The sequence below is a fragment of the Gossypium hirsutum genome, chromosome A05 (assembly GCF_007990345.1).
Source record: "Gossypium hirsutum isolate 1008001.06 chromosome A05, Gossypium_hirsutum_v2.1, whole genome shotgun sequence".
Classification (NCBI taxonomy): domain Eukaryota; kingdom Viridiplantae; phylum Streptophyta; class Magnoliopsida; order Malvales; family Malvaceae; genus Gossypium; species Gossypium hirsutum.
The window spans coordinates 107,161,563-107,305,741 of record NC_053428.1 but is presented as its reverse complement, the minus strand read 5'-3'; the positions used below and the strand labels follow the sequence as shown (position 1 = coordinate 107,305,741).

General features: G+C 31.8%; 10 protein-coding genes, 1 long non-coding RNA gene and 1 pseudogene across 21 annotated transcripts; 6 read left to right on the top strand and 6 right to left on the bottom strand.

Moving 5' to 3' along the window:
• The first annotated feature begins 8,454 nt into the window (after window positions 1-8,454).
• LOC107959482 (protein SIEVE ELEMENT OCCLUSION B) lies at window positions 8,455-12,589 on the top strand. Its single transcript, XM_016895552.2, has 7 exons — window positions 8,455-8,734; window positions 8,923-9,024; window positions 9,124-9,536; window positions 10,263-10,345; window positions 10,957-11,045; window positions 11,137-11,619; window positions 11,703-12,589. Exons 1-7 carry the CDS (start codon window positions 8,561-8,563, stop codon window positions 12,303-12,305), a joined length of 1,947 nt encoding a protein of 648 aa, XP_016751041.1. The 5' UTR covers window positions 8,455-8,560; the 3' UTR covers window positions 12,306-12,589.
• Window positions 12,590-16,137: 3,548 nt separating this feature from the next.
• On the top strand, window positions 16,138-16,873 carry LOC107959480 (uncharacterized). Its single transcript, XM_016895551.2, has 2 exons — window positions 16,138-16,395; window positions 16,471-16,873. The coding sequence occupies exons 1-2, from the start codon at window positions 16,303-16,305 to the stop codon at window positions 16,720-16,722; spliced, it is 345 nt and encodes a 114-aa protein (XP_016751040.1). The 5' UTR covers window positions 16,138-16,302; the 3' UTR covers window positions 16,723-16,873.
• Window positions 16,874-22,455: 5,582 nt separating this feature from the next.
• Window positions 22,456-27,859, bottom strand: LOC107959479 (uncharacterized). 4 transcript variants are annotated; one of them, XM_016895548.2, is made up of 14 exons: window positions 27,568-27,859; window positions 26,845-26,967; window positions 26,505-26,558; window positions 26,293-26,388; window positions 26,099-26,179; window positions 25,889-26,007; window positions 25,694-25,795; window positions 25,105-25,221; window positions 24,883-24,951; window positions 24,618-24,684; window positions 24,275-24,328; window positions 24,081-24,197; window positions 23,335-23,373; window positions 22,456-22,936 (listed from the first exon to the last, which is right to left on the bottom strand). In XM_016895548.2, exons 1-14 carry the CDS (start codon window positions 27,583-27,585, stop codon window positions 22,841-22,843), a joined length of 1,152 nt encoding a protein of 383 aa, XP_016751037.1. In that variant the 5' UTR covers window positions 27,586-27,859; the 3' UTR covers window positions 22,456-22,840. The 4 variants fall into 4 exon arrangements, with proteins under 4 accessions (XP_016751037.1, XP_016751038.1, XP_040970372.1 ...); XM_016895549.2 differs by having other exon boundaries at window positions 26,505-26,555; window positions 27,568-27,723; XM_041114438.1 differs by lacking the exon at window positions 27,568-27,859 and adding an exon at window positions 27,360-27,380.
• A 3,912-nt stretch (window positions 27,860-31,771) lies between these two features.
• On the bottom strand, window positions 31,772-33,599 carry LOC107959419 (putative auxin efflux carrier component 8). The gene is made up of 5 exons (NM_001327692.1): window positions 32,926-33,599; window positions 32,750-32,835; window positions 32,196-32,353; window positions 31,921-31,997; window positions 31,772-31,844 (listed from the first exon to the last, which is right to left on the bottom strand). Exons 1-5 carry the CDS (start codon window positions 33,597-33,599, stop codon window positions 31,772-31,774), a joined length of 1,068 nt encoding a protein of 355 aa, NP_001314621.1.
• Window positions 33,600-57,246: 23,647 nt separating this feature from the next.
• LOC121229664 (receptor-like protein CLAVATA2) lies at window positions 57,247-59,924 on the top strand. Its single transcript, XM_041114437.1, has one exon. The coding sequence runs from the start codon at window positions 57,576-57,578 to the stop codon at window positions 59,772-59,774; it is 2,199 nt and encodes a 732-aa protein (XP_040970371.1). The 5' UTR covers window positions 57,247-57,575; the 3' UTR covers window positions 59,775-59,924.
• Window positions 59,925-64,855: 4,931 nt separating this feature from the next.
• Window positions 64,856-72,111, bottom strand: LOC107959421 (protein TRIGALACTOSYLDIACYLGLYCEROL 3, chloroplastic). 2 transcript variants are annotated; one of them, XR_005927582.1, is made up of 11 exons: window positions 71,534-72,110; window positions 70,793-70,921; window positions 69,421-69,516; window positions 69,242-69,321; window positions 69,087-69,146; window positions 68,869-68,944; window positions 68,513-68,620; window positions 66,520-66,695; window positions 66,359-66,443; window positions 65,206-65,412; window positions 64,856-65,081 (listed from the first exon to the last, which is right to left on the bottom strand). XR_005927582.1 is itself a non-coding variant. In XM_041114436.1 (10 exons), the coding sequence occupies exons 1-10, from the start codon at window positions 71,735-71,737 to the stop codon at window positions 65,374-65,376; spliced, it is 1,053 nt and encodes a 350-aa protein (XP_040970370.1). In that variant the 5' UTR covers window positions 71,738-72,111; the 3' UTR covers window positions 64,975-65,373. The 2 variants fall into 2 exon arrangements, 1 of the variants encoding a protein (XP_040970370.1); XM_041114436.1 differs by having other exon boundaries at window positions 64,975-65,412; window positions 71,534-72,111.
• Window positions 72,112-80,089: 7,978 nt separating this feature from the next.
• LOC107960879 (probable serine/threonine-protein kinase PBL25) lies at window positions 80,090-83,301 on the bottom strand. Its single transcript, XM_041114435.1, has 5 exons — window positions 82,867-83,301; window positions 81,966-82,129; window positions 81,633-81,822; window positions 81,164-81,555; window positions 80,090-81,064 (listed from the first exon to the last, which is right to left on the bottom strand). Exons 1-5 carry the CDS (start codon window positions 82,976-82,978, stop codon window positions 80,366-80,368), a joined length of 1,557 nt encoding a protein of 518 aa, XP_040970369.1. The 5' UTR covers window positions 82,979-83,301; the 3' UTR covers window positions 80,090-80,365.
• Window positions 83,302-86,423: 3,122 nt separating this feature from the next.
• Window positions 86,424-88,216, top strand: LOC121229662 (uncharacterized). Its single transcript, XR_005927581.1, has 2 exons — window positions 86,424-86,540; window positions 87,442-88,216. It is a non-coding gene; the product is annotated as an uncharacterized lncRNA (long non-coding RNA).
• Window positions 88,217-97,713: 9,497 nt separating this feature from the next.
• Window positions 97,714-110,112, top strand: LOC121229661 (putative F-box protein PP2-B12; annotated as a pseudogene).
• On the bottom strand, window positions 100,189-104,477 carry LOC107952703 (uncharacterized). 6 transcript variants are annotated; one of them, XR_005927580.1, is made up of 6 exons: window positions 104,031-104,474; window positions 103,720-103,844; window positions 103,253-103,334; window positions 102,577-102,632; window positions 102,048-102,240; window positions 100,190-101,293 (listed from the first exon to the last, which is right to left on the bottom strand). XR_005927580.1 is itself a non-coding variant. In XM_041114434.1 (5 exons), exons 2-5 carry the CDS (start codon window positions 103,771-103,773, stop codon window positions 101,258-101,260), a joined length of 345 nt encoding a protein of 114 aa, XP_040970368.1. In that variant the 5' UTR covers window positions 103,774-103,844; window positions 104,031-104,470; the 3' UTR covers window positions 100,189-101,257. The 6 variants fall into 6 exon arrangements, 3 of the variants coding, with proteins under 3 accessions (XP_040970368.1, XP_040970367.1, XP_016743347.1); XR_005927579.1 differs by having other exon boundaries at window positions 100,191-101,293; window positions 102,577-102,638; window positions 103,253-103,328; window positions 104,031-104,473; XR_005927578.1 differs by having other exon boundaries at window positions 100,192-101,293; window positions 102,577-102,638; window positions 104,031-104,471.
• LOC107956438 (F-box protein At2g02240) lies at window positions 110,085-112,410 on the top strand. Its single transcript, XM_041114432.1, has 3 exons — window positions 110,085-110,255; window positions 111,461-111,579; window positions 111,815-112,410. Exons 1-3 carry the CDS (start codon window positions 110,085-110,087, stop codon window positions 112,239-112,241), a joined length of 717 nt encoding a protein of 238 aa, XP_040970366.1. The 3' UTR covers window positions 112,242-112,410.
• A 2,381-nt stretch (window positions 112,411-114,791) lies between these two features.
• LOC121229660 (uncharacterized) lies at window positions 114,792-118,042 on the bottom strand. Of its 2 annotated transcripts, XM_041114430.1 has the most exons (6): window positions 117,847-118,042; window positions 117,369-117,515; window positions 117,194-117,301; window positions 116,510-116,576; window positions 115,064-115,117; window positions 114,792-114,948 (listed from the first exon to the last, which is right to left on the bottom strand). In XM_041114430.1, exons 2-5 carry the CDS (start codon window positions 117,483-117,485, stop codon window positions 115,092-115,094), a joined length of 318 nt encoding a protein of 105 aa, XP_040970364.1. In that variant the 5' UTR covers window positions 117,486-117,515; window positions 117,847-118,042; the 3' UTR covers window positions 114,792-114,948; window positions 115,064-115,091. The 2 variants fall into 2 exon arrangements, with proteins under 2 accessions (XP_040970364.1, XP_040970365.1); XM_041114431.1 differs by lacking the exon at window positions 117,847-118,042 and having other exon boundaries at window positions 117,369-117,809.
• Window positions 118,043-144,179: the final 26,137 nt, after the last annotated feature.

Sequence of the window (144,179 nt, the reverse complement as noted above, 5' to 3'; positions counted from 1 at the left end):
AACAACAACCCAAATCGCATCTTTCTTACTTGACGACAATGGCAACCCAGATACAAAATCCATCGTGACTCGATCCCATTTCCATTCGGGTATCATGATCGGTTGAAGTAACCCTGAAGGCACTTGATGTTCCGCTTTCACTTGTTGACATATCAAACACTTCGAAACAAAATCAGAAATGTCTCGTTTCATACCGGGCTACCAAAATTGACGTTTCAGATCGTTGTACATTTTTGTACTCCCCGGGTGAATTGACATTCGGCTACTATGAGCCTCATTCAAAATTACCGAAATAAGTTCTAAATTTATTAGAACACACAATCGACTTTTGAACCTTAAACAATTTTCGTCATCAATTTGAAATTCTGATTCCAAATTTGAAACACATTCAGCTCGATTAGCAACCAATTTATCATCGACTTTCTGAGCTTCACGTATTTGATGAATCAATAATGGTTTGGCCTTTAATTCTTCTACTAACACATTATTAGATGAAACAGACAGGTGTACATTCATCGCTCGTAAAGCAAATAGTGATTTATGACTTAAAGCATCAGCAACCACGTTAGCCTTTCCCGGGTGATAGTCGATGACAAGCTCATAATCTTTCAACAACTCAAGCCAACGTCTTTGTCGCAGATTCAAATCTCTTTGAGTCATCAAATATTTGAGGCTTTTGTGATCCGAATATACATGGCACCTCTCTCCAAACAAGTAGTGTCGCCATATTTTCAAAGCGAATACGATGGCAGCTAACTCAAGATCATAGGTCGGATAGTTTTTCTCATGCGGCTTCAATTACCTCGATGCGTAAGCTACAACTCGACCTTCTTGCATCAACACACAACCCAGCCTAAGTAAAGATGCATCACTGTAAATGACAAACTCTTTACCGGATTCGGGCTGCACTAGTACTGGAGCTTCAGTCAAATACGTTTTCAACTGATCGAAGCTCTTCTGACATTTTTCTGACCATTCAAACTTAACATCTTTCTGCAGTAGCATCGTCATTGGTGTGGCTATCATCAAAAAACCCTTTACAAACCGTCTGTAGTAACCGGCAAGTCTTAAAAAGCTCTGAACTTCAGTAATATTTCTTAGAGGCTTCCAGTTAAGTACGGTCAAAATTTTGCTCGGATCAACTCGAATACCCGATGCGGATACCACATGACCCAAAAACCTAACTTCTCTCAACCAAAACTCACATTTACTGAATTTAGCATATAACTGCTTATCCCGTAAAATCTGCAACACTAATCTCAGGTGCTCGGCGTGTACAGTTTCATCATGTGAATAAATTAAGATGTCATCTATAAACACAATTACAAACTGATCCAAACACTATCTGAAAATTCGGTTCATCAAATCCATAAATATTGCAGGGGCATTAGTGAGCCCAAACAGCATCACTAAGAACTCGTAGTGACTGTATCTCGTTCTGAAAGCAGTTTTAGGTATATCTGAGTCTCGAACTCGCAACTGATAATAACCCGATCTCAAATCTATTTTTGAAAACACCGAGGCTCCCTTCAGTTGATCAAACAAATCATCAATACGCGGTAACGAATATTTATTCTTTATTGTCACTTTATTCAACTGACGATAGAAGATGCACAACCTCATGGTTCCGTCCTTCTTTTTCACAAACAACACTGGTGCACCCCAAGGTAAGAAACTCGGTCTAACGAAACCTCTATCCGTAAACTCTTACAACTGAGCTTTCAATTCCTTTAATTCGGTTGGTGCCATACGATATGGAGCTATCAAAATTGGTGTAGTCCCAGGTACAAGTTTAATGCCAAACTCTACTTCCCGATCAGGTGGTAACCCCGGTAATTCTTCGGGAAAAACATCCAGATATTCACAAACCACTAGCACTGATTCAAGCTTCTTTTCTGATTCTTTACTATCAAGTACATATGCAAGATACACTTCACACCCCTTTCTCACATATTTTTGAGCTAACATCGAGGATATTATTATTGCTGGCAATCCGTTCCAATCAGTAGACTCAACTCGGATTATCTCATTATTTGCACATCTCAAATCAATGGTTTTACTTTTGCAATTCACAACTGCATCATGTACGGTCAACCAATCCATACCGAGGATAACATCAAATTCATTAAATGGTAAAAGCATCAAATCGGCCGGAAAGCAGTAATCTCGGACTACTAGGGGGCATTTCTTACACACCTTATCAACAAGCACATAACGACCCAAGGGATTCGACACTCGAATAACAAACTCAGTAGACTCAACAGATAAAGTCTTACTGGATGCTAAAGTCTCACATACATATGAATGAGTAGAACCAGGGTCAATCAACGCAATCACATCAGTATCAAAAAGAGTAAAAGTACCGGTAATAACATCTGGTGATGAAGCATCCTCGCGTGCGCGTATAGCATAAGCTCTAGCAAGAGCACGAGCCTCGGATCTGGTTGTAACATCTCTAGACCCTCTCTGACCGCCGTTAGCATTCCCCGTATTCCTAGGTGGTCTACTTCGTGCTGTAGTATTACTCGGTTTCCCACTCTGATTCACATTTTGTTTGGATAATCTCGGGCAATTTTTGATAAAGTGGTCGGCTGACCCGCATTTATAACAGGAGCGATCATGAAATCTACAACTCCCCGAATGCCATTTACCACAATACTTGCACTCGGTTCTGTCCCGACGTTCGTTTTCAACACTGGCAACTGAAATGGCTCGTGTACTCACAGGGGGTCGATCGTGGTCTCGTCTGGAAAAACCCGAAATATTCTTTGATCGGCCTGAATCATCTCGAAATTTCTTCGATGATTGCTGAAAAGACTTTCCTGAAGATCTTTTACGAAATTCTCCAGCTTCGACATCAGCTTTCTTTTTTTTCTTTACCAAGTTCTTCGGTTTTGCAAGCTCGTTCGACAAGTACTACGAACTCTCGTATTTCAAGAATGCCAACAAACATCTTTATATCTTCATTCAGCCCATCTTCAAAATGTTTACACATAATAGCCTCAGACGATACACATTCCCGAGCATATCTACTGAGTCTGACAAACTTCCGTTCATAATCAGTAATTGACATGAAACCCTGTTTAAGCTCAAGAAATTCTTTTCATTTTTGATCAATGAACCTCTGACTGATATATTTTTTTCGAAATTCAATCTGGAAGAATTCCCACGTCACCCGTTCTTTGGGCACAACAGAAACCAATGTATTCCACCAATAATAAGCAAAATCACGTAGCAGAGATATGGCACATTTCAGGCATTCATCAGGTGTGCAAGATAGTTCATCGAATACTCAGATAGTATTGTCCAACCAAAATTCAGCTTGCTCAGCATCATCGCTATCTGTAGCCTTAAATTCAGTAGCCCTGTACTTTCAGATTCTGTCTACCGGAGACTTATTTAGCCTCGTCTGATCAGTTACCGGAGGTATCGTAGGTGCAGGAGGTGTATTATTCGGGAGTGGGGGTTGTAGAGCAGCCGTATTAGTTCGAATGTATTGGTTGAACCAATCATTCATCACACTATAAAAAGCCTATCTAGCCTCATCGTTCTGATTGCTTGCAATAGGTTGAGAGTTCATCGGCACTGTCCCATGCGCGGGAACAGGCGCTACACTCTCAATATCATCGGCTACCACTCGATTGGGATCGGGATCCATTACTATACGAAAACACATTTTTAACTGTCAGAATTCATCATACTACCGTATTAATACTATATGGATGTATAGCTAGACTCAAACACTCAACTTTAGTCCTAGAATCGACTAAATCGTAGCTCTGATACCAATAAAATGTAACACCCTTAACTTGAATTCGAACGCCGGATTAAGGCTAAGAGGTATTACCGAACTAAACATTTAATTATCTCATTCACAGTGTCAATAAACATAAACAGAGATTGAGCTGAAATACATACTAATATTTAAGTTATACGCCATTTTCGTATAGCCAAAATATTTATAATTTCAAAACATAGTTATCATCAGCCTAACCTATACATGTCATATCGAGTCCAAAATATAACTATACCAAAAAGATCGATAGTGTGATGAACTGCTGACGATCCCCGAGTCGGTGGCCAAAATCAACAATCTATAAAACAGAGAAATAAAGAACAGAGTAAGCTTTCAAAGCTTAGTAAGTTTTAAGCATCACAAATAATTAAAGACTTATCGAAAATCAAAACATTCATTCACACTTAAGTATCATTCTTTAGTACTAATAATTCACAAAAATCATTGACTGAATGTACATGAGTACATAAAGAAATTTTAACATATAATTCATATACAAATATACCATGACCGATTAAATCATTCTCATATTCACAAATATAACCATCAATCATATTTATATATATATTCTTCTTTGATGCTAATGATTCACTTCGAAATCAATTCACCGATGAGTAAGTAATACGTACCTGAACATTTTAAATGTATAGTACTTACTCGACGATGGTTTACTGCGAACATTCAATATCGTAATCTTACTTAACTTACTGGCATTAAGCCTGTTAGGTCTTAGGACTTGAAACCAATTACCAGCACAAGCCTGCGGGAATTTAAACCCGGTATAATACCAGCTCGAAGCCTGCGGGACTTTAGCCCGGACATATTTCCAGCACGTAGCCTGTGGGCCTTAAGTCCGGATATAATTCCAGCACATAGCCTGCGGACCCTAAGTCCGGATATAATTCCAGCACATAGCTTGCGGACCCTAAGTCCGGATATACATCACTGAATGTCATGCATACTTATTCGCAAGAAAATTCAATTCACATAACATCTCACAATCATAGTTCATTTATTCCATTCGAATAATAGCATAACATGGGCACCATTCATATAACTTTTGGCTCAATAACATACATAAGAATATATGTCCATTTACTTTCCAAGCTTAACTTCTAATGTCTATTCGGCTTTAAGCCTTAAACATAAATTATTTGTCACTCAACTATATTCAAATAGAATCAATAGATCGCAGTACGTTTATCATACACATATCAAGACATTATCAATTACGTACTAAATGTGACTATTCAAAACTTACCTCGGATATACTTGAACGGTTGCAGAAAGGCTACTCAATTACTTTCTCTTTTCCCCTATCCAACTTCGACCCTCTTTGCTCTTGAGCTTGATTTAAGCCTATGGTAACCAAATGAAGTTTTCTCCCCTTTCCTCTCTTACATTTCGGCCCAAAAGAACAAAGGTGAAGCTTTGTTTTCATCACCCATTTTCTTTTTATTAATTCATTACTAAATTAAAATTATAAAACCATTATAATTAAATAATACATATATTCCATATAACATATCATCATTGCCGGCCACTACCTAAATAAAATGAATATTGGACATGCAAGTCCATCCTCTTTGTCACATACATTAATAATAGGCCACTTAAGATTAACCTATCACATTTCAGAATTTTCTCACATAAGTCCTATTTAATAATTTCACATACAATTGACCAAATTAAAACATGAAGCTTTCACACGTGCATGTACACATACAGTAAGCATAGATTATAACGGTTAATTATTTTTATGACTCGGTTTTGTGGTCCCGAAACCACTTTTCGACTAGGGCCAAATTAGGGCTGTCACAGACAGCAAACCTAACAGAAATGGGAAATCATTTGTTAGTAGGGTGAGCGTTTGATCGAATCGAGCCAAATCGAGTGAAAAAGTTTTGAGTTAGTCAAGTTGATGAGTCTTATTTTATCATCCTAACTTTACTTGAAAATTTTCTAATTGAGCCAGGTGAAATGAAATTCTAGTCGAGTCGAATAAATTTGTTTAAGTTTAAAAAAATTAAACCGACCATATTGTAATCTTATTAACAATATAACTAAATTTTGAGTTTTAAAAAACTTAAATATCACACACACACAGACATATATATATATAGATACTCATTTCATAATTTACTTGTTAAGTCCTCAAACTTTTTATATATTTTAAAAAAATTAATTTTTTTAACTTGTGGAGTTTGTATATATTTTTATAAAATTTTAAAGTTTAGAAGATTATTTGAATTTTTAAAGTTTTTGAGAATGACCAACATACACATTTTGAAAATTTCCAATGATCTAAGGGTATTTATATCAACTTGTTATTTGATTTATTCAAATTATTCGAATTATTCAAGTTGAAAAATTCAACTCAACTCAAACTCGAAAACCCAAATTACTTATCGGGTTGGTTCAAAAAAAATCAAATAACTCAATTCAATGAATTCGAAATTTAAAAAAAGAAGAAGATTTTTTGAATTGAATTAAGTTTTTCCCATCCCTACCTATCAATCTATAAGACTCTTAGGGTATTCAAATTATACATAACCATCTAATGTTTTAATTGAAAAGTTAACGATATTAATTATTTGGGCTAATTAATAGCATTATAAATTATACTATAAACTAAAGTATAGAGATTAAATCTCAAATTTAAATATATTATAAGGACCAAAACTAAAATTTAACCATATTCCTAAATGTAAAAAAAAAAGCATTGTGAGGTGCCACATGTCAACTAAAGAAAAATGTCATAGAAAAATGTCATTCCTTTTATATATAAGTAAATAGATATTGATATTTGAGTTCTGAGTCGAAATTTGAAAGAGATATTAAATTGTAACTGAAAACAAAAAGGAAATAGTAAATGTTGATCTCTTAATATATATTAAAAAATAATATTAGCATAATACACTGTTATAAATAATATATTTTCGCTCAATTACAATTAAAATCAATTTAGTATAAATCATAATTGAATTGAAAATTAGAATAAATTCGAACAAAACTCATATTTAGTGAGATCGAAATTTAGAATAAACCGGGATAAAACCTACATATAATATTAACACATGATGGGGGTTGAATCTGGATACTCAAAATTTCAATGTCAACATCGTCAAAGTCTCGTAAGCAAAATATGTATTTTTAAGATACATTAAAAGGAAACTAGAATTTCTCTTGCAATGAGTTAAAATAATAATTTATACATAAATTTTAACTAAGTTCACTTTTTTTTGTTCAGTTTGCATACTTAAACTTGACAATTAAGTCCATTTTGGCCTCTAAACTTGGATTCCATCTGAATTTGATGACATGGAACTATCTCAAAGTGCCACACAAACGTTTATATTTTCCAAATGTAAAGATCAAAATAAACATAATTATCAAATTCAAATACTAAAATAAACAAATATATATATATATTAAACCTAAGTACCAAATTTAAAAACCATGAGACCTCCTATTTGCAATTTTGTTGAATAAGATGGGGACTAGGTAGAATATAAAGGGTCCTGGTTTTGAGGTGTGAAGCAAGAATATGATGCAAAAGTTTTAAAAGTAAATAATTAACATAAAAGCAAAAGAAAGGAAAAAAAGAGCAATATCTCAAGTTCCAAGTTTTAATTTCATCAATGATACAAATTCTTGATCCGACTCAAAGAATAATCAACTTTATCTTTGCTATGTCAGATAGATATATATATATATGCTTTTCGTATGAGTTTAATTTACTTGACCAAAAATATTCCTTCAAATAAACCAACATCTTTAGTCATCAAATATAATATGGGTAGATGCCATTTGTTTGTACAAATTTAATACTTTTATTTCTCAACTTTACTTCCTACTTTTCGAATTTTAAAATTTTAGTTCTGATCAAAATAATAATTGTTAAATTTGTTTAATTAAATTCAATCAGGTCCTATCTTAGGGTTGTTTGAGAAGGTAATCGCCCATGGCCCAAGGCCGGAAGGGGCCCAAAAAATATTTTTTTAGTTTTTAATATGGGAAAATAATTTTAGACTAAAACAAATTAATTAAATGCCTAGAGCTTTTAATTTTTTACCATAAATGCTTTATCTATTAGGGCTCCAAACCTTTTCTAGCTTTTATTGTATTATATTTTTTTAATTTTTTTTAAAAAAAAGAGTCCAATTTATTATTTCACCTAAGGCCCCAAAAATATAAAAAAACGAACTTCATTTAATTACTAGTCATGTACTATGAGTATGTTTATAGATTTAATCTATCTTCTCCGATTAGGTCATTCTACGTTCCTAGACTTTTGAAATTCCAGTCTTGATGCAAATGAAAATCACTAATCCATTAACTGGATTTTTAGTGAGTAATATGTGAAAATAATAAACTAACATGGTATTATATATATATGATAATATGTTTGCTGCATTATATTTTAAAAATAGAGTAACTTAATAAATTTAACTGTTATCGTTTAGTGAGAATAGAAATTTTCGAAAATTACAAGTATTAATAAGTATAATTGAATTTAAAATCTAAAAAACCTAAAAACTAAGTATTAAATGTAGGAAAAGTATAGTTGTTGGAGCATGTTTTAACTATACAATTTTCTAAAGAATATGAAAGCTAACTTTTTCTTTAAATGATGATGATGATGTCACATATCTGACATGATTGGTCAAATATGCAATGATGTTGTCCATATATGGTATATAATAGTCCGAATGCATCTGCCACTTGAATCTTGACCTACCACCTTCACCTTCCGAGCTACCAATGGCTGCTGAAGCTAAAACATCTCATCCTTCTCGTTACTACTCCTTCGACAAGTTATCACAACAGACTCAGATGACTAATAAAACTAATTCCCTTCAAACTCTTGAACCTGATGTTCGCCGACATCTACTCGACCTCGTCGAAAGCATTTTCAAATTTGTTGTTGATTCCAAGGTTACTTGCTTTATAAAATTTCATTTGCGTTATTTTACTTTGCTCTACTCCAAAAATAAGTTTGTTCAGCAAGTAATTAGCTCGGTTGGTTCAGCACTCAGCCTGATCCAACATCTAGTCAAGCTCATTAAGTCAAAATGGGTTATCTTTGTTGGTAACTCCACTTAAATGCTTTTTATTTGCTGCAGGATACTGATCAATCTGCAGAGTTCGACAACATGATCAGCAGCCTGGAGAGAATTCAAGGCATGCGTCAAGTATTGAATGATATACGAGATATCTCCTGTGAGGTTGTTGTCTCAAAATTATTATTACACCAACCACTGCATGCATGTTTTGATTAATTTATGAATTTACTAATCAAACGCATTGTACTTGCACCATTGTAGATGTCATGCAATCTTTTAGCAGCAGGAAGCGGGAATCTGGAGAAAACCAGAACAGCAGTGCTGGAAAGGCTTCGCAGTTATTCATGGAGCGCCAAAGTGGTGATAGCTATCGCAGCTTTTGCTTCCAGTATCGGGGAGTTGTCGATGCTGGTGAAGCATCGTGATGACGACCTGATGGCTAAGCTTTTAGTTAAAATCCTGAAAGGCCACTCGCCCAAACTCGATTTGAACGCTCTTGCGGGAGCAGGGCTTACCGACGGTATGTTGGAAGTGGTACGCACCAATTTGAAATTCTCCGACAGCCTAAAAGTACAGGAATCCATGAAGGAGGCGATGCTGGAGTTTTACCTCAACGCTACAAAAAACATCTTCGACATTGTTTTACAAATTTCAGCCGTTTTAAGCAAAAGGGAGTAAGCCCCTTCCATCCTCAACTCCAAACTTAATTAATTATTGGTGCTTCTCAAATTTTATTTTTTTTTGGTGATAATAAAAAACAAAAACTAATTACAAAATAGTATTATTAAGAGAAAAAACATTTGTAATTTTATCCAAATCCACTAAAGTGTGCGTCATCATTCGAGGATCATCGAACACTTGTAAATTATCAGATTCAGACAAGGCTTGTTTAGCAAGACAGTCTGCAATTTGATTTTGATCTCTCGGAATGTACCGCAAGCACCACCGTTTCTCTTGAGATAAAATGCTTTGGATGCGCCTAATTAACGCTGAATTTGCCTCTCAATTTTGATATTAGTAAATTAGTACCTTTAAAAAAATCGGAGTAATTTAATACCTGTTAATTTCGAAAGTGAGAAACTAATGATAATTAATCGCCGTGTTAATATTTTTTGTTAATTTTACATGAATTTAATTCATATAATAACAATTTTAACTCTTATAAGTTATAAATGTTGAGGCTAAATTTGTTAAATTTTTAGAATAAAGATCAGATTTAAAAAATATGTAAACTTTAAATGGTAAAATTATTATATTAATCAAAATTAAGTATAATTAATGAAATACGTTGACACCGTGATTAATTAAAATTGGCAGAGATTAAAGTTCTAGAAATTTAAAAACTCCTCCTACCTTAATTATTTATATGTTTATTTATTTCTACTTTTCATCTATTTTAGGGATGTTCATGTTGAATTAAAATCGTTTTCAGCACAATTAAGGGATATAAGTATTCAACTTCAAGACAACATGAAGTATATTGGTAAGTTTTTTTTCCTCACCGAAGTTACAACTTACGATTATATTAATAATTACAATAAAAATTAATTATTATAAATATACAATTGAATAAATCATTTTCATATATTTTTGTACGATTTATATTTTAACAAATCAATTACTAAATTTATCGATATAATTATAATTATCATAATTGTAAAATTTTAAACCGAAATCATATTATATACTAAAACTTCAATAATGCACAGACCATAATGATGCATCATATTTGTTATTTGCAATTTTATTATTTCAATCAAAGCTTTGTTTTGATTATTTTATATTTTATTGTTTATTGGATGCTATTTTTAAACCAACACCTATGTTTTAAATGCGTGGTTTCTACGTGCTACGTGAACACGTATGTCATCGAATTACTAATTATTATAATGTTATGCTTGATTGAATTGAGGTCACACATTAATCATTTCGGGAGTGTTTATATATTTTTATATTTTGATAAATTTAAAAAATACATATATTTCAGACATGTTTACCATTTCAACGTCAATTTTTAATAAATTTATATAAGAAATTTTCTCGTGGTGTCTGGTAATGGAGTAAATGTAATTTATATTTTACGTGTGATCACAGGCGCAGAGAAAATTTCTCCACTTGAGTATGAGGAAGTGTCCGAAATCAGTACTTCGGAACTGATAGCAAAAATCAAGAAATGTATTGAGGTTGGTTCAAATTACACACCACTGCAGATTATTGTGGGATTCATTGTTTCAAAATCTGGGGTTTTGAGGTTTGATTTGTTTGGGGGTACAGGTACAGGATTCTGAAAAACTGAGAAACAAGCATGTGTTATTTCTGATATCGGATCTCAACATCTCCATAGAAGAAATTAAGGTTCTCGAGAGATTGTACGAAGAGAATGAGGGCAAGTATGAAATCGTGTGGCTCCCAATCGTGGGATCGTTGGCATACGATGACAAAGCAGAGGCAAGGTTTTTGGAGCTGAGACAAATGATGAAATGGATTGCGGTTTTTCCACCCAGGATTAAAGAAGTCATTCAGTACATCAAGAGGGATTGGCACTTTATAAAGGAAGCGATTGCTGTGTCGGTGACTGAAGGAGGGGAAATAACATGCCTAAATGCTCTCCCTATGTTGTGGACATGGGGTAAGCGGGCCTTCCCTTTCACTGATGAGGAGTGGAAGAAATTGGACGAGCGAAAGACTTGGACGCTCGACTCGCTGTTTGATCAACTTATCCTTCCCGGTGACAGTGGCATAGACATAGAATCATGGGTATTTTTTTTTTCATCTCTAAATTTCTGTATTTATTTTTGGTTCAGTTTTTGGGGTGCTTAATGGCTACTCTGATTCATTAGACAAAGAGCGAGGCGACACTTGTATGCTTGTTTGGTGGTGGGGATATATCATGGAACCAGGAGTTCATCCAGAAAGTGAATAATGCTGCACAAAGTGCCGGTGTTTTCTTAAAACTTGTGTACTTGGGAGTGGGGAAGAACAAAGGCAAAGGCCTAACGAGGAACCAGCTGGGTCGAGACATTCTGGTTATTCAATCTGAATCACAGTGGCAGTTTTGGAGTCGACTGGAGAGCATATTGTACGCCAAAATCCGATTTGGCAAGAAGGATGAGGTAATGCAGGAGGCGTTGAAAGTGGTTGGGTACGGCGGGAATGGGGAAGAATGGGCCATGTTCTCCATGGGACAAGGTGCCATGGTCACAACCAGCGGAAAAACAGCTCTAACTATCATGGAACACTACCAGCAGATGGAGAGAAGCGGCATGATCGGGGTTCATTTCCTTGAAGGAATAAAAAAGTACAAGAAATTAATAACCAGAGATGTGCATAGCTGCATCAACCTTCACCTGCCGGCTATGGGTCAGATTCCGGGGATAATGATCTGCCCTGAGTGTTCCAAAGTGATGGACGTGTTTTACACTTATCGCTGCTGTCCTGAGTAATGCACAAATAATACACACACACACACACTATATATATATATAATGCATGTTTGAGCATTGAAAAAAAGAAGAGGAAATAGATATAAGTGTATTGCCCCTAAGGCTCTACCATGTTACTATGTTATTACTAAGCATATGCCATGGAATAATAATAATATCTGAGGCTCAGCCACTTATTCACCAACTCTGGCTGGTGAAGAAAGAGTCCAGGACTTGTTTAAGTTGTGTTGTAATTATCTCTCTATCAGCTGAAAACAACAAGAAATATCTTGTTTTTCTTCTTACAACTTGAAATACTAAAATACTAAAATGTGCCAACTTGTACATACGTCCACCCAAACAGTAATTAAGCAACTCACGCAAGGAAATGCCCAACAAGCTTAGGAGTGCACTGCATTATTGTTGCATGTCCCATATTCGTTTTTACGTAAGTAGATTTTCTTTTATATACTAGGATGAGGTAGTACGGTTCGAGTTTACACGAGTACTTAACAAAAAATTTAATCACCATTCAATTCAAATCAAGACAAATTAAACACATCAATTAGTGTATTCATATGTAAATATGAATTATATTTAGACCCTAGTTAAAGTAAAATTAAAATCTCATCTTATGTGTTATTCATTATCGTTTCAATTCTATTATATTTAGAATGCTATATATTTAAAAATAAAAATATATAAAAAAAATTTTCCCAAAAATTCAAAAATAAAAAAGTGTTATTTACTTAGAGTTATCCATAGGCCAAGCCTAGTTGGGTTATTGCCAAGGTCAAAAAAAAAATTTTCAAAATTCAAACCCGTTTTTGGTTCACCCCACTCAATCCTATTTCATTTTTAAAAATAATAAAATATTTAAAATATATTTTTATATTATTTTTTATAATAAAATTTAATTTTAAACATGTTTTTTAATATTTAAATTAAATTAAGGTCGGCTCACCATAAGACATAAAAAGAAATTTATCCAAACTCATTCCAAGTCGAGCCTATTCAAAGTTTGTATCATTATTTAAAAATTATTTTATAGTAATATTTTACATGTTTTATAATTAAATTTATATAAAATAGTTTTGATATATAATTAATCTAATTGAAAATTTAAAAAAAATATTCAAATTTGATTTAATATGGACCAAATGAATAGCTGAAAGTTCGGAAAGATCTTATTACCATTCATGGAGAAATTTAAAAGACATGCCTATGGGTCGGGCAACTTGCACATCCAGGCTCAAGCTCAATTTATATAATAAAAATATTTTTAAATTAAATTAAATTATAAAATACTAATATAAAACATATTTTTAATATTTTATTACTTTTTGAATAGGCGGGACCAAAAATAATTTGGACTTGAAATCTTTTTCGGACCCAAGCCACGGCCCAACCATTAATAGGTCTAAGTAAATGACATTATTTTTATTTTTTAAAATTTTTAAAGAGTTTTAATTTTTCACAAATTTTTAAATATTTTCTAATATTTTTATTGAAAATACAAATAACTTTTAACTTTTGAAACATTTTTTTAATTGTTTATATACAAAAGAGAGTAAGGACCAAATTGACACAAAATTATAAATAATGAGGGTTAAAAAAGTTATTTACCTTTTATTATAACAATCAACTTAACCATTCTGACAACAAAATTGATGATGGAGGGATAAAGATTTTCAAATAAAAAAAATAAAAAAAAAACATAGGGACTTAATGTCTCAAAACTAAAGTATATAGACTATATTTTAAAATTTAAAAAAGTATAGGAACCTTTCGCATATTTAAATAAAAAAAATATACATATATTAAAGACAAAATGGTTTGTAGAAATGGAAAAAGTTGTATGACATATATTAAGGATAGGATAGTCATTTGGTACAATGCGACGGAAAATTTTAATCCACAAGTGAAATTAAAATTTTGTCATATATTTTTAAATTTATTTAAAAATAAAAATAAATAAATAAAAGAGAAGGGATTGATTTACGTAATGTAAGACTCATTAGTTTTACCTCATATTTTGGTAATTAGATCAAATTAAATTTATGGCTGAGATTAAAATATAATTTTTTTCATTTTCCTAATTTTATAAATAAAAATCTATAAATAATTTTTACATAATGTAAATGGATCTCTTTCCTAAGTAAAAAATGTGATAAAATCTCAACTGACTTATAAAATAAAAACTTTCAATCACCTGTATACCAAATGATAATAGCAAATTGGCTGATATTGTTTTCTGAAAATCGATAATTTCCAAGTTTTAGGCTTTGTTTAATAATTTATTCAAAAAATTAAGTCAACTAAAATTTAAAATTTTAAAAAAAATACTCAACTCGTATTATTATTAATTGAATTAATCAAAATTTTAAAGCTGTTAACCGAATTGAATTTTTTAAAAACTTGTTAATTAATTAAAATAAATTTAGTTAATTTAGGCCAATCGAAATTAACCAAAATTTTTACATATTATTTCTTTTATTTTTACTTTTTACTTTTTTTTAATTTTATTTTTAAATTTTCAAGTAATTTTAGTTTTCATGATGCTTTTTTATGCCATTATAAGAATATATATATCTATTAACTTTATATTTTGGGCTATTTAACCTATTGGATTTATCTAATATATTGGGTCTACAATATATTATTATTAATTTTGATTAATAAGTTAATTCGATTCGAAATTCAATTTTAAATTGAATTAATCATTAACTAAAATTTCAAAAAATCTTTAATTAAATTATATTTGGTTACCAACCAATTACTTGAACTAATTTGATTTGTTCGGTTAAATCGAAAGGTGCATACCCCTACAATCAAGTATATATTAATTTAATTAAATAAAAATAATTCTTTGAAATTTAAAGACATAATAATAAATTTAGCGCTTAATGTTTACATCTTTTATCAATTTGGTTTTTATTCTTTTTTTTAGTTAAATTTGACCATCAATTTTTTAAAAAAAATTGAATTTACCCACCACTCTTTCAAAAAGAGTCGAATTGTTACTTTTTTAACGACATTACTGATTATTAAATTTTTAAACATAGTAGCTTGCATAACAATCTATGTGTTATATAAAATAAATAATGTCATGTCAACATGAAATACACATGGACTGCTATACAGGTTGTCATGTAAAAATCATTAAAAAAATAATGCTTCAATTAACATTTTCATTTTAAAAAGTGATTTAACTTTTTTTTGAAAGTTTAATTTAAAAAAATAAATTGACAAAAAATATGTGTTGAAGACTAAATTTATCATTACCCCAAATTTAAATAAGATAAAAGTACTATTTAAGAATTCAAATTAATTAAAATAAAATAATTATTAAATTTTAATTTCAATTCAAAGACATTTCTTTAATATCTAAGCCTAAACAAAAAATAAATTTATCATATTTTCACCAACAATTGTTGAGTGCAATGGTAAAATATATTACACCTTACAAAAATAACACATATTTAAACCTTAAAATGATATTACTAAAAAAAGATAATCATAAATACAAATATAAATCGTAAAATCGATATAAATAATATCAAAAAAAAATTCATACGACTCTTCCTTGGTCACACTCACACCTAACAAATCCATTTATTTCAACTGTTAAGTAGGTAACGAGATATAACGTATCACGTGTAGCTCATACTAATATAACATTTTTTCACGTGAACGGATATTTAAAAAATAATAATAATTATTTGAAAAATAAATAAAAAAGTGATATAGACATGGACACTTATTCTAAAATCTAACAAGCAGTTCCACAGGAAACTAAAATTTTCCACTTCTACAGCTAAATCCATTTAAGATGCACTCCATTTAGCACCACCCAAAGCTGTTCAAATCTTTTTCATTTATGATTTACACCAAAAAGAAAAACTACTTCAACCAAATAAATACTACTACTTTTCATCCCCCCAAAAAAGAAAACCTACTCATCTTTACTTACATAAGAAAAAGAAAGAAAGAAAGAAATAAAACCAGTTGAACAAACATGAAGTCTGCTTATGGGGTCCCTCTCTTTCTCCTTTTTCTGTTCTTTTCATCTTGTTTCTTCAATTACAATGAGGCTGCAACTATGGGTCAAGTAAGTCAAAATCCTTGCTTCTCTTTGATTTTCACGTCAAAGATTTGAGTGTTTTCATTGTTTATGGATTTGAAGGTAAATGGGTCATCTGAAATGGTTCCAATTATGGAAGAAAAGATGGTGAAGATGCTGATGTTGTTTAATGAAAGCAAAAGGAATTTAAGGAGATTTCAGATATGTGCGGTTTGTACTTGTTGTGGTGGAGCTAGAGGTGTTTGTTTGCCATCTCCTTGCTGTTATGCCATCAATTGCAACATTCCAAACAGACCTTTTGGTTTCTGCTCTTTCACTCCCAAGACCTGTAATTGCTTTGGTTGCCATCTCTAAATTCTTTCTGTTAGCTATCTCCGGTGGGATTTGTTCATTTTTTTCCAAGATATATGCTAAGCACTGTTTTATTATTTCTTTTTTTCAAAGATTTGTGATAAAATATATTGCATGTTTTAATAATGAGAATATTATTTATGGTATAAATTAATATTAGTGGTTAGTAGGGTGGAAATGTTTGTTTCTATTCATCACAATGATTAATTATTTTATTATTCTTTTCTTTACTTTCTCATTATGTATTAATGGGTGAAATAGTGAACAATGCAACTTGGAACAATCCAAGACATTCATCTTGTTTCGATTTCAATTAATTTGAAAAATTTTCACACAATTCAGTTCGATTCACCCCGATCCTATATATATAATGTATATACATTTCAAATGCTTTAGCTTCATGTTCAACAATATCTTAACTAGGGACATAGCCTTTTTTTTTTTAGAGGAGAATTTGTCAAAACAAGTCTCAACAATGGATGAGCTAGGGAGGAAAAGGTGATGGTCCAAAAGGGAATTGATTCACCAAAACAGCAATGAGTCGGAGAAGGATAAGAGGAGAAAGAAGTAGGTTGTGAATGTTATGGAGGTTGGTTGCAGGGATGAGTAATTGAGGATTGCTTTAGGGGAAGAATATCCTTTTCTTATTGATCATTTGGAGGGTATTCATAGGGGAAGTCCTCGTCTTGTAGTGGTGACGTGACAAGCTAGTTATCATCATGGAGTATGTGAGGGATGTATGCAGTGAGACCCATTTTGTTATGCTTTATGAAAGAGTACAATATTGTTATACTCAAATGGACCCTAATGATTTTTGAGGAAAATATTCACACTAAAAAACTGTAGCCAAATCATGGTGAGCAGGTAGCCTAATGAAAGGAGATGTTATCCTCTATTAGTGGGTGGTACATTCAAGAGATTGAGTAGTTAAGGACGATCTGATGGACGGAAGGTAGAGAACCATCTTCAAGTATTCACATGACGCTTTTTAAAAGTATCACATGTCCAGTCCAAGTTGGGGTATAATAGAATTAAAATGTAATTTCACCAATATATTACCTTATATCTTTATAGTTTTTAGAAAGACTAAATCAAAATTTAATAATTTTTAAAAGACTAAACTATAATTTTACCATATACTTTTTAAAATTTTATAAATGTTGAAGGGGTTTAAAGAAAAATTTTCAATTTTAAGGACTATACTTCTAATAAGAGTAAATCATTGTTTATTTAGACACAAATAAAGTACCTATGATTCAAACACAGTAAATGGGTTTTGGGGTAAACATAACATAAAATTGATCTTAACATTATTTAGGTATAATTACCATTCCACCCTCGAATTATAAAAGAAATTTATTTTAGCTCTTAAATTTATTTCCATTTTTTTAACTCTATATATAATGAAAAAGTTAACTTTTCCATTAATTCGCTTGGTTTTTCAACACTAATATTGTAATCTACCGTTAGTAATTAATTAATATTTTTAAAAAATAAAAAAATAAATGTATAAAAATTATATATTTTTTTTAAAAAAAATATTAAATACATGTTCTTCTCTTTTAGAATTTAATATTTTTTTCTTAATTAAACTAAAGTAAAAAATATATTTTATTGTATTTTATTTTCATGTGCAGATCACATTTGTAGGGAAGGTAGGATGAATCCTTTCTTCATTCGTCTCTCTCTCGATAAAAATCCAGAAAAATAAAATGAAAAGCCAATATAATTCACATATAAATGGTTTAGGTGCATAGTTCCATTCAAATCAAAGCAGAAACAAAGAAAGAGAAAACCCTAGATTTTGGGGATCTAGGTCATTTGCGTATTTCATTCTCATTTGAGTATTTGGGGATCTACGTCTGCTCCTCAACAGCGCAGACTGCTCTTCAACGGCTCGTGAACCAAACCATTCTCGTTGCTGTTCTCTGAGTTTGTTTTGTCAGATTTTAAAGTGCTCTATATTTGGGACCTCTTTCCATGAAAGAAAGAGAGAAACAAGGTTGAGAGAATGGAGAAGTGGTTGAAAAGAGATTTAAATGTTGGGCTTGATGTCGAGAATCGTTTATCTGTCAATATTTTATGGCTGTTTTTAAAATTTTTCTCAAAAAAACATGAAAATATGAGTTTTGCATATCTATTTTTCTAATACAGTCTCTAATCCACATATTTCTGTATTAATAATAATATCGTGTATATAATGTGAATCGAGTTAAATCTGGTATATTTCAATCTAAGATTCAAGTTAAATTTATGAATTTTCAGCACCAAAAGTTTAAAAAAGTCATAAAGGCCTACTTGTTGGCAGTACAAAAATGTGTGTTCATTGGCAGAAACAGTGAAAAGGTATTTTAGATGAGAAAAGTGATACCAAAAGTAAAAGCTTTAAAGAGGTGCTTTTTTGGGTTGACAAAAACTATTTTCAATGTATAATTTGTATTTACTTTTATGGCCATTAAAATATTCACATATTTACATATTCATTTTCAATCAAAAGGGCCTATTTCAGAGTTATAAGTTGGTAGTTCTGCTGACTCAAAGTGCTGATGATAACATGAGATGACTTAAAACATATCCACAATCAACAATTGTAGTCCTTGTGCTGCAAGTGTTTTCCGAAATACATTTTCAACACTTGGCTATGTGTCTCTGGTGTGTAGCCAAATTCCGGCAGCTGATGCTTTGAGTCGGGTGGCCCAGTTGTATGAATAGTGGGAGCATATGAAATTATTTAAAAAGATGAGGTTTTGTAGGTGGAAATGCCCTAAATAGCAGAGGATTTAAATAATGGTGAGCTTGGTGGATAAGAGAGTTGTGATACTATTAATGCATATAGATATTTAGGTACAGCCAGCGCAAGTATTATAGGGTAGTTGGTTGTTGGGTGGAGGCAATTAAGCCCTTAGCTACAATTGTGAGTTGTAAGGTGGTGTTTTTAATATTTGTAGACTCATTAATGTCTGTTTGTAAAGCATGAAATCCCCATAAGAAACTGTAGGTTGACTCTCTTCTTTTACCAAGGAAAAAGGAACTCTTGTTGAGGGATAAGAGGATTTAGAGACACATTGTGTATTTGTTGCCTTTATAGGAGTGATCTGCTAATTTCATTCACCATCCAACAACATGATGGTAACAGCTTGGTGCACAAGTTGTAATGTTGAAATTCTTGTTATACCTTCACACAATCTGTCTTACTCTATGGAGATGGAGATTTTTTACAAAGATTTAATCAGTTTTTATTGAGGATAATTCATCAATACAATGTATTTTATTAATCATTATCTAATGAATAATGAAAGTAACTAAGTTTTCTTGTCAATTAAAAAATATAAAACTTCTAAACAACCTAAATTCTCGAAAATATCTTAAAAATAGGAATAAATAAATAACAAAACTAGAAAATTTAATAAACACAATATTGGTCTTATATATAATCAAAATTAAGTCTTATAATTCTCGTAATAATATCGTTCAAAAAATTCTGTTCACGCAGTCTTCACTAAAATGACCATTAACTTGAGTTTTCTAACTCAAGATCAAGTCATTCAAATTGCGTTTCTAAGTTAAGAGATAGCTCTTTCATCAATTCAAAGACATCTTGACTTAGAAATGCCTGGATTCTACCAAAAAATGCATCTCAAGTCAACCGAATTTGTAAACTTGAAAATTGATAGTTTCAGTGAATTGAATATAATAAATTTCATCACATTCGTGCATGTACCAATCCAAGTGATATTTGCTGAACAAAATGAAAATAATATACAAAATTTTTTGGTGGTTGATGAGAATATATTTAAACATTTTCAAAGATAATTTCCCAAGTAAATTTTGATGACTATTGTAAATAAATTGTGCATTGCTAGATAACTCAAAGAGATCAAGATTCATCCTTGCAAAACCAAAAATTGTCCCACTATGTGATAAGCTTTAGATGTTCTATAAATAAAGGGCATTAAAGTGAGAACTATAGGAGTTTTGAGAGAGTTTAGAATGCACAATTGAGTTCAATTAGTGAGTAACAATTTACCTTAGCAAGAAAGTTGAGTGGGGGAGAGTTTATACTAAATGTATTTGGATAAGGCTACAATTATCAATAGTTCGGATAGATTTGACTTAAATCAGTGCTTGTACCCTAATATTTGCTATAGTGGAATTCTTCTCCAAGCATGGCCCCACAGATGTAGGTTAGGTCCAAGCTGCATAACAACTTGTGTTCAATCTTTTATTCTTTTTGTGTTTTATTTATAGGTGTATTGCTTGTTGTACAAAACGGTGTAACCATATGGCTTGGTTCACCTCACTACCATGACTTCAAATTTTCAATTGGCATTAGAGTCACACGCCTAAAGGATTTGGTGATATCATGTTAGCTTTGATGTCTCAAGTTTTTGATATAACAATATTTAAGATAAATTTTTATTAATTAAGTCATTTAGTGATTAAATATTTTCAAAGCATTTCAAAGACTTGCAAAGCACTCAAACATATGTTTTGAATGTGGTTTAATTTGTCCAAATGTTTTTAAGTAAATACCAAACTATTCTAAGGTTTTTAAGGCACTTTGGTAGTAAAGTCTCGAGACATATGGCTCTAAGTCTTGAGACAAGCAAGTCGGTAGCCAAACTTTGTTCCAAAGGTGCAAAGTCTTGAGACATAGATTGCATGGGCATGTCTTACATTTTTATTTTATTTTGTTTTAGATTTTAATTTAGTGCGGTGACATTTTTCTATTTCTTATCAGAATTTATCGTCAGAGATGACTCAAAAATTTGCACTTGAATTGATATTTACATGCTTGTTTTTATATATTTCATTTATCCAATTACTTAATACATTATTTGTATGAAATTTTGAATGAATTATGTACTATATTATTCTTAATGGTTGATTAATTATTTAATTGTTTGATGAACTATTACCTATATTTGATTGATTCATTTTTATTCGATTTTAATCAAATTGTTCATAATACTATAATTGGCGACTCTAGTAAAATATTTAGGCAAACAAGACAGAAAGGAAAGTTTGTCGTGTAATAATTTAGTAGGATCGTGCTGAACAGTGAGACCGAAAATAATTATATGTCTAAGTGAGATCGAGAAAAGAGATTAGATGATAACTTTTAATTCGAATTAAGAGTATAGGCAATTCAATGGAAATTATGTGTTCACTTAATAACAATTAGTAATTAACTTTCATTTTATGGTGTTGCATCGTTTTAGCAAGTAGAAAGTTGGTTTTATGCTTGTACAGCCTTAGCCTTGATCTAACACAATATCATCATGATAGTCAACTTCCAACCAGTACAACTTCTCATATTGATGTCCAAATGAATAGGGCTCGTCATAATTGTAGCAAAACCCTTGGCCCTTCAACTAGCCATCTTCTCATGACTCTACTTTTCAATAAAAAGAAAGATTTTTCCCTACTTGAGTTTGAATCGACCAATGTCATTCCACCACTTCCAGAGAATGGAAAAGGAAGTTGTTGTAGATATACCTCTAACATTAGAGCCCACATTGTTGCCAAGGCCCTTTCCATAGGTTTGACCTGTTAATCTTCCTGAAAGCTTTGTCCAAGCTCATATCTTTCACAAGGTAGGTGGGTTGATGCATCTCTACAACTAAATGAATGGAGCTGACCAATCCAGTCGTGAATAAAATCTACTTGTTGGTCTCTACAGACAAAAAATGCATTTCATGTAATTATGGAGAGTGGATGGAAGATGACTATAAGTTATGAAAAGACATTTTTATAAATACACCAACATATCTTAAACTGATACTTGGTAACCGTTATAACATGAAATCAGTAAACAAAACAAAGGCACCTTATTTCTGAACTGTTTCTATATACATAATCTCTTTATTGCGACTAAAAAATGGAGCGACTTCAATTCTGGACCTGTATCGAATATAAACAAATGAACTGAACTTGGCAACCATAGGAGGAAAAAAGCTATCCAATCAAATCAGGTTCTCATGGCCAGTGGAGAGAACCGATTATAGTACCAGCTCAGTCTCTTCTGTTTTGCAACACCTTTAAATGCACAATGATGTATATATTTTACATGGCTTTAGCTGTTGCCGATGAACCACACGGCGATGCACTCATTTATTTGCTATTGATATGGATCGGCCCAGCATTTATCGTTCTTGACAGCTTTTTCCCATCGTTTTCTGAAGATATCCAACTCGATATATGACTGTCTCCTTACCTAAATAGATCAAATTCATACTCCAATAAGGAAAACATGGTGTTCTACAAACTTATATGACTACAAGGGAGTCGATGCCTAACCAAAGGAAAAAAGAAAAGGTGTTCCATCTGTTTTTGTCATCTTGTAATAATGAAACATTCAAAATTAGCAGTTTCGTTTCATTTGGTTGAAACTAAAACAGAAGCACCTAAATTTATCACACGTACGTATTTTGCATCATGGTGATACTAGATGGTTTTTTATTTTAGAACAGCATGATGAATATAATATGCATCTAACAAGAATAAGAATTCATAATGCAGGAGTCTCAAAAACATGGATAAAGATCGAATAAAAGGTAAGTTCAACTAGTTAAGGGAGCGGGACAACAGAACGCAATATACCCAGATACTTACTTCTACTCTAGGATCTTTTCCACGTCGATGAGAATATGTCTGCGATAAAGAAACAATCAATATGGTTAGCAAAGACAAAATACCTAAGTACCATAATATATTTGGAATAGAATAACAATGAACATAAATTTAATATAGTTTCATTTTCATATTTATGGATGGGCACATCAGCTAGTGCAAGCTAACCTGCACTGCTGAATTAGTTCACATTATAACTAATACAAAACTGGGCCAGTTTCTTATATTGATCCAGCCAGAAAAATACTGGGTTCAGGATGAAAAGTTCCTTTATGGTCCAAAAGTTGCCAAGGTCCTTTCTTCCCTTTTAAGTACCCATATAATACAGATCTCAGGCACCTGAAGACGTAAATGGGTGCTATAATTCCTATTAATGAGGAAAATAAAGGAAAAGTTCATTGGTCCAATATCGAACAGAAATCCTTAACTTCATTCATAATTGAGTCTAAGCAAGAAAGATTTCTCCATTCAGCTACACTTTCTACAATGATTGATATTATGTCCTAAACAAATGTGTTCCATATTATGTTTGTTAATTCTAACGAGCACAAGGGAGGGAGGGAGGGATTATATTGACACAACAGTAGCATTAAAGTACTAGAATGAACCAGGACTTGAGATGCAACAATCTCCAAATTGCTTAGAACCATATCCAAGGATCATATTGCTTAAATACAGAAAATAATGCACCATTAATATCTCATTGATAAATCTGTTAAATATCTAACCTTGTTTCCACCTTCAACAGTAGAGTGATTCTTTTCAACTGTGCCCCCTAGTGTAGGGCGATTGTAGTGGACTATGTACTCAGCATCAACAACCCCAATATTTTTAGTTCGATCACCCTATTAAAGAAAACAAGTTATGCAACATTCATTTTGGCTTAACAAATAGAAGGGAAACCCGTTTAAAAGTAGCTTGCCTGTGCACAATAGCCAAGTTGCATATCTAAGCCCCATGCATGAATCAAGTCATTCTGGAAAACCAAATAAATAAAGGAGAGGTAAATAACAAACCAAGGATGTGACTTTAAAAAATAACGGATGTAGGAGACAATTTTAAAAACATTTAAATAACAGCATTAAGGGACATTCACCATCTTGCAAAACCAGAGATGTTTAGTCAATTTTGCTCCATAATAAAGATGTATCATCTTGTATTCTGCGCTAAACAGTATGCTAGCGAATGTATATATAGCAATTGACCTCCCTACCCCTCCCAGAAAAAGGAAAAAAAATAAGGAAAAAAGAGTAAGGAAGGCAAACCTGAATCATGTACCATACACAACGCCAGGCAGCTCTTGAGAAAACAGGGGCCATCATTTCTATCCATCTGTAACATTCTCTTCTTAATTCATAAGTAGAACCAGCATTTGAGAAATACTTCCAAACTGAATAATTTTGTCAAATTGCACTGTAATTGCTGAAGAAAAGCATAAATTCTTTTGGAAGTATCAATAGAAAAGATACCCTTGACAACAACAGAAATAGAGAGAAAAATATTTAGTAATTTCACAACATAAAACTTTACCCTGTGCATGGAGGTGCCTTACTATGGCCATCACAACTTGTCCTGTTAGCACCATGTTTAAAAGTTCTCCTGCAAATAGAAACCATACACACTGATGCAATGTAAGAAACTAATTTAAATACACTGCATTTTAAACAATGCCTGTGTGGTTTGGAAAATACAATGAATTCATAACGGAAGTAGCATTCAGAATAGATACAAGAAATAAATGAATAGAAGAACCTGTGCACTATTGATTTCCTTCCACGTGCAGTAATTTGATGGTGTACCTCTGATTTAGCAGTATCAAGAGCAGGCTGTGATATTTCTAACCCTTCGCGCTCAACAATTGACACATATCTGACAATACCAAATTAACTTCTATTTCAGTTTCAAGTACTTAGTAAATAGATCATCAGTAGAAATTATATAAAAGATGTGGCCCAAACACTTTCTCAGTTCTTTTTAATAAAGATGATAGCAAAAGTTAGCAGACATAGGAAACAATTTCTTAAGCTTTAAAGTAACTATCACAATTTCATCAACATATCACCAGCTTAACCAATGCTCTCTGTCAGCTCTGCAGTCATTCTCGACTCTTATGAGCAAACTAAGAGTAGCCTATAGCTATAAGTACTACAAGCTAGAACAAGAATTCTTGAATAAAAGCCATCATAAACTTCCTCATCCTGCAACTTTCATTTGTTATCATGCAGCAGATGCTTATTAGAAATATTTTTATACTTGGATAGTAATGGTATTTCTTTTCATAAAGCAACGGGAATGAGCAAACTTCTGTCAAATTTATGTTATAGTTCAAATTTCAATTTACTTTTTCGGGTGAAAATCTTCAACTCCAAGGTCCTCATCCCAAAGGAAAATGTAGCTATAATCCCAAACAATATCAGGGTGTAAGAAACGCTTTGCAAACCACCTAGTCACCAAGAAACAAAATCCAGAATGAGATTTAGAATAATGCTACTTCCAATATAAGCTGCTATTGGTTTGGAAGCCTAAGATGTCTTACCATTTAGTTTGATTGCGTGCAGAAACATGTATGACTTGATCACTCCATGCAAAATCCTTCCATTCATCAACAATACCATCATAGTGGAAAAGCATTACAACAAAACCACTAGATAGAAACTGTACAATTATAAACAAAGAGCAATCAAATTCAAATATATATATATAGAAGCAAAAATTATATGTACTGATCAAAGGAATTGTATTTTACCTTTTTGACCATTTTATGGACAATATCTTTTTGCTTTATTCCAACAGCAACTGCAAATAAGCTAGTGGAGACCTTCTCCTTCTTTACAAACAATGTGTGCACATCATCAGAACAGAGTTCAATATTAAAAGTCTGATAGCGGAGACATGATAACTTTGATTGAAATTTCCGTCAGTCATTTCATAAACTTTTACCTTTGGGAAGCCCCATAAAGGTCTCATTTGCAAGTTAGATGTATTTGTGATGATGCCTTCAGGCAATGGTTCACTTCCAAGGGGCTTGCATTGGCTCTAAGGATATATACAAACATAAGAAACTACAGTCAGAATGTTGATTGCTAGAACAGAAAAATTTTCAGAAATAAGGAATGCGATTAAGTAAAACCTTCAAAGACTCATAAACAGACCTTGCACTTGTTTGAGCTTTGCAAAAAGTCAGTCACTCCCCACATAGACATCTTCTGCATGAATGAAACAATTATTATTCTCCAACAAATCTATTGCTTTCTATTTTATCTGTGACACCAACTTCCAAATAAATTGATAGTAACTTAAACTGTACACTGATAACACAAGTAAAAAGAATGGGATCCATAGACTATTAATCTGCGGAATGATAATGAATTAAACTAGGTTTTTTTTTGTGAAAAACACACAAAAAGATGCTCATTCACAAATATAGAAAGTGAAATACGTGGATTTACAGTCATATGATATGATTACAGAAACAAAAAATGGCACATATACCTCTTTATTTGCTGGTGCGACATATGAACTCCCAAGGAAGTAAATTATACAAAGCAGAGCAGTAGCTGGAATAAGGCTACATAGACATGAGCTACAACTTTTCCGTTCAGTAACCAGAGGTATCTGTCAAGAAAAAGGACATAAAGGCACAATAATTTAACTATCTAAAGAAATGGAGGCAAAAGCCAACAAGCAGATTAGAGGGCACAAATCTCGCAATAAAAAAACATTATAAAGTATAGACCCGCAAAATATAAACACCGACACAGCTTTATATGGCAATTTGGGTCAGGTGATTAGTGCTTGATGCCTCTTCCCCGCCCCAACAAGCTTCATTGAAGTGTGAGGGTGAAGCAGTTAATTAATAAGTTTCATAGCATAACATCAGGCAACAAATGCATCACTGAATATATGTTTTTTGTGCATTTAATCTTTTACCGCCAATCACTACAAACGCTAATATCGAAAGAAATTCAAATTTTTTTTTTTAAAGATGAAAATTTTACTCTACTCACAAAATCCAGTAACAGTAGGAGTTCTCATAGAACTATAAATCAAAACATGGCTTTATAGAAAGCAGAAACAAGCTAAAATTTCTAGTAAAGGGAGAAAACAAAAAGATTTAGAACTGGAAAGCTGGAAAGTAACTTTTGCAGTGCATAACATGATTATGATTATGATTATGATTATGATTAGATTAAAAAAAAAACCAAAAGAACTTACACAATCTCTTGACTTCATATCAATGAAACATAAAAGAACTTCCACTCTTTGGCTTTAAGCTAAAAAAAAAAAAATAGGCTGCTGCATTTATTTTTGTTTTCCCATAAACTTGAGTGTTTTTTCACAGACAAATAAATAATGATTGGAGAGAGAGATTAAAAAATAATAATAAAGAGTTTGAATTTCTTTATTAAAATTTTTTTAAAATAAATTTTTTATTTTTCTGATTTAAAATTTTCAGTTAAAAATAAATATATCAAATCCATCAATTTTAATAAAAACCACTGATTAAATTACAAATATTAATTAACCTATAAAAAGAAAAAATAAATATTAATAAAAAAGCACGAAGCCGAAGAACACGGTGAAGTGGAAGACATGGCAGAGATTCGTTTCGTATCCCACGCGCCCAGGATTTTCAGTTTAGATTTTTATTTTGTCCTTATTCACTATTTAGCCCCAGAACTATACTTATTTTCACATTGATACTTTTTGGTATCAACCAATCAAAATATGCCATGTGTCCTTCGTTGACCGTTGATGTAGTTGTTGACCGATGATGATTGTTTATTAACGTTGATCGAAGAAAAAAAATTTAAAAATATAAATTTTATTAAAATTATAAAAATCTATTTAAAAATATATATAATTGTAAAATAATGTTTTACAATTTTTTCAATTATTATTATTATTTTGATAATTTAAATTTTTTATAATTTTAATAAAAATTATATTTTTAATATTTTTTGTTCAGTCAAGGAGGACCAAAAAGTATACCAGAACTATAATTCAGATATTAAATTAGGAAAAAAAATGTTTTAAGTATCAATGTGGAAAAATAAAGCCTTTTATTTTTTATTTTTTGTGACTACCACATTTGGCTTGAGAGTGAAAACGACATAATTAGGTTTGGGGTTTTCCATTTAGACTGACCTAAAACACGGTTTTCCTATTTCATAGACTTGTCTTTTTTCCCATTTTACACATTAATTTGATTCCTTTATTTTCTTAAATAGTTATTTTAATATGATATCTAGAAATTTTATCACACGTGTATATGTGTAAAAATTACCATTTAGAATGTGAAGATGTGTTTAAAAATAGGATAAATTACATAAATAGTCACTCAACTGTTAAAATTTTTTATTTTAAGCAGTCAAAATAAAATGTTTACAATTTAAGCATTTATTTTACATAATTCATTCATTTTGGTTACTCCTGTTAAAATAACAGGTAACAAGTTAATATGGTAGTTTAAAAAATCAGTATAATAATAAATTTAGCCCTCAACTTTTACATATTATATCAATTCATAATTTTTAAAAAATAACTCTCAAAATTTACAAATATTCTCAAGTTTATATTAATTCTAAAAAATAAAAAAAAAATTCAATTTTATATTAATATTAAATAAATATAATAAATTAAGCTTCCTCCAAATTTCTTCCAATCAAGTTATTTTAATGAGATTTTAATGATTTTTTTATCTAACTAAATTTAATTTTTTATACCCAATTTTTAAACTACTAAATAGGTTCCTACAGCACTATTTGCATAATTAAACTATATTGAAACAAAAGGAGGGAGTTGCTTACATTAATGTTAACATTAAATGATTAATTTTTTATACGATTAATAATTTAACTGTTGAATTTATCAAGATATCTGTACTTATCATGCATGTAAATATTTAAATCGATTCGATATCTCTATCATCGATCTAAAATATTGTCTATATAAATATATATTCAACAATTAAAAGTTTTTTTTTTACATTGAAGTATAGAGTGCGCAAAGTCTGGAAAGAAAAAACACTTAAAACATTTTACATAAAAAGCAAAGTATTTTCCATCGATTTAGTATATTTTACACAATTAAACACCGAAAAATGAGAAAAATATTTTCCGTACAGAAACAAACATAAATTAGATTTTTTTAAAGTACAAAAATTAATCTACAAATATTGAAATTTGAACTCATATCATTAAAACCAATATAACCGCAATTTCACCATCACAATTAATATAAATTATATCCCTTTTTTTATTAACAAAGAAATTTATTTTAAAAAATCCACCAAATAATTTTATTTTTATTTTTTATTACTTTCACTCACATTGTGGGTGTACAAATTTCTTATTAATAATGACGTTGATTGAATTGGTGTCGCAAGTTAATTTGATACTAATTCAAGATTGATGAAAGATTTTTTTTAAAAAAAAAATTAAGTTACCACTCTATACATAATTCAATTGTTCAATAAACCTTTTATAACTATATTTTTAATGTTAAATTTCCGTTTCACCAACATGATAACACTTCGGCATTTTGATAACATGTTAAATAATACTACTTAACATGATGACAATTCAATGTGTTGTGAAAATTTGACAATACGAGCTAGAAAACAATTGGAGTGCATTTAATTTTCTTAATCACATATATATATTGACATATTTAAATATATTTTTGAACATTAAATTGTCTCAAGAAAAGTATGCCAAGAATCTTGTCAAAAGGTTTGGTTTAAAATCTGCAAGGGCTACCAGGATACCTATGTCAACTAGTGTGAAATTTAGTTTGGATGCTGAAGGAGTGCCCACGGAACCAAGCACATTTCGAAGTATGATTGGAAGCTTATTGTATTTGACAGCAAGCAGGCCTGACATTAGCTTTGCTATGAATGTGTGTGCTTGGTTCTAATCCAATCCAAAGGAATCCCATGTCAAAGCTGTCAAAAAGGTGATCAAGTATGTGAGTGAAGCTTTAGACTATGTCATTTGTTTATCTAAAGATAGTGTTATGTCCTTGGTAGACTACAATGATACAGATTGGGCTGGAAACGTGGATGATCGAAAAAGCTCCTTTGATAGTTGCTTCTATCTTTGGTATTAACTTCGTTTCCCGGTATAGCAAGAAGCAAACTTCCATCTCACTTTCCATAGTTGAGAGTTGAGGCAGAGTATATAACAGCTGAAATCTACCATGCACAACTTATCTGGATGAAGCAAATGCTTGCTGACTATGGTGTGGCAACTTCAACCTCTGTTTTATGTGACAACACGAGTGCAATTAACATATCAAACAATCCTGTTCAACACTCGATATGTCTCCTCTTTATCAAAGAACTTGTTGAAGAAGGAAAAATTGAGCTAGAGTATGTGAAAATAGGGAACCAATTGGCTAACTTCTTCACTAAGCCAATTAGACGATTAAACTTTGTCAATGAAATACTTTTAGTGTAAGATTTTTTTCAGAACATAGGAAAAATATATGAGTTTTAATAGGTTTATATATGACATAAGTTTCTACATTCTTTTAAAATTTAAAATTTAGTCCTAATATTTTAATTTTGAAACATCGAATTCATATACCTTTTTTATTTAAAAATCTTGACCACTTCGTCCAATTTTCCTCTTCAATTTTCCTCTTTGTGTTCTTAACGTGTCAATTATAAAAAAGAAAAATAAAATTTTCATCCCTCAATATTTATAGTTTTATCAATTTGATCCTTATTATTTAAAATTACACAAAATTTATTTACGAAATTCAAAAATTCATTTTTTTTCCATATTTTCAATAAAACAAATTTTTTTTATATTTCCAAAAGTTATGGAAAATAAAAACTTTTTTAAAATTCAAAAATGAAAATTGAAAAATAAATTAAATAATTCATTTAAGAAAATTCAAAAAATTAAAGATATAAAAAGCTCCAAAATTAGAAAAGAAATGTTATTTTCTCATTGAATTGTAATAATATCTCTTCGAAATTTGAGCTATTTTGTTTAGTTCGTACAAATAATATTTATGCTTAATAATTATATTTAACATTTATTTCTTAAAATAAAATATTTTATATTTAATTTTAACCCTTAAATATTTTTTATTTTACATCGATAATAATATATCATTTTATTATTATTTAACATAAAAAAAAAGAAAAGAAAATAGTGACAAGAATGGCAAATGAGAAATTATGCTCGATTAGCTACACATCCTCAATTTTTTTTTTCTTTTTTTCTTTTTTGTTCATGAAGGATATGCTTTGAATATTTGATTTTCATCTTAATTTAATTTCTATAAACTAAATATAATTTAGAGTTACAGTTGATCATCAAAAGCAAGATGTTAAACATAAGGAAAAAGAGGGGAAAATGGAAGAGCTGAAGTCCTTGAATCCTTGATGGAGGGACTGGGAGAGAGATTAATTAATGAACTCTAGAATTGCATAATAAGCAACTAACACTGGTAGGGAAACAATGGTGCCAAAGATCACTCTGCAAAACAGAGAAAAAGGGATTGTGTAAAATATACCATAAGATAGTTGGAAAGTAGGAAGAAATGAGATCTTACGCAGTACTAAGAACTTCAGCGTGTATTCCATATTCCTTGGCGAAGATGAAGGAGGTAATCGATTGTGGCAATGCTGCCTGCATTTTTAACATTGTTTATATATGAGCAAAAAGAAAAACCCAAGCTGAAACATGTCATTTGGGTGAGTAATGTGGCAATACTGAAATCATGAGTCATCAAGTGCGAGAACTACGAAATCTCCATTAAGTCTATAAATTAATTAAATTAGTAGTGCATGAATGATTAGCACATCGAGAATAAAAGGCAAAAGCAACCTGAATGATGGCGACACGTAAGACATCACCATGCAAACCCACAGCAATGGCGCCGATAGCCATTGCCGCTGGTCCCGCTATGAACCTCAAGACCATCCCAAATATTGTCAAACTGGTGCCGCATGCTATTATTTTCTCTTGTAGAGCCATGAATGTTCCTGCGTTCCATTCAACCAAACTCATTACATTATTAACCATAGCAATGCGCCTGTATCTAGTATTTACATCTGTCCTAGGATTGATTACATTATTTCTCCATTTTTGAAGGTTTTTTTTTTATATATATTTAAGAGAAATTTAAAAACAAATTTGATGAAAATGATGGGTTTTTCTTTTAAAGAAGAATGAGTCCTTTGTAAAAAGGATGGATATCTTTTAAGAGAGAACAATAATATTCCTTTTAAGGATTAAATTTGGAGGATTTGTATATGTGGGGGCATAAAATAATATTTTACATGGTCAGGTGTAGTTTGGGATATAAAATTCTGTCCACAGTTTTTACTTAAATAAAATTTATATTATTCTCTTTTTTTTTTTAATTTATATAATCTCACCCATGCTAAACATGGCAGTGCCAGTTCCAGCCTTGGACATAATCAATATTGATCCCTCCATAACGCTTGGCATCTCAAAATGCCACCTACAAAATTAGCATAATTTAGCAATGAATCAAAATGAAAACAACAATATCCCAAAGATTAAGGAAAAGGAAATAAATGAGTCAAGTAACCTGTTTGCAACAAAAGCCCAAGCAAGGCCGATAACACAAGCATAGGAGTTAGGGTTGCTAGCCAGTTTCATCCCCACAACTTTCAAGAGATACCAGAAAGAAGGCCTGCTGCTTACCCCACCATCACCATTTGTGTTCCCTTCCACATCTTTCTCCTGTTCTCCGCCATCTTTTGTAGCTGCTGCTGATGCAATGGAGACTCCCGACCTCCGAAACTCCAACACGAACAGCAAAAACGTCAGCCAGATGATGGCTTGAATAACAGATGACTGGACAACAAGATCCACCCCTGTTTCCCCATACATGGCTCTCATCAAAGGCACCCCTACAACCAAAGCATTAGTTAAAGTCGACAAAGAGAAGCTCGTGATGGACCAGCAATAGCTTCCTTTGCTACTACACTTGGCCCATAGGGCTAGAACCCCCACGATAACAAGCTTGGATATGGTGTCAGCTCCGATAAACCGATAATTCATTTCGAAAGGGTCGATATGACTAGTGAATTCGACCGCGAAAAGCGGGAGGGTGAAGTAGCAGACGAGGCGGTTTATAGCATCGCACTGCTCCGGGGTGAATATCCCCCACCACTTCACTGAACCGTACCCTAACATCAGTGCAACATAAAGAGGCACCATAGCTACAACCACCTTGTAAACGTCTTCCCACCCTATCATTTTTATTTGGCTTCTAAGTTGTACTAAAAACAAGGGTCTCCTAGTGCAATTGACAGAATGATATATGTTTGACAAAGTATCGTATGGGGTGTTTATTTATATGGATTTCATGCATGTAAAGACAAAGAACATATATATTATTTTAGTAGAAAATAACAATAAATATTGTAGAGTTCATTGGTGGTGTATTTGAATGATTCTATACCGTGGATTCTTTAAGTTGTATGTGACTTGATGTTTTAATTTCCTTTGGCATGTGACTGAGTGCATTAAAGTGTAATGTTGCTGTCTACAAATGGGTTTATTGTGCCATGATCAGCATTTTTTCTTTGCAGAATAAGGAATGAGGTCCAGCGATTATTCCACCCACTATTGCCGAGAGAGTTTCTGATCTTGTGTAATTATTTATTTATTCGAATAATATTTGATGCAATTTTATGCATTATCAGTCAAAAATAACTCTTCAAATTAGAATATTGAATTTAAAGATTTTATTTAGGATTTAACATTTTATTTATAAATAATTATTATTTAATTATATTTAAATAAATTTATCAATATTTATTTATAAATTTTTTATCATTTTTTATTTTAAATAATGATAATGTATCATATTATTATCCAAAGATAATATATAAAACTCATGTGGAAACCTGCATCAAATATTCTCATGTATTTATTTATTCTCATCATCAATATTATATGCCAAAGTGGGCCATCCAGTGATAGGGGGCAAATTCAATATAATGACTATTAAGTGACTTATGAAAGTTGAAACATTAAAGGCCAAATAAAAGGCATCCATCATTGCTTAGAAAAATGAATAAATAAATAATTAGTTTAGGAGTTCCAAAGTAGAAGCAAAATTTGGGTTGAACTTTAGCATGAAAGCCAAACCTTGTGCTAATTTTAAGCATCCTAATTGCTTTACAACGTTTGAGATAGTCGACTGTAAAACAACAGCATGACTCTTTTGTATCACTGGTTTTGAAAGGTGCTAGCTTTTTACATAGTGGGGGAGGGGTTTGACTCACTTATTGTTGGCCTACTGGATTTGTAAAATATTGTGTACTTGGGGTCATTAAATCTCATATAGTTTTATTCTTATGAGAGACAAGCTTAAGATGATATGAGTATTTATATCTTAAGACTAATTCTAATATACAATTGAGGTAGGATTGGTAGCATTGCTCTTGAACAGTGACACATTGCATGAGAATTTCAAGAACTCGATGGCTGGTAAGAGAGCATCATGGGAAATCCTTATAATTAAGAAGGATAAGAATATAGAATAAGTTCCATTTTTTGTTGATTATATCATATATGCTGCCCAATAATATCAGATCCTGTGTTAACCACATATATCCATCACTGCACTATCTAGCTTGCCATTCTGTGCACTAAAATCCACTTATTATATTCTTCTTCATAGTTGTTGATGGAACTGCGAAAAGAAACTGCAGAAAATTCATGGGAAGGAATGGTTTCAATGGTGCAAGTTAGTTGATGGGTTTATTTCTTTCATTAAGAATCCAACCTTTGTAGTAAATGAATATGCCTCATTTGGTTACGAAAAGCTTAATTATTATATAAATTTAAAAATGGATTATCATAATATTAAAAAAAAGAACTTACAATGAGAAGGATGCACAATACTCTAGTAAAAAATATTGTAATACCCTCGACCCGGCCTAGGAGTTTTGGCTAAGTCGAAAGCGCTACATTCGATCACCAAGGTGATCCTGTAAAGCCTTTCTTTTACTTGCGATGATTTGTTTGAAAAAAAATGATCTTTTGTTTTTAGGAAAACATTCATTTGATTTAAACCGGCTTTACTTAATAATTCAATTATAATATTATTAATGTAAATATTTTAAAAAATACGGTAAGGTTTTTAAGAAAGGACTTAACAAAACATTTTAAGAATTTTATAAACAAGCGGAAAACATTATTTAATGGAGTTCTAGATGGAAAAGCAAAACATGTAAATATTAAAGTATTATTTAAGTGCCATACCTTAGAATGAATAAGCTAAATAACTTCACCCTAGATATAAAAGTGAGAAATAATTAATAACTACAATATCGGAAACGATTAAAGAAAACTTTAATAAAAATTTAAAATAATAATAACGAAAAACAAGCTCCTAATCTAAAGTTTCTTCGATGCCTTTCTGAGTTTTAGTTCTCTGTGCTACCTGATAGGGAAAGAAAATAGAAAGGGAAAATGAACTTACAACGATTAAATGTGAGACTAAATTCTAAATCATTACATATAATTGACAACTATAACGCATATAAAAGTCAGTAGAAATTAAAGCATTCCTCATGAAACATACAATAAATCAATGAATAACAATTATATATGATGCAACATATGTTTTAAGTTTCCACCTGTCCATCCTATCCGCCCTCGAGCGTTGCTCGACACTCCAAAAACCCACTACAATAATTGGCCATCCTGGTTTGATTTCCAGTGACGATGGTCGCTCACTTGTTGCCTGTGATGGTGACTTTACTAGAATAACTTACCATCTCAGTTTTTCTACTGATTTCTATTAAAGAGAGAATTTCGATTTCCCACTAAAAGTAAATGGAATATTTCTATTAAAGCAGTTCGTGGTACGAGAATAGCAGTAAAGGTCGTTTGGTTGGAAGCTAGGAACCATAAGTATCTGTCTAGCTGAAAACACATGTGCTATTGCGGTAAAGGGTTTATTGCTATAAATATCACAAACCGACTTAGTTTTCAAATTTTTAATTTTCCTCTATGCAAGAAAACCATTTTCGAATTAGATTTTTCCCAACACACACATATGCTACTGTTGGCCTCCCTATCACAATTTCTCCTCACCATTTTGACTTAATGGAAAATAAAAAGAAACACTAAAAAAAAGAAGTAACAAAACTTACTAAGAAACTCACATAGATGCTTATCACAAACTGCAAGAAGGACAACTTAATCAAAGGGGAATCTTTTTGAAAATTTATCAACTCCGATAAAAAGAAGTATTGCTTGAAGTTCAGGGATTTATATGCACTTCAATGTACAAGAAGCTTCTCGAAGAAGACAAGCACAATTATTAACCGTCAATGAGAATGCTACTTTTGGATATTTCAAACGTTCAAATGACAAGTAATAATTCCGACAATGCATTATAATGCAAAACCATTAATGTGCATACATGTATAGGCGTGCCCTGAAGCAACATACACTGCACATATATCCCACGCGCAGGCCTTGTCGTTTCAAATTTTAATTGTTTCATATTAACTACTACATGAAACCTCAGAGCATTGAACACTTAGCAACATCCTGAGGGAGGCAACTATATAGCTCCCCCTTGATTAGGGGCAACTGGTATGCCCTAACTGCTTGGACTAGGCAATGACCTCGCAAACAATACCATCACACCTTTGTAGACACCCTACAACATACCCTTTGAAAGTAACCCTTAGAAGACACCTCCAAGCTTGCTGATAGGAGGGCCCCACTTATTAAATGGCAGGTCACACTGTAACCACCACATCCCATTTGAGAGGACCGAAGGCACGTCATAATCCCACCCTACCTAGACATATAATAACAAACACTTGGCCACTTGCCTATGACCTCCCTATGTAGGTCTAACATGTAGCACCTCGAGACTTGAGCTAAGGGTATATAAGGCTCGAACATCCAACAAATTCTCCTTCTCTTTCTTTGTCTCATTTCTCGACTCTCCTCCTTATTCCTTACTACAACCACCTTGAGTGGCGGCTCTCTACCATCTACCAAACGAGGTGAACTACCTATCCATCACCTTCGCCCTTGCTCGATCAGCATATCAATATACTTTTACCACTATATTTCTATAATATAAAACACTAATAACGCTAAAAAGGAGTGAAGCTAAAGTTAAAAACTTCGAAATTTAAACCCAAATCCTAATTCTCAAAACCAATTTAATTAATTATAATTCTTTATTCTTAACATTAAATTCAAATAGTTAAGGATTGAATGAAAATATTTTCTTAGGGGACAAGCCAGGCATTACTGAAGTGAGTATTTGTTCTGCTAGCAACTTGGTTGTATAAGGCTGAGCCTTCTCTTTTCTTACCCCCAAAAAAGTAAAAAATGGTTGGAGCATAAATGACAAACAAAAAGCTTGGTCTTAGCCTTCATTGTACATGTTTTCTTATACTCATTTCGAATAACATAACCATATTGAATGGTTACCACATATTTTGGTTTGTTGAATTCAAATGTGCTTGGGAATTATAGCCTAAAGGTGATAGAAAATATATAATTAATATTTTCCCATTTAGGGGGGCAATTTTTTTTGTATTAGAATTTATTCACTACTCCATTCTTGTCCATCAATTATTCTTGTCTGCATGAGTAGGACAAAAGAAATTGTTGGAGAAACAAGAATAACCAAGTTTACGTATTTGGGTGGTAATTTTGTACTGACGGTCATGGAATTATAGAGATTTTCCCTATATTTTACGGGAGTGAATAATATCTGCCAAAAATATATACCTTCAAAAGTTATTTTTTCGAAGGAATATCTCGAAATTTATGTTCTTCATTAATACAAAAAGAACTTGACACCCGTCAATGTTCTTCATTAACCCTAATATGTACATTCAATGGAGCATAACACTTGCGGTGTTGAGTTCCTTTTTTTTATTTGAATTTTTCTCATTTACCATAAATCTAATGCTAATAAATGCATTAACTGAATGTTGACATCCTTGGCTGTCAAACTTTTTTTTGTTTTACCATGCTTATAAATACTCCCTCCCCTCATTAGCTTTTTGGTTCATACAAGCCAGAGTCGTCTCCCATTGTTGTCAAGCTCCTAAGCCAAAATCTCTTATATCCGTTGTATTATCTTAAATTCCAACTTTTAAACCCTAGTATGGCTCTTTTGTGGAAAGAGAATTATATTGCTCTAGCTGTTACCGATATGGTATTTTTTATTTAATTTTTTATTTAAACTAGCACTTTTGTTGTTAATATTTAATTTCAATATTAAATTTTTAAGGTAAATTATATTATTAGTCATTCACCTATACGCATTATTTTTGTCACTAAATTAAAAAAAAAAGTTATAATTTAATCACTAAGGTTTTCAAGAATTTTTTTGTCACTAATTATTAACTAATGGAATAATGACGTCACACTTTTTTTATTGATACAATAATAAATTTAGTCTTAACTTTTATTTTCTTTTTTAAGTTTGATCTTGATTCTATAAAAAATTATATAAAAGAATTCTTTTAAAAATAGAAATTAATTTATAAAAATTATAAAACTATGCAAAATTATAAATATATATACATAATTCAATGACTAACATTCATGGTAGGATTTTAGAATGTTCCGTGAGTACCTTTTTTTTTTTAAACAATCTCATTATTAGTTTTGATTATATCTATTCTTTTTCTGACATGATGCCTAGAACTATCCATAGCCTCCCTCTCCAATCTATAAATAGGACAATAATGCACTTCAGCATACTCAAACCCACATCCTCCTACATTGATGATAATGGTCATATTCATTGAGTTAAGACTTAATCAACCATGAAAGCTGATTTCTTAAAAACGAAAATAAGCTGAAGCTTTTTTTTTTTAGCAAAGAAATGGGGTAACTCACAGGTGAAATTATAAGTTGAAACAAAAAAGTCTTTTGAAGGAAAAAACTTACCGAGATTGGATGTTAACTTTATGGTAAAATTGTTGTTAATGAGATTTATCCGCACGAGATACTGATTCGAAGCCAAAACTTCAGGGATTTCTCCGGTGAAATAGTTGTGATTGAGATCAAAGACGGCTTTGTAGTGATTTTCTTTGGTAATTCTCTGGTGAGATTGTTCTGTTAAACATTGAGTCGAAGCAAAGTTGTCAACTCAGCCAAACTCTCACCGATTAACTAGTCTTGATAAAGCTCAACTTCCATCATATTATTTAACATTGATAAGCTTTTTGGATTTTACCGCCAAGAAAATTAAATGATAAATCGAGGTTCTTTAATGAAATGAGATTCGCAATCGAAATTGAAATTTTGCCCACAAGATTTGAGTTGGTCAACCATAAAACCTTGAGCTTTGACAAGTGTTCCATCTCATTCAACAACAGAGTCACTTTAAAAGGATTGTAACCAAGTTTAAAGTGAGTTTACTTGGTAAGATAACCTAGAAACAAAGTAATCTTTCCGTCGAGTAAGTTCCCATCAAGTCAAACAGCTTTAAGAGATTGCATTCTTCCGAAGCTTAGTGGATATCACTAGTGAAATTATGTTAGATGATGAACTTCTAAATTCTCTAATAAGAAATCTAGTAACTTACTAGTGAATAAGTTATTCCAGAGGTAAATCTTATGGATAAAATCCAGTTTGAAAATATTTTTTTTCATAATAAAAAAAAATAAAAATTTGAAAACTGAATTGATTTGTGATATTTATAATTATAATTTTTTTTTCGAAATCGCAACTATCTTTTGGGCTAAATGGATCCTTATCGTTACTGGCTTTCAGTCGAACGGTCTTCTCCATTATTATTGTATCACGAACTGCTTTAAATGTGGACTCGAATACTTTCGAATCAAACATAGAACTAGAAATTATTTCTTTTACTTTTAGTGGGAAAGTAAAACTTTTTCTCAAATAGAAACTGAAAAAACTATTATTCCCGAAAAATAAAATTTATATGTAGAAATAAATTCTCACCATTTCTGGGTAGAAGACCAATATCTCAAAGTTATTTATAATTTATTGTGTATTTAACCCTATCAGTGTTTTCTATTTATACGGGAAAGAAGTAAAACCTTAGTTGAATTAGTAGAAGCACTTGATGTCTATTTAATAGAAAAACAATCCTCTAATTGAACTAGGAGAGAAGGCTGATAGGGTGTGTCTCCCCTCATATGTATTATGATGGAGATTCAAGTCTCTCTTGTATTTGGTTTTATACGTGCTTATTAAACTTTTAACCTGACACTTTATAATTCAATTCAACCCAATACATGTTTTTTTTATTTCTCAAAATAAAATAAATATTATAAATGAATTTTAATTAATTAATTTTTCCTTTAATAATTTTCTCAACCCGAATCTGATTCCGTTAAAATCATGACAATTTACATAAAAGAATCTATAAGAAAATATATTTAATTTTTTACTTTACCATAAAAGTATCTATAAGAAAATATATTTAATTTTTTTCTACATTCAATGGATTCAAAATGATCAATTAATTTAATTTTATTTTTGAAATTCAATTAATTAATTAATTAAAAAATCATAAATTAATTCTCATTTCATTTCCATACTTAGTGAGAAAACCACATTCACTTTTAAATGTTACATATTTCTCTAAATTTATCATTTCTATCCATTTCTGTAACCTCCCAAACCTGACTTATACGTTGGCCCGAATTTGGGAGATTACATCAACCACCAAGATGGCTTAGTATGTTTGGAATTTTTAAAACAGTCAATATTAAAATATTTTTATCTTTAGAAGAGACTTGGTCTATTTTTAGAAAAATCCATGAGCTATCAAAAATCAAATTAGCTTAACTTTCCTATGTGACGGTGATTACCTTTTCAGAAAACTTGGTTAATTTCTCATTTGTTTGTCACTCAAAATTTTAATTATATTTTTAGCAGTGGAAAAAAGTGATATCTTAGTTTTAATAAAAACTAAAGTTCATGTGTAATTAAATAACATCCCAAATTCAATAACCTAAAACCAAATAAGATGTCATGCATGCTATATAAGAAGAAATCAAATCCTAAATCCCATGTCACAGTTCAAAATTAAAATAATGCACTCTCTAAATAAGAATATCAAATGAGAAATTTAAGATATTTTATAAAAACAAACAATTTCGTTGAGTCCCTTTGGATGTCGTGCCCATGTCCTAACCTAGTGGGTTATCTGTAAGGATGAAAAAAAAAGGGGGGAATGAGCTTTGAAGCTAAATTAATGTAAACAATTGATAAAACATACTAGATAACAAGTCATAGAAGAAGCACTATCAATTATCAATTCAGAGTTCGTAGTTTATGTATGCATGTGTTTATATATTGCAATGCAATTTCAATATATAAAAAAAAGGTCATACCCAACTCTACTACACACAACAATAGGAGTTCTCCCTGAACTCTAACAACCTTATACACCAGGTTATGGTTTAACCACCAATAGTTTGCAGATGAGAGCTGCCATTGGTTGTGGATACACAACAAAAAAAATACAAATAAAAAATCTACCACTGGCTGTAGATACACAACATTTTTGGAGGTAATAACTTTCAATGGGTTGTAGATGCACAACATCTTTTCAGTTAATAGGATAAAAACTGCCATTGGTTGTAGGTGTACAGCAAGTTTGTAGATAGATTGTCGATGTTTGTGGTTTGCATAATAAATATTTGCAGATAAACTGTCAATCTTCCTTCGTACATATTGTCCCACCCGATGCAATGTAATATGGCATGCTTATAACATATCAATATGGTAGCAATTGATATGCTCATAACAGTTCCATACAGTAGCAAATAATATGCTTATAACGGTTAATATGACGACAATTAATATACTGATAACAAATCAATACCCTAGCAAAAGACATGCTTATCATGTTTTCGGATTATCGATTGCAAATTTTCAAGTCATTTCATAACATTTAGGGACACCAATTGCATAGCATAAGAATCATGATTCAATTGCAAAGATAACAAAACATGCCAAACCTACATATGACTCATTGACACTGTACATACTATTTCGTGTTTTCATGTCAATTTTCCTATTCTAACATATCATACACAGATCATAGAAACCATGCTTAGTTATATTAAAACATACATTAACACACTTTAATAATCATGCATATTCAAGCTTAAATCTAATCAATCAATCAATCACAAACTCAATTCTTCTAACCCTAATTTTGGGATGTGACAATTTATGTTCATTTAATTCAAAAAACAATTCATTTATGGTTTCAACGAGCTAATGGAGAGATAGATTGGACATATGTGATTAGGGCTCCAATGATTTATACTTAAGTTCTAATTTTTCACCTATTAATTATAAACTCATTTTGTCACGAAGTCATTTTACTATAGTATCGTGACTGACTTCTCCCCAATTACATACCATTACGAAAGCTACTCGATCAGTGCCCGTCTAGTGATCTTGTCATAAGTGTGTTTCCCTCATAGGATAATTTTAATTTCTTTGGGATTAGTCCGTTCTCCCAATATGATCCTATTGTATCTCATGGAAACCATTACATCTTCCTTCATAAAAAGTTAATTACTATCATATAGTAATTAAGTCATTCATCACAAAAACAAACGACCCATGACCTTGTTTAGTTTTCATCTATCATGTAATGCCAATAAGAGGATATCATTTACCCATGTCTTGGGCTATGAATTCCACTATTGTGAATGTCGCTACATACTACAAAATTCGTATACCTAACGCACCAGCTTTCAATTCTTTATCTATTGAAACTCAGACTTTTACTTACATCAAAGTATACGAGTCACATATACATCGTCCATCATTCGCTCATGATTAAGGTATGTTACACTATGAATTTCATAAGTGAATAAATCCACAAACGGATTTAGGATCTATTTTTCTTGGGTTCTGTCAGATGTACTATTGTCCAATCAGTCACATTTATGTCTCTATCTTCTAGGAGTCATCCGCTCTGATGCCAAGACAAAACATCTCCCTAATTGGACTTAATAGATGACATATTAGTCTTTCAATCAGTTTGCTACTTTCCAATTAGACTAAATACATGTTTAGGTTCGTCTACTTATATAAGTTTTTTTTTCGTATTACGATCCAACCATGTAATACAACATAGTATTAGTTAAACATTAGACAACTAGTGAACTAATATTTGTTTTTATTTTGCTTTACATGCAAAAACCACGTAAGGACAATATACAAAGGGTATATACTACATTTAAGGCAAAAACGAATATACTACACTTAAGGCACTAGATTCAACAAAACCTCTTAAAGTCAAAAACATGGAAAGATAGCCTAAGAAGATAGTCAATCATTGAGGAAATTATTGATGAGAGAGAGAGAAAGAGTTCGAAGGGTCTGAATCTAAAAAAACTTAAAGGAAACCATCTAATATTCCAAACCCAAAAAGATAATGAAAATAATAATACGGATTCGAGTTTTGCAACTAATGTTGGTGTAATTACATAGGCCTTGGTCGGGTATCAAAATAACCCAATCATGGTGTTGTCAATTCAGATTGTTAAGCTCAAAATCTTTTACTTGAATTAGGAATTCTGAGTTATCATTAGGTTTTAATGAAAGATGGATTGTGAGCATAATTCGATGTGTTTCAACGATTTTTTTCGTTTAATGGCGTATTGACAGACTTTTTTAGGCCACAATATGGTTAATGGCAAAGGGACCCCTTATTACTTGATCTTTTTCTACTATTTTTGAAAGGTCTATCAACATTGCTTGCTAAGGCAAAGAACAAGGGGTTTATTAAAGGAATTAGAGCTAACTAAAATGGTTTGAGGTAATCCATCTCCTTTTTGCAGATGATAACCTTTTGTTTGTTAGAAATAAGGCATTTAAGGTTAGAATACTGAAAGATTTGTTTGCCTTTTGTGAAAGCTCTTTTAGACAATAGGTAAACTTTGATAAATTGTTAATGTATTTTAGCTCGTATACACGAAATAAACATAGAGTTGCAATCTGTAAGATTTTGAAAGTGAAGGTTGTTGACAAGACAAAAATTTATTTAGAGTTATCATTTGTTATTGGTAGAAATAATTTAATGCTTTTAGAAAGGTGGTTGATAGGCTTCATAGAAGATATAAAGTTGATCCAAATGTTTGTTATCTTAGGGGGTAAAGAGGTATTTATCAAATAAATCCTTCAAACATTGTTTATGTATGCCATGGTGTGTTTCTTTTACGCAATACTATTATTGATATTGCTATAAGTACCATGCGCAGATTTTGGTAGGCATGAAAGATCGAGGTTGGATTATGCTTACTTGGGAGAATCTGAGGATGCCTAAAGTTATGTTACCTTGATTTTAAAGATAGTTCGCTTTTTAACATTGATTTGCTTAGTGGGAAAGTTTGGAGGTTAATTCGTAATACTAACACTCTTTCATTCTATGTGTTTTATGTCACATTCTTAAGCTTTCTTTTGTATGGTAAAGTTTGTTAGCTTTCTCTAAAAGTTTGCTATTAGGCTACTATTGGTAGGTAAGGGATGGTATAAATGTGGAAATATGGGAGGATTAGTGGGGTAAGAATGGTTTGAATAGGGAACACTTAAGTTTTAATTGGAAATTGTCAAGAGATGCAAAGGAAATGACATTATTGCAAATGAATGAGGGAGGATGGAATGAGCCTCTTTTGTGCAATTTGTTTAATGATAAAGAGGTTAATGACCTTCTTAGTTCTTATTGTGCCACCTAGGTTGAGGAATGTATACAGATTGCACAATGTTTTTTGAGATAGATTCAGAAGCTTAGAATATTACCAATAATCAAGTTGTTTGCGTGACAACTTGGACATGAATTGGTTCCAACGACAACTTGAATAGATTCAACATCAATTTTTAATGAATTTCGGTGTAGAAGACATGGTGCACAATTAGAGATACATGCTCTTTGAGATTGTCAGGTATCTCGTAACACTCTTGTTTTAGGTGGCATTAATGGCAGTTGAACTTTGATGCAGATAGTTGTGTATATTGGTTAGAGTTTGCAATAAGTTCCTAGAAAAAGATTCTTTTAGGAGCTTGATAGTCTACCTTTGGAACTTTAGGAATGTGCACAATAATGAAATTATTCTAGGAATAAAAACTCCACCACATATTGCCTTAGATTATGTCAAAGGCCTTTAGATTGTGTTCAAGAGTCATAATATGTTGAATTGACCTATCTTCCCTAAATAGCCATAGTAGGTACTTTGGTAGGCTCCCATGAGCTTTATGATTAAAATTAACACCAACGAGGCCTTTGATGGATTGGGACAACACCCAAGTTTAAAGATGATTGTGCGAGATATGGACAGCCTGATAAGGGTTGGCTTTGCTTGGCATACAATAGTCATGCATATTGCCACATGGGAGAAGGCTTAAGCCACTATTATAACCCTCGAATTTTTGTGAGATGAAGGCTACCAAGACATAATTACAAAACGTGATTCATACTTAGTCATTTCTAAATTTAAGAGCAACTTTAATGATTTAACTTTATTGGGATATTTTTTGAATGAAGCCTGAACACTTGTTTTATGTTTTTCTTCATTTTTTAAGTATGTAGTGTATATAGGCAATAGATTAGCAGACACTCTAAGACGTTTAAGCTTAATTAGAACTAATGATTTTTGGTTTGGGATGGACTATCTTACTGTGCTCCATGATATTGTTTTTTATGATGCTTTTATGCTTTTGTTGATTAATGACAGGGCATTTTATTAAAAAAAAGTATGTAACAATTACAGGTAAAATATGTCACAGTTTTATAGATTGAGTTTTAACTCAGTTCGCATCATTGTTGTTATGTAAAAACCATGAAAACGTGAGTTCAAGTGCACTTAAGCATGTATTATTCTCCGATTTAAAGGTTTGAAGAGTTTATGTATAGTTTAGGAAGTGTATAAAAAAATATGTAACAATTTTTTTCCTGAAAAAAATGTATGTAACAAATTTTATTGAATTAAATTATCATTTTGAACTACTTATACATGCATATATAATACTAAACTCCACATAAAAATGACTAAATACTCAAATTGGAGCTAAATCTTTTACGGTTATACATTTCGTTACCACTTTGTGGAAAATCATTAGATATGAATATGTTAGATACCTGCAACTCGATTAGTGAAGGTGAAATAGTAGCTCTCCTAAAAAAAACATGTTTTTTTACTACCGCACAAAGAAAATATTTTGTTGCGAATGAACAAGATATTGAAGAATTTACCATATGTAAAATCATAATTATTGATACGGGCCTTTTTCACATAAAAAAAGGAATCTTTTGTTACAATAGAAGCAGAAGTGCTATGGATTATTTAAGAATCGAAGTCGATTCGCTTTATAAAAAGAAGATATCAATGAACTTCTATGAAATGGTTTCATGAGATTCAACTAATTGTTTTGATCGTGGGATACTATTGAGAAATAGGAATCCATGTTATCAAAAGATTTTCTACGATTATTTCTAGTACGGAATGAGCCAATCATCCACTTTGGTATCTTATTGACCAAGAATTCTGATTTTTGAGAAGTATTATGATCATCCAATAAGAAAAGGTTTCAATTTTTTTTCAAATAAACAATTTGAAAAACCTATTAATTCTAACAACTGAAAAACCTTTATTACTTGATATTACTTGAATCATGCTATGCTACAATTGAAAAGCCTTTATTCAATAATAATAATAATAATAATAATAATAATAACGACGATGATGATGATTTGTTTGGACATAATTGGTGTTGAAGTTTTCTTAAAATATTAAATGTTTATGGTGATATCTTAATCATGTGATTAGGTATGTATGTTTGTTTAAAAAAAGACAGAACTATGTGCTAGACAAAAGTCAAATCCTACACATAAAGGTGTTGTTTGCAGTTTAAAGAAGAGCTTTTCGCTCAATTAAATAATTTACATCTGCTTGGTAGTCGGTACCAATGGTTCTTCCATCATCTATTCACCACACCCTTTCATCTATAACTTTGATCAATTTTACAAAATTTTCTTTTACAATTCCACTCATATTTAATAATAAAATTGCTTACTAATGAGGCATTCTTAAATTAAGCAAAAGCTGAAATATTGAGTAAATATGGAATAATTATAATCGGTAATTTTTAGTCACTTACTGAATTTGTTATAACAGAAAGAAGGTAATTTTTCCGTTTATTTTGAAGAGGTATTATTTTTTACGAGAGTTTTTACTCATTTTTCTAATTGTATGTTTAAATTTGTCTAAGTTATTTTTTATTTTATGTCTAATTATTTTACAATTTATGTGTTAAATAAGTTTTTTATTCATGTTATCGGGACTAGTAACCAAACGTAGCATTAATGTTTGGTTTAATACATACCTTAGTCCTTGAAGTATATCACTTTTCCCACCTTGGTCCTTAAAGTTTTTTTTGCCTATTTCAGTACCTAATGTTATCAGACGTTCCTAATTTAGCCCCTAATGTTATCAGGTGTTTCCGTTTCATTCATTTGGATGTTAAAAAAATTAGTTAGCCAATCATGTGCTACCACATGTAATATAATGACATCACTATGAGTCATCATCCTAGTAAAATCCTTTAATATTCTTTAAAAAATGTGATAAAATTAAAATTTATTAAAAAATTACAAAATGCTTAAAAAATAAAAATTTATTAAATTTATTAAAAATAAAAATTATATAAAAATATAAAAAATACTAAAATTTGCTAGAAAATTTTAAATAATAGAATTTTAATAGTTTATAAATCACATTTACTAGAGCTTGAACATGAGATCATTGTTTTTTTTTGAGGGTATGATAGTTGTTTTATAATTTAATAAATCAAAATTTATAATCCGTAGACCTTTTTAGGTGATAAATTTGGATAAATTTTTTTTCAAATTATTTAAATAATGAAAAATAATGTTATTTCAATTAAGTAATCATTTAAATAGTAAATAAAATTATTTTCATTATTTAAATAATTTAAAAAAAATTATCCAAAATTTATCACCTTAAAATTCAAAAATATTAAAATTTCTAATTTTTAAAAAAATAATTAATAATTTTTTATTTTTTTAAATTTTGTAATTTTATAAAAATTTTCAATTTTTTAATATTTTTTTATTTTTAAATATCATTTGACACGTGGCAACATATGATTGACTAAATATCCCAACTGTTAGTTTTTAACGTCTAAAGGATTAAACTAAAAATGTCTGATAACATTAGGGACTAAATTGGCCTGGAACAACTTTAAGGACCAACGTGAAAAAAGCGATATACTTCATAGACTAAAATGTGCATTAAGCCTTAATATTTTATGTTTGGTTCTTGTCGGTGTAAATTATGTAGGTGTTATTTTCAAATTTATTCTTATTTAAATTTCATTACGTGTAGGTTCTTCCAATAGTTATTTTAGTTTAACTCTAGATATATTCCAATTAATAGTTTGAAGTTATTCTGTAATACCTGATTTTAATTATAGTTAATTCAAATAAATATTAATTATAATTGTACTTGTAAATTTCAATAATAATATGCTTTTTATTGAGAAAAAATTAACTCAATGTGGCATATTTTATAATAAAACACGATACCTTTTATTTAAATTTAATTGTATATGTATTAGTGTTAAAATATTTTACTATTTTTATAACCAATGAATCGGACTCACCAACCAAATCAGAAGTTAGAATCAAAATTTGAACCAACTCGACATAAAGAAAAGATCTAGCTAACTGTTTAGAATATATTAGCTTCTAATGCCATATGTGTTGCACATGATTACGCATTTGATTTTATTTAAAACATTATTTATTTAATTACTAAGAAATAATATATTCATTATATTTTTATAAATATTATATAATTTTATTTCATATAATTAATGTAAATTAACATTATTCAAAATAATAACTAATAAAGATAATTAAAATACATAAATTATTTTGATAATTCATATATAGTGCCGATGAGAAATTCTTAATATCATTAAATCATTAGTAAAAACTATAAACAAAATTGATATATTTCGAGTTAAACTCTTCACTACTCGATTTTCGTTTCGTTTAATAGTAAATAAATTGATCATAATAGTTAATAGTTAATAGACAATATATATAATTAATATGAGTATAATATATTATATAAATTATATAAATATATTATTTATGAAATTTATAAATGATCTATAAATTTACTTATTAAACAAATTATTAGTTATTTTAAAGGGATAATGTACTATTTGCTCCCCAAAGTTACACCCAATTATTACTTTGATATTTAAAGAATTTTTTTTTGTCAATTTAATACTTAAAGTTTCCAATCTATTCCCAGTTTGCCTAGCCATTAACCGCATTAAAAAAAAATAGAGTGTGATGTGGCATGCTCCCAAACTTTATTTTTTAGAAATAAATTCAAAAGAGAAACGAAAAAAAGGAAAAATAGAAAAAAATATCATAAAAATTCTTAATTTTCTTTTAAAAATCAGAAAAATATATATATATATATATATATATATAGAATTTTAAATTCCCATAACTTGAAAATTATTTACTTTTATTTTTAAAAAATACATAAAACACAAAAAAAGATAAAATATTAAAATTCTATCAAAAAAATTCAGAAAAATCTTAAAATATTTTAACAAATATATATATAGAATGTTATATAAAATTTCCAAAAATTAACAAAATATACTTATCTGTTTAAAAAACACACAACTTTAAAAAAAAGTGTGAAAAAATTCAGAAAAATCTAAAAAAAATAGAAAATTAGAAAAAAAAATATTTTTAAAGATTTTGACTATTTTCCCCAAAAAAACCAAAATCACAGTTTTTTAAAATTATATATTTTAATTCACATGTTTTAAAACTTTCCATAATTTTTTTCTATTTTTCAAAGAAAATTGAGATTTTTCTGAAAATTTTTGACAAACTTTGGAATTTCACTTTTTCACAAAAAGTTTTTTTATTCCCGGAAAATTTATATAACTTTCCATTTTTTTTCGGATTTGTTAAAATTTTTTGAGATTTTCTGAATATGTTTGACCTTTTCTTTGTATTCTCTTTTTTTTTTGTGTTTTATGTTTTTTTGAAAAAGTAAAAATAATATATTTTTTCAGATTTAAAAAAAATTGAGATTTTTTCTTATTTTTATATTTTTCCGATTTTCTCTTCCTTCTGTTTCTTTTTTAATTTATTTCTAGAAAATAAAGTTTGAATGATGTGACGCAGTCTCAATGTGTCATATCACTTTTTTTTTTTGACGCCATTAACGGTTGGGAAAAACTAATAACGAATTGGAAATTTCTATTACCAAATACCAAAGTGATAATTGGATGCATTGGGACAAATAATATATTAACCCTATTTTAAGCTAAAGGAATATGTTTTTCTTTTTTCTTAATGAAAACATAATAATTTAAATATAAAATAATTTAATATAAAATTTAATTTTTTTATTTATTATATAAATATGTTTAATAGAAGTCTTTTAATAAAATCTTTTATCATGTATATTTATTTAAACCAATATTTTTTTAAAAATTTTAAAAAAATTATCTACAAATATGATAAATTTTACAAGTAATAAAAAATATTTAAAATGACAAATATAATAATACAATCAACAACAAATTATATATTAATTAGTTTAAAAATTTTCTAAACTCGTACTTTTATATAAATTAATTTCTAATGGCACATGCATTATATGTAATTTTACATGTTTAATATTTTAATTGGTTTTTAAATATTTTTTAAAATTATTTTAATTAATTTTTAATTTTTTATTCATATTGTTAAATATAACTAAAATATATTAACTTATTTAACAAATCAAAATAAAAAAAAAAGAAAATTTCAAATACCATATAAAAAATTAATATTTTCTAGATAATTTTTTTTAATAATATTAAAAATTTTAAATTTTTACTATTCAATTTTTATTTTTTATTAATACTCAATAAATTGACTATAATAATTTGTAAATAATAAATAATTAATATGTAACGCAAAAATAATATCAATTACGTCGACCTTTACTTCAATTATAATGATTTTAACTAAACTTTTGTAAGTAATAATCGTAAATTAAATTATAATTATTTTTAAATATATAATTATCACAAATTAATTAATATTTTTAAATTATATATTATAATTATAATAATATAATAAAAAATAAAATATATTATGGTGGGTTGAAAAATTTTATATTATAAAAACAACTTTTACATCAAACTTTATTTTATTCTCACTTTTTATATTATAGTGACCAAAGTTTTGAGACAGATTACCTTTCAAATAGATTACATTTGTAGTTAAAGAACAAATTCCACAATGGGTGGTTGCTGAACTGACACGTTTCAAGAGCCGAATTCTTCTGTCCTTAAGGCTAGTATAGGGAAAACCCACTCTAATTTAAGGAAACAATAGTGCTTCCAAACAAGAACAAGTGAAAGATCCACCAATACATGAATTGTTGGGTGCCTGATCTCATTATTTCTTCAATTTGGCCAATCTGAATATTCTAATGCTCTCCAGCAATTGCTCCAAGCTTCCATTGGAAGCTCTAGTAACTTCTCTCACACACAGCCCAGGTGCTCTCCAAGTAGGACATTGTTGTGTAACACATCTCTATATATTGCTGGAAAGTTTTGGCCTCGTGGATGCATATAACATTAAAGATTAAAGACAGTGAAAACAATATACAATCAAATAGTTGGTTCTCCTGGGAATCTTTATGTTGTGATGTACAAGTGTTGCAACGCAGCAAGATGATCTCTAAGACCACGAGAAGTAGTGCAAGATGCACACAGAATGGATGATGGAAAGGTTTCCTATGAATATTACTCAAGATATAGGAACCATATGTATCATAGGGTTTGTTTTTATATTTCCCATAAATGGGAATAATTTGAGAAAATCTGAGTTTGAAAGACTATTTTAGCCTTAGAAAAATAAAATGTTTTAGTTAAAAATAGACCCAAGCAAAGAGTCTGACGAATCAAAATTAATGGAGACGGTGAGTATCACCCTAACACCGAGCAAGGAGAGACCTAGCTCTCCTATTTCATCGCAGCTGGAGAAAGCGACTAAGAAGGTTAAAAATAATGATCCTTCTGGAGAAGCTTGTGGATAACATAGCCGCAAGCGGAGATATGATGCGGCCAAGTTTTGTTGAGTGATGGAGAGGTGACAGTTTATAGAGGACAATATCCAGAGATTTGTTTTTGGGATCGACTGCAACAACTAATATATAAAAGTTTGAAAAAAATTAGATTATTAGGCAGGAGTAGTGGTTTTTGAGCCTTGCCTGGGAGAATACAATTTCTCTGGAAACTGACGGGGAACTTCAGTTGGTTGACTTAGATAATGTTGGCGTTTTTGAGAAAGGGAAGCAGAGAACAACGAAGCAAAACGTGCAGTAATGCTGAGAAAACTGATCTCAACTATATTTCAGCAAGAAAAAATACATTATATGAAGTCATAGCATTACCAAAGACAACCAAACGCTTAACTACTCCCACTAATTATCTTGTAACTAGTAAAACTTTGCTTGCGCGTAAGTTGATCATGTCAATCAGCAACAAATTAAGTTCATTCTTAACTAAATGAAACTATAAAGAACTAAACAAAAGACTAGCATGCAAACTAGACAGAATGTGCATGCATTCTATTGTATTGCTGACCATAGTGCAACACTCCTCCTTGGCCTCTATACAGCAGACACCAATATTATTTCTCAATCTCTCGAACATGGCAATCCCAAGGCGCTTTGTTAAAATGTTTGCAATTTGATCTTCAGAACTGCAATAAACTAGCTTTACTTTATTTTGATTGTTTAGCTTCCCTCACAAAGTGATTCTTAATCTTGAAATGTTTTGTCTTGCCATGGAAGACAGGGTTCATTGCAATTGCAACAACAGATTGGTTATCACAATAAATATTTGTTGCTTCCACTTGGTTCAAGTTCAAAGCATTCAATAGCTTCCTTAGCCAAATGGCTTGGTTGACAGTTGTTGCAGCTGCAACGTACTCTGCTTCAACTGTTGACTCTGCTATTTTATCTTGTTTCTTTGAACTCCAACAAAACACTGTTGAACCAAGTGTGAAGAAGTAGCTAAATATGCTCTTCATGTCATCTGTTGATATAGCTCAGTTAGTGCCTGTGTATCCAACTAGCTTCAAGTTGTCATCCTTAATGAATTTAACTCCAAAGCTTAGAGTTCCTTTAACATATCTTAGGCCTCTTTTTGCTGCCATAAAATGGATCACCTTGCAGCAATACATGAACTTGGATAAAAGACAAACAGCAAACATAATGCCATGCCTCGTTGTTGTTAAAGCAAACATCCAACAAGGCTTCTATAGCCTTTTTCATTTACCATCTCAAAGTCACCCTTGTTGGTGAGCTTTTCTCCTTGAGCAACAGGAGTGCTTCTTGGCTTACAGTTTTCCAGGCAAAACTTGCTCAAAATCTTCAAGGAAAAAGCCTTTTGGCTTATGAAGATGGTCTATTGAGTCTATGAAACTTCCATGCCAAGGAAGTAAGTCATCTCACCTAAGTCAGACATCTTAGACATGTCTTGCATCTTCTTCTTAAACTCAGCAAGCAGATCATTGCTGCTACCAGTTACCAACAAATCATCCATATATAGAGAGACTATTAACAATGTTTCATTCTCATATTTCTTCACATCATGCACATAAATACCTAGATATGTATTTGTAAAATATAAATTTTAATTTATATTTCAACCCCATTAAACATTATCAATTAAGCTTTGAATCATTATGTCATTTGAATATGTTTGTAATGTGTATTTGAGCTAAAATGGGTTTAGAATGTGTTTTTTATGTTTTGAGACTAGTTAAAATGGTATGGAAGTGTGTGGATATGTTTTTAAAGTGTTTTTGAATTGATTTTCCGCTTCAAGGATCAAGGTTCTAGTTCCTATATTATAAGTACCGGAACATGACAAGGAAATAGTTGAAAAGCTACAAGTTTTAGCCCAGGTGCCGATACATAGGCCCTATGTATCAGTACCCTGCCCTATGTATCTGCTCCTAGATGTTATGTGCTAATACATAGTCCTTGAATTTGTGTCACTTCACGGTTTCGAGTTTTTCTAGCTCACTAAAGTTCAGATTTGACTCGAACACTTCCAATCACCCACAAATCTATTCTAAATGATTTTGAATTGCTTTTAAAGCCCTCAAATTATTTTAAATTAAATTGTATAGTTTTATAAAATGTTTTAATATTTGAAATTTTAAATAACCTAAGCTTTTTGATAAGCACATGCTCTACTGACACTTCCCATTCATTCCATTCATCGAGATGGGTGAGGGTGTTACATATTAAGCCTAATTGGGAGATTTCTTATCTTGAGTATTAAAGTGGATGGCTTTCAAAAGATATATACATATGTGTGATTGTTTAGATTGACAATACATCAGATATAACCCATGTTGAATTTATCCTAGACCTGTTCATAGATTTTATCTCTTCTGACATTCAAAGTATGACTTACCTCAACCCGAGTAAATAACTGACTATGTGTGTGTGACTTGTATACTTTGATGTATTAAAAGACTAAATTCAATTAGTAATCGCGTTGAAAGCTGGTACGTTAGGTATACAACTTCTGCATGGTATGGCTTCATTTACAATAGTGAAATTCATAACTCAATAAAGGATAAATGGTATCCCCAGTCTTAGGCATTACATGGTTGATGAAAAAGTAGCGTAGCCAGGAGTCATTTGTTTAGTACGAATGATTTAATTACTATATGTTAGTAATTGACTTTTCCATTAAGGAATACATAATGATTATTATGAGATAAAATAGAATCATACTAAGTGAACAGATTTAAACAAAGAGGTTAAGGATATCTTATGAGGCTAACACACATATGATAAGGTCATTGGACGGGCATAAATAAGTTGGTATATAATAGGGAGAATTTAGTCATGGTACTTTTAATGGATTGACTCCACGACTAAATAATGTTGTACTTAATAGATGAATAATCAAAACTTAATTACGAATTATTTGAACCCTTATTATTTATGTTCAATCGGTCCCTTAGCTAGCTCGACACAACCCTTTATGGATTACATTTGAATCGATACAGTGAATGAATGAAAACGACGAATTAAATAAATAAATTGCATGTATCATTATTTGTATTGAATGCGTTCCCAGATGACTTAGAGATTAAATTAATTTCTTTGATTTGAATTATTATTTAATTGATTTTAATTAAATAATTGAAGTTCGAAGTGAAAATTAAATTAATTAGTCATTGTGGTTTTGTTGAACAAGACAATTAAATCTATTTATTCATAGATCCTAACACGGTAAAGTCATCAAGATTTTAACGACATTACAATTGAGTTGAGAAAATAAATTTAATTGAGTGAATTAATTAAATTTATTTAAAATAAATAATATTTTGATAATAGAAAATTGATTACCGAGTTGGATAAATTTAATTGAGTGAATTAATTACATATAATTGTATCTACATGAGACAAACCCAATAGGCTCATCTAGCATGTGATAGACGACAACCTTATTTCCTAGAAGAGGGTGGTATCGTCCATACTTTGTGTATTTTCTATTAAACTATTACTATTTTGTTATCTCTTGTTCAACTAGAACTCTCGTGTTTGTTCCCTATAAATAGATACCATGTGTTAGGTCGAAATATACCAGAGTAAACGTTGTTGCTATGTCGTTTTATAGTGAGATTTAATTCTACAAATAAATTCTATATTCCGAGAGAGCTCAATCTAGGTTTCTAGCCCACAGAGAGAATTAATTTTCCCCATCGGAAAATAAATAAGTTTTCATTATGTTAATTTAGTTCATGAATTAGAGTCCATTCTCTGAGCAAACCTAGTGTTTGAGAATAATGGAAAAGATCATGCTAACAGAAAGTAAAAAAAAAAATTCTGACTAAGTCGCTTAACCCAAAACACAAATACTAATTTGGTAAATGTTTATTGGTATAAAAAACATAATAATTTGATTTGGTAAATATATTTAAATATTGATGTCAAATATTATAATTTTCAATAATATTAATCATGCATAATTATATTTTATAACATAACAAATTATTAATTTAATAAAATTATTTGATATTATAATTTTATTTTAATAAAAAAATTAACATTACAATATATATTACAATTTATATCTTATTATAATATTTTTAATAGTATAAAAGATAAATATTTTAATAATATAAATAAGAATATTTGTATAAATCTTGTTTAGTTTTATTTATCTTTTTTAATTCTAATGTGCAGCTATTCAGTCTTATATATTTAAATTATTTTTTATTAAATATTAATTATTATTATTATTAAGTTTATATAAAATATAATTATTTTAAAATATTAAATTATTATAAAATAAATTTCTATTATAAAAAAATACATTTATAATATTTTACAACAAATATAATTTTCAAAACTCATTTTGTTTAAATAATTCATTTCCTTATATACTTAGCCCAATTAAACTTGAGAGCAAGCCCACATTTGCCGCCTAAAGTCCAAACTCGTTTCTATCTTTTGGGCTTTTAGTGGTTCACAATAATTAAAAAATACGATTAAAAATATTAATATATTAGTCGATTGAGTTTTAGTTTAATTAGCATGAATATTATTATTAATGTAAAAAGACGTGAGTTCGAGTGTACTGAAATTTATTACCCTTTAATTTATTTACGAGATGAAATAGATCATAAATAATTTTAGATTTTATCTCAAAAATATTATTAAAGAAAAATGATACCATGATGTAATTACTAATGATGTGGACGTCTATGGTAAATAGCAGAATAAATAATAAAGCAAGAGAATGTTTGCATAATTACTAATTATTCCTCCTCCTCTCCCTACTCCCTCACTTCAACATTCCTTCGCTTATCTCTCTGCCAAACTTCTCCACTTTCTCTGGTAAGTCTCTCTTTCTTACATCACCTTATTCATGCTTCTGCCTCTTCAAGCCTTCCAGGTTTCCTCCCTATTTACTTCTTCTACCACTCTGCTTTGCTCTTCTTTACTCTTTTTTGAGTTTTTTTTTTTGTGATTCTTGGCTTCAAACATTTAGCTTCTTCAGAGCATCTACACAAATGGGTTTTGTATTTTAGCTTCTCTCTGTAGATTGTTCACGGTTTAGTTTAGTTTTGAGCTGGTTTCATTCATGGAACTCAAATGGAATGTTCCCGTTTTTCGCCCCTGGATACCCTCAAAATTACCTTCGCTGCCACTCTTGCTAATGCTAGTACTATCTCTGTGTCTCTTTAGCCCTACTAAGTGTCTTGATCTTGACCCTGACGACAAATCCTCACTGTTATGCTTTAATTCATCAGTTCAAGACCCTAACCGGAGCTTAGCAACCTGGGTGGGGTCGAATTGCACGAATTGGACTGGTATTTCTTGTGAAAACCGAACCGGTCGTGTTGTCTCTGTGAACCTGGCTAATATGAGCTTGTCCGGTAAAGTGCTCCCTTGTTTATGTAACCTATCATTTCTTGAATACTTGAATTTATCTGGGAATAATTTCAATGGCACAATTCCAACATGTTTTGGTCAATTGGCTAATCTTAAAACAATTGATCTTAGTTACAATAGCTTTAGTGGGGTTCTACCTGATAATATCACTAGACTTGGCCAATTGAGAGAACTTGTCTTGAATGCAAACCGGCAACTCGGTGGTGATTTGCCGTGGTGGATCGGTAACTTCTCAAGTAATTTGGAAAAACTTGACTTGAGTTCAAATTCATTCAATGGGGAGATGCCTGACAGCTTATTTCATTTGAAGTCTTTGAGGCATTTGGATCTCGGATACAATTATATATCAGGGAATGTTCATGAGTTTTATCAGTCATTGGAGTTTCTCGGTCTTGCTTCAAATAAGTTGTTTGGTACTTTACCTTGTTTTTCTGCTTCTACAAAGAGTCTAACTGTTCTGACATTGGCCAGCAATTCTCTTGTTGGAGGAATACCTACTTGTATTGCCTCATTGGAAGCATTGGCACATCTTAACCTATCATTTAATCACATGAGTTATGGCATATCTCCAAGACTCGTGTTTACAGAAAAGCTGCTTGTATTGGATTTGAGTTTCAATGATTTATCAGGCCCTCTTCCGGGGAAAATTGCTGAGGCAACTGAAAAATCAGGCCTTGTTCTTCTCGACCTCTCTCACAACCGGTTTTCTGGTAAAATCCCATTGAAGATCACCGAGCTGAAAAGCTTGCAAGCATTGTTTCTTTCTCATAATCTTCTTACAGGGGAAATCCCAGCAAGGATTGGAAATTTAACTTATCTCCAAGTGGTCGATCTGTCGCATAACTCCTTATCAGGTTCAATTCCATTAGATATTGTTGGGTGTTTTCAGTTACTTGCATTGATACTCAACAACAACAATCTTTCCGGTGAAATTCAACCTGAGCTCGACGCATTGGATAGCTTGAAGATATTGGATGTAAGCCACAACAAGATATCTGGTGAAATCCCACTAACCTTGGCAGGGTTAAAATCACTGGAGGTTGTAGATTTGAGCTCCAACAACCTGTCTGGAACGTTGAATGACGCGATAACCAAATGGTTGAACCTCAAGTATCTTTCCCTAGCTCATAACAAATTTAGTGGGAATCTACCTAGCTGGTTATTCACATTTGAAGCAATTCAGGTGATCGATTTCTCTGGGAACAAATTCGCGGGCTTCATACCAGATGGTAACTTCAATATTAGCTTCCGCAGTAACAATGGTAACAGTGTTAGAGACCCTAAAGTGCCATTTATTTCAGTTAAAAGTGTTGAGATAAAAGTCTCTGCCATGGTCATTGATACTAGTGAATTAAGCTTCAATTTTAAGGTGTCCTCGATGGTTGGAATTGACTTATCGGATAACTTGTTACGGGGCGAGATTCCAAATGTTCTCTTTGAAGTAGAGGGATTGGAATATCTAAATTTATCATATAACTATCTCGATGGACAGCTTCCGAGTTTGGAGAAAATGTGGAACTTAAGGGCCTTGGATTTGTCACATAATTCCTTATCTGGCCAGATTCCTGGAAATATCTCAACCCTGAAAGATCTGATACTCTTGAATTTGTCATATAACAGTTTCTCTGGATCTGTTCCTGTTAACCAGGGATATCAAAGATTCCCGGGAGCATATGCTGGTAACCCGGACTTATGTGTGGAGTCATCTGGTGAGGGATGTGAAAGAGGCAGCCCCCCTGCAGAGCCTGGGAAGACATTTGAAGAAGTTGAGGGACCAATATTGGTTTGGGTGTTTTGTGTAAGTGCCTTTGTTAGTTTCTATTTAGGTGTTGTGGGACTCTTCTGTTCGGCTCGAGCTAGGAGTTACATCCTTCAGACAAAAGTTTAATGCAGTGAATGGTTGCTTCTATACATTTTTCCATTTCATTGTCTCTACACGTTAGAAGATCCAAATATTGAATCTACCAGTTCTGTATATGATAGCATCCAGCTATTAAGATTGAATGAGTTGGTTTTGAATGATTAGATTGTTATGCCATTCATGAACTTGTTCTACTGCAACAGTTTTGCTAGGAAGAGAAGCCAAAGGGTTTAAATTTAAAACACGTCTTTGTGGTTCTTGTCACTTATGAAAAGTTTACACTTCCTGGTTTCAAATTTCAACATAACATTTCTCATTGAATTGTTAGAAGTGGATTTTGAATATGTTATCCTAATGTTACAGTTTCAAGCTGCTCCTTTTGTCACCTAATTATCTTGGATTTTTGGTGTTTCTATTTTTAGGTTAACCATCTAGTGACTAAAAAAAACAAAATTGAATAGTTGGGTAATTATTTTGTAATTTTTCATTGTTGGGTATCCATAAAAGAAATTTATGAATAATTAAGTGACGATTTTATAACTCCTCATTATTAGGTGATAAAAAAAATAATTGGGTGACTATTGACTACTAATGTAGTACAACCCTATAACTTATTTGTACTTACTATCTACCCTATTATATTAGTTCACTCTGTAGTTACTTTAGGCCATAATAAGCATCATTACCCGGGTCCTATCAAGAACTCTACATATTCACTTCTTAGTTCTTTTAGGGCTCTTTTCTCTTTATCTTTCTCCATCTCTTTCTTCACAAGAAATCCATTTTTCTCCAAACTTCAGCTGCTTATATCATTAACTTTTTGTCCCATCTTAAATAGGGTGAACCAACTAACTCTGCCGTCCACCAACCCTTGCATCAACATAATTGCTTAACGGGTAAAAATACCTCTGTAACACCCCTAATACCATTGTACTATAAAAGTGGTAATAAATTGAGATTATGACCAATTGATTTTTCAATAAAGTAAAATAAAGAAACGAAGGTAATAAAAAGATAAGTATGTTGTGACATGTTAAATTTAAGGTAGGGATTAGATTATAAAAATGTCAAAGTTTTGAGACACAAGCACAATTATTCACGATTCAAAGGGGTTGAGGTGTAAATACAAGAAAAGTTGAAGGACCAAAACTTAAATTAAATCGATTTCTTATGATAGGAAACTAAAAAGTGTGGACCAAATTGAATAAGAGAAGGAAATATGGGGGACTAAATTGCAATTGTTCCAAAAAGTGAGGCACGGCCAGGAAGTAGAAAAATTAGGAAGGTTCAAGGGTAAAATAATCATTTTAAAAAATAGATAATTGTTTGGTATAATGATGATGGATGAAAATTGCTAGAAAATAATTGGTTGATTATTTTAATTAATATTTTATTATAAAATATTTTAATATTTTAATTAATTAAAAATAATGAGATATTTTTGAAGAAATATGTAGAAATTTCTTCCATTTTCTTCATGCTTCTCAAGTTGGCTATATGTATGCAAAGGAGATTTTCATTTCTTTACAATTTGGTCCCTTGCCAGAAAATCTTACTTTTTCTCTCAAATTCTTTGATAATTTTCATAGCCACTTAAAAGGAGAAGTGAAGTAGAGATACAAAGAGTTAGGATATCATCTTGTAAGAAAGAAATTAGATGTGGAAGTGGAGAAAGTTGTGAAAAAAGTGAAGAGATTAGGGAGACAAGGTAAGTACTTCAAGTACTTTAATTTATTTAATTTTAATCCAAGTGTAGAGAATGTTAAATATTTGAATTAATTATGAATGTACAAATATTATGTATTAAATTAGTGCACTAAAGTAGTAAAGAAAGGATTAAATTGTAAAGTAAACAAAATAAGATATGTGGAATGGAATGTTGAAAAGATAATATAAATGAAGTGTGATGATATAGTGATTACATAAAAAGTGAATGTGTGATGACAGTTCCAAGTTACATTGAATTTATGATAGTGGGACTAAATTGTAAAGAGTGAAAAAGTTTGTGATTTAAATAAAGTATGAGAATAAAGGCTTAAAATGGAGTGTTAAGTGTTAGTGAATTGATGTTAGGGTAAAATTATAATAAATAATGAATTTTCATGATGATAGGGATTAAATTGTAAACTCTTGAATATTTATAAATGAAACAATTTAATATGTGAATAAGGATAATATGATGAAAGTTTAATAGATGTGTTATGAGATAATGAAATATGCTTAAAGTATAATAAAAGTGAAATCGTGGAAAAATATGGAATTTTTTTATGATGACAAGGACTAAATTGTCAAATTTGAGATAATATGTAGATAAAATAATAAAAGTGAAATACATAAAAAAATTTGTGCGAAACAAAGATATATTATAATGAATTATTTGATTAAAGTGCTTATGTATTGAAAAATAAATTTCATAACATTAGGGACTAAATTGAAGTAAATACAAAAGTTTAATTCTGAACATAAGTGAAGTTAATTGTAGAATCTGAATACTTTTATTAGTCTTATAAAATTTATTGAAATGAAATGGGTTTATGAAGAAATAACCCAGATTGAATTTTTCTTTAATTTTCTAAACATAAAATCGTTAAATGGTATCGATACTAGGTTAAAGGTATTGATACTTTAAGCCAAATACAAATATTTTATAAAGTATTGATGCTTCGGGCAAATATATTCATCAAAATAGTTTTGGACATCAGTAGTGATTTAACTTTGAAAATTCACCACAAATTATAGAGATCAATTTAAAGGTTGAATTAAATATGGGATTTAAGCTTAATAAATCTAGTTTTGCATAAAAGAAACGGTGTAAGCAATGGAATCGTAGATTATGAGATATATGACTTTGAAAATTATAGGGAATCGAGTTTCCCTATTTTGACTTTGAAAATTTATTATAAATGGTACAAAAACATTTAAAAGATGAAATTTATATTTTTAAAGATTGATGAGTCCATTTTCATGAGAAACAAACGACATTATAATATGAACCTTGTACTGAAAGATAATTAATTTTTAATAGAGAAGGGTCAAAGCTGCCTAGAAGCAAAAGATGGGAAATTTAAAGAATTTACTGTATTAATTGAGTTATGTGGAAATTCTGAAAATTTTATGGTAAAAATTTCATTGAGTCTAATTTCAGAGACAACAAGTAGATCTTAATTCGGAATTCTATAAACCAAGATAATTTATAATTTAGTGATTGTCACTTAAATGGACAACCTTAATAAGAGTGTGTATATGTCATGGGGCTAGAAAAGCCAAAGGAAAATATTGAACACTAAATGTTTGAGTAAATGCTCTCAAATATGCTTAACTATGAATAAAGAGATTACAAATGAAGAGGGGGTCCTCTATTTATAGTTGAGCTCTTCCAGAGTCAACGATATAGATTGAGTTATATCAACCGTCAAGATTAGTTCTCATCTACAATAGGAGAGTCCTAAAGGATTTAAATTCTATACATGTTTATCCTTTAAGATTTTACAATAATTATCTTGGTAAAATACAATTTATTGGAGGGTTTCAACTTAACTACGATTCAAGTAGATGGGATACTGTTTCCATTCCATGAATTGGGCCAGTTTTAGTGGATCGAATGAGCCCCATTTCATCTGTTGACCTCTAGGGATGTTCCGAGAAATCTTAATTGATGTTATATACATAAGCATACTATACTCTAAATCAAATGTACATATACATATGTATACACGTACAAGAAGGATGTGGAATAGAGAAGAGGAGGAAAAATAGTAGAAAAGTGTGATGCTAATCAATTGTAATAAGTGATAGATTTGCTATACATAAGAGTAGTTTAAATGATTTGTTGAAACATTAAGTGAATACTTGTTATCTGGTGTATTAATGGACTTATTTGTAATACTTTAGTAGTTGTGTAATTTTATAATTTGTTTGAGAAATCATATGATATCGAAATTGGAAATAGATGTATATGAATAATATGACATAGTAATTAAATTACAAATAGGCCCTAAATGACTTATAAATCGTTGAAAGAACTAATAAAAGCTCTATTAAAAACTTGGAATGAAAACGAAAATTTTATATTAGATATAAGTTGTTCTACTAACTTGATTAGGAAGGGTAATTGAACTGAATTTCTCTGAAGTTGCTTTGGCAACGAATGTAACATTTCGATGCTTGGACCCGACAAGTGGGTTTAGTATGAGGTGTTACAACCTCTTCAATCCTTCTAAATTTCAATATTAACAAATTTATCCCTAAAAACAAGAGTAATTTAATCACCGCCAACTTAAAAAATGAGCAAGTAAGGGTCCAATGTTAAATGTTTTTCATTTATATAATTTTGATTGGTATAATAATATATTTAGACTTCAAAGTTTACACATTCCATCTATTTTTATATATAGTTTTTGAAGATATAGTCTTTTTTCATTGATTCTTTTTGAATTTTTTAGATATTTTTAATTTTTTTATTTTTTTAGTTAATCTTTTTAGAATCAAAACCAAATTGACAAAATATGTATACATCAATTGCTTAATTTGTTATTATACCAATTAAAATTATACAATTGATAGAAAACATTAATAGCGTGATTAATTGTACCTAATTGCTTTCTTTTGAAATAAAAAAAAATATTAAATTACTTCGATGTTTTTGAGAAAGACTATTTTGCTTTATCAAAATTGAGAGGGGCTTGAGGTGCTTTTACCTTGCTTAATGTACCAAAAGAAATATTTACCTTTTTTTATTCATTCTAGTTGGAGGCCAATTGTGCTGCACATCAAAGGAAATTTTTAGATTTCAAAAGCGACTTGAAGATATGACAAGTGTCACATTTTATTCTTTTACTACATTCTATAATTCACTTAGCAAATTCTTAACTTATAGAGTCTAAAAAACTTCATAATATTTAACTTATTTTGTTAAGTCAATATCAGTTAAGTGAACTTTCTTGTTTAATTTAGTTAAAGATTAAGTTAAAATGGTTAAGTAAATTAGTCATCAGTTATTGAATTCATAATCAAACCAACCTACATTTAACCAACTTAATATGGATAAAATTTCGATACACTCCCAGTAAAGTTTAGATTAAAATTTTGAAGTGTATCATAAGGTGTAATAAAAAAATAAAAAATAATTATATAAATAAATACGATAATTGTCACACTCTCAATCCGCTCATGAAATTTTAAAAAATCTTACCTAGTCCCCTCCTAAAAAGGAATTATCCCTATGATTAAAACAAAAATACTACTAATTAATAATACTATTTGGTACATTGTGGTCAATGGAAAGAAAATATTCCAAAAAAAAGTGATGAACAGCAAACACTCCCCACCAAGACTCTGAAAAAGAATATTGGGAATAAATAAAAGGAAGAAAGAATTTTTGTAATTTTTGCAAGTATGGTAATTAGGATTTATATCTATACAGAAGCTACAGATTGCTAAAGGTAAAAGGGGCACTTACTAATTCATTATTGGCCAGCAAATTCAGTGCCAAAATTTCTACTCTGATGTCAACAACTTTGCATAACAGCTCAAAGGAAGCCAAAATTTGGGTGTGCCATACTAACAACTTCAACAGCAGCAGAACGTTAGTGACCATATTTAATCTTCCACAACCTTCGTATGTGCCCTAATATCTGATTGGACCATCCAAACTCCCACATGCAAACTGTAAAAGGTAACAACAAAGCGCGGCAAAGAAATAGATTGTTTGGAAGTTAGAATACATGTACATTTGCATGCGTTAATTCGTATGTGCACAAAAAGATACCAAACTAACTGCTCTGCATTACAGGCCATGCAAAGACAGACAGAGTGGGTAACCATAAACACAAAAACTAGACCCCTGTTCCACAGATCAGTACGGGAAAAGGGAAAGGAAAACTATAGCTAGCTAATGGAATAAAAGCAAGAACAAGAGCTCAGCAAATTATATGTAGGAATAAACACATTAAGACCTGATAAGCAGATGCCTTCTAAAGTTTCAAAAAGCACAAAGTTGTCAAGTGAATAACACCATATTGTATAATCTAAGAAATGTTCTTTAAAAGTGTTAGGGCAAGCATCCAATGGGGTATGCCCATGCATACACTTGTATTTGTGTGCTTCACTGCTTCTCTGCGTGCATTCTGTAAAAAGGGAGTAGCCTCTTCCATATATATATAATTGTATTAATGTTTTACAATCAACAAATGAAAAAAGTGCGCCAGCTTTTGATTCATTAAATCACTTTTGAAAGCGCTGTGACCAAAATGAAAAATAAATAAAGCTCCACTTATTGTCACTTTTACTACTAATTTCGCTTCCATGAAAGTTACCAAAAACATATGCATGCTGTAAATAGTAATATCATATTTTATAAAACAAGCACACCATTAAAAAATTTAATATGTAACACAATGTTCTGTGTAACAATAAAATCCCAACTGTTGTTATTCAGTTAATTTTCTATTTTCCACTATTTCAAAATTATTATTTAGTTTTACCAAGACACTTTATTTTTGGTTTCCAGGCAGAAAGCAAAAGGCAAATGTAGCTAAAGGAGGCTAAGTATTTTATTGAAAAGAAACCCGAGTTTTCAACTAACTCGCTCATGCAACTAGTTTAGCCATTACCTGTCGAACAATTGGATTGATCGACGTTGTGAATTCTTCAGTCATTCCTTGCCAAACAACCTTCCCCTCATGGAGAAACAATAACCTATAAGCAGATATAAGATTGTTTGAGTAAGGCATCTCACATCATAGCAAAACCAATTACAACATCATAACAAAACCTGTCAACTGCTCTCTTAATGGTACTATGTTGATGAGTAACAACCACATAAGAGGCAATCTTTCCAGGTTCCCCAATGGCATCCTCATCCTTTGTATGGACGGAGCGTATGAGATCTTCAACAACAGTTGATGCGATTGGATCAAGTCCGGCTGTTGGTTCATCATATAAAAGCACCTGTCCAGGATAACAAAAGTTGCTTTTTACAGACCAAAACCAGGACAGACTAGAAATCAATGCATAATAGGCCAAACATTTAATTACCAAGCATGCTTTGACACTAAAGTACTAGCCAGTCCGGTTGGTATAATAAATACAATCAGGAAAACCTAATAGCTTCCACTGCATTACTTGCTGATATATTGAAACTCAAAGAGTTTGCCTACATTATGAGGACTCTTCATTTCCCAAAAGTACCCTTGTCAAACACTTATGTTCAAGACATATTTGGACATGGGCATGGGGGATCCTACCCCCAAATATATAGAGAACCTTAGAAAAAAAATTAAGCATACCTCTGCTGGACCCATGTCTGCATCCAGCAGTCACCCGAATCTAGGAGAGATTTTGTCATGCTCTCCCTTTTGAATATAGACAAGAGCATGATTTTCAAACTGAGGCCTTATTTTATGATATTAACGAAAAAAAATTGCAAAAACTTAAAGAGTGCTAACTAAAAGGGGCTTAACCCTATCTAAAGCAGCTAAACTTAAGTACAAGTACAACTATGATATAAAACAATAAAAGGGGGGGGGGAGAAAGAGTTCAACCAAATTGAAGAGTCACATATAGCCAAGAGTAAGCATGTCTCAAACCCTCATTCTACATTGAAGCAACAATGAAATAGCATAATTATTTTACTACATCAATGTGGATGATGTGAAGCTTGACTGGCACAGCCGCATAAGCCTTCAAGCTACTCAGCTTTGACATTTTCTACCAGCCCAATGGTCAAGATATGACCTACCTTAAGGTAAATTAATAAAAAGAAAAGAAAAATAGATCTCAGAAGCAAAGCAACTAACTCTTCCTCTCCAGTACAGGTTAAATTTTTGCATCATCGGGCCTTTTGAAAGTTCTACTTATCTTAAAAACATCAGTAGTTTTAAGCAACTCTACAAATGACCTTATTGCTTAGGTCAAACCATAACTTTCAAATTTTCAATCTTCCATATAGATCTCTCTAATCTACTCGCAAGAATGCCAGAATAAGAGGCCCAAAGAAACTGCAACGACTCTGAAATAGTAAGATTCTAGACTTACTGCATTCAATTAGAATACAGATATAATCAGATAAATGAGAAAGTTTAAATTTCTAGCTTTGTTCATCTGTTATCTACATTCAAATATAAATAACTTGCAGTCATTGCTAGTTAAATAAATGGCAGATCAAATGAAAACTGATTTTATAAATCATCACCATGGCTGAAGCCAGAGGTGGAGGGTATAAGGAGCCTGAGGAGACCATCCCCCAAATAAGAACTCCAAAATAAATTATTGAAGTTAGGTTTGGATTAAGATGGCAGAAATAACATATATTACATGCAGGTATAATGCAGGCACACAAGATTATTATCAAATTAGATAAATCTGCATGGATTTTGATGAAAAAATGTTAGAACGTATTCCATAGGATTGCAATTTTTCCAGACGATTTAATCTTCAAATTAGCCCCCTCCAAGAAAAACAAATACCAAGAACTGTCACTGGTAGAAGCTATGAAATATCTACACAGACTTCGATAACAGGGGTTGAAATGCAGACAAAATTCCATCTTCTTACGGTTCAGGATTAAAATATGATAGCAAACTAGATCAGCTAGATGCTAGTTGACGTCAACTTTTGTGTGGTTCAACTGATTTGGTTTGCAAGACTGCATATATTTACCTTAAGATCCAAAAAGAGGTAGCTACAAGATGTGCAAACTTTGGTAAAAAAATTATTACGAAGGTATTACAAAAGATCCACCATCCATTAGTTCCCAAGAAATATACCTCTGGCTCAATTGATTCTTTGGTGATATCACAAATTATAGAACGAGCTAAAGCAACTCTTTTCTTCATTCCTCCAGACAACTCAGAAGGTAACCTTTCCTCAACTCCCTGAAAAGAACATCAAGTTCGTTTTTTAGTTCAGCTGGAAACTTAAAGATAAGACATCCACAGTGAAAAAGGAGGTACGGAGATGAAGGTTTTCGCTTGTTACATGATACTGCTATCAGCACTAATAAGTAACAAGCAGAAAGTCTATGATAATTGATATTCAGCAAGGAATCAAATCAGTGATGAAAAACAAATTATTACAGTTCATTATTGCTGTTCAGGCCAAGAAATTTGAAATGCAGGCACACCTTTAAGCCGACATCAGCCAAGTTCTCTGTTACAAGCTTTGAGATTTGATCACTAGACATGCTTGAGTTATCATATCTAAGAATTAATAAACACAATCATTAATCAACTCATCTAATTTCTTATTCTGGAAAAGGGAAAATTGAATCCAAGATAACCCCCTAATTACAAGGAGGAAAAAGGTAATGTATTTCCAAGAATAATTTATACTGTCTCTTACAAAAGGAAACCAACATTTTCACGAACAGTCAAAGAATCAAAAAGTGCTGCACTCTGAAAACCTGTTAAAGAAATGGAAATAAAGATATGGGTCATAACACCAACAAATCATCTCGAAACCCTCCAATACAGTACTTGAAGCTTAAGTAAAATTTTACCAGTCCAATTCGAAGACCAGATATCTCATCATCACCAACCAAGCCCAATCTTTTTCTGCCTCGAATATATACCTCACCCTGCAAATACAAATTATGCATTCTGTATATACCGAACCAAGTAATAACAAATATATATACAACACAGTTATATAACCATGCTCAATATGCATTACTCACCCTGTCTGGAGCAAGAAGTCTAGCAATAATCTTCAGAATGGTAGATTTCCCAGTGCCAGAAGGACCAATAATTCCAACAGCTTCACCATGCCTAATCTATCGAACCAGGGGAAAAGTTAGGAATCAACAGATAAGAGAGAAAGTTTAAGAGAAAAAAACACAACATAAAACTACAAAATGACCTGAAACTTTAAAAGTAAAAAACTTGAGCTATGATCATACTCAAGGAATGATTTTGACCTAGATGGCATACACTGGGATACGAGTATCCAACACAAAATGTCTGCATTTCTGTCTCACCATTTTAGAATTATTAGACATGGGGAATTTGTCAAAAGGGATCCAAATTAGGATATGAGCACATATGCATCATGGAGAAATAGAACAAGATATGCGTATATGACCATAAACTGTAAACATATACTTGGCACAAATATTTAAAGATGTAACAGAGTTATGGTTAACATGATGCTTATATATTCCATTTTCTCTATGGCACAAACTGTTAGGTATAGTTTAGCAGCCTTAAAGTATCCTCATTTCAACGTGTTTTGGCTGTGAGCAAATGATTCTCTTAAAAGGTGCAGGACCCACATCATTAGACACAATTTGTCCAGTCGGATTTGAGATGGACTGATAAAGAGGAGCTTCGGTTCAATATATAACTAGGTACAATCCTGAACCAAGATGGCATATTATATGACATTCTTTTACTCTCTATCCTTCTTGTTGATATCAGAAAACACATGCTATCAGAACATCAAATTTGAAGTGGACCAAATTTCCAGTTTTTCATGTCAAACGTTGAGTGCATACCAACCATGATTGATGGGCAACAACGATCTAGATAACCAAGGACCATTACACCTACTAGACTACCAGCAAGGCAGCCAATGAGTTGTCAATATCTCCAGCCATCAACCATGTTTGACACAGATCCAAAATTCTTGTCAGTATCAAGCTGTCATAGAATTACTCAGCCAAGCATCTCAAGTCTGAGCATCATAGATTAAAACCAATTATTGTAATCATGTCATCGCTTTATACACCGATGAAAGAGGACATTAATAATAAAAACTATGAGGCTGAAAGAAGGGAAGATGGTACTGGAGAGGAAACAGTCCAAACTAATCAAATTTAGAACCAAACAACCAGATAACTGGCCTTTAAGAATCAATGACAGCATGCAGCTTAGCTTCAATCCTTTAATATTGTTCTAAAGAATCTCGAAACCCCAAAACACTAATGAAAAGAGAATATTCAATTGGGGAGTTTGAAGGTGACTAATAACTTGAAATGACCCTCATATAGTCCCCCAAGTACCTCTAGAATAAAAGAAAACATAAAAGCAAAAAATATATATATATATAACCTTGAAGCTCACACCTCGCAAGATGTGCTTTTCTCCAAATGATTTGTACACGTTTCGGCATTCAATGAGAACATCAGAATCATCTTCATGCTTCACTTCCTTGCTCCAATTCCCAGATTTAGATGATTCCTACAAACATATCCATGCAAATCACCATGGTGAGACTAGAAAACTATATATATATATATCTAAAATCAAGTCTTTAAGGTCCTAAGGCTTTTTTACTTGAAACAAAAAAATATATATAATATATGTTAGAAAAGATATTGCGATTTAGTTATTTGTTCATTTGTAATATACTGGTTAGGCTTTCCAATTTTGCAACTTTGCTTTATCCTTTTAGCAATTCTTTTTAAGCAAAAGCAAATAGCAAGAAGCAAACAGAGCCGAAATCCCCAAATGTAAAACAGGAAGGATATTTATGCGGTTCACTTTGCAGAAAGAAAAATTAAGCATAAAATTGGAAGTAAATGTTATCATGAAATGACACAGACGTCTAGCAGAAAATGGTAAACATAATTACATAAACAACTTGGAAACAAAAAAAAGAAATTACAAGTAATAGCAAGACAGATAATATGTGCAAAGACAGTTTTAGCAAAGAAACACAATCAACACAATCAACTCAATCAAACTGCACAAATTTCAAGCAACCTAAAGAAATTGCCAGAAATATCATTCTCAACTAAAATACCGAAAAATGAAGAAACTAACAAATGGGGTTAGCAGAAATATACTTACAGTGAATTCAGTTCCAGGGAATCCATCATGTCCCAAGTTCCTAGTAGGTGCCATAAAAGCACGGATAATATTTCTTTGCTCGTTCCTCCACTTTATTTGACAACAAAATTTGCTTCTTTTTATACCCAAATCACAATTTTTAGTTAATGTTGTTTTAATAGGAGATAACCCCAATGAACTTGACAAAAGAACAGTATTCGTCATTTTTTTTAAGAAAACGAAAAGGTTGAAGATTACTTTGAAACCCTCAAAAAGTAATAGAATATCATTATTTTGAAGCCGAAGTTGCGAAGAGAGTTAAAATTGGAGTTCTGGGTACTGGAAATAGTGATTTAGAGAAGACCCAGAGGGGTCAATTCATCAAACAAAAAGATCTTCGATGTAGAACTAGTAAAGGGGTTTTGAATAAAGCGAGTTATAAATCTAACCTTAATTTTCAACGAAGGAAACAGAAGGAAATAAATGGAAAATATTTCCTTCCAATAATTTGGGCCTCTTTAACCAAAATATTCATATGGGTCAAATTTGATGATGGGATTATGCTTCTCACTTTACCAGGGAGTTTGCTTAAGCATAGGTTTAACTTTTAATCATAAGTTCGGAATAAGGATCTCAGACATTAGCCCATAGCTTAATTCACCCAATTATCATCCACTCAACAATTTTTTTGCTAGGATAGTTTTTTTTATTAAGTAATTTATCAATTGTTTACTGAACTTTATGTATGTCAACCATATCACTCTCCTATTAATTTAGAAGAGAATCCTTTTTTCTTATTTACGATATTGTTGAAAAAGCAATTTCGAGATAGAAATAAATGATATGGGTTGGAAAAGGGAGAAAAGGTATACAAAATCAGTTAAAATCAGTTAAAGTCTATGAATAGGTAGAGAAGCTCACAGAGAAAGTTGTCTTGACCTCACTTTACCTACTGACAAAATTTCTACCATCCCAACAACAACACAAATCCCAACCAAATATGCAGTATGCCAATATCTCATTCATACCAATTTCATATTTACTAACAAAAATTGAAATACATGGAACTTATGAGAGAGATGGGTTTTGTAGCCATGCCTTTAGTTTTCTATAGAGTATTAATGGAGATGATTGCCATTTCTTAATTCTATTGAGTGCAATTCTGAGTGAATTCAATATTTTTTAGCTTATACTAATGTGTTAAATTTTTTAAGAAATTATAAAATATCTTAAAAGGGTATGTTTGTTTCACAGAAAATGACTTATAAAAAATATTTTTTATATTTTTTTTGTTGTTTCGTAGAAAACAATTTGGTTAAAGAAAAATGACTTACAGGTCAATAAAAAATAAGCCTTTTTTTTAAAAAAAAGAGCTCCAGAAATTAACTTAAATCAAGTTTAATATTATTATATTAATGATATTTTTTATTTTCATTTTTTAAATGATTTAAAATTATTAAAATATTAATATAAAATATTATAATTTTTAATAGTATTAAACATGCATATTTAATTATTTATATTTAATCATATAATAATTTATTAATATAATTAATATACTTTATTATTTTAATAAATTATTTAATATTTTAATTTTATTTTAATAATAAATTTTAAAAATAATAAATTTAAATAATATTCTTAAATATTCAATATTAATATTTTAACAATAAATCTTTATTACATTTATAAATATATTAATAAAAAATATTTTATAGTATAAATGTTAAAATATGACACAAGTGTTGGATCTAGTACCCTAATTGTAATATTTTTATCCAAGTACATTTATATTTTTTTCAAATAGATAGGTAAATAAAATCATTCATAAATCACATTAATATTTTTTATAATTATCCCTGTGATAGCCCTAAATTGACCCTAGTCGGAAAGTGGTTTCGGGACTGCTAAACCGAGTCACCGAAGTATTTGAATATAATATTTATTGTCTAAAATATGTGTTTATGCATGTGAATTTTTAAATATGTTAGTTGTTGCAAATTGATATGAAATTTATTGAAATGGACTTGTGTGAAAATTTTAAGAATGTGTTAGGTAAATTTTGAAATGACTTTGTATTAAGTGGCTTCAAAACCTAAGGACTTGCATGTCAAATTGACATTTTTAGTAAGTAGTGGCCGGCCAAGTGGAGTGACCATTGAAGTGTATGTAATTTATACATATATTTATATTATAATATAATTAAAATAATATATGTTATTAGTGTTATAATAAAAATAATGAAATAAAAGAGTGAAAGTGGGGGTGAAGAAAAACAAAGCTTCATCTTTGTCTTCTTGGCCGAATTGAAAGAAAGAATTGGGGCAAAAACATTCGGTCACTTGAAGCTTGAGAAGGTTAGTAAATTTTGTTAGTTTTTGAAATTTTAAGCTTAGTTTAAGTCAATTAGTTAGTTCCATATTTAGCCCATTTGAAAATTTGGAATTTTAGATGTTGGTTTGAGCTTTCGGTTGTGGTTGTCAAGGGTGGAAATGAGATTTTGTTTGTCTTCAACAATTGATTGGTATATAAGTGTTAAATGTGAGAAAATTTCGTTTGGGTAATTGAAATAAATAATTAGAGGCTTAATTATCAAAAGGTTCGGCTATGTATATGATTTTTTTAGGTATAATTTTGAATATTATAAGTAATGTTATGCATAGGTTTCGGTTTTGATATTATTTTTATAAGCATAATTAGTTCAATTTGATAATAAGGTATGAGGTGATAAGTAAAATTTTCATGGTGGTTTAGGTTTAATGACATTCGGCTATGGATTATAAGTGTTAGCTAATTCGGCATAAGAGTATAAATGTTAATTACTTTATATTTGAAGCCTTGAAGAATAGGTTGTGGAATATTAAAGTGTTGAAGGTTAAATCTTTAAGCTTGGTTAATTTGGACATTCGGCAATTCTTATGACATTAGATATAAGTGTATGAAAGGTTAAGTCTAAGTGGTTGGGAGTTAAAATGTTGGTGATTTAGGTACGGTCTTTGCATGAAAATATACTTATGGAAATGGTTATTATATTTTTTTTCTAAAATGTCACTAAATGCCTTTATGTTAAGGAATATTCAGCTATGTTATATATACATATATATATAAGTTTAATTTATTCATGGTAACTTGGCATGTGGATTGGATATATGTTAGTTAATACATGCATTTGGAGGTGATGTGTTTAATAATTAGGTATACGGTTTGGTTTCATTATTGAGTATAAGGGTTAAGTGTTTTAAATTGCCTTTGATGTATACGTGTTTATATTGAAATATTAAGGCTATGTTAGGCAATTGAGGGTTTCGGCCAAAATATTAAAATAAATTGTGTGAATGTTTGAGTGATGAATTTGACTCTTGTGTCGAGTTGGGATGATATGTGTATTTTTATAAAACTAAATGATGCTAAATAAATTCGATTATGCATGGTATTAAGCTAGTATTATGTTCGTTAGTACATGAGTAGAGCATATGTATGATGTTTAATATCTAGTTAATAACATCATTTGTACTTAATTGTATGGTATACATGTATTAAATCGAATCGCTAAATTGATAAGTTATTTAATAAAATCTATTTATTGAATCAAGCTCAAGAGCCAAGAGGGTCAAAATCAGATAAAGGAAAAGAAAAAGCGATCGAGTAGTCTATCCACAACTATTCAAAATATCCGAGGTAAGTCTTTGAGTAACGGAACTTAGCTTGTGATTTTATAGGTATCATATAAAAGCATAGTAGATAAGTTGTGATCTTATGGTTCTATATAAATTACATAGTGAAACCAATGATTTTTATTTTGTATGACTTGGAGTCGAATGGTTGAAGAATTCATGTGGAATAATGAAATGAAATCGTATTACGTGTATGTAGCTATTGAGCCGTAAGAGTAAGGGTTGATAAGCATGTCAAACTTGTTTTCTAGTAAAGCGATGGAAATGCTAATAGGTCATGATATATATATGTGCATAGTATTCGTGCGGGTTATTGTAACCGGGTTAAGTCTCGAAGGCATTCGTGCGGGTTATTATAACCGGGGTAAGTCCCGAAGGCATTCGTGCGGGTTATTATAACCGGGCTAAGTCCCGAAGGCATTCGTGCGGGTTATTATAACCGGGTTAAGTCCCGAAGGCATTCGTGCTGGTTATTACATCTGAGCCAAATTCCGAAAGTATATATGTTTGGAAAGGTGCGATTCTGTCGTAACAATTCCGATTAATGTGCTCATAATCCCTAATATGACCAGGTATGGATCGTATATACATTGAAAAAAAAAATTGGTACAGTATAAGTTGTGATTATGAAATCGAATAAGGTTCTCCCGACCATTCCTTAGGGTTATATGAAGTCTAAAGCTCACTCGAGTTACATGAAATTGAATCAAATGAAATTTAGTTAAGTTTGATTTCGAATGTGTAAACATATTGATAGAAGTGTAAATTAAAATGAATATGTGATCTTGTGCATAGACATTTATTTATCCTTATGAATGCTATTTCTTTTGTGTTTTTGTTTCAAATGATTTCCTTACTTATAAGCTTACTAAGCATCGAAACGCTTACTCTGTTGCTTAAATTCTCTGTATTATAGATTTTGTTCGTCAGCTATCGGACTCGGAAGTGTCAAAGTCGAAGTCATCCACACTATCTAAGCCCCTTTTTGGTACTCTTTCAGTCGAACTTTGATAATGGCATGTATAGGACTGACCTTTGTTGTTAATTAAGTATCTTTTGGTAATGTATATTCGTATAGCCATGCGAAAATGGCTTGTATATTTTGAGTATGGCGTTATAATCATTTTGTATATATGGTCTTATGATATGATTATTGAGTGGTATGGAATTGTTTGGTAATGATTAGCCATTGGAATGGCTAATCATGATCATATTTGATGCCATGTATGTCAAATTGCTAGCTAATCCATGGAAACCATGAAATAGGTAAAATTTACCACGAAATATTTTTCAGACAGCAGTAGTGAAGTGAGTCTGAAAAATCACTAAAAATAGAAGAAATGGAATTAAATAATGAATAAATTATGGAATCGAAGCTTGATGAGTATATTTTCATATGGAAGAAGCAAAACAGGTATATGAGTTATATTTTATGAGATGTTTAAATTTTTGTAAAACAGGGCCAGAACGACTTCTGGATCCCCTGTTATAACTTTGGAAATTCACCATAAATTTTAAAAAGATAATTATAAGTCATGATTTATATGTACAGATTCATTATTGAGTCTAGTTTTATTAGAGACAAACGGCATAGTCATTGAAGCTCTGTACAGGGAGATATCTGATTCGTAATACACAGAGGTCAGAGTAGTCGAAACCCGAAACAGGGGAGACTTTAACTAATAAACTGTACTAATTGGCCCAACCAAAAATTCTAGAAAAAAATTTGTAGATAGATATATGAGTCTAGTTTCAGGAAAAATTTACGGAATTGAATTTCGAGTTTTGGAACTCGATATATGATTTTTAAAGTGACTGTGATGCAGTTAGCCAGCTTGTCTGGAAATTTTAAAATGAATTGTATGAGTTGTGTAAGTAATGAATTAAGTCCGTTAACACCTCGTGTTCGACTCCGGAAACGGTCTCGGGTACGGGGCGTTACAATCCCCATATAATTGTTTGCATGCAAAGCAAAATTTAGCTAAAAGTACGAAGTATAAAAAAATTTGACTTCAAAATTTTTTTCAAAGTTCAAAAATTCACGCATCCTTGTTTCTCCGAGCATGAGCCGTGAGCACGCCTTATTCTTTGACTTTTTCTTCTGAGTCCACAAAATACCCAAACTTTATTTTGTCCATAAAACCTCCATATGGCTTTCAAATGATTCCAACTCTCTTTTTATCCTACAAAATACAAAATTCAACCAAAAGATAGTTTACAAGCACATTAAGTCATCAAAACATATTGGAAAGTTCTTAAAATATATGCAAACTACACTCCAACAAAGCTCTTTGATATGATGGAAGGATGTTTGCACTATCTTATAGTTTATCATTTTAGTGCTATTGGTGTGGTGGAGAAGTCTCGTGTCTCTAAGTCAATTTTATTAGAGTTTATTATGAGAAAAAATGAGTTAAATGTTATTAATAAACTTGAAATGTTTACTATAGATGGCTAAAAGCAAAAGTAAGTGTCATGAACTAAATATCTTATAACTTAAAAGAGATGAAAATAAGGTAAATGCATTAGTAAGCAAAAAAGAATTTCACATGATAATAAACTTTAATAGTGTGTGGCTTAGTGAACTTACCTTAAACAATATTAAGGAAATTGATGATTTAAGCATGCTATAGTTCAAAGAAATGAAAATGATGTATATGAATCACTTAAAGATTAACAACTGTAAATGGGAAATGGGAAATGGGAAATGTGAAATGTGAAATGTGAAATGTGAAATAACATATCAATATATTATGGACTCTACTTAAGAGTCTTGAAATAGATATTTTCATTAAATGAATTGGTTAACAAACTGTTAATAGGTAAGTTGAGCCCTTACACTTTAATAAATCAAAATGAAACAACGAATAGTACTAAAATGTAGCTTGAATGAAACTAGCATGAAATCCATAGAATGAGCTCAACACTAATAAGGATTAAGATATAAGTAAGTTTATCCCTGGCTACTTACTGAGCTTTTTAAGCTCATGCATTAGTTGTTTAAAACGCATAGGTTTGGACTTATCAAGAAGTCATGGTGTTGGCTTGAGAGCATCGCATCATGCATCGAGCTTTTAAGGTTGTAAATTCAAGTGTTTAAATATCATTTGTATTGGATTATTGGCATGTATAGAAAGACTTAGAATACTCTAGCAATTGTAAAGTTAAATGATGAACTTGAGCCTCTTTTGTGTTTCTCAAAAACAAATATGTATCTTTTGTTTTGGATGTGTCCATGCCAAGCTTTTAAGCTTAAATGAGTTTAAGATTTGATTTACAATGACAAGATTTATGTTGAAATGATATGGTGATGTTTGGGATATGTTTTGGAGTGATTTTAAGTGTTTTGGGCAAACTCAGTGAGTCATGTTGTGACCACAGAGTTGCAACATCGCGAATTTGATGTCTGACATCACAACTTCTCTTTTCTCATGTCGTGACCTCATTAACATAGTCAGTCACGTCACGCTGTCAAATGTTCCTCATCACAACATCGCACCTATTTCAGCACTACACTAATTAAAGTCATTTTGACCTTTCGGAGGTCGTTTTAAGTTCTGATCACCTCCGATTAACTTCAAATAAATCCTAAATGATTTTAAATTATTTTTAAAACTTTAAATATTGTCTAAAACATATTTTAATTGTTTTAGAAAAATGTTTTAAATTTTTAACTCTTAAATAAATCCAAGATTTCTTACCTGTACATTCTTTGGTGGCATCTCCCATCCGTACCAGTTGTCTGAAACGGGTGAGGGTTGTTACAAATTTACTCACTTAGCTAGGCTCTAGACATAGGGGACCAAACTGCGTATACAACTTGTTGTGTTTTAGTTTTCTTTAATCTTATCACATTGCTCCTGTTAGTGGCAATTGCAACCATCACTTCCATATAAACACTCTATTTTTCTAAACAATTATCAACTGTTCGTTTCAACAATTGGTATTAGAGCTTCTCACTTAACGTAGCTAGTGATGTTTCCTAGTGTTGGTAATTTCCAGATATGGAAGGATCTTCGATTGTTTGTCCTCCTAGGTTCGAGGGTTCTAATTGTGCTTATTGGAAGACATGAATGAAATCCCTTATCAAGTCAACAGATGAGAAAGCATGATGCTTTGTCCTCACTAGTTGAGAATCACCTATGATTGAGACAGAAGCAAAAAGAACTCAAAAGTCTAAGTTGGCTTGGACCATTGATGAAAAACAACTTGCAAACACCAGTTCTAAAGCTCTTTAAGCTATCTTCTATGATGTCGATGCATAAGAATTTAAGAGCACTTCAAAGTGGACAACTGCTAACGAGGCATGAGACATCCTTGAAACTGCTCATGAAGGCACAAGCATAGTAAAGCAATCTAAGATGTAGATTTTAACCACTAAATTTGAAACATTGAGAATGTAGGATTCAAAAACTATTGGTGATTTTTATGCAAAGCTTTGTAATCTGTCTAATCAAGCTTTTGCACTTGGAGAATAATATCTCACTCAAAACTGGTTAGAAAAGTATTGAGGTCATTGTTTAAAAGATTTGCCATCAATGTCACTACCACTGAAGGAGCAAAAATTCTAAACATCATGAAGATTGATGAACGAATCAGATTTCTATAAACCATTGAGATAACCCTAGATGAACCCAAATCAAGCAAAGCCAAGGGGGAAAGGAGAATTGCTTTGCAAGTGACAAATAAAGTGACCGGTTTTGTCTCAACTGCGATTGAAGATCTTCAAGAACAAATTGCTTTGCTTACTCAGAATTTTGGTAAAGCTTTCAAGAAACAGTCCAAAAGATTCAATGTATAATTTGATTCGGTAAACTCAACTTTATAATTTCTTCTTTCCTTTTGAAATTACAATTATAAACCACTTAAAAGTAATCTAAATTATGCTACTAACAAATGAGAATACACTTGAATAACTTCAATATTACTAATACTATGAAACCCAAACATGGTGAAAACCTAAAGTTTTCAAGACTTTTCTTTCCCATTAACTCAGATTTTATTATTTAATATCTACATTGCATTCACAGTTCATACATCTATATATAAATAATTATATGTATTTCTTTTTAAAAGTTTTTAATGAGATGATTTCATGTAAATAATTGAATATGTATATGTATGTAGCTGTTGTGAAGGTTCTTTTTTCTTATTTTTTGTGGAGTAGTTGGCTTTCATCCTATGATTCTCCATTACTGCTGCGAGAATTGTTAGTAACCTTCTTAGATTGCCTACGGTTCTTACTGCTATTTCCATGCACCGATTTGCTGCTTTTGCGGCTTGATAACTTTGTTGATTTCCTTCTATCTTCCTCACTTGAACCCTGCGACCCTTGGCTGTAGTCCTGGCTTATTGAAGGCTTTGATTTTCTGCGGTTCTCTCGTCTTGAAGACACATTTCCTCCATGGCTGCTGATTTCTTCTCTTGAACGGGAACTTCCATGATATCTTCTACTATAATCACGACTCACACGACTTTCTCCATAACTATTCATACTTCTACTTCTAATGCTACTGCTACGGCTATGGCTACGGCTACTGCGGTCATCGTCATCGTCATCGTCTTCGTCGTCATCGTCATCCTGATCTGATTCGTTATCTGATTCACTATCTTGTTTGTTCAGCTTCTCATCATCAACACACTCCTGGGATTGCGGCTTAGATGAAACAGGTGGAATACAACTCTCTGGTTTGGCCATGGAAAGAAAACTCAAGGCTGTCACCACATCACTCATCAAAGGACGGGCTGTAGCTTCATCTTGCAAACACATGGCTGCTATCCCAACAGCTTGATTCAAGTCCCTTTCAGGGAATCGCTTCTTAAGCAAAGGATCCGCCATTTCTGGAAACCTTTTTGGTTCCCTGAATATTGGTTGTGCCTGTTTCAAACAAAGAACCAGCAGATGGTCAATTATTAAAAGTTGCATGGTACGAGAAAATTGGGAAGCTATCAGTATCACTGAAGCAAATCTACATACCCAGGCAACTAAGTTTTGCTCATCAACAGGTTTGGTAGTGTCCATGACTCTTCTCCCTGTGATAAGTTCTAGTAGAACGACTCCAAAACTGTATACATCTGAAATAGGCGTGAGTCTACCTGATCTTGAATACTCAGGAGCACTGTAACCATAAGTTCCCATCGACCTTGACTGCAAAGGCATCTTGTCTGTTGAAGGATCAAGCTTGTCTAGTCCAATATCAGACAGTTTTGGGTTCAAATGTTCATCCAACAAAACGTTTGAGGACTTGAAATCACGATATATAATTGGAGGATTGGTCTTATCATGCAAATACTCTAGACCTTGAGCTGCACCGTATGCTATTTTCATCCTGGGAATCCACTCTAATGGCTTTTCTTGAGCCTTTTTGCCTGAAATTACATTTCTCAAAAGGAGAAACATTTATGAAAATGAAGAGATAAAACGAGAAGTTTATATATATATATACCTTGTAGATGATCTTTTACAGAACCCTCCTGCATGAATTCATAAATCAGAAGCCTCTGGTCTCCATCAGCACAATATCCAATGAGACTCACCAAATTAGGATGTTGTAAGTGACTGAGTTTGGCAACCTCAGCAAGAAAATCTTTGTCTCCTAGCACTGCATTCCTGTCAAGTTGTTTCACAGCAACAACCTGTCTCCAAATTCCAACCGAGGGTGAATCAAACATTGTGGCAGGTATAAAAATGAAATGCAATCTAAAGAAGGTTACTATAAATGTTTATGGGATTTATCAATTTTTTCTTTGCAATAAAATAAAGAAAGAAAAGAGAGCACCTGGCCAGTACCCTGAAGGGTCCCCTTGTAAACTTTACCGAAACCACCTTCACCCAACACACATTCTTGACGGAAATTCTTAGTGGCGGCGGCTAGCTCACGGAATGTAAATGCTTGAGCCTCTACGTTTCCATGTTCTGCCTCCAAGTTTTCCTTCTTGGGTTCTTAATTCACACGTAACCAACAATAACTTTATTCTTTAAAATTAAACATCTCAAATTTACGATATAAACAAAGGAACTTAAATCATTAATTAATTTATTTAGGTTTCAAAGTTATTGTTTTAGAAAATTTAAAATTTTTAACTTTTTTTATAATATTTAAAAAAAATATAAATTTTGAAATTTTTATAAATATTTTAAAATTTAATTTTTTTAATTTATTTTTGTAATTTTTGTTGGGAGAGACTAATTTGTTTATTTTTAAATTTAACAAAAAAGTATTTACACCAACATGTTATTCGAATTATTCAAGTTATAAAATTTAATTCGACTCAAACTCAAATTACTTATTCAAGTTGACTCAAATAACTCAATTCGATTAACTCGAAATTTAAATTTTTTATTATTATTTTGAATTGAACATACACCCTAATTCCCTTTTATATCAAAATCTTACTTTTAAGAAGCATCCAATTTTAACAAATGTTGATAGCTGTTATTCATCTCTAGACAAGTTTATATTATGATATCAATTATGAAAGAATTTCATTGTTAAAAGAAAAGGAATTCAAAGTGTTGATATGCTTCAATTCTGTCAAGACATTAATTAATAATGAAAACTAATTGCAGGTTTGAGTTCTTTCAAAAGTTATTAATTTTTATTATTTCTCACATAAATTATGAAATCTTATATAATCCAAAAGTTTTAAAGGAAAAAAAAAAGCTAACACAAGTCATACCTGGTGCTTTTGACTGAATGGGTTCACCAGATAAAGATTTGTGACTGGGATTCCCTCTGCTACTGGATTCCTTCTTGCTTTTTTGTGATGAGAAACAAGGGAAACAACTCATTTTGTGCGATAGATATCAACTACGAGTGGCTTTCAACACCAACAAATTAACGATGAATAAAGTTGTAATCAATGTCGTCAGAGACAATATGTGCAAAATGGTGAGAGGAGCCTTCAAGAGATTGAAGGGCTCTTAAAAGGAGGAACAAGGGAAAAACCATTAAACATTAATAAGAGATCTTGAGAACCCATGTTTTTGGAAAAAAACCAAAACAAAAACCAAAGAAACAAAAATGTTTCAAGTTTTTTGTTTTGTTTTGTTCTCCTTGGCTTTGAGCTTTAGGAGAAAAAAGTGGGAGATTTGAGTGGACAATTCGTTTGGGAAAATGGATTTCTAAAAAAAGAAATATTTATATGAGACGTAGAGGTTATCCGTACAAATATTATGGAGGTCTTTGTATTACAAGATTTTTGCATTTTGCCTTTATTAAAGAAATGGGCAAATTAATTCCTTCACGTTAAATCAATGAGCAAATTGATCAATTTATTAAAAAATTTATCCAATTTTATGAATAAACATCGATCTCTATACGTCAGCAAGTGGTACACATGACGTGCTACATGTTACTGTCTAGTTATTATGTTAGCTACACAAAATTTTAATAGGATGCAACGACTTGAAAATCAGTGGTGTCGAAAAATACGATTTTAGGACCTTGTTTCCCTAAACCTTACCCGTAAATATTTAATAAAAATATTTATGAAGTTATATTATAGAGGAATTGAATTTTAAATAGGTAATTTCACTGAATTAATTAATTAAGATATAATGATTAAATTGTAAAAGTTATAAAATTTTAATTACTGCAAATTTTTATTAATTAGAAATAGATTAAGGACTAGAGTGGAAATTATACCACTTTAGAAATGATAATGGATGGTAGTGAAGGTTAAAATGGTAAATTAATAAAAATATAAAATGTAATGATAATAAAAACACTCAAGGTGGATGGAAAGAGAACATTCTTGAATGCATTTTTTATCTTGCTCTTATTAATTATTGAATTATAGAAATACCACTGAGTTGATTACTCAGCCATTGGTTTATTTTTCGTACACATGTTAGGTTTCGATCGTGATCCTCTTATTGACGTCAACATCCAACCGTAATTCCGGACTCCTTAAAGTTGGTGAAATTATTTGTTAGCTTTATGGCATGTACCTAGGAGAGTCCTTTATATTTTGCTAACTTGAAGGTTAATTTTAGAGGTTGATAAACCTTGTATGAATGTTAATGTTAGGTTGATAATGGTATGAAACATAAGTGTATAAATAAATGTTTTGGCAATATAATGAATCATATTTGTGAGTCTTCATGAATGATAGTTGATGGTACAATGGTATGCTTTGAGCCTAGGGATAGCAAATTTTGATTTATTGATTGAATGGTGTGAATGCATGGAAAAGTAGTTGTGTTCTAATATGTTGTTTGATGTGTTTTTGGTGCCAAATTAAGGCAAGTTGATTTGGTTGTTTATGAAAGAGGTTGAATGATGAAATGGTTGCATTTTGGCTAGTTTTATGAATCTTTTAAGTGTGTCTAAGGTCATATTTTAAATCAAGATTGGTTTAGGTATGAAATGAGCACAAAATGAAAGTTCTAGACCATTTTGGTACTAAAGTATCGATACCTTGATAAAGGTATCAGTACTTAACATTTTAGTGCAATTTGATTTTTAAACAAAATGTAAAAATGGTATCGGTACCATTACTATATCAAGGTACCGATGCTTCAAAATGGTATCGATACATTTGGCTTTGATTAACTATTACAAAAGAAACAGATTTGTAAAATGCTATCGATACTATAAATTGGTATCGATGCGTTTACATTAGTATCGGTACCTTATGCCAAGTATAGATACTTGTGTTTTAAAGATGAATTTTTCAAACATCGAAGCAAGATTTGGTATTGGTACCTACCAGATGTATCGATACCTATCCCAAAATTTTGAAAGTTTACAAACTAGCACTATTTCATGTTCGGATCAACAATTAAGTTCCCAGAAGTTCGATTGAATCTCGAATAGTCTCCTCGTTAAATAATAATTATAATTAGGTATTGCTTGATGGTTTATGTAAAGTATTCACTATGTTTTCGGTGTAATTGCCTGGTAATGGCGGTAGCATTCTGTAACTCGGACCCGGCGATTGAGTTGGGCGAGGAGTGTTACAAAAGGAATGAAATTTTTTAAAAGAAATAATCAATTTACACTTTAATCTAATATATAAGGACTAATTTACCGATTTTTTGAATAGGAAAAACAAAATGCAAAGGTTTGTAATTGATATTGGACATCATAGTCATAATGTGTTTGTGTTTTCTTTTTATTTATATCAAGTTAAATGGAAATTAAAATCTTAATTTCTAAATGAAATTCTTTTAATTAAATTATATAAAGATTGAACTAACATTATACTAACAAAATAGTATTACAAGTATTGTGATTTTAAAAATAAAAAATAATTATTAATTTTTTAATATATTCAGTTCAAAAAAAAACTTTATATTAAAAATCACTTAATTTTTAAAAAAAAATTTTAACATTAATTTTATTATTGGAGGATAATGTGTTTTAGCGCATTTAAATTCATGTACTTTTATACTAACAACAATACTGATATTAATCGAGTTAAGACTTAACTTACTTGTTATCTTTAGTTTCTTTACCCATAGAATAGGTGTAATAAATTATATTTTCTTTTTAAATGAGGTATTTTAAGCCATGTAAGGATATCTAAACGTTTAGATTGCCAAAACCACCATGAAACTAAAATTTGTTCTTTTATTATTATTATTATTATTATTATCAAATTGTCCTTTTGTTTTTTTATAGCTAAAACTATGTGAATAGTCTCTATACTTATTTATTTGTTCAAATTTAGGCCCTCTATTTTTATTTATCAAAATTGATCCCTCTACTTTTTGCTTTTCTCTTTTTTAGTTCTTTGGCCTAACACTTTCCATTATTTCCTTTAAGTTCAATCACATGGTTTTTTTCTCTATTTACACGTCATTTTTTAATGACCAGATAATTACACATCGGAGGTGATATCACATAATTTTACCTTAACACTTAAAAAAAAAGAAAAAGTTAAGGGTATAATGCGCTCAAATTTCTTCGTGACAAAAAGTTCAATTCAATAGTAAATTTATTAACTAAAACCATTTTAAGATATAAAACAAAGAGATTTTTAGGAATAAGCAATGTGGCGGATTTAAAATATTTTTAATTTGTTAGTTGTGTTATTGGATTGCATTGATTAGTTAGTATTTACGAGTTAGAATCTATGGCCTATGGACTAGATTGCAGCAATAGCAGAATTTGTTGGGTCAATGTCTAAATAACGAGAAGTTAGATATAATTCATAAGAAGGACTAGAGTGGTTATGAGACCAAGGATGCGTTAGCAAATTTCCCAATTGGTAAAAGTCGTTGGAGGGAACAGTTTATAGGGGTCTCCATTCTCCCGATCATTTGTCAAGTTTCCAACCAAAATCATTTCTCAAATTCTGTATCCATTTTCTTCAGTTTTTGGCTCCAGGAATCAATTTCCAGCAAGGTAAATTTATTTTGTCACTAATTTTTATCAGTCTTTTTAGTTTTACAAGCTTGAATATCAAATTTTCTTCTTCCGTTGAGCATTTCACGTTAGCTTCCAAGAAAGGTAGATTTTCAATTCCTGATGATTTTCAACGAAATGAGGTTAAAGATTTAATGGTTTTGAGAATTTAAATCATTTTAAGCTCTTAGGATTCAAGATTTTTCAAGAATTAAGCATTTTTTTCTATTTTATATTTTCATTTTCGTCGTTTTTCAATGCTAGAGAGAACTTTAGTTTTGTGTTGTTTTTTAGTTAGTTTCTCAATGGTTTTAATTCTAGAATCATGTGGGAATAGGAAATTTCATATTTATTTGGAATTTAAGTTGAGTTTTGGAGGGTTGTCATTAAACAGTCTAGAGACAGAAAGTGAGTTGTGTTGAGGTTTTCTTGATTTCTAGGAGAGTTTTGGTAAAGTTATAGACTTTGAATCACAGTTGAATCGATAGGAATTAGATTTGGTTAGCTTTGGTTGGGGGTCGAAAGAGTTCTCTTGCGAATCTTAGGAAACGAAATGGAATCTCGCTTTATGGAATTGCGTTGCTTCAATAATTCTAAGTGTTTCAATGGTTGAATTATGATTTTAAGAACCCATTTCTACTCTTTTGATTTGAAAATGAAGTTAATGAGATTGGAGAAAGTTCCAAAGCTAAGGGGAAGGAGAAAGTCTTAGAACTATGGAAGCATGAGTCAATTACACATTTGAGATGTTTTGTTGAGGTTGAGCATGCTTTTGTATGAAACTTAGTAGGAGTATTGATTTATGTGAGTGTCAAGGTGATGCTTACGATGCTTATTATTAGTAGTAAATATGCTTAAATTGTTAAAACAGCCTTATTAAACAATCTTGGAATGTGATCAGGTATAGTTGGGATGCTATGGTATAATGAGCTTAATTCTTTTGTGATTATTGTTACATTAGCTTAATGCGCCCAGGAGTTTTTGGTGTGCTGGGAGGGTTTTCTTATTAGATCTTATACATGTTCGTGTTTGGAGGGTGTTTTAGTGCTATGCACTTGTATGGTGTGTTGGGTTGGAAGTTGTGTTATTACTCACAATGGGGTTTCATTTATGTTATGGCACTCATGTGTAACTTGATGTGTTTAGGAGTATCATGTATCCAAGATTTTCATGCTCGATTAATAAAGGCTACAATCTAACTATGTTATAATAAAATTGAATGTTGTGTATGAGCAAAGTATTTGGTAATAAGTATGAGAAGTAGTCTTTGAAAATGATGAGAATATATGATTCGTGGCGTAAATGATTGAGAAAATTATAAAAATGTTAGTAATTTGTGGTTTGAATTCATGTCGTAATGATTATATGTTGTTGAATTTAAGCTTAGTATGCTTTTATTATCTAACATGTTCCGTGCACAAGTCTCTGTTTATTTGATTCGGATCGTGTGCTGGCTCCACCTCCGAGGAATTTCAGGTGTTCAATTTCCATTTGTAATGTCTCTTTATGTTCTAGTTGTAGTGATATTTGGATTTTTTTTTGTTAAGTTAATTTTGATCTTATGTAGAGTTAACAGAACATGTCCGAGCCCAAAAGCCCGCTTGTATCAATTTGAGTCCGTAACGATCCGAGTTTGAGAAAATTCAATCTTGTAATAAATTTGAGTTTAAAATCAATCTGGCCCAAGCTCGAAATAAATTTAACCCAAAGACTTGAAAAACATGAATTTATAATTAAACAACAGACATATTAATAATTAATATAAATAAAGAATACGATATTACTTCAAATATAAATAAATAATAATTCGTTATTTTTAGAAAATGTATTCATAAACTTGAGTTGGATGCCACTACCATTTGGCTCCATTAACTCATTCACAATCGTAATTGTGAAGTGAAGTGAAGGTATGGTTTTAGTTTTAGGCACCTCTGGCTTTAATTAAATTGTCAAAGCTTCCTATAATGTCTCTGTTTGATGGAGGTGTGTTTGTAAATATGTTTGTATTCTTATATGCTACTCATACGTTACCAACAGTAGGAAAAGCATATATATATATTTTGGACAAGAGTTTCATTCATAACAAACTTAAATTTCATTTTCCATTACCAGACAACATTTAGAAAAAAAAAAAACCAGAAAACCTAGAGCTGGTCCTTCAAAGTAAACCATTAATACTAATTACCAAGCTTATCAATAATCCCTTAGACTCCTCCAACAAGCTTATGCTCCTGTTCAGCTTCTCACGCTTGGCTGCAACAACAGGTGACTCCTCCACAAATGCTGGAAGCCACTACCATTTGGCCCCATTCACAAGCCTCTTTCATCTTCATGTCAGATTATGGATTGCTCTTTTGCTCGATGCCTGAAGCTTAGGATAGTTCTCGGAATGATCCATCAACACATTTATAGCAACATCCTCCGAATATTCCCACACCTCGCTCATGAATACAACTGGCTTGCTGGAAATTTCTTTCACTTTCCCCTACAGAATAGTTAAGAATGCTGTTCTTGGAAGAAAATTTGGCAGAATAATACCTCTAGCTTCCTCCAAAACAAGTATTTCATCCATCAAAAAGTTTGTTGAGAATGATAAGTTATATTGGGACCTTTCTGAAGATCATCAAAGAAATTGTTGAGCATTTCAGCTAGCCTAGCTGTGCAGTGCATCCTTTTCTCACCCAGATATTCTTCAAATTCTCCGTTAACAAGAAATTTTTGCATCGACTCCTTAGCTGCGCCAATAATCTGAATAAACCCCGTCATTGCCTCCGCTGGGGAAGACAAACACATTGGCATTTTCTTTAGCTCCGAGATGATGTGATTCAATTTTTCAGTAATTTTTCGTACGATCTCTGGCGAACATTTTGATATTATTGTAGCTTGAATTTGAACAAGCTTCTAAGCCAACACTGGTATTCCCACAATAGATTTATCAATCTGGAATAAAAGAGGATGTGATTGAAACAGCCTTGCTTCTTCGATTCTTGCTTCCTCGTACGACTCATCACCAATACGGTTGCACACACGTATATAACCAAGCCCTAGGTTAACATCATCAGCTGTAACTTTCTCTAGCAATCCTTCAGGTGATTTATCGGCTTTCGGGTTTTTTACCTCAATATTATAAAATAAATTTATACACGAAAATGGGTTGTAAGTCAGATTAATTACGAAAATGGTATATTTTTTTAGGTCGTGCCTACCTGACAGGCACAACTAATATTTTTAATATTAAATTTTTTTTCGTTTAAAAAATTATTATTATTATATATATATTTTTCGGGTTAGTATACAACCCGTGTATATGGACGGGAGAAGCATACATACATGTTGTGCCTGCTTGGTAGGCGCAATTGGTGGGGCCCACATGATTAATTTTTTCCCATATCAGATGAAGAACATACAGAAAATTTAGCAGCAAAATAGAAGTAAGAAGAGAGGGAGAAGAAGGAAAGAAAGGAAAGCAAGAAGAAGGATAATGTATTTTAATTTATTTATTTTTAAATAGAATATAGAATTTTGTTAGAAATTTTATTTTTTAAAAGTTTGTTAGATTAATAATTTTGTTAGCTTCTGAATGAAAAATTTTGCATTAAAAATTTTATGTAACTTTTTTGCTATTCGAAACTATTTTGAGAATTTTGAAATTCTTTTAACAGATCTAGTATTGAATATGAAGAATTAGTTTTTCGTATGCATTTATTTTGATGGAGAAATTTTGACAACAAACGTAGGATGTATATTTGAATGTCGCAAACAAGTAGCAATGAGATTCAATAGAAATATCTCTTTTGATGATATGAAGGAAAAGATTAGTGAAAAAATTTATAAACGTTGAGGGAGAAGGATCTCGAAACTTTTCTACAAGTTTCCAGTTTCGACGGATCCCATAAAATTCACTGAAATGGAACTTGTAGACGATGAAGACGTGGAGACAATGGTCGCTCTTTATTGTGGGACTTAGAGCAACCAAAATGCACAGATTCAGTTATTTGCTGAGTTAGCTGGTGTGGAGGAAACTAAAGATCCCACTCCATTAGGTGAAGAAGATGGAGCTCAAGAACCGTGTATGGTGGTTCCGGTATCATACGTTGGTAGTCAATCAACTATACATGGGATCGACTTTGATCTTAATGCTGCACCCGAGACTGCTGTGGTTGGTGATGATGTATACCATAATAGTGATCCTTTTGATCATAAAGTCGATAGTGAAAGTGATCCCGACGTGGATGAGGTCCCGGATGATATTGACGATGAAGGCGTGAATGAAGAAGTAAATGTTAATGCATTTTCAGTTGGGAACCAGATTCATCGTATTGTGATACATAATAATCCTGGGGCACACATGTCTCGGATAGATCCCGATGCGGTGCATGTGGCTGAGTTCCCAGAGTACCCTGAAATACAATCTGCTCATCGGATGACCGTATATTCTAATCTTGAGGAGTTGTTCGTGCGCCAGAGATTTGAAAATAAGGAAGAGTGCGTATTTGCCATTAAACGGTATAGTATGAATATATCAGTAGACTATAAAGTCGTCATGTCTAAACCGACATTATATATTGGAGAGTGTTGGAAGTCGACAGAAGGCTGCAATTGACGGATACGAGCTGCATTTATCCAAAAGTTGCAAATGTGGGAGATACGAAAATTTGTTGGGCCTTACACATGCACTTCATCACGTATGACAGAAAATCATCAAAAACTTGATTCCAAAACCATCTGTACGTGCATCATGCCAATGGTTGAAGACATGCCGACCATTAAGGTTTCGGTATTGATTGTCGAAATACAGGCACAATTCCAGTATCGAGTGTCATACTGAAAGGCATGGATAGCTAAACAGATGGCAATGGAGTAATTGTACGGAGATTTCGATGCATCATATAATGAGTTGCAGGGACGGATTACCGCTATGAGGGAGTACATACCAGGGACTATCATTGAGTTGCAGACACGACCTTATTACAGCCCGAATGAGCAACTACAACCGAGAAAAAGAATTTTCCAACGGATGTTCTGGACGTTTGATCCATGTGTAGGTGCATTTCCCCACTGCAAGCCGTTTTTGCAAGTAGATGGGACATGGCTATACGGTAAATATACACAGATCTTACTTCTTGCTATTGCTCAGGACGGGAACAATAACGTGCTCCCGATTGCGTTTTTCATCGTAGATAAAGAGAATAAGGAGTCGTAGGAATTCTTCCTTACAAACCTGCGGAGGTATGTTATTAGTAATGATGTATTTGCATCATATCCGATAAAGGGAAATAATTAATTGTCACTATTAGGTGTTCCAGTGTGCCATGGAGATCTGTTTACTGCATACGGCACATTGCGTCTAACTTCCATCGAGATTATAAGAATGCAGACTGGAAGAGACAAGTTGTGAAAATGGGTAAAGAATAACCTTATCCTTTCAATATATAACATAATGTTTTGTGATGAGACTCTAACTTATATTTTCTTAATACATACACAGCGTACGAGCTTGATCACACATTTTCCGACAAAGGATGACTCTACTTGAGAATGACATGGAAGGTCAAACGAACACATCTTTCTGACAATGGTTAGGTACCATGGAGCCATGGCAATGGGCTCAAAGTTTTGACGAGGACTTTCGTTACGGTCAAATGACCACAAACTTGGTGGAGGGCATCAAAGTTGTGTTATTGAAAACACGACATCTTCCGATTTCATCTGTCTTCTCGGCTACATTTTACAGGTTGGCTACCTTGATGCCAAGAATGGGTCAGCAACAAGTCAACCAGATGGAGGCAGGACACGTGATTGTCGAATATGTCAGGGATGCAATGGTTGCAAACCGTCGGATGGCGAGGTCGATGAATGTAGAAGTATATTCACGACGTAATGAAACGTTTTGCGTTACAGAGACCATCGATTGTCGACCTGGTATACCACCTAGGTCCTACGGAGTTGATCTCCGAAATAAACGGTGCGATTGTAGGAGGTTCCAGACACTTCATTATCCTTGTGCACATGTTGTAGCAGCTTGTACTAAAGTCTCGCTCAATGTAGATCAATTTATCGATGAAGTGTATACCCTCGAACGCACGTTGCGTGTATGGGAGAATGAGTTTCCCGTATTTCCCGACCTATCTATTTGGGAGGTTTCTCCGACGACATTCGAGCTTGTCCTAGACAAAGGGTTACATAGAAACTCAAAAGGTCGTCCGCAATCATCTAGAATCCGTAATGAAATGGACATTAGAGAGAAATCCGATGGGAAGTTGTGTAGAGTATGCAGATTACCCGGTCATAATCGGAATAAATGCCCACTCCGAAACTACCATATTGGACAATCGTCGCGATCGGATAGAAATTAAGATTTTGTTAATTACATGTTGGAAGAAAAAGTCCCGCCGAGTAGCATTAAATGGATTTTTTAAGCATTTTAAAATTGATTGTTTTTAATACTCCTCTTTTTTTTTGCAATTATGTACTTCAACCCAAGCAAATCCAAAATTCGCCTTCGAAGCACATGTTTATATACAATTTACATACTTACTTCGGGTGAAGCATGACTATTTGTGTTCATACATACTTAACTCAGATTTATTATGTATTTCATTTACTATTATGTATTTCATTTACTATTATAATTACGTTCTTCAACCGGGGGAATGATGACTATCATTTGTAATTAAATGATAAAAAACTCATTACATAAATAGTCATTACATAATTTGCCAAAAATAAATTAAATTGATAAATAAAATGCCAAAAAAATTATTACATAAAAAAGGAAGTTATTTATATTACAAAACTCCTTAAAATTGATGGTTTGATGGTGTGGCTCTAAGGGTATATTTTTGTGGAGCCCGACCTTCACGTTGCGGACGACTACAACGATCAATGTTCTCTTCATCTGTATGTAGGGGTGTGTGAAACATAGACGAAAAATCATATGTCTCAAATGCCATCGATGAACTTGAGCCGAGAGGAGTAGAATATGGCGGTGGATATGGGCTGAGAGGAGTAGAGTACGACGGTGGATACGGCTTTGGAGGAGTTGAGTACATGGGTGGATACGGGCCGGAATGAGCAGAGTACTAAGATAAATATGAGCCGGGATGATTGGAGTACTGAGGTGGTAGTGGACTAAAGATATCAAACTCTAAATGATATCCGTGGCCTGAGGAGCCCGAGAAATAGTCATCGCCCCTAAATCTGGATGATAAGAACTACCTCCAGAGTGTAGTTCGGGCTCTGGCTCCTGCTGTGGCTCCGGCTCTGGTGCATGATGCAGATCTAGAAGATGTTGCCCAATTAGTGTCGTATGCGGGGGGACTACCATCAACCGCCTACCAAACAAAAATGGTTTCCCTATCTCACAGTACCATTGTAGGTATTGTAACGAGGGCTAGAGATCCAAGCCACGATCCATCTTAGGTACCCTCCCAAACTGGTTGTTCCACATCGTAACATATTCTTCATGCTCATCTTCCCAATCAAGCCCATGCCTCCCCCTCCTGGTCATCCCATGGATATCCCCCAATTGTACTGGCAGACTCGGGATATATTGAATGCAACCGAACTGCCGAAGTACTCGATTGCCATGATACCACTCCATTATCTGAAAATTGATAACGGGTGCGCTAATGCACCATAAGTTTGAGTAGACGCGGGTAGACGAGGGAATAACCATCATAATTTCTAGAACAGAATACGGCATCCAAATGAACTGCACAGTTAATCACATTTTTTATATTAACGTAGGTCGAGTGAAATAAAATAATAAAATAAAATTGATATTGGAAAAACTTACCCCCTCTCTATAATTATTCTCAATCATCAGACGGTATATTGGAACCGTGTATGACCTTCCGATACCTGGATTTGTGCTCCATCTAAGGAAAAAATTGTTAGAACAACATAATCCGAAAAAAAAAGTCAACTAATTGTTACAACGCATAAAAATTCATCACCTATTAACGAGTGAAAATATATATGATTGGTGACTAATTGATGCCAAGAATGGCATCCGGTAAAGTGCCAACGACTGCAGCAGTATGAGGCATCCGCCTATGTCCATCGCAGAAGGATCTGTCGTCTGAAAAAGTTCTCCATACAACATGGCTAACACTGCGGACCGCCAACTGTATGAACGGGTGTTATGCAAATTAGATAATAGGGGTAAGTACATCAAGTGAAAAGTACTGCCGTTTGATTCCATCATAAGTACACCCCCTATAAAGTGCATAATGTAAGCTCGAACGACCTGCATCACCTCCCGTTCATTGGCAGTACTTGGCAAATACTCAAAACTGGCCTTTAGCCATGACAACCTCAAACTGACAAATTTCCCCTCACTTGGGGAGCGTCCAAGTAATTCATAGTGTCGAAACCATCCTTCGATTTAAAAAATTTTAAATTTAATAAAAAAAGGGGAATCGACTTTGGAAAAACAAATACGTGGAGTCGCCACCGATCTTTTTGTTTTGGTGTGATCAGGTCACCTAAGAATTTGGTTATTTTAATAAAACATTTTTGGTTTACTAAAACACCGATTATAGTCTACGAAAGTGTGAGAAAATGGGCTCGGGAGTCGATTACGTATGAGGAAGGGCTAGCACCCTCACTACACCCAAAATTGGTATCAAATTGATTAAATATTGTCCTTATGTCTAAAATTAAAAAGTTTTTGAAATGTGTTTTTTTTATAACGTTTGAGTAACCCGAGTTGGTTGCCAAAATCTTCTTGTTTCGATGTCCGAAAATTTATAATTCGAGAATTACAAAAGGATGCTCAACTATTTAGTCCAACAAAAAATCGAAGCCCAGTACAGTAAGGTACGATTCCTCGAATTTCCAAACATTGACCGTTGCTTTACCTTATAAAATACGTGTGAAATCCCGAAGGGATCTTCAATTGTTTTGAACCAATGAAAAAGCGCAACCCAGCACGATAGGGCACGATTCTCAAATCGCCAAACGTTGAACATCGTTTTTGTTTTTAAGTACTTTTTATAAACATGAGTGAGAATATAAAAGAATATTCGATCTTTTTGAACAAACGAGAAATCACAACCTAGTACGATACGGCATGATTCTCGAATTGTCAAATGCTGAATGTTGCCTTCGTTTTAAATAATTTTTAGAAGATATGAATGAAATTTTGAAGGGATACTCGATTACTTTGAGCGAACGCGAAATTGCAACCCAACACGTTAGGGTACGATTCCGCGAATTGCTAAGTATCAAATATCGTCTTCGTTTTGAAGAATTTTAAAAGACGTGAGTGAAATTTTGAAGTGCTATTAGATTATTTTGAGCAAACGCGAAATTGCAATCCAACACGTTAGGGCACGATTCCGCGAATTGCCAAACATCGAATCTCGTCTTCGTTTTGAAGAATTTTTGAATGAATAATCATAAAACTAGCTTAAAGCGTCTTAATGCGTTTTGAAATAGGACAAAATTGATCATAAAGATTTGAATTTTATAAAACCACATTTCATGAACCAAATGGAAAATGATGATAGAGGATAATATGCGCACATAAGACACAATCAATTAGCGAACTAAAAATTAAATACAATTAACCAAAAAAATATAATCCGATTACAATCATACATAGGAAATAATTGATATCGTAATACAATGACGAAAATGATAATGTAGCAATTCAACACAACCAAAACAATAACATGCCACAAAATAAAATGATGCACAAATCAAAAAAAGATATATATATATATATATATGAAACAAAATGGAATTAGAAACCAACATAAGACATTTTCAACATAATGATGAATTAGTAATCATATAATACGTATATAAGTTGACAAATTTGCATAAAAACTTAGAATACATGTTTATTGAAATAGTTATTATAAAATACAAAGTTCAAATCAAATTATATATGAAACATTTAAAACACCAACTCATTTAAAAATGGATAGTTCACATGATAACTTAAGTAATGTATTAAATATGAAGGAATGAAAATAATATACAAAATAAATTTATGAGACATGTATATGCAAGTAAAATTGGGTATAATTATTTTTAAAAAATGAAATTAATAAGGTATGAAAGAAACGAAGTTAATATATAAGTTATATAAGTAACAAAATATATATATAAAAAATATAATATATAAGGATAATATGAGAGTGTATACAATAAATAAATTATAAGATTTAAAATAGGGTTCTTAAAAGAAATATATTATACATATAAATAACTTTGAAAGAGGATACATACATAGAAAAATATTTACATAAAGTTATATGAAAATAATAACATGTGCCATAGTAAAAATAATTTAATATGGATTATGTACATGTGAAGAAATGTCAGAAATAATTGTATGTCAAAATATTGTTTAATTAAAACAAGATTAACTTAATTTTATTATAAATTATATATATAATAAATTTAAAAAAAACACAATTATATAAGATATATATTTTTCTGTTAAAAAAAAACTATATGTATAAAAGCATGGCTTTAATAATGTGTATAGGTCAAAGAACCAAGTATGTACTTAATAATAATTTAAACAACACATAAAGTAGGTGGATTTCCCTTTAAATAACAAAAAAGAATATACACATTAAAATAAGTTAATAGATTCAAAAGAAATTATAAAATAAGATAAAATTAAAAGTATACATAAACTAAAATAAATTTTATTACAAATTATACATACCAATTATTAAAATAATAGAATAAATAAAAGGATCATTTTAATGTTTTTTTTTACGAAATTCAATTACCCAAAGCAACAAAATATCACAATCAATATTCTAGCATGCAAAAGAAATTTTATGTGCAGTAAATAAAATAATGAGGATAAGACTTAATTGAAATAAAGTTAAAACAGGAGAAACAATTTACAAATAAATAATTGCAAAATAGAGTCAATGTGTTATGCGCACAAATATGCCGGGACTAGAATGATAAATATCCCGTGCTTATAATGCTGGACTGAATCGCGGGTCGAAGCGAAAAGACGCACTAATTATAAGGCCAAAATTTTTTTAAAAAAAGGGGTAATTAAACTGGGGCGCAATTGAAAGCATGGTGCAATAGGAAGGATTCATCGCACAAATTCCCCATTTTTGTGTGGGAATGTGCAGATCAGGCTTGCGAAATGGGTCAACACGCTGGGCTTCCTCATTATAAATGGTGCCATTTGATAATTAGGTTTAAAACCCTTTTTTTTTCTTTCTTCTTTTCCCAAACGCAGCCATCATTTAGCCAAAATTCACAGCCTTAGAAAATCAACTTATTAAGGTCTGTTCCAGCAACCACCGAATCCACCACTTAATCAGGTGGTCGATAGCATATCAGCAACAATCAACAGCACCTTAGGGCTTTTCCAACCTTGATCTCAACGAAGTGAACAGATCCATGGCCGTTTCACAAGGTAAGGTTTGCTTTTTCCCCTTCTCTTCAGAAATTATTTTTGAATTTTTCTATTCAATTTTCGTATAATGTATGTGTGTGTGCTCCCTTTTATTCGTTTTTCATGCGATAGATAAATCAAAGAAAACAGAAACAAAATCGAAAGAAAAATGAGAATCAAATCACCTTGTGGAGACTTTTTTGTTCAAGCTTTTCTGTATTGATTTTTTTTTGTTTTTGTGTCTGTATTCGTAAAAAGAAAGAAGCCCCCCTTTCCAAAGATTAAAAGCTGGGCTTTTATAGTCGAAAAAGGAAATCAATTGAAAATATACAATATATTTGTTTCCATTCGCTGCTGTTTTTGTTTCTTTCTTGCAGGTACAGTCTGTTGGCATGCGCATGGGGTGGGGGCGTGATGTACGAAGGCTGTGGAGGTATGGGACTGCTATAGTGGAGGTATGGGACTTGGCTACCTGGTTGCGGCGCAAGCAGAAGGAGAACCCTAGGGTTCTAAAATTTCTGGGCCACTTGGGTTAATTGGGTATTGTTCCTCTCGATTTGGGTCAAGGTTTGTGTAACTGGGCTTATTATTGGTTATTAAACCATGTAATTGGACTGTTATAAAACTTGGGTTTAAAATTTTTGTTTATTGATTTATCTTGTATCTTATTTTGGGGTTTTTTTTGTTTTTTGTTTGGGTCGGGCAAATTTGGCCCATTACACATAGAAAAGGGTTGTCGGCCTGAAAATCGAACTTACGCTCGTGATCGCGTTCCCGTCTATGGGGAGCCCGAGCTGTACTGCAACGTCTTCTAGAGTGATGGTGCACTCCCCGCACGGCAAATGAAATGTGTGGGTCTCCGGACGCCATCGCTCGACTAAAGCGGAAATCAAATTATATCGCAGATCAAAAGTCCGGATCAATGCTACTGATCCGAACCCGGCTAACTCCAAGAACGGTATTAGGTGTTCATCTGGCTGAAACCCTATACTATTAACACGGCCTCTCAATACGCGGTACGACTCCTAACATTATTATATTAGCGAAATAATTAATACAATATAATTTAATTTAATTCAACAAATAACATGACTATGAAATAAAAATTTTATTACCATCTCCTTAATGGTACTTGATATGTGATTTGTATTATCAATCAAAGAACTCATTTGTTACAAATCTGCAATTAAAAAAATTGAATTCATTTTTTCTTATTTCAAAAGATACAATAAATTATTTCAAATTTTAGAAATAAACACGGTAAATATCTCATAATTTCTCATTTTTTACCTACAATTTTTTTTATGTTAGATAACAATAATAATATAATTAAAAACATATAAACTATCTAAATATAAAAAACATACGAATTAAAAAAAAGAACTAGAAACATACCTAATTAGAAGAACTTTCAAATAACCTATAAAATTATATAACAACAAATTTAATCAACATTTTAATAAATCAATAAAAATTATCAAATAAATATATAATAATATAAAATTACATTATATAAAAATTACATTAAAAAATCACAAAACGCTAAACTATAAACACTAACAATTTATAATCATATACTAATACAAAATAACTATAAAATTATTTTTTAAAATACATTACTAAAAAAAATTCACAATACACTAATACACACTAAACCACTAAACACTAACAATATATAACCTAATCTTAAATTACTAATAAAATAGCTCTAAAAATATTTTTTAAAAATATATTACTAAAAAAAATCACAATACACTAATACTCTAAACCACTAAACACTAACAATTTATATAACCTAATCTTAAATTACTAATAAAATAGCTATAAAATTATTTTTTTAAATATATTACTAAAAAAATTACAATACGCTAATACACTAAACCACTAAACACTAACAATTTATATAACCTAATCTTAAATTACTAATAAAATAGCTATAAAATTATTTTTTAAATATATTACTAAAAAAATCACAATACACTAATACATTAAACTACTAAACACTAACAATTTATATAACCTAATCAACTATAAAATTATTTTTTAAAAAATATATTATTACTAAAAAAATCACAATACACTAATACACTAAACACTAACAATTTGTAACCTAGTCCCATAAATTATTAACAAAACAAATAACTATAACAAAATACAAAAAAACTAATAATTTATAACTTAATCATAAACTATTAACAAAATAATTATACAATTTTTTTAAAAAAATTTACATTGCTAAAAACTCACAAAACACCATAATTTTATAATAAATTACTAAAATAATACATTACCTTTTTTCTTCTTCTTCTTCTTCTTCTTCTCCTTCTCCTTTCTCTCCTTTCTTTCTCATAATCGGTGGCTGCTTTAATATGGGGGGGACCATGCTTATAAGGTCGCCATAAAATTTTTTTTCCCATGAGTGATATGACTCATGCATGAGAAAAAATGGGCAGCATGCAGGGGCAAGGTAGCAGCAACAGGGGGTGTCGTGCCTACCTGTCAGGCACGACTAGTCGTGCCTACCTGGCAGGCTCGACCGGTTTCGGGTATTTTTTTTACTCGTATAAAACTCATATTTTTACATATATATTAATATAAATATTAAAAAAATAATATAATAATAATTTTTTAAATTAAAAAAATTAATATTAAAAAAATCGATTGTGCCTGTCAAGTAGGCACAACCTAAAAATATATACTATTTTCGTAATTAATCTGGCTGACAACCCATTTTCGTGTATAAATTTTTTTATAATATTGAGGTAAAAAACCCTCGACTTTCGTTATGACAGCAAGTGTTTGAACCCCGTCTTGTCTACTTGCCGGGTATCCTAATGGACTCACATGTTGAAAAATCAATAGATGTGGATAAAACATTGAGGATCATGCTTTCCTCAGGCTTGATATAGTTCATGATGATATCTCTAATTTGCTCGTAGGCTGCCCATGAACTGGGACTTTAGTGAGACCAGGTAGATCAATCATTGTTAAATCAGGAACTCTATTCTTTTTAACAACCAGGGTCAAGGGATTATTTGAGATACCCTTACCCTGGTCAGCAATCTCATTGGTCGCTTCCACTACAGCATTGGCAATGTCTTCTTCATCCGTGGAGACAATTCTACCATTGAACTCCAACGAAAACTCCGATGCCGATGCCTAATGATTTTGAAGCCTCGTTATGAGAGGAACTCTAATGCATATCCCCTGTCCCCTGGGAAGGTTAATACCTACAAGAGATTCAAGTACACTGGATTTCCCTGAAGATTGATCACCAACCACAACAATGGTGGGTAGTTGAATCCCTCCTTTCATCACCATCAAATTCCTAAGCTTGTCCACGACATCCAAGAGAGGGCAAATCCTATCATCATGAGAGGAAACAATAGGTCACTGCAGCAAAATTAACTTTTAGCGGCGTTTTTTAAGGTCTTTAGCGGCGCTTTTAAGCGCCGCTAAAACTATTTGCAGCGTTTTTACAAGCGCCGCAAAAAACGCCGCTATAGACGGCGCCACTAAAGTTTGTGGCGTTTATTTAAAAAAACGCCGCTAAAGGTCATGACCTTTAGCAGCGCTTTTCCCACAAACGCTGCTATAGGTCAAGACCTTTAGCGGCACTTTCCCCACAAACGCCGCTAGAGGTCTTGACCTTTAGCGGAGCGTCTTTACCTTTAGCGGCGCTTTTCCCACAAACGCCGCTAAAGGTAATGAAATTTAAAAAAAAATGCCTTCAAGATGCTGACATGCTTCACATGATGCCCATATTAAGGATGCAAGTAAAACATAAGGCATAGGCAGAGAGAGAGTTACAGAATAATAAAATCACTATATGTTAACTGATTTTAGTCATAAAAGAGACTAATAGAACAAAAGAGTCTTGTTATCACAAGCAAAGATCAACAAAAATCCTGAAGAGAAAAGTTCATAAAAGATATAACTATGATTGCCTTAAAGCAGCTCCCTAGCTTTGCTACAGACTACTCTTTTTCATTTCAGCACATATAAAGATATATAGAAATCACCAACCAATACCAACATTACATAGAGACTACAATGAAATTCAAATAGGGATAAATCTTGAGCAGAAGAATTAAAAAGCTCCAATAAAATTTGCATACCAAAAGTGGCAGTGATACATTGAATGGTTCTACTATATGTTCAGACTTATCACCAACACTGTGTGAATTGAACCAGGATTCAGAACCCCCAGTATTGCTCAAGCTCAAATCCTTGGCAGCATCCTTGCAGATGCTACAATAAATTTCCAAACCTTCAACCTCCACAACTTTGCTCACCTGACCCATTCTCAGCCTGCATTATAAGGTAAGAAAAAATTTATTTGAAATTAGAGCTAATTACATATCAAATTAAGAATCAACATTTGGACTTAATTTTTGCAAAACTTATGAAAAAGCGAAAGAAAACAAAATGCAAATTAAATTTGTCATTGGTTAGTGGTACTTCACAAAATTAATGCAGAACAAGGTAAATTTCACATGTAAGCCAAGCCACAACTATTATTGCCATTAAGTTGAGGAAATTCAAATAACTTACTCCTTCGTGTCCCTATGACAAAGTGGAAGAGAGAATGTGTCTGTGAAAATTACAATGAAAATCAAGAACATTACAGTAGACATAAGAAATTACCCAACCGAATTTTGCTTTAACATTGTCAAGCTAGAGAATCTTAAACCAAATAAAACCTGCTCCTGCAAAAACATTTAAGTAAATAAATGTTTTAAAATTTTAAATCAAATAAGTTGCATAATAACATAACAAAGAGAAATGTTAATATAAAACCTAAAAACAATTTAATGCCAATTTTTAAGGAAATTACATATGGTTCTAAAATTCAAAACAAGTACTCCTAAAAGCATCCAGACGTTAAATCAAATAAGTTGCATAATAACATCACAAAGAGAAATGTTATTATAAAACCTAAAAACAATTTAATGCCAATTTTTAAAGAGATTACATATGATTCTAAAATTCAAAACAGGGACTCCACAAAGCATCCATACATTATTAAGCCTCTGCTCAGCTTATGCATATAAACATAAACAACCCAAGCTTTAAGCTTAATTTATCAAAGATCTCTAAATTCCACCTCCGTCACTTCATTAGTAATTACCCTTCATAAACAAAAATTTCCTTTATTCTGAACATTCTTATCTGTTCCAAACCAATTTATCCTCAATTTTTGAGTTGATGAAATCTTCTCAAGAAAATTTAGAAATGGAGTTTAGTTTTGAAGATTTTTAGACTGGACAATTTAAAGAGATTAGTTTGCTATGATATGAGGTTTACCCATCAAAGTTCCTACCAGTCATTTTAGAAGTAACTTTAGAGACTTTCTCTCTGCATTGAGCGCACCCCCTGTTTGCACTCATCACTATAACCTGAAACTGGAGTTTAAGCAATGTGATTTCTAAATTAGTGAATTAAACTCTAAAACAGCAATACTTGCATGTGTGCAATTCACACTGCTGCTGAGATTGCAGAAGCTTGAAGTTACCCTTTTTTTTCATGTTCATGATGAAACTGTTAGAGGGTCTTTGATAAAAAAAATTCAATATAGAAACATCATATAACCGTGAAGGAAGAACCAGAAGAAGTTAAAGAAATCTGCAGATACTACCACTCAAGAAAACCAAAAAGTTATATAACACCAAAGGTGTTCCTAAAAGTAGAGAAACAAGCCAATGATGCAGAACCAAGAAGCTAAACCTTGGACAATGATGATCAATGGAAACAAACTTTGATGAAAAGAAAAGAACCCAGAAAACATACCGAAGGGAGAGCCAGATCCTCGAAATGCAAGAGAGTTTTTGTATTCGATGCCATATGCAATAATTAAATCAAGTCTCTGTTCTGCTTCTTCAAACATATGATGAACTCTCTCTCTTTCTCTCAACCTGGTTTTTTGCAAAATTTATGAAACCTATTAAGCTTCAAACAATCAACTCCTTCACAAGAAGAAACCGTTGTATCTAACATTATAAAAAGAAAAAAAAGTGAAGTTGCTATTAAGAAAATGAGGGATTATATTAGAAAAAAATGGAATTAGGGATTATATTTATATTAAACCATTTAAAACGAACCTCCTCTTGTAGAGCCTTAAGCTTTTCATCAGCAAGTAATGAATCATCCTGCAATTAACATAATATAGAAATTAAAATTCATAGCCGAATAAACCCTAATTTAGTACACTGTACTCTTCAATCTATGCTTCTTTAGGGAAAGACATTCAATAACTGAAAATAATTGAAAACATAATAATAAAAAAGCAAAGCTTCTTTAGGGAAATTTGGGGGCAAATTTTGAGAGTAAAAGGAGATGAGAAAGAAGATGAGAAGCGGATAACCAAAATTCTTTTTTTCGTTGTGAGCGGGATTTTGAAAACGGGATAAAAAAGTGTTTTATGGCGTTTTTAATAAAAACGCCACTATAGTCCAATTTTTTTGTGGCGTTTTACTCAAAAACGCTATTACTGCTCAATTTTGATTTTTTTTCATTTTTAACATATTTTTTTTCTATTTTTTCTTATAAATTTTTTGTGCTGACATTATCATTTTTTAGAATTTTTTAATTTTTGAATATTGAATTTTTAACTGAAATATGAACTAAAATATTAACTATTAAATTTTTAAGTTTTTTATTTTTTATTTTTTAATTTTAAAATTTTAAAATTTTTTTGAAGATTTTTTTAATTTTTAAATTATCATATAAAATAGAAAAGGAAACTTTAACAGAAATAAAATGAAATCGATGAATTAAAAAAATACAAAATGACACAGTAATACAAGTATTATTCTTTTAAGTATGGTCCGCTTTAGTTGTTTAGATTTTTATATAAATGGCATTTAATTATATGTATACACCTAAATTTTAATAGAGATACATCTTAGAGTTATATATGAATTTCGGTTTAAAGTGTAATTGTAGACGTGAAATTCTAATTGTGGTTTAAATGTATAGTTAAAACTTTAATTTTGATTTAATCATACAAATTTTAAAAAATAAATACATCAATATATTTTTCTATTGGATAAATATAAATATTTATGTATGCAATATATAAATATAATATGATGTTATATCAATAATTGAGTTAATAATTTACAAGAACTGGATCAAATTAAAGTTCATGTATACAATTGCACACTAAACCATTGTTAGAAAAAGAAACATTTATCGGGGATTTTGGATTTTGAATTGGGGAAAAAGGGGTGATTATTTTAAAGATTCGGATTAGGGAAAATGGGGAAATTATCTCTTACATAACCATAAATCATAATCCCTAAACCCATAATCCATAAACCTTAAAATAATAACTCATACACTTTAAACCCTAAACCCTAAACTATAATGATAATTAATTCAATATTTTAAAATTAATACTATCTCTTTTATAATTATATAATAAAATATTTATTATATAATTAAAAAGCACTAACTAATCTAAACCCTAAACTTCTAATCCCTAAACCTTAAATCTTAAAACATAAGCCCTGAACCATGAACCCCCCACCCTTAACCCCTAACCCCTAACCCCTAACACCTAACACCTAAATCTTAAACCCCAACCCTTAAACCACCTTTAAACCATAATCAAATACATTTAAAACAAATACATTTAATATGGGCCTAAAAATTTGTCCAAGCCCAGCCCGAAATGAAATTGTTAAGCCTGAGCACGGCCCGGCCCGTCCCATATTAATTTTTTTAACTTATTTAATTAAATAAAAAATTTTAAAATATAATAAATCATCAAATACATTTAAAACAAATATTAAAACAAGAAACAAATAAAAAATGATATTAAAATAATTATTAAAACAATAGACAAATTGAAAATATAATAAAAAGTGATTATATTAAAATTAAAAATAAAATATCAATATGATTAAAAATAAAAAAATATACATTTAGTATATAATTCGGGCCGGGCCCGGGCCAAAAAAATTTTACCCGAGCCCAGCCCATTTTCTAAACGGGCCTCATTTTTTTGCCCAAACCCATATTTTGGGCCTATATTTTTACCCAAAAATATATATTTAGTATATAATCCCTTTTAGGGATTATATGACTTTTAGCGGCGTTTTATCGAAAGCGCCGCTACTGCTCTGGTTTTTAGCGGCGTTTTATCGAAAGCGCCGCTAATGCTCTGGGTTTTAGCGGCGTTTTACCAAAAGCGCCGCTAATGCTCTGGTTTTTAGCGGCGTTTTACCAAAAAACGCCGCTAATGCTCTGGTTTTTAGCGGCGTTTTACCAAAAGCGCCGCTAATGCTCTGTTTTTAGCGGCGTTTTAACAAAAAGCGCCGCTATTGCTCTGTTTTTAGCGGCATTTTTGGTAAAACGCCGCTATTGCTCCGTTTTTTTATAATTTTTGTAGTGTTTTTTGATAAAACGCCGCTAAAAACGCCGCTAAAGCCCTATTTTCCTGTAGTGGGTGCACTGATAGCTTCCAATTGTTGAGCAGGTATCACAGCAAGTGTGTCTTGAACATCGTCTTTCATGGCTCTGACAACCAAAGCCCTATTGTCTTTGCCTTTTGCAGAAAAACCGGTTCTTTTATTCATTTCTTTCGAGTGAATAATCAAAATGATAAAGAGAGTAGAAGTGACAGATGATTGAAAAAAAGATAAAAGAATCGTAGTGACAGATGAAATAATTTATTTATATATAAACTAGTTTATATACAATATATAAAAAGTACCATTTATACATATTAAGAATACAAATAAAGTTGACATATTATAAGTAGTAAAATTAATATTTTGTTAATGTAAACAACACGAATTCAAATTTTACTACATATAAATATAATTTAATTTAATTATTGAAAAATACTTTCATAATTTTCCTGATTAAAATAATGCCCGATGACTCGTGACATATTTAATCAGAGATTTAAATAATAACAATTATCATGGTTAATCACTTTATATATGTTACTCAATTTTCACATTCCCTCTAAAGATTAGAGAATGTGATTAGGTGTCGGTCCAATTTCTATAATTACTAACTATTTGAATTGGAGTATTAGTCCTATTGTAAATTAAAAATTAATTGGGAGGTGATTTGCAAAATTTAGAACTTGTAATAGGTTTGATTATGGGTTGGGTTGGGTTAATACAAAGTTTTAGACCCGTTTTTAGGTTCAAACTTGGCCCGACTCGAAAAATGGGTTTAAAATTTGTCAAAGTCCAGCCCAGCTTGCGTGGATTAAAATTTTGTATCATTTTTATATAAAAATAAATTTTAAAAATGTAATACATCAAATACATTAAAAGCATTAAAGTACATGTTCTTAACAAATTAAAAATACATTAAAAAACTTTTTTATACTTGAATAACATTAACATAATTTGTAACTTAGCAAACAAATGTCTCTAAAGTAGTAGTAAAATTAATAATAAAACAAAAGTTATACAATATCTAAACAACAATAACAAAATAGGAGCAATATAATAGCAAAATAGCAGCAAAACAACGTCAAAATGCTAGCAAACAACAACAAAACAGTAGTAAAAAATAGTGAAAAAAATTTAGACAATTTCAAGTTAAGCCGGGCTCGAGCCAAAAAAACCGTTTAGAAAACAAGTCTTATTTTTTTTCTAAACCTAATTTTCGGACTTATATTTTTACTTAAATCCTTCCACTCTTTTAAACATACTTTCAAACATAATTAATTAACTCGACACATAATCAAGTCTCCCTGAGAGAAAAGCTCATTTTAGAGATAAGATACAGGTTCTATTGCCGATTGAGACGCATTACCTTCCAATTTTTAATTTATAACCAAAAGTGAATGACTTTAACCAGCTAAGCTTAGAGATTTTTTATTCCTTATTTTTCCATCTATATATATCCTTCACATCCCATCGCAATTCTCACGCTTAATCCCAAACGGTTTTTCCTTGTTCTAATTTTGACTGGATCTCATGAAATCTAAAGTTTCTGAAATGGAAGGAGGAGGGAATGGAGACCTTAGCATCGACACTCTCAACCTTAATGCTCTTCCACAAGATTGTATCGCCACCATCATTTCCTTTACCTCCCCTCGAGATGCCTGTAGATTGTCGATTGTTTCAACTATATTTAAATTGGCTGCTGAATCCGATGCTGTTTGGGAAAGCTTCTTGCCATCTCAATACCAAGCTTTAATTCCCTCGTCTCTCTCTTTCTCTTCCAAGAAAGAGCTTTATCTTAGCCTCTGTGAGAATCCTGTTCTCATTGAAGGTGGACGAAAGGTGATTTCATTCTCTCTCTCTCTCCTTTACTTTTTTTTTCTTTAAATTACAATGAAATATTCCATAGAATTATTATGTAATTTAATTTCCATTTAAGACGTATAACTTGCGAATTTGAAATTTTAAAGAAAAATTTAAATTAATCGAATTAAGTTATTAGAATTATAAAAATTAATTTTAAATTTAAATTAATTAAATCAAGTCATTCTATCAAACCTAAATATATTTAATGTTCTTTCTTATCTATAATTATTAATTCAATCATTCAATTAAAAATATTTTATAAATAAAGAGATAAATTTTAAAATTATACATGAATTGTAATTTAGTGTAATTATACATGTGAAACTCTAATTATGGTTTAAATATATACTTAAAATTTTAATTTTGATTGAATCATACACGTTAAAGAAATAAATACATCAATTTATTTTTTATATTGAATAAATATAATTATTTTATGTATGCAATATATAAACATAAAATGATGTTATATCAATAATTGTGTTAATAACTTATAAGAAATAGATCAAAGCAAAATTTCATGTATAAAATTACACAAAATGAAAGTTTATGTATATAATTGCACATTAACCAACTTTTATTTCAGTATGTGATTTTAATTTATATTGAATCAGTTCGGATTTAGTTTCTTTTGCTAATTATACTATTCTATTTTTTTAATAAGCTTGATAAAATTACATTTTGACAGCTCAAAAATGATAAAATTGTATTTTTACTATAATAAAAAAATATACAATTGAATTTTGCCCCCTTCTTACAAAAAAAATTTCTGATTTGGCCCTTGATTGTTGCTTGAATTTTTTTTTAGCAATTCCTTTATGTTGTTTATTTTTACTTTTAATTCTTCTGTTCTTTGCATATAACTTAGTCTTAGCAATATTGGTATTGATTAAACAGAGTTTTTGGTTGGAAAAAGTGAGTGGCAAGAAATGTTACATGCTGTCACCCAAAGATCTCTACATTGAATGGGTTAACACCCCAACTTATTGGAGATGGGTGTCTACACCCGAGGCCAGGTCTATCTCTCCTCCTCGTCGTTGGATTTAGGGATGAAAATGAATAGTGTATATTTTGATAATTGAGAATATCTCATATACATTTCAACAATTTAAATATTACAAATTTGAATTATATTTAAATTCATTTATTTTACTCATTATTCGCAGTAGATTCAGAATTGACATAGATATCCATCATTGAATATCTATTATCTGAATTTACTTTATTTACGCAAATAAGATATTCAAATATCTAAATTTACTATTCATATCAATAATCCAAAACTCCTCTTTCCCTTTACATTCCTTTATCTAGCAACTCATTTTCTATCATTGCTATCACTTAAAATATTTTGATATTAAAATAGGTTTGAAGAGGTACCGGAGCTCCTGAGTGTTTGTTGGTTTGAAATCCGTGGAAAGATTAGTATCTCCAGGCTTTCACCCATGACACTTTACAAGGCTTACCTTGTTTTCAAAGTACATGATGTTTATGGGTTTGACTATTATCCTGTGAATCTTAGTGTTGGACTTGTTGGAACTGATGGTAGTATGCGAACTGCATATTTGGATCCAGAACATGTTCTAACAGAGCAACAATCTACACTAGTTGAAGATGAGATGCTCCCAAAGGCTAGAGTAGACGGGTGGTTAGAGGTTGAGTTGGGTGAGTTCTTCAATGAGGGATGCATTGATGATGGGGAATTGGAAATGACTGCTATCGAGATAGATGGCGTAATTGGAAGGGAGGACTCATTTTCCAGGGGATTGAGATCAGGGCCGTCACGCCTAATCTATGTGACTCAAATTTGGGCTTGGATTCGTGAGTTTATATTTTTTTGATTGAATTGTTATCTGTTAGAATACCAATTGAATTATGGATAATAAAATTTTCAGACTCTCAACTGCTGAATCTGTTACTGCTTGGGAAAGCTTGTTGCCATGTCAATACCAGGATTTAGTTCCCACACTGGTCTCTTTCTCTTCCAAGAAAGATATTTATCTTAGTCTAGGCGGAAACCCTGTCCTCATTGAAGGTGGACGGAAGGTAATTTCGTCCTTTCTCTGTTTCTCCTTTAGGTTTTTTCTTCTTTAAATTGTATTGAAAAATTCGTTAGCATTTTTATATAATTTAATTTACATTTAGGACAGATAAGTTAATAATTTGAAATTTTTAACCCAAAAATGAAATTTAGATACATGCTTCGTATTCTAAAAGTAAAATTATACAGTAAATATAGAGGTGCTCATAGGCCGGGTCTAGTCGGGTTCAGGTCGGGCCTAAGTATGATATTAACATACTTTATATTTACCCAAGCCCGCCTTGACCCGAAATATGAGCTTAAAATTTTGCCTAAATCCGCTTATATTTGCAAAAGACTAACCCAATCCTGTTTTAGGCCCTCCCATATTATTTTTAATTTTTTTAAAAAATATTTATATTATATTATTTTAATATTTAATAATTTTATACATTTTTTATTTATTGAAATTTTTTATATACTCATCTTAACATTATTTTTTTAATATGTTTTAAATTACATAATATATTAACATAACATAATATAAAATATTATAAACTTAAAAATAGGTCGAACCGGGTTGGGCTTAGACCTTGAATGTTCAAGATCGAACTTGACTCGTATTTTAAACGGGCCTAATTTTTTCCTAAACTCATTTTTCAAGTTTAATTTTTTTACCCAAACCTTCCTAAATTTCAAGTAAGCCTTCAAGCTTGAGCGGGTAGCTGCCCTATGAAAAATCGAAGTAAATAGTAATTGAAACATAAAATCACATGTTGCCTTTGTCCAACATTATTACTATTTTGAACTTAAAAATTTTTTTTGAAATATATTATTTTCCTTTGATGATAATATGGTTTGTTTCCCTTATATGTGGAAAAATAGCAACTAATTTATTCTTGTGGTTCATTTTTCTTTTAATTTTTGAAGGCAAAAGTGTATTTGGATAAAACAAAGAGTAAATTTAAATAATTAAATTAACAAGATATGTGATTTTTATTTATATGAAAATTATGTTTAATGTTTCCCTTATATGTTTAATATGTTTTAAATTTATATTGAAAATCTTTTGGGAAAAGTAAAATAGGCAAGTAACAAAGGTAGGAAGCTCTTAACTTATCATGCATTGTTACTTAAATCTTTTTCTTTAACAATTCCTTTTTGGTTGTTTATGTTTTCATTTTCGTTTGCATGTAACTGAGTTTTAGCAATGTTGGTATTGATGAAACAGTATTTTTGGTTGGAAAAAGCGAGTGGCAAGAAATGTTACATGCTATCACCCAAGGAACTCTACATTGAATGGGTTAACACTCCAACTTATTGGAGTTGGGTTCGTATACTCGAGGCCAGGTCTCTCTTTCCTCCTTGCCGTTGGATTTAGGAATGGCAATGAATTTACATTTTGCGAGTTCGAATATTATTCGGAATCATTTATTTTAATTATTATTTGCAACAAATTCAAAACGGATATTAATATTGATCATTGAATATTTATTATATAAATTCACTTTGTTTTTGTCGATAACATATTCAAATATTTGAATCCACTACTCGTAACATGTAAAACATTTTGATGTTAAAATAGGTTTGAAAGGGTACCAAAACTTATTAGTGTTTGTTGGTTTGAAATCCGCGGCAAGATTAGTGTGTGCATGCTTTCACCCAAGACGCACTACAAGGCTTACCTTGTATACAAAGTACGTAATGTTTATGGGTTTGAATTTTATCCAGTGAAACTTAGTGTTGGAGTTGTTGGCACTGAAGGTAGTAAAAGAGCTGCCTATTTGGAACCAGAAAGAGACCGTATTCCAATAGATCTACAACCTACACCTAATGATGTTCAGTTCCCAAAGGCTAGAGTAGATGGGTGGTTAGAGGTTGAGATGGGTGAGTTCTTCAATGAGGGATGCATGAATGCTGGGGAATTGGAAATGAGTGCTTTGGAGATTGAGGGTGGTAACTGGAAAGGTGGTCTCATTTTCCAGGGAATTGAGATCAGGGCCATCGCCTAATTTATGTGCATTGGATTTGGGCTCTGACTCGCGACTCATAAGTTTATTTTTATTTTTTTCAAACCTTTTAAGAGTTGGATTTATGATTAAATAGGTGAGTCTTTCAGTTGATTCAAACTGGTTCATGTAAATAATGAAAAAGTCTTATGAAATAAATATTATTAATTTATATTTATTTTTGTTGATGTTTTATCTTGTGACCTTTTATAATTTTTTTATTAAGTTATTTTCAATTTCATTATAACATTTCAATAAAATGACTTTTGTTATAATGTTCGCTATTACCAACTCGCTACCTGGTTACTCGACTGGGACTAACCCGTAGCCTACATAGTTCACATGTGATAAGTTCACATCGTCTCACGAACTCGCATAGGTTGGATTCGCACCATCATGCAAGTGAACCCTCACATTGTGAACACGTGTTAATCCTAGAATAGGGCACGTGTCGGCATGCATGGGGACCTACCTAGGATGTCATCCAGGAATAGGGACCGTATCATATAACTAGAAAGTTTAACCTCTTTTAAAGGATAGACACAAAAAAACACTCAACAACTTTAATATAGTATAATATATATAACTACAAAGGTTATGTTCTATTTCATTTGTGTATTAAGCTTATATGATATTAGTGGCTTGTTAATGTTAGATCCATACACCTAATTTGTTAACTTTTATCTCATTGTTCCATTATATATTCGATAATGAAAAATGATCATTACTCCTCTAAATAATGACTAAATCATTTTCCAAAGATAAATGACCCATGTGCATATTCTATTTTCATAAATCATATAATGTCATTCAGAGGATATTATTAACTCTTTATATAAGCTACGATTCCACAATATGTAAGTGAAACTACATCATGTGCAAGTTACATACCTAATATACCAATATTTTTCTTACTACTTCGAGAGACATAGGCTTTTAGTGTATCAAAGCATTTAAGTCATACATACATAATCCTTCACTTAAAAAGGATCAAGGTAAGTACTCAATCAATAAACGTCATAAGTAAATTAATCCTAGAACAGGTATAAAATTGATTCATATTGAGTTCAATTCAATGTATTATTAATCTAGACTAAATCAAATCTAATATTTTTTTTATATTTTAAATAGTCAATTCTTGTAGCCATAAAGAGATGGAAATCAATGAAAATTTGTGAAAGTGAAAAAAAGACCAAATTGAAATTTTTGAAAAGTTTGACAAAAATACAATTTGAAAAAAAAGAGAAAATGTGAGTTATTAATGATTATTTGACAAGAGAATAACTTGGAAAATGAATCAATGTGATGAAAATTATTTTTGGATTAAATTGGAAAATATTTGAAAGTACATAGATTAATTTGTGATTTTACCATTTTTAATGTGAAAAGCGTACACGTGTATTTTTTACGACCCATGGACTTATATTAGAAATTAAATGTGATTTATAAACTTTGAATTTGATCGGTACCTATATGATGTGAAGAAAGTCTAATAAGAGGTAAAAATGAGTCATTGTTCAATTTTTCCATAAAAAAGCATTTTGGTCATTTCACTTGAATTTTATATTGGAAATATTATTTTGATGAGATATAGTATGTTTTGGATGAATGTGATCTATTGGATGTGATTAATGAAAAAGGGTCAAATATAGGGCACACATTTAATTTTAGTGAACTTTGATTTTTTTTTACCACCTGTTTTGTTTTTCAAAATAAGAAAAAAAAAAGGGAAAAGAGAGCATTTTTGCTCAGATTTTCTCGAGCTCAAATCATTATAGGCTCAAATTTGATAACATCGAAAACAGGCTTTTAGCGGCGCTTTTTTAGGCCTTTAGCGGCGCTTTTTAGCGCCGCTGAAAGTATTTGCGGCGCTTTGAGAAGCGCCGCCAAAAACGCCGCTAATGACAGCGTCGCTAACTTTAGCGGCGCTTTTCCCACAAACGCCGCTAAAGACCAGGACCTTTAACGGCGCTTTTCCCACAAACGCCGCTATAGATCAGAACCTTTAGCGACACTTTTCCCACAAATGCCGCTATAGATCAGGACCTTTAGCGGCACTTTTACACAAACGCCGCTATAGATCAAGACCTTTAGCGGCGCTTTTTTTATAAACGCCGCTATAGATCATGACTTTTAGCGACGTTTTTTTCGCAAACGCCGCTAAAAGTGCCATTCCGCTAAACATTTTTATTAAATAATTTTTTGTAATAACAAATGGAAAGGTCAAATTTTATTTTGAATGTATTACTTTTCATTAACAATAAAAGTAAAAGAAATTATAGTAATAAATTTCAACATTCACCTATAATAAATAAATAAATTAACATAAACAATTAAATTTCCTAACAAAAAATAAATAAATAAATTTCATTATATGGGAAAAGAACATATATTCCTTTCAGTATTATATAACAAAAATTAGTACTACTACAAATACGGTTATTATACATACGCTTCCGTTTTCTTGCAGCGTTGAATTGATTGAACTCTACGAGTATCTACTACTGACAGCTGACAAAATTTTGGCTACATATTTAATTTTGTCAATGTTCTCCTTATTTCCAGTCTAATAGTAAAAACAACAGCACCTTAATTTCCGTAGTGGTGAAACAACAAAAGAAAACTTTACTTATCACTCCATGTTTGACCAAAGAAAAATACCACCATGGCTTCTTGCAAATCCTCAGTAGCATCTGCCCTCTTTGAGTAACTACATAACAAATTTAGTATAAAAATTATGAAAAATCAACATTCTACTCATCAAGCTCCGGTCATATTGAAGGAAACGATCAAAAAAACAATTTGAATAATTTGCAATAAAGTACCGCTTAGCAAGCTCTTGTTTTTTCAAATCTAGAGGCTGCCCATCAAAAACATAGCTGAAAGAAAATACCACAAGCATTAGCAAATAAAAGGCCTTTGGGATGTGGTACCGTATAGACAGCATAAGGCAGAAAATATCTGTGTTAGGATTCTAATTTCCTCTGACACACGTAAGCAGTCAACTATGCTTTAGTTTTTTCACAAATTCAAAACCAGAAAGATTTTCTGCCTTCCTCTGGCCATAGCCGTTGCCTCTTTTGCTCATCTACAATGGTCAATATTTTCTAACATATAACATCTTAAATAAAATAAGAACAGAGCAAAGAATTTTCTTTTCACAAAAAAGATAACTAGTTGTTAGCTTGGCTACACTAGATGAAGTTCAAATCACTAAAAATAAAACCACTCCTAATAGCTCACAATATCAATCTTATCATCATAAACTAATTGTTAGCTTGTCATCATCAACTAATCTTCCTTTTTTTTACTAAAAAGAATCATTTGTAATTTTTGTATTTCATAAGAATTGCTCTAACCAGTCAAAGAAATCCCTACATATCAACTCATTAACATGATTCTAATTATTTTTGTGCTGGGGAGGGGCATTTTCTGATTTATATAATAGAGTTTTTAGACTTTATAAATAGGGTTAAAATAACGAATATGAAGTAAATTGTGAAACTTTAAAAACCGAGGGGTCATAAAGCAAACTATATGGGGGATTTTAAATTCACTTAACAACATTAAGAAAAATAAGTCTGGTTTAAAGTAATGGAAAAAAATCATAAACTAATTTGATTTGGTAATGTCCTTGTCCTACTTCGAGTGCCCACTGCCCATAACTATGAGCTATTTAAGAATTTTCATGTTCATGTTGAGCTACAGTTATATAAGCTTTTAAACATTTCTCCATATCATTCCCTTTCGCAGTTAAGATTACAAGCACAAACTCTTAAGGCACGCATTAAATTAAAAAGCATATACTTATTTTCAAGTATCTAGATGTTAGGATAGAAAGTCACCAACCAAGCAACCACAATGAACAACTTATTTCATCATTACATCAAGTTTCATCCATGATAAACTTCTTCGCCAAAAATAAAAACATGAAAAAAACTTCTTACAGATCCAGTAGAAAAAGGGAAATGAGAACATTAAAAATCCCTGACTGAGATTTTATAAGAATTTAGATTATGAAAAATATATATTAAAAGTAAGCATAACCATGATATACTTTGAAGAAAACTTTTTCATCATAAATAGTCATGAAAGTATAATGCTTAAGAACTTTATGATGCAAAACTTTTTACAACCCCCAAGCAAAACAAGCACTAGATGCCCCAATTTCCTACTATTGCAAATTATTACTAGAATGTCTAATACTTCAAGAAGATGATTAGTTGAATTGATATATAACTGTAAACTAAACTAAAAGATTAGGGAGTTACCATGAGTAACATGATCTTTGGTTTGGCTAGATAGTAGTGATGATACCAAGACAGCAAATCTTCTTTCCTAACACACGGTAAGAGTTAAAAGATATACTAGTTATATGTTTTCAAGCATACATAATTAAACATCCATTAAATAGAAAGGAATCAGTAAATAAGAATCTAAAACAAATGTCTTTAGGATGCAAAGAATCTTCAACAACATTGCTTCAAGAATCAAGAATGACGAAATCATAGTTTTGGAAGCCAGACCCCAGTAGTGGAGCTTGAAGCAAGGGTCGAGGCTAATAAGGCAAAATCAATCTCCATCCACCCATCATATTCACTGTCAATAATCAAATATATAGTAGACTAGCTGGTGCTGCAAAGTGGGAATATTGAGCTCAAAATATATAGGATGCCAATGCAAGCAGGCCAACCAGATAACTATAGGATCAAAAATGAAATTCAATGATTCAATTTTAAGTAAAAGGATTAAGGCAAATTTCAATGATTCAATAAATTAAATTGAACTCCATTTGTATAAACTACATCAGCTGCTATTTCAGATTTATTAACGATAACTTTCCTAAATCCAATACTTGAAACTTGATGTTGTTGTATTGTATGGTTCATCAAAAATAATATTACCAAGCTGCAAATTCAGTAACATATAGAAACCTATAAGGCATCATGACTTACCCGTATATATGTAACTGTCTGCAGCAAGTTGCCTTCATTGATGCTGCTAAAGGCTTCCAAGAGCTGCTTAACAATTGGGGCTGCTTCTGTAAGTTTCACTACAATTTCCTGAGAGTAAAGATTTTTTAGTCATACATTTATTCCAAGCTGAAACCTGAAAGCAAAAGGCTCTAACCCTGTTTTCCAGTCGAGCTTTTTGATCGGTGATTCTCTTGTTCGTCTTTTGGTTGCCGGTTGGAAAATGGTTTGGTTGACCTCTTTTCTTCAGTTGCTTAAAAGATTCTTCAGACATGCTTTGGATGGAATGCAGTCGAAGTAGATGCTGCAAAAGTGAGGATATATAAATCACCTTCAAGTTTGTTTGGGAATTTTATGTCATCATAACTAGGGAAGAAGCAGAAATCCTCCTTAAATAATCAAGAAGAGGGTTTAGCCTTTAGCTGAATAAGGAACACACAAGGATACACCAAGAAGCTTTAGGACTACACTTTATCCTTTAGCTTGAGCTGCTAGGAATCACAAAATGTAAATATCTATACATAGAGAACACTGCTACACATAACATCTAAAACGACTATACTGTAGCAATATATTTATTTATTTATTCTTGCGCGAGAGAAGGAAAAGATTAAAAAAGCTTAAAGCTTGAGGACCTTTGACGGGAACCGCGGGACTGAAAATAATTTTTCCTGTTTACTGCCTGCCTACCTACAACCACCGTGAAGCGCGAGAGTTAATCCCAATAAATCAACCCAACATAAATGGTTCCATAATACTGAAAATTTTGTAGCTGAATTACATGCCAAAAATACTCGCCTTCACAAGCCATGAGGGCAACTTAACTGCTTGTGCTTTCCTGACTCTTCTTCTTCCTTGATGCAAAGCTGCTCGGTCCGATTTCTATTTGGGGGATTTCAGCTAAGAAAAACAAACTCTTATTTGGGGATTTAGGACGACCGACAGAGATGAGAAGAAGAGGGAGTAATGAGCGGGTAACCAAAAATCATTTTTTGGGAGTGAGCGGGATTTTACCTTTTATTTCCTTCCACATTTGCGGCGTTTTAAGAAAAAAACGCCACTAAGAAATTTATCAAAACGACACTGTATTGAAAAATTACAATACATGTTTGCGGCGTTTTTTATCAAAACGCCGGCAATGTCTACCTTTTCTGGCGTTTTTCTTGAAAACGCCACTAAAAAATTTAAATTCTTCTATTGAAAAGTTGGGAAATTTTAATACATAGTAATGGCATTTTTTGTTGAAAACACCGCTAAAGCTCACATATTTTTTATATTCAATTATTGTATCTTTTATATAAATTTTACATAAAGAATTATTAAAATTTTAAGTAATATTTACAATAATTAGATAATATTATAAATTTTAGTTTTTTATTTCATTTTTATTTTTGTATTTTTTTCTTATAATTTGGTCCTATCCAAATTAAATAATTACCTATATATCCATATCAAATATATCAAATGGTTTAAATTAAATATTTTTAAATATAAAAACATTAATTAATTGTATAAAATTGTATCATTTAACAAATCTCAAATAAAACTTAAACCCTAAATTAACCATTCAATATATATAAAGTCTATCTATTATATATCTCTTAAATAATATAAACTATACTCATAATTTCTATATATTAAATTTATTATTATCTCTTTTACAATTATATAATAACATATTTAATATAAATTAAAAAAACTAATTAATCTAAACTTTAAACTTTAATTCGACCCTTGAAACCCTAAATCCCTAACTCTTAACCCCTAACCCCTAACTCTTAATCCCTAAACCTTAAATCCCAACACTTAAACTATAATCCCTAAATCCATATATAATCCCCAAACCTTAAAATAGTAACTCCTAAATTTGCCTTAAATCTTAAATTAACCATATACCGTAAACCATATCAACCCTAAACTATAATAATAATTAATTAATTATTTTAAAATTAATACTATCTTATCTTTTCAATTATATATGAAATTATTTAATATATAAATTAAAAAAATATTTAAAAATAAATTAAAAAATAATTAATCTAAACCCAAAACCCTAACTTGACCCATGAACTCATACACCCTAAATCCCTAACTCTTAACCCCTAAACCCCTAACCACTAACTCCTAAACCTTAAATCTCAACCATTAAACCATAATCCCTAATCCATAATCCTTAAATCCATACTCCATAAACCTTAAAACAGTAACTCCTAAACCGGCCTTAAATCTTAAATTAATCATATACCTAAAAAACTTTAAAATTATTTTAAATAATGGTATTTTAATTGTTCCATGTGTTCTATTTTCAAATTATTTCTACGTGTTATTATTTTTTCTGAATATTTTAAATATTCAATTAGAAATAAATTGAATTTTATTTAATTAATATAAATAAACCAAGTAAGATAAAATGTTTTTAGCGGCGCTTTATCAAAAACGCCGCTAAAGCCCCTACCATTAGCGGCGCTTTTCCAAAAACGCCGCTAAAGACCCAGGCATTAGCGGCGCTTTTTGAAAAACGCCGCTAAAGCCACGAAATGTTAGAAAACGACACCGTTGGGCTAAGGTTTTTTGCGGCGTTTTTTTGAAAAACGCCGCTAATGCTCATTTTTAGCGGCATTTTTTTAAAAACACCACTAATGCTCAATCTTTAGTGGCGATTTCCAGAAAGCGCCGCTAATGCTTGATTTTTACCGGCGTTTTTTGTCCAAACGCCGTTAAAAGTGCCGCTAAAAGCCTGTTTTGGTGTAGTGATCATACAATTAACAACCAAAGAAGAAATAAATGCTAGCACAAAAGTCATACCCCCAAATGTGATAGAAACCAAAATCATGTAACTGATCACAAAATAGATTGTGAGCTTCTATTCTCACAGTATTGTGACATCGAGACACATGATTTTCATCTATTGTTGCATATTGAGTCACATGTCCTAATCTCAAAATTTCAAATTTTGGGTTAAAGATTTATGAGTATGTATATAATTTATAATATAAATGATTTTTTAAAAATTTTATATGAGAAATAAACAAGTAAGATAAACTATTTAAATGGATTTCGACACCATGAATGTTTAGTTCTATTTAATTTTTTAAAATATTTTCTATAAAAGATCATTTAAGATTAAGAGTTTTAAATGAATCATGACCCTCAATGGCATCAAAGTCCATTTTAATTTTCCATTTCTCTAATTGTTTTTTTTAAACTTAACAACTAGGGTTAAGATTTTCCAAAATCTAAATGGACATTGACAAATAAAGGTATTGAAATGCATTTACATTTTAAGAAAAACCATAATTTCGACACCTTGAGATTAGAGAGGGGATTCTAGAAAGAATATGGGCATTAAAAGGTGTCCAGGTTCATTTTAATGTCTAGATTCCTTCCACAATCTCCTCCCTAATCCTGAAAGGCTGAAAAAACTTGGCCAGTCACAAAAAATAAAGAACCTCAACACTTATAAATGTCAAGTTATCTTTAGAAAACATATACTTTTAGTAGAGCTGAGAAAATAAGCTTGAGCTTGAAAGCCCACTCGTGCCGATCTAAGACTGTAAAGATCCGTGTTCAAGAAAATTCAGGCCTATGATGATATGAGCTCAAAAAAAATCCAAATTCGAGAAAAATCTAAACCCAAGAAAGCTTGAGCTCGAGTTAATTTGAACCCAAGATCAGCTTGGGCTTGAGATCAATCCAAGCTCATGTCCGTGATATATTTGATCTAAAACTTGAAAAAGTCCAAATTTATAATGAAACAGACATTAATAATTAATATAATTATACGATAATATTTAAATAAAAATAAAATGTAAATTGATAAGTATTTAATTTATGTAAATATATTGTATATATTATATAATTATATTAAACTTTAAAAGTAACAATAAATCTATAACACTTTTTGTCTGACCCGATCATCGGGTCCAAGCTATAGGATTCACATGTGTTGTTGGAGTAACTACAAACATTTAACATTCAAATCACAACATAATACATGCAAACATAAACATTTTAAACCATAGTCACGATACACCACCTTTCTCGAGTCTTATACAAACCTACGTATGCTCTGAAGTTAGCCTGAGATGGAACAATGACCAATTTTTAAGTCTTAAATCTTTAAATCGACGTCATGATGTGAGAGATTTCCTTTTCGCGACGTGACATACTAACTTGGCCTTGTTATGACAACGAGGTTCCTCGTCACATCGTAGCCTGAAGTCCAAAGATCGTCGCGATGACCATCGCTCGACATCTCGATGTGGACTCTATTTTTGGTACATTTTTGACCATTTGGTACTTATTCCATGTCAACCTAACCAATTTCACATTTGGTGCATGTTTGCCAAACTTTTCCTATGCAAAATATACCAAAACACATTCCAACAATTCATTTAATCATTATAAATCAATCAATCCAAATGGCATAATTTGGCATCAAAACATATCAGTTAAACTTAATAAACCATTCACCTAGCCATCTTGTAATAGCCCGTTTTTGGTCAAATCGAAATAGTAGTTTCGGGACCAAAAATATGAAGTTAAAATATTTATTTTATTATTTTATTAAAGTTTATAGCATGATAGAATTATCATGTGAAAGTTTCGTAAAGAAATTTTACTGTTTGAATGCTTAATTTGAGAAAAAGGTCTAAATCGCGTAAAATGCAAAAGTGTTGTTCTATTAGCTAAAGGTGTCAAATGGCTTTAGTTTTCAAATATAGTGGCCTTAAATGGTAATTAAACCATTTAAAAGGTTAGTGGACATTTACGTCCATAGCTTATGCGAAATAATAATGTTTTATTAAAGGTTAATAATGTAAATTGTTAAACAAAGATTAGTTAAATAACATAAAAACAAATTAAAGGCTTCCATTATCATCATCTAATCGAAACTAAAGAAGAACAAGAAGAAACTAGGGTTCTTCATTCAGCTAACAAAATTCAAGCAATTAGGTATGTGTTTTGTTCTGTTTTTAATGATTTCTATGTTTTTGTGATTGTTGCTTCGTATTCTAGCTAGCCCATGCCTTGAATTTCAAAACTGTTAAAGATTTATCATGTTGCCATTGTTGAATGCTTGAGTAATTTGATGATTTATGATAGATTTGGAAGGTTTAATGTTAGATTAATAGCTTTTGTAAAGTGATTTTTAACAAAAATGTCAAAAAGGGATTAAATTGATAAAATGTGAAATATGGAGGTTAAAAGTGTGAATAAATTGAAAATATGAGCTACTAGTAACATGTATTATATTCGGCTAAGCATGGGTTTGTAGTAAATTGCATGAATTGGCAATCTTATGTGTTAAGGACTAAATTGTGAATATATGAAACATAAGGGGCAAATGTGTAAATTTTCCAAATCATAAATTTTAAGCTAAATTGAATAGACCGAATGTTGAAAGATAATCCGAGATCAGGATTAGATCAGGGAAAAGGAAAAGTGGACGAATAGTTGATAATCTCCATCCAAACAACTCAATGTAAGTTCGTATAATTAGAATCGAACTTTTAAGTACTTTTAATTTTTTAAAATGAATGTATATAATTGAGTAAATGATCTACTTGAAATTTAAATGCCTTATCAATATAGTCTGATGATTACTGAGCCCCTTTTGAACCATAAAAATTCGTAAGATACGGGTGATATGTTACTAGGGTTACCACTTTAGTTGAGATCCAGCATGTGTTGCGGACTCACTACAGCTCATATGAGCTTACCGATAAATTAGATCGTCAGAGCTTACTGATTTCAGCTCGTCAGAGCTTATCGTTTCAGCTCAATTGAGCTTACTGTTCATCAGCTCAGGAGGAGCTTACTGATTATAGCTCGAAAGAGCAAAAATGATAATAAATTGAATGATTACTGATTTATACATGTAATGTATATCACCCGAGTATCCCTCGATGTTCTAATAGGTTCAATGGGCATAAATTATGTTATTAGGAATGTGAGTAAGTTTAGTTTTTATAGAGATGAAGTACTGTTTATACGAATGAGTTACTATTAGTGAATGATTTATTGATTACATGATTGAGAGTGAAATGTTATAAATGATGTACATGACATATGAAATTGATATGATGTAATGTATTGGGTATCAAATTGTGATAATGCGAGATTTTATGCACTTATGTGACTAACTTGTTGATGAATGCTTTAGGCATTTGGTAATTGAAATGACCATACCTTGTTTATTTTTCTTGATTTTGTATAATGTTAAGTTTAAATCTGAATTATATGAGCTTACTAAGCTATATAGCTTACTCTGTTTCTTTTCTATGTTTTATAGAGGTTTGATAGCTAGCTCAATTCAGATAAGGTCGAAGATACGCATCACACTATCCAGTTGATGCTTGGTACCTTTGAACTCATGGATATATATAAATATGGCATGTGTAGGCTAGTTATAAAAACAATAGTTTTGGCTACTTGAGCTAATGATTTTGGTATATTTTTTTATTTAAGATTAAGCCATGTAATTTGGCTTAATTTGGTATAATGTTGTGGTTGTGGTTAAGAATTCAAATATGGTATATTTTGGCAAGTATTAGTTGGAATGGAAATATGCAAATGTTGAATTTATGAGGTGTGTGAATTATGATCAAAATGATATTTGTGTTATTTGGTTTGAATACTTGTTTGTGCCATGGATTGTGCCTATTGAATTGGTGTTGATTCTTGTAGGTTTGGGTGGCAATTTGGCTTGGTAAATAGCCTATTTTTGTCTACACGGGCTAAGACACAAGCGTGTGTCTCAACTGTGTGTGACACATGGTTGTGTTACACGACCGTGTGTCCCGGTATTAAGATTAAAATCAAGTCAGTATGCTCCACACAGCCTCACACACGGGCATGTGACTTAGCCATGTGGCATAAGTCAGTATACCTATAAGTTTGGCACGGGCGTGTGTGACCATTTTTAGGGCACACGTGCTAGCCACATAAGCGTGTGTCCCCTGTTTTGTGAAAAATTTCATAGTTTCGTGGAAGTTTCATAAGTTATCGATTTAGTCCAGAACCATTCCCAAAGTATTTTAAAGCCTCGTATGCTCGTAATAGGGACAATATGATTGCAATTGAAGGATTAATGCATGATTTGTGATATGTACTCTATTTGGATGTGTATTTGTTTTATAAGTTTGGTAATACTTTGTAACCCTATTTTGACATTAAATACGGGTGAGGGGTGTTTTATTTTTTGGTATCAGAGCTATGGTTTAGTCAATTTTAGGACTAACGTAGCGTATGTGAGTCTAACTATACATGTCATATACATAAACTGTGATATTGTGATATCTCCTGACAATTTCTAAATTATGTTTTATATAGAAAATGAATCCAAATCGAGACGTAGCTGACGATGTCGAAAGTAATGCACCATCTCCCGCTCAAGGGGCTGCGCTGTCTGAATCTATACCATTATCGAATAGTCACGGGAGAAAGGCTAGAGAAGCCTTTTTTTCAAGATGATGAGTAAATGGTTCACTGAATATGTCCGAGCCAATCCGGCTATGCAACAACCTCCACCCCCACCTGTTCCCCAACCGATATCTGTAGTTCTTCAAGGTACGGATCCTTTGCGATTGAATAAACCACCTGTTGATAAGATATAGAAATATGGGGCTGAGGAATTCAGAGTTACTGTTAGCAATGACCCTGAGAGAGCTGAGTTTTAGCTTGAGAACATGATTCGAGTATTTGATGAACTTTCTTACACACCTGAAGAATGTTTAAAATGTGTTGTATCACTATTGAGAGACACTGCATATCAGTGGTGGAATACCTTGATATCCGTAGTTTCACAGGAAAGAGTTACTTGGGAATTCTTTCAAGTTGAATTCAGAAAGAAATACATCAGCCAACAGTTTATTGATTAGAAACAAAAGGAATTTCTTGAACTAAAATAGGGTCGTATATTAGTAACATAATACAAAAGAAAGTTTGTACGACTCAGTAAATATGCTCGTAAATGTGTTTCTTCTGAAGCTATAATGTGTAAAAGGTTCGAGGATGGATTAAATAAAGAAAACTGACTGTTAGTTGGAATTCTTGAGTTGAAAGAGTTTGTTGTTTTAGTTGACAGAGCTTGTAAAGCTGAAAAGCTTAGCAAAGAAAAAAGAAAAGCCGATTCTGAAGCTAGAGATTTTAGAAAGAGACTTGTGGGTATATCACATCAGTCAGCATTAAAGAAATCTAAAGAATATCATCCTTGTTCTATTGCTTCTGCAGGGATTTCGATAAAAGATAGAGATGTGAGACATTTCAGCTCTAAACCTCTGACGACATCTGTTGCTATTGTGGGTAGTGTTAGAAATGTTGGACCTGAATGTAAACACTGCAATAAGCGACACTATGGTGAATGTAGAGTAAATAGTGGAGCTTGTTTTAGATGTGGATCTCTTGATCATTATCTCTGGGACTATCCAGAAAAGTCTATAGCTGAAAGACATCAACCGATGAAAGTGAGTAATGCGGCTACTAAAAGGAGACCACCCCAAAACGCTAGAAATACAAGTATTAATAGAAGTGCAATGCGAGATTCTGCTGTGAGATCTGAGGCACAAGCACCTACCCGAGCTTATGCTATCCGTGCATGAGAGGAGGCATCATTACCAGATGTTATTACCGGTATTTTTTCTCTTTTCGATACTGATATAGTTGCATTGATAAATCTTGGATCAACTCATTCATATGTTTGTATGAATTTAGTGTCTAAGAAGAGTTTACATGTTACAGAGTTTGTAATCAAAGTTGAACCCCTTAGGCAAGTCTGTTTTAGTTGATAAAATTTGTAAGAATTATCCTTTGATGACTCGGGGTTATTGTTTTTCGGCTGACTTGATGCTTCTACCGTTTGATGAGTTTGATGTAATTCTGGGTATGGATTGGTTGACTAAGCATGATGCAGTTCTAATTTGTAGACGAAAGATTATCGAATTGAAATGTCAGAACGGAGAAATTCTTCAGATTGAGTCTGAGGATTCGAGTGAATTACCTACAGTGTTATCAACTATATTAGCTCAGAAATGTGTGAAAAAGGGTTGTGATGCATATCTTGCATACATATTGGATACAAAAGTGTTTGAATCAAAGATTGAATATGTACCTGTTGTTTGTGAGTTTTCGAATGTATTTTCAGAAGAACTACTGGGTTTGCCACCGATCAAAGAGGTTGAATTTGGTATTGAATTAATACCTGGAACAAAACCAATATCGATAGCTCCGTATAGAATGGCTCCAACAGAATTAAAAGAGTTGAAAGCTCAGTTGCAAGAATTAGCAGACAGAGGTTTTGCAAGACCAAGTTATTCACCCTAGGGTGCACTGGTATTGTTTGTAAAGAAGAAAGACTGTACAATGAGAATGTGTATTGACTACAGACAGCTAAATAAAATGACTATAAAGAACAAATACCCTCTACCGCGGATTGTGTTACAAACTCTACATGATAAACAATTATTTGCAAAGTTCAATAAATGTGAATTTTGGCTCCGAGAGGTTAGATTTCTGGGGCATATTGTTTCAGCTGAAGGTATTGACCCAAGTAAAATTTTTGCTATTGTTGATTGGAAACCTCCGAGATATGTTTCTGAAGTCCGTAGTTTTCTGGGATTAGCAGGCTATTATCGAAGATTCGTGAAAAAATTTTTGATGATTGCGACACCGATGACACGACTGTTTCAGAAAGATGTAAAATTTGAATGGTCAGAAAAATGTCAGCAGAGTTTTGAACAGTTGAAAGCATTGTTAACTGAAACACCAGTTTTGGTTCAACCTGAATCAGGGAAATAGTTTGTGATTTATAGTGACGCGTCATTAAACGGTCTGGGTTTTATTCTGATGCAAGAAGGAAAAGTTATAGCTTATACTTCCTGACAATTGAAACCGCATAAAAAGAACTATCCGATGCGCGATTTAAAATTGGCTGCAATTGTGTTCGCTTTTAAAATTTGGTGACACTATTTATACGGAGAAAAGTGTCACATTTATACGGAGAAAAGTGTCACATTTATACGGATCACAAAAACTTAATATATTTGATGTAACAGAAAGATTTGAATCTGCGACAACGAAGATGGCTCGAGTTATTGAAAGATTATAAATTTGTGATTGATCATCATTCGAGAAAGGCTAATGTTGTTGCTAATGCCCTGAGTTAAAAATCTTTGTTTGCATTACGAGCAATGAATACCTAGTTGATGATTTGTAATGATGGGTCTATTTTAGTTGAATTAAAAGCTAAACCAATATATCTTTAACAAATTTGTGAAGCTCAGAAAGATGATCGTGAATTACAAGATTAATAAATTCAATGTGAGAATATCCCTAATTTAGAGTTTCAAATTAGAGCTGATGATTGTTTAAGATTTCATAATAAAATTTGCATGCCAAAAAACTCAGAACTTATTCAGAAGATTTTAAATGAAACACATAATAGTTATTTATCTGTTCATCTAGGAAGTACCAAAATGTACAACGACTTGAAACAGTTTTATTGGTGGCAAGGCATGAAGCGAAATATCTCAAAGTTTGTTTCTAAATGTTTGATTTGTCAGCAAGTCAAAGCTGAACATCAAGTACCATCGGGTTTACTGTAGCCTGTAATGATTCCTGAGTGGAAATGGGATAGAGTTACAATGGATTTTGTGTCAGGTTTGCCCTTAACTCTGAAAAAGAAAAATGCTATCTTGGTTGTCGTTGACCGGCTAACGAAATTTACTCATTTCATACCGGTTCATACGGATTACCCACTTGATAAACTAGCTGAATTGTACATTTCTAAGATAGTTCGATTATACGGGGTGCCACTATCTATTATTTTTTATAGAGATTCGAGATTAACATCACAATTTTGGAAGAAACTGCAAGAAGCTCTGGGAACAAGGTTGAATTTTAGTATTGCTTTCCATCCTCAGACTGAAGGTTAGACCGAGAGAGTTATTCAAATCCTTGAAGTCATGTTGAGATGTTGTATTTTAAAGTTTGAAGGCAGTTGGGAAATATACTTACCATTAATTGAGTTCACGTATAACAACAATTTTCAGACAAGTATAAAGATGGCACCGTACTAAGCTTTATATGGTCGCAAATGTTGAACTCTGCTATACTAGACTAAATTGGGTGAGAAAAAGATTCACGGGGTTGAATTGATCAGAGAAATTGAAGAAAAAGTGAAAACAATTCTCGACAATTAAAAACAACTTTAGATCGATAGAAATCATATGCGGATTTGAAACATAAAGAAATTGAGTTTCAAGTCGGGGATCGAGTGTTTCTAAAGGTGTCACCATGGAAAAAGGTTCTTCGATTTGGTCGTAAAGGAAAATTAAGTCCGTGATTTATCAGATCGTATGAAATCATTGAAAGAATAGGGCCTGTAGCATATCGATTAGCTTTACCATCAGAATTTGAAAAGATTCATAATGTCGTTCACATTTCAATGCTACATCACATGTTATTTCTCCGGTAGATGTTGAGATACAAACTAATTTGACGTATAGCGAAGAATCGGTTAGGATTTTAGCTCGTGAAATCAAAGAATTAAAAAATAAACGCATAACCCGGGTGAAGGTTCTTTGGCATAAACACGAGATTGAGGAAGCTACGTGCGAGCTCGAGGAAGTTATACGAAAATAGTACCCTAACCTATTCGTTGGCAAGATTTTCGAGGACGAAAATCCTTAAGGGAGGAGAGTTGTAACAACCAGTTTTGGTCAAATCGAAACATTAGTTTTGGGACCACAAATCCAAAGTCAAAATATTTATTTTATTATTTTATTAAATTTTACAGCATGATAGAATTATTGTGTGAAAGTTTCGTAAAAAAAATTTACTATTTGAATGCTTAATTTAAGAAAAAATGACTAAATTGCATTAAATGCAAAAGTGTTGTTCTATTAGCTAAAGGTGTCAAATGGCTTTAGTTTTCAAATATGGTGGCCTTAAATGGTAATTAAACCATTTAAAGGTTAGTGGACATTTATGTCTATAGTTTATGTGAAAAAATGATGTTTTTTAACAGTTAATAATGTAAATTGTTAAACAAAGATTAGTTAAATAAAAAAAATTAAAGGCTTCCATTATCATCATCTAACTGAAACTAAAGAAGAACAAGAAGAAACTAGGGTTCTTCATTCGCCTAAGCAAAATTCAAGCAATTAGGTATGTGTTTTGTTCCGTTTTTAATGATTTCTATATTTTTGTAATTTTTGCTTCATATTCTAGCTAGCCCATACATTAAATTTTAAAACTGTTAAATATTTATCATGTTGCCATTATTGAATGCTTGAGTAATTTGATGATTTATGACAAATTTGGAAGGTTTAATGTTAGATTAATAGCTTTTGTAAAGTGATTTTTGACAAAAATGTCAGAAAGGGATTAAGTTGATAAAATGTGAAATGTGGTGGTTAAAAGTATGAATAAATTGAAATATGGGCCGCTAGTAACATGTATTATATTCGGCTAAGCATGTGTTTGTACTAAATTGCATGAATTTGCAATTTTATATGTTAAGGACTAAATTGTAAAAATGTGAAATATTAAGGGAAAATATATAAATTTTCTAAATTGTAAATTTTAAGCTAAATTGAATAGACCTAATGCTGAATGTGCTAAATTTGATAATATATAGATTAAGATAAGCAGAGATCGGGATTAGATCGGAGAAAAAAGAAAGTGGACGAATAGTTGATAATTTCTATCCGAGCAACTCGAGGTAAGTTCGTATAATTAGAATCGAACTTCTAAGTACTTGTAATTATTTGAAATGGATGTATGTAATTGAGTAAATGATCTACTTGAAATTTAAATGCCTTATCAATATAATCTGATGATTACCTAGCCCCGTTTGAACAATAAGAATTTGTGGGATAGAGTGACATGTTACTAGGGTTACCATTTTAGTTGGTATCCAACATGCGTTGCAGACTCACCACAGCTTGTATGAGCTTACCGATAAATCAGCTCGTCAGAGCTTACCGTTTCAGCTCAATAGAGCTTACTGTTCATCAGCTCAGGAGGAGCTTACTGATTATAGCTCGAAAGAGCGGAAATGATAATAAATTGATAGATTACTGATTTAAACATGTAATGTATATCACCTGAGTATCCCTCGATGTTCTAATAGGTTCACTGGGTATAAATTCTGTTATGGGGAATGTGAGTAAGTTAAGTTTTTATATAGAGGAAGTACTATTTATACGAATGAGTTACTATTAGTGAATGATTTATTGATTATATGATTGAGAGTGAAATGTTATAAATGATGTACATGACATATGAAATTGATATGATGTAACGTATTGGGTATCAAATTGTGATAATGCAAGATTTCATGCACTTATGTGACTAACTTGTTGATGAATGCTTTAGGCATTTGGTAATTGAAATAAGCATACCTTGTTTAGTTGTCTTGATTATGTACAATGGTAAGTTTAATTCTGAATTATATGAGCTTACTAAGCTATATAGCTTACTCTGTTTCTTTTCTGTGTTTTATAGAGGCTTGATAGCTAGCTCAATTCGGATAAGGTCGAAGATACGCATCACACTATCCAGTTGCTGATTGGTACCTTTGAACTCATGGATATATGTAAATATAGCATGTATAGGCTAGTTATAAAGACGATAGTTTTGGCTACTTGAGCTAGTGGTTTTGGTACATGTTTTGGTTTAAGATTAAGCCATGTGATTTGGCTTAATTTGGTATAATGTTGTGGTTGTGGTTAAGAATTCAAATATGGTATGTTTTGGCAAGTATTAGTTGGAATGGAAATATGTAAATGTTGAATTTATGAGGTGTGTGAGTTATGATCAAAATGATACTTGTGTTATTTTGTTTGAATACTTGTTTGTGCCATGAATTTTGCCTATTGAATTAGTGTTGGTGCTTGTAGGTTTGTGTAACACCCCCTAATCCTTATCTGTCCCCGAAACAGGATTACGGAGCATTACCGTCAATATAGTTCAATCACTTTAAATCACATTCAAACTTACTCAAAACACGACAAATTAGACATTTGACATGCTTATATGATGAATCATTTTAAGTATTTCACATACATTATCAAATAGTTCAAATTTCTTACCAAATAAGCCAATTCCTACTATATACTATTACCAAATCCAAATTTACTTATTTCATCCTTACCTTGACAATCCAAAATGAAACACATAGACATTTTAGGTACATGCCATTACCAATAATTAATATACTTTACCACGTTGAGTTTGGGATCGACCTGGGATGCTGATTCAACGGTCTGACTTTAACCTATCCTGCGTGTAATGGCCTAAATTCAAGGTTACCGAAAAAGTGGTTTCGTAACAAAAAATCTGATTTAAAGAGAAATATATTTCAATATTTTTGCATGAATATTTATATGATAGGAAAATCGTATAAAAATATCGATAGAAACATTTTACCATTTAGTGGTTAGTTAGAAAAAGAAATTATTGAAGAAATTGGGTAAAAACAAGGTATCGAGACCTCGATCTTGTAAAACTAAGACAAAAATATTTTTATAAATATTTATGAAATGTTAGCAATATGGTATTAAAATTTCGTTAGAAAATTTTTACGTTTGGGTAGTTAATTAAGTAAAAAGAACTAAATTGAAAATGGTGTAAAAGTTACTAAAATGATTAAATAGCTCAATTGCTAAATGAGGAGGGACATAAATCACAAATAAGCCCAAAAGGAGATATTTTGGGCGGCATAAGCTGAGATAAATCAGGAGAATTGGTGAAATAAGGGCAAAATGAGAAAATGACAAAATTTACAAAAATAAAAATGGGACCAAATTGGAATATCTAAAATTCTCTTCATATTTCTTCATTATCATCAACCAAAAACGTCCCGAGGGTTTATTCAAGCTGGTATTTCATAATTTTTGCACCAAGTGAGTTAATCCTTACCTTTTTCTTATAATTTTTGTGTTTTTAAGACTTTTACAACTAGGTCCTACTATTAAATTCATTAGTTTCTTATTTCATGGATGAAATTTAAAGTTACCATGGTTGAGTGCTGTAATTTTAGGATGAAATAGCATGAAATTGGAGCTTTAATTTGTTTATGAGATGATTTTATTAGGTAATTTCAATAGAAATTGATTTTTAGGACCTAATTGTGAAAATATTTGGAATTAAAGTCTAGCGCTAAAATTCTGATTCCCAAAGGTTATAAAGTAGTTTGAAGTGATAGAATAAAGTGTTAGTAGAGAAAAATCAGCTCAATTGAGAGGCTAATTGAGTAGGGACGAAATTATCATTTATTAAAAGCTTAGGGGAAAAATGGTAATAAACATCTTGCACTAAAACAGTTTTGGACAGCAGTAATAGACTAACTTTTAAAATTCACCATAAATTGTGGAAATCGAACTAGAATATGAAAAAAATATTAAATTAAAACGGTGTAAGCAATGAAATTATAAATCATTAGATATAATAAATTTTGTGAGACAAGGTCAGAATGAATTCGGGTTCCTCTGTTCTGACTTTGAAAAATCATCAAAAATTGGAGAAAAATAATTAGGGGCTAAAATTTAAATGTTTAAATTATTAATGAGTCTATTTTCAATAGAAACAAACGAAAACATCATCCAAATTTTGTACTAATATATAATTAATTTTTAGCAAAGAAAGGTCGAAGGTGTTAGACAACAGAACAGAGGTAAGTTTGAAGATTTTACTGTACTTATTGGCTGAACCAAAAATTTTATGGTAGAAAGCTATTTGAGTCTAGTTTCAAAAACATCAAGAGGTTTTTAATTTGGAATTCTGTAGCTTGAGATGTAAATAATTTAGTGACTACGACTCAAGTAGACAGCATTGAATGAACTATAAATAATAGTGGAATTATAGAGAATGTTATATATGAACATGAAATGTATTAAATTGATGATTAAATTTATTTATTTAGATCCAGAAAATTCAAATACGAAGCTAGATCGAGGAAAAGAAAAAGTTCGGATTAGCAGATTTTTGTATACGAACAAGTATCGAGGTAAGCTCATGTAACTTGAATTATATTCTTAAATGCTTGAAATGTATGTTATTGATGTGAATAATTTGAATGTTCATTGTATGAAAATTGATAAAAAAAATTGATATATTTGATAAAAAAGGGGAAGAAATCTCGGTTGAATGAAAGGAAAATTCGATGGATCTCTGAAAAGGAATTGACGGTAAAAAGGATCTAGCTCGGACGGGTGATCCTATCTTGATATAGCCCTCCCAAAGAATATGTGTAAAATGGATTTAGCTCGGACGAGTAATCCGAATTAGGGTCTAAATTTAGCCTCGACTGGTAATTCAGATCTAAGCTCATTAGAGTAATTGTCGTTGCAGGGTATTTAGCCTGGACTGGTAATCCTACTGTAAGGATGAGGTTCGTGGGAGTGTGCTCTCTGAAATGGAAATGTGCGTACATGAATATGAATTGACGGACCCAAAATTGTACACTAAAAGTGTACCTCTGAAAATCCATCAAAATTTCGAGAAATTCAACGGGATAAATATGAAAAAATAACAAGGGAATGGAAATTATGGTATTGATGAGCTCATCAATCATGGTATATATTATTGATACGTGGAAATTATTGGACTAACTTGAATGTTGAGTTTGTACATGTTAGGATAATAATGCATTGAATGGATATATGAATGTTTATTGCATTGTATTGAAAATATTAGGTAAGTATAATTTTTGTTATATGAGCTTACTAAGCACAAAGTGCTTACCCTATTTCCTTTTCCCCTGTTTTGTAGTATTAAGAGCTCGGAGGTCGAATTCGGTCTGAGACACATCACACTATCAACCTCAAGATTTTGGTATATAAAGAAACTTCATTTTGGAAATCAATGGCATGTATAAGCTAATAAAGTAAATATTAATGTGAAATGATTGTAAGTTCAGCCATTGGTATGGCTAACAAATCTTGTTTTTGGTATGTGATGAGGTTATCTTATAAATATGCATGAATCTATCTTGAAAATATTTTGAATTGGATTGGTCGATGTGGATTGGTCTCAGTTTAAAATTCCAGGCAAGGTTAGATATCAATAAAGGGGTTATATTGAGTTAAAAAATTAATTCGTAAACTCAGGTAATGCCTCGTACCCTATTCCGACAACGAATACGGGTAGGAGGTGTTACACTACGCACGAAAATAAACCGTACGTTGAGTATGAACTCAGTGATATTTCTATAATCTGAACACTAAATAATATAAAATACACTTAAAAATCATATGACAATCATAAATATATATTTGTTCACTACAAAGATAAATCATTTATAATTCACTCAATTTTTCTCATCTACTAACCTTATTAGCTTTCCAAAATAAATTCACAAATTATTTGAACAATAATGTTTTTCATTCACAGATAAGTTCAGAGATATATAATTCATATTTCTTACTTATACTTCAGTTTACTATTCAATATCAGTAAATAATATTCAACTATTCACTTCTCAATCAGTATTATGTAATTATCCATTTTAATAACAGTCAGTATTTTTCGGTAACGATCAATTGATCTTTATTATTCAGTAACAATCAATCATTAAAGAAATCAGTCATTCACTATTTTTATTTACCCCTATTAACATGACTCGGACATTGACGGATACACGGATCCAACCCATACACCAGTACGACACTCAGTGCCTCATTGACTTTGCCGAAGAAAACAGTAATAGTATGATACTCAGTACCTCATCGGATTAGACCGATGTAATAATAGCAGTACGACACACATGGTGCCTCATCGACTTGAAGTCGAAGTAACAGTACGACATTTATAGTGCCTCATCGACTCAAGGTCAAAGTATCCTTGAACACTTCCAATCCTATGGCATGCCAACTATATCCGTCTAGCCCGATACATTTAATAGGGTATTCAATTCACTTTCAATTTTTCCAATCAATACACATTTTAATTAATCACATAAATTCATAATTCAATACAATTCAATTCACTTTTCAGTAACAAATATTCCAAATTCTACATTAATCACATATTCATATTTATTTCATCACATTCCCAATCAATTTAATTTTCAATATAACATACATTCAATATTCAATTTCCACATTAATCACATATATCCATATAAATTCAATAAATTTATCATATACCAAATCAATCCATTTCAATTGTAAAACACAATAAAAATAATTCTCACATAAATTACTTACCATAATATTTAATCAAAATACAACAATTAATAATTAAATTCACTTTTCAATTTCAACCAATATTCACTCCAATTCAAATAATCATCTCGATGCACTTACCATACATATTAAATAATAATTTCAACAATTAAATATTAAGTTCGGATTATAGAAATACAAACCGTAATTTTCGAGCTAACCCTCGTTGATTTTGCTTTTTCCTTTCTTAGCTAAGATTTCCGAAACAATGTTAGCTACGAAAATTAAAATAATTTTTATAGTCATTAATACAATACTAATTTATATTGAATAATTAAATTTCTATTCAATTTCTACCTTATTTTCAATTTGATCCTAACTAAGTTCACTTACTTTTCTAACTCAATTCATACTTTATTTCTACTCAATTTCTTATCATATTCAACATAAATATCCAATGTTCATGATAAAACCCTAATTTCAAATTTCTTTCAATTTAGTCCTTCAAACACAAAACTTATAAGTTACTTTACAATTTAATCCTTTAATCAATTCTAAATAAGAATTCTATCAATTTAATCCCTAATTCAATCATTTGTTCAACATGAACAATATCTAGAAATCTAATAACTTTCAAAATTTCCACTTACATCAAGTAGTACTTTGTTCTAGGATTCTAAAAACTCAAAAATTACAAAAAAATGAACTAAATTGACTTACCAATTGAACTTAAAACCTTGAAATCCCTAATTTCCTTTTCTTTCTTTCCTTCTCTTTTTTCGTTTCACATTCTGTTTCTTTTCTATTCTTTCATTTCTTTTATTCTTTTGTTTATTTACTTTATTATTATAATATAATATAATATAATATAATATAATATAATATAATATAATATAATATAATATAATATAATATATATTACTTAAATATTAAGTATTACTTAGTTATTATTTACATATGTATACTATTTTTTACAAGTATATGTACATAAATAATACACATGTCATTGCCTACACCATACACTTGTATTTACTTTATGTTTATTATATTAATTTAATATTATAATAACATAATAATTATTATTTCTTAAATAATAAGTAAATACATATATATATTACAATTATATGTATGTATTTATTACACTTGTACATTTTTATTACCATACAATTGTATTAATTTGATTTATTTATTTTATATTTATAATAATATAATATAATAATATATTTACTTATATTATAAGTAAATAATAATTACTAATATATGTATTTAATTAATCCACGTGTCACCACCATCACCATACACTTGTTGTAACGCCCCAATTTTCGGGAATTCTGTGAATGTTGGCATAGGTTTAATTATGTTAGTGGGCCTCTAGAAGGCCCAAGCTTAGAACCTGGTAATTTTAGATAATTTTTGTTCCATAAGAAAAAGGGAGTGAAATTATGAAATAGGACCTATGTGAAAATGTTTGAAAATGCTACAGGCTAAATTGAAGTGGCCAAATAAATAGGAGTGCAAAATAGGAGGATTTGCATGACAAACCTCCCATTTTACATGAAGTGGCCAGCCATCATGTTGTTGTAGACAATATGAGCACTTGATATCCATAATTTATGGTACAAATTGATACAAATTGATAATGGGTTAGGTAAATGTTCCATGATAATGGATTAGGTAAATATTCCATGATAATGGGTTAGGTAAATGTTCCATGATAATGGTTTAGGTAAATGTTCCATGATGGGAATTTCATGTCTTTTGTATTAAAAAATTAAATGGATGAAATATGAAATTTTATTAAAAGAAAAAGGGTGAAAAGAACAAAGTTTTGTCCATCTTTGTTCATCATAGCCTAAAGTTAGAGAAGAGAAAGGAGAGGAGAAAGCTCTTGAATGTTCGGTCACTTGGGGAAGAAAATTGAAGGTAAGTTCATGGTAGTTTGCTTCTATCTTGATGTTCATGAGTTCTTCTTGATTCTACCTTAACTCTTGAAGCATATTTTGGTTTTAGTTGTGTTGTGAGCATTTAGTCATGAATTAAAATGAAGGAAATGGTTGTTGTTTCATGTTCTTTTGAAGAAAAATGGAAGATAGGTGAAGTTGAGCCAAACAAATGAGCATGCATGTGCCTTAGATGCTAAGGGGAAAAATTGGCTAACATGTTGTGCTTTAAAATAATGAAATGGAGATTATACTTAAGTAAAATCATAGATATGTGATGATTGATTGGTGATATACATGTTTAAATAACATGCATGCAAGGTATGTGTGAAAGAGTGATTTGGTAATAAATCTGCTTGGGACAGCAGCAGTAACGTGACTTTGGAAAATCACCATAAATTATGGGAGATGAATTAGAAGCTGAATAAATTATGTAATTAAAGCTTATTGAGTCTAGTTTCTAATTAAATAAACAAGAACATATTTTGAATTCTGTACAATGAGAAATTTGATTCGTAATGAAGAGTGGTCAGATTAGTCAAACAGTGAAACATGGGAAACTTTGAGAAAAATCTGGTATTGATTGGCTAAACCAAAAATTCTAAAAATTTTATTGATAGAATATATATGAGTCTATTTTCAAGGAAAATTAACGGAAATTGATTTGGAGTTTCGTAGCTCCAGTTATAAATGATTTAGTGACCGTTGCTCAGGAAGACAGCTTGCAGTGAAATTATGATTATGTGGTAAACATTGACAAAAATTTGTTAATGAGTTGCTTATTGTTTTCTTATAAGCTTACTATGATCTGTAGGTGTGGTTGGCCGAATATTGTAAGGGGTTAATACGTAGTTTGTATTTGAATAGTTAGATTAACGTGTTAGTAATCCAATTGTAGGCGGTTCGTGTGTGGATCTCGTCAGCATATCGTCGCAAACAGGTGTGTAACTAACACCCTCTTTCTTAGTCTAGATCAGAAAAAGTCGAAAAGCCGAAATACCGAAAATCGGTATTTTGTAGATTTGCGAATGTGCGAATGCTCGTGAGGTAAATCGATTAATGTTTTTGGTAAGCTACAATGTTTGGACTGCAAAGTACATGATTTTTGCGCCATCGATATTTTTGGGCTTAATGGGCCAAAATTGGAATGATGGGCCAACGGGCCCAATTTGGTAAGAACCCTAGGTACGTGATTCTGTAGTACGTGAAAGGTAGGAATATGCATGAAAAACCCTAAAATAGATAAATTGCTGAAATACCTTTAAAAGTGGAAAATTTACAGTTTTACCCCTAGGAGATAAATTACCGAAATACTCCTAGGGTTAAATTGACCTAAATGCATGTTTGACTGTTGTTATTTACTGCATGCCATGTTGTTATTATCTGATGCATGGGATTGGGATATTGACGGAGGAAGTACTGAAAGTGGCTTGTCCACATACTGGAGGCTTTGCCTCAATTTACTGTTAACTGAGCAGCAAGGCTGCAACTGTGGAGTGTTGGGCTGGGTGGGTTGAGCTATTCCCCACATGGAGTGTATGGCTGGTACGGGTAGAGTGTAGTGGTTGGTGGGTTGAGTAGTCTCCCCAAATGGGCTTGCATATGTTTACTGATGTTGTATGTATTTTGAAATGGGCCTATGGGCCATACTGTTATCTGAATAAGGGGCTAAGGCCCAGTTTATTGTAATCTGAAAAGGGCTCTGGTCCAGTACCACTGTTACCTGGATGGGCTTAGGCCCAATGGGCTTGAGCTGACTTGGGCTTTGAATGGGTTTTCCTTACACACTGAGTTTCCCCAAACTTACCCCTTTTATTTTCATCCACGCAGGAAATCCCCAACCATAGTGGGCTTGGAGCTGTGAGGGAATTCGGAGTGGCCACCCATTCTGAAAGTTTGATTTTCTTCTGGTGAACTGGACATCCTTTTAATTACGTTTGAGGTTTTGGGCTTTTAAATGTAATAAGGCCGCTTATTTATTTTTGATGGTTTTTAATATGTATTACTAAGATAGGTAATACTTATTTTAACTGTTGAAATTGGATAGCTTTAGGGCGCGTTTTCAAAAACAACAGTTGATTTCAAAATAACACGACAACAAGCAAAGCTTCCGCAATGAAAGTATTTTCCAAAATTAATCACTTTTCCTAAAAATGACTTAATCGAATCGGTTTCCTAGAAATATCCATGACGTTAAGGTGTGGCAATGGCGGTATGCATGTCTAGGATTGGATCCGAAGGGAGCTTGGTACTTATGCAGTCCGATGGACTCACCACCTCTTTTCCGGTTTCCTACCTGGTGCACAGATTCCATTCACTTTAACCCTTAATGAATTAATCTTTTGAACATGAAGTACGATTTTCTGGACTTAGAATGGAATTTTTTTTTACGTTTTTGATGTGGCATACTGGATCCGACCATAACTTCTGGGCCGGGTTTGGGGTGCTACATTTAATGGTATCAGAGCCTAGGTTGCAACAACTCGGCTGTGGAATAAGTTTACAAAAACAAATATTTTTGAAAGCAAAAATTTTATAAAGAATGCGAAAAACTCGATTTTCAAAATTTAGATCTTTAGAAGGTAGCATTCCGAATCTCCGGCTCAAGTCTGTAAGTATTACTCTGAACTTTTCTGAATATTTTCCTGAATTATCTGTCTGTACTGAAACCCTATGAGGATACTCTAGATAAGATGATACTGAAACCATAGGAAAATCTGATAAGAGACTGAAACTGTAGCTAGACTTTGATTCTGCGAAAACAAACTCTAAACTACTATCTGATTTATAAAACATCTGTAATAAACACTGGAATATTAATTGATGCATAAAAATTCGTAATCAAGATAATACGATATAAGTATAAGAGGCCGTGGACGAAGCCGAGGAAGTGCTCGACTGAGATCTTCGTCTTCGAGACATATGCCGGCGGTGGATGCACCGGTACCACCGACAACAGAGGTAGAGTCTCATGACTACGGTGCCGAGGATTATGCCCTGTCACAGGTAATGCTTCGTGTTCTGGAAAGGGTTGCCAGGGCAAGTACGGGCAATGGAGTTCGGAGATCTATTTCTGAACGACTTCGGGCTAACAGAGCGGAGATCTTTAAGGGCGTGTCTGGTATAGCCCTGAATGTGGCGGAATATTAGTAGGAGGCCACAGAACGGATTATGGACGACTTGGACTGCTCTGAGGAGATTGTGAGTGGGGTATCTGTACTAAGTCCTTTGGGTCACTCGGTTAGGGTAGACAAACTGTATAGGGATGTACCCTTAGAAACTCAAGGTAGGATTTTCCCTGGAGATCTGATGGAGTTACCGTTCGGAGAGTTTGATCTCATTTTGGGAATGGACTGGCTTGTTAAGCATAAAGCGACTCTGGATTGTGCTGCTAAACGAATGGTGTTAATGACCACAAAGGATGAGGAGGTTATAGTGATAGGTGAGCGAAGGGATTATTTGTCCAATGTGGTGTCGGCTTTAAGAGCCGAAAAATGGATTCGGAAAGGTTGTGAGGCCTATTTGGCATTTGTAAGTTAGTCATAAGAGGAGGGATTGTTAGTGGATAAGGTTAGGACTGTAAAGGAGTTCCAAGATGTTTTTCCAGAAGAGCTTCTAGGATTGCCTCCGAACTGAGAAATGGAGTTTGGAATCGACTTATTGCCTGGAACGGCACCAGTGTCTATCGCACCGTATAGAATGGCACCGAAGGAGTTGGTGGAGCTAAAGGCACAAATTCAAAAGCTGTTGGATAGGGGCTTCATTAGGCTAAGCGTGTCTCCATGGGGAGCACCGGTGCTATTCCTGAAAAAGAAGGATGGTACGATGCGAATGTGCATTGATTATCTCTAGTTGAACAAACTGACGATTAAAAATAAGTATCCATTGCCAAGGATTGACGATCTGTTTGACCAGCTTAGAGGGGCTTCTGTATTTTCCAAGATTGACCTTTGATCTCGATATCATCAGTTAAGAGTCAAGGAGGCAGATATCCATAAGACGGCATTCAGGACTCGGTATGGTCATTACGAGTTTCTGGTTATGCCATTTGGACTGACGAACGCTCCTGCAGCATTTATGGATCTGATGAATCGTGTGTTCCAACCATTTTTTGATCAATTCGTAGTTGTCTTCATTGATGATATCATGGTATATTCTGAAACTGAAGCGAAACATGATGAGCATCTCCGTATAGTGCTGCGAGTGTTAAGGGAGAAAGAACTCTTTGCGAAGTTCAGCAAGTGTGAATTTTGGTTGATGGAGGTAACCTTCTTAGGACATGTGGTCTTTGCCGAAGGGATTAAGGTGGACCCTCGAAAGATTGAAGCAATTTTGGAGTGGAAGCCACCTAGGACGGTGTCAGAAATTCAAAGTTTCCTAGGGTTGGCAGGATACTACAGAAGGTTTGTAGAAGGTTTTTCTGTTATGGCAGCACCCCTGACAAAACTCATAAGGAAAGGAGAACCGTTTGTATGGACTGAGAAGCAGCAGGGAGCTTTTGAGAAGTTGAAGAAAGTTCTGACTGAAGCACCTGTGTTAATTCAGCCGGATTCTGGGAAGGATTTTAGTGTGTACAGTGACGCATCACACGTGGGTTCGGGCTGCGTGTTAATGCAAGAGGGTAAGGTGGTTGCATATGCATCACGGCAGCTTAAGCCTCATGAGGGGGACTATCCGACTCATGATTTAGTGTTGGCAGTAGTGATATTTGCACTTAAGATTTGGAGACATTACTTGTACGGAGAAAGGTGTATTATATACACTGACCATAAGAGTCTTAAATATTTGTTGACTCAGAAGGAGCTGAACCTTAGGCAAAGGAGATGGATTGAGTTACTTAAGGATTATGACTGTTCGATTGAGTACCACCCAAGTAAGGCTAACGTGGTGGCTGATGCGTTGAGTCGAAGGGTTGTTTCTGATTTGAGAGCCTTGTTTGCACGTTTGAGTCTGTTTGATGATGGAAGTCTGTTAGCAGAATTGCAAGTGAGGCCTATTTGGACTGAGCAGATTAAAGAAAAACAGCTGAAGGATAACTCGTTGGTTCTTCGGTTTCAGCAAGTTGAGAAGGGTGAGAATGAGGATTTTGGACTGAATACTAAAGGAGTTTTATGCTTCCGAGGAAGAATTTTTGTTCCGAAGGACTCTGACTTGAGACAGTCAATATTGAAGGAAGCTCATGGGGGACTTTGTGCCATGCATCCTGGAGGGAATAAGTTGTATCACGACTTGCGAGAACTGTATTGGTGGCCTGGGCTTAAACGAAAAGTAACGGAGTTTGTAGGAAAATGTCTGACATGCCAACAAGTGAAAGCTGAGCATCAATTACCTTCTGGACTGTTACAGCCAGTGAAGATACCACTTTGGAAGTGGGAGAGGCTAACCATGGACTTTGTGAGTGGGTTGCCCTTGACACCATCGAAGAAAGACTCAGTGTGGGTGATTGTGGATAGGTTGACCAAATCAGCCCATTTCATACCTGTACGTACTGACTTTTCGCTTCAAAAGTTAGCCAAGCTGTATGTGGCAGAGATTGTACGACTTCATGGAGTCCCACTTTCGATTGTCTCTGACCGGGATCCCAGATTTACATCTCAGTTTTGGCAAAAGTTGCATGAGGCGTTGGGGACGCGATTGAACTTTAGTACGGCTTTCCATCCCCAAACTGATGGTCAATCAGAGAAGATTATTCAGATTCTGGAGGACATGTTGAGGGGATGCGTGATTGACTTTCGAGGTAGTTGGGAGGATTACATGCCGTTGGCAGAATTCGCGTACAATAACAGTTACCAGGCGAGTATTCAAATGGCACCGTATGAAGCACTATATGGACGAAGGTGTCGTACACCTACGTGTTGGACAGAGTTGGGTGAACGACAAGTGCTTGGACCGGAGTTGGTGGCAGATACTGAAAGTAAGGTTAAGTTGATAAGAGATCGATTAAAGGAGGCATCTGATAGACAGAAGTCGTATGCGGACCTAAAGCGCAAAGAGCTAGAGTTCGCGGTTGGGGATATGGTTTTCTTAAAGGTTTCACCTTGGAAGAAGATCTTGAGATTCGGCAAGAAAGGCAAATTGAGTCCGCGGTTTATAGGGCCTTATCGGGTTCTTAAGCGGGTAGGGCCAGTAGCGTATCAGTTAGAATTACCACCAGAGTTAGACAGAATCCATGACGTGTTTCATGTGTCTATGTTAAGACGATATCGATCGGATCCCTCACATGTTGTGCCAGTGGAGGAGATTGAAGTAAGGACTGATTTGACCTTTGAGGAAGAACCCATACAAATTTTAGATCGAGAGGTTAAAGTTCTAAGAAGGAAGTTGGTTCCGTTGGTAAAAGTACTGTGGCGTAATCATGGAAGGGAAGAAGCTACTTGGGAATCAGAAGAGACTATGCGTCAACAATACCCTCAACTATTTGGATCAGGTAAATTTCGAGGCCGAAATTTCTTCAAGGGGGTAGAGTTGTAACGCCCCAATTTTCGGGAATTCTGTGAATGTTGGCATAGGTTTAATTATGTTAGTGGGCCTCTAGAAGGCCCAAGCTTAAGATAGAACCCGGTAATTTTAGTTAATTTTTGTTCCATAAGAAAAAAGGGAGTGAAATTATGAAATAGGACCTATGTGAAAATGTTTGAAAATGCTATAGGCTAAATTGAAGTGGCCAAATAAATAGGAGTGCAAAATAGGAGGATTTGCATGACAAACCTCCCATTTTACATGAAGTGGCCAGCCATCATGTTGTTGTAGACAATATGAGCACTTGATATCCATAATTTATGGAACAAATTGATACAAATTGATAATGGGTTAGGTAAATGTTCCATGATAATGGATTAGGTAAATATTTCATGATAA

Coding starts and splice junctions, on each gene's coding strand:
- LOC121229660 (XM_041114430.1), bottom strand. CDS start 117,485: ATGTCTGAAGAATCTTTTAAGCAACTGAAGAAAAGAGGTCAACCAAAC. Junction 117,302..117,368: donor AAGCTCGACTGGAAAACAGG/GTTAGAGCCTTT, acceptor CTTTACTCTCAG/GAAATTGTAGTGAAACTTAC. Junction 115,118..116,509: donor CAAAGATCATGTTACTCATG/GTAACTCCCTAA, acceptor ATTTTCTTTCAG/CTATGTTTTTGATGGGCAGC.
- LOC107959421 (XM_041114436.1), bottom strand. CDS start 71,737: ATGACGAATACTGTTCTTTTGTCAAGTTCATTGGGGTTATCTCCTATT. Junction 70,922..71,533: donor TCCCTGGAACTGAATTCACT/GTAAGTATATTT, acceptor ATATGTTTGTAG/GAATCATCTAAATCTGGGAA. Junction 68,621..68,868: donor TGGCTGATGTCGGCTTAAAG/GTGTGCCTGCAT, acceptor TGTTCTTTTCAG/GGAGTTGAGGAAAGGTTACC.
- LOC107952703 (XM_016887858.2), bottom strand. CDS start 103,773: ATGGCATCGAATACAAAAACTCTCTTGCATTTCGAGGATCTGGCTCTC. Junction 102,639..103,719: donor AGGATCTGGCTCTCCCTTCG/GTATGTTTTCTG, acceptor ATGTTTTTGCAG/GAGCAGGTTTTATTTGGTTT. Junction 102,241..102,576: donor TTAAAGCAAAATTCGGTTGG/GTAATTTCTTAT, acceptor CTTATAATGCAG/GCTGAGAATGGGTCAGGTGA.
- LOC107960879 (XM_041114435.1), bottom strand. CDS start 82,978: ATGAGTTGTTTCCCTTGTTTCTCATCACAAAAAAGCAAGAAGGAATCC. Junction 82,130..82,866: donor CATTCAGTCAAAAGCACCAG/GTATGACTTGTG, acceptor GTGTGAATTAAG/AACCCAAGAAGGAAAACTTG. Junction 81,823..81,965: donor CCCTTCAGGGTACTGGCCAG/GTGCTCTCTTTT, acceptor ATTTGGAGACAG/GTTGTTGCTGTGAAACAACT.
- LOC107959480 (XM_016895551.2), top strand. CDS start 16,303: ATGAAGTCTGCTTATGGGGTCCCTCTCTTTCTCCTTTTTCTGTTCTTT. Junction 16,396..16,470: donor AGGCTGCAACTATGGGTCAA/GTAAGTCAAAAT, acceptor ATGGATTTGAAG/GTAAATGGGTCATCTGAAAT.
- LOC107959479 (XM_016895548.2), bottom strand. Junction 26,008..26,098: donor TCCATAAAATGGTCAAAAAG/GTAAAATACAAT, acceptor ATAATTGTACAG/TTTCTATCTAGTGGTTTTGT. Junction 22,937..23,334: donor GAAAAGATCCTAGAGTAGAA/GTAAGTATCTGG, acceptor TGATCTATTTAG/GTAAGGAGACAGTCATATAT.
- LOC107959419 (NM_001327692.1), bottom strand. CDS start 33,599: ATGATAGGGTGGGAAGACGTTTACAAGGTGGTTGTAGCTATGGTGCCT. Junction 32,836..32,925: donor TGGGCTTTTGTTGCAAACAG/GTTACTTGACTC, acceptor CTAATTTTGTAG/GTGGCATTTTGAGATGCCAA. Junction 31,998..32,195: donor TACGTGTCGCCATCATTCAG/GTTGCTTTTGCC, acceptor TTAAAAATGCAG/GCAGCATTGCCACAATCGAT.
- LOC107959482 (XM_016895552.2), top strand. CDS start 8,561: ATGGCTGCTGAAGCTAAAACATCTCATCCTTCTCGTTACTACTCCTTC. Junction 9,537..10,262: donor GCCGTTTTAAGCAAAAGGGA/GTAAGCCCCTTC, acceptor CATCTATTTTAG/GGATGTTCATGTTGAATTAA. Junction 10,346..10,956: donor AGACAACATGAAGTATATTG/GTAAGTTTTTTT, acceptor GTGTGATCACAG/GCGCAGAGAAAATTTCTCCA.
- LOC121229664 (XM_041114437.1), top strand. CDS start 57,576: ATGGAACTCAAATGGAATGTTCCCGTTTTTCGCCCCTGGATACCCTCA.
- LOC107956438 (XM_041114432.1), top strand. CDS start 110,085: ATGGATAATAAAATTTTCAGACTCTCAACTGCTGAATCTGTTACTGCT. Junction 110,256..111,460: donor TCATTGAAGGTGGACGGAAG/GTAATTTCGTCC, acceptor TTGATGAAACAG/TATTTTTGGTTGGAAAAAGC. Junction 111,580..111,814: donor GTTCGTATACTCGAGGCCAG/GTCTCTCTTTCC, acceptor ATGTTAAAATAG/GTTTGAAAGGGTACCAAAAC.